Source organism: Ahaetulla prasina, chromosome 2, assembly GCF_028640845.1.
Source record: "Ahaetulla prasina isolate Xishuangbanna chromosome 2, ASM2864084v1, whole genome shotgun sequence".
NCBI classification, from domain to species: domain Eukaryota; kingdom Metazoa; phylum Chordata; class Lepidosauria; order Squamata; family Colubridae; genus Ahaetulla; species Ahaetulla prasina.
This window is the reverse complement of record NC_080540.1, coordinates 101,996,195-102,140,373: the sequence shown is the minus strand read 5'-3', so window position 1 is coordinate 102,140,373 and position 144,179 is coordinate 101,996,195. Positions and strand designations below refer to the sequence as shown.

Sequence of the window (144,179 nt, the reverse complement as noted above, 5' to 3'; positions counted from 1 at the left end):
GATCCATAACTGCCTGAACTGACTGCAACTATTATTTTTCCAGATTTTATGCCTTTATGATTTTCTCTTTATTTCCTAAAGTTGATCTGTTGGATAAAGGGAGTTCTCTGTTTTTCCTTTCCCTCAACCAATTAAGGTGCGCCTGTATACTTTTGTGCTTCATCTTTCTCTTTTAGAAGCCAGCAAAAGCAACCAGAGAGGCCCCCTTCCTGATGGAGACATCAGACAGACCAGAGGTCGGCAACCTTAAACACTCAAAGAACCATTTGGACCCATTTCCCAAAGAAAAGAAAATACCGGGAGCCACAAAACCCTTCCCGTGCCTGACTATTTCCTGAGCGGCCACAAAACTAGCATATGTAGTTGAATTAAACGTTTTGTTTTTTTCTGAAACTTTTCTTTTCTTGGATTATCCATGATTGGCCTACCGGGAATCAAAAAGCTCAGTAAATCATGTGCCATCAGGTGTCACACATTGGCGGTTGTGACACATATTTTGAGCACCAGGGAGCCTCAGCAGAGGGGTGAAAGAGCCACATGCAGCTCCAGATCCACAGGTTGCTGACCCCTGAGCCAGACAAAGCTGCCAGTCACATCAGCTGGTCCCAGAGCTCTCAGACCAGATTGCAAACACCTTCCCCCCCAATATTTTAGTATGGGAATAAGAGAGTAGACTTTCCCTGTCTGAGATGAAATTAGCCTGTGATATTGATGAGGTAACGCCTGATGGTTCAACTTTCCATCGAAGGACTTAAATTCAGCACATCAGGTCAGCACTTAAAAATCTCAAAATCCAAACTGGTTATGGCAGATAACCAGGAAGAAAGCAAAGAAGTAAAGTGACAGTGACACAGGTAGTCCTTGATTTATAATCATTGGTCATCGCTCAAAGTTACAACAGCACTGAAAAAACTAACTTAGAGGATTGTTCTTCATACTTAAAACCATTGCAGCATCTCCATGGTCACATGATCAGTGTACAGGCGCTTGGCAACTGGCATGTATTTATTCACCCTTCAACATTTTACATGCTTGTTACTGAAATAGGAATTCTACGTGTCTTTGACAGACAAAAAGTTTAAATATTTCAGCTTGCACTTAAATACTAACTCTCAAGTTATACAAAATTATGTAATTTTATGCTGTCCTAAGGATCCTGTGCTATGTAAACTGGAAATGTCTACTTGTAAGTCAATCACTAATAAATGTTGTTGCAATTCCAACTTGGTTTTGTCAGAGTGTCACAAATACTGGTTTGGGACAATATATGATAGGTAACATATAAACACTTCTATTGGGGCAAGTAACAGTGATCTAAGAATGGCAAACTCTGAAATTCAGAGACATATACTGGTCTTGAGTATTAGATAAAAAGTTATTTTTCTGTCTTTTTATTGGGATATTTTCAGAGATTTCAGAGAAATAAGGAGTAAAAGAATGATTCATATTGTTTATTCTTCTGTTTTTCACTACAGTAGTGCCATACTTTCATGGAGGATGGATTTTGAATCATAGGGAAGGGTTGTTGAGTTATTAAGTTGTGTTTCACTCTTTGCAACCCTTGGACTATAGCGCACCAGGCCCACCTGTCCTCCACTGTCTCCCAGAGTTGGCCCAAATTCATGTTCATTGCGTTGATGACACTATCTAACCATCTCATCCTCTGCCATCCCCTTCCCCTTTTGCCTTCAATCTTTTCCAACATCCCGGTCTTTTCCAATGAATCCTCTCTTCCCATTTGGTGACCAAAGTATTTGAGTATCTATCATTCCAAAGAACAGTCTGGGTTGATTTCCTTAGGGAGGAGGTATAGAAACTCTATGAAACATTTCAAAATGTTATTCATTGCCTAATTTTAGTAATTCCTTTAAAATATTTTTTAAAAAAGTTTGAGAAAACTTATGGAGCAGAAATGAAAACTTTCCTTTTAGCATCTAGGGCTAGAGAGTCCCCTAATAATCAGGAGTGAGACAATTGCCGAGCAAGACCTTTTCATAGAGGCAGGAATAGGATGCATCATTGCTTTTGTGGCTTTGATGTGATTGTCTAAGGGAATTAAACTCATGGGGCTGCTGGCCATATATATCATGTGCTGGCCATTATCACCCCTGGTTTAGCAAAGGGGGGAAAAGTCATAATATGTTACATGATGACAATGTGATGGCACAATTTTGACACCCCTGGTCTAAGTATACTAAATTTTGTCTGTGTGAACTCAGTATCCATATCTGTATATTTCCTGCTTAAGGTCTTTTCAAAAACTTTTGAGAAGATCAGGAACCATTGCTGGCTTTACCCAACTAGGTTTGAGAGATTGTATGAAGTTTGTTCAGTGTGGCTTGTTTATAATTCTGACTAACTTCCAGTCCACTTGGGCAGAAAACACATTAACTTGAGATTCTCGTGACTTTAAACCTTGGGGATAAAACTCTGTCTCAATGGGATGTATGTTCTGTCCCAGCAAGTTCTGCTTAGTGATTTTACTTTTTAGATTTTTATGCTACTTTTTTCAATGTACAACACAAAGTGCAAACATACCAATGATCCTTTTTCTTTCTATTTTCTCAAAAGAACCCTATGAGTTGAGTTAGAGAGAAAGAGGGAGGGAGGGAGGGAAGGAAGGAGAGAGAGAGAGAGAGAGAGAGGGAGAGAGAGAGGGAGAGAGAGCGAAAGCAAGAGTGAGAGCCAAAATCACCCAGACAGTTTTCATGGCTAACATAGGACCATCTACTGGTTTGTAGGCCAACACTTTAACCACAACACCAAACTGGTTCTCACTTCTGAAATTTTCCATGGGGACCCACAGCAGAAGCAACAGCAGCCATGAAGGATGGCTCTCTATGATTGAGGAAAGTAACAGACCCACAATTGAGGGAGGAGATTGGTACCAGAACTGCAAGTTCTTGTAGGTCTACTCTAACTTCTAGACAATTTTTATCCAGTGCTTTATTTTACGCAAGTGACAGGTCTTTGTTGGAAGCTTCCTCTTTAGAAGAGCACAGGAAGTTGTGGAAAAATGGGACATTTCATTTGATAGGAAAATGTCATAGTATGTTCTCAGAAGTTCTCATTTATAATAGGTTCAAGTATTTTTAGTTGAGTCTTGGTCCTCAAAATATTAAGCAAATCCAGTTTTCCCTTACTGTCACTTTAGATGTTTTCAACTCTCATTCCTTTCCATTATTATTGGAAGAGGGATTTACTTCCTATAATTCCTGCTCTAGAAAGCAATTATATCACTTCCCCAAACCAGATGTTGTAGCTATTCTAAATCAGTGTGTTCAAGCAACACACTGAGCCCCATAAAGTAGTCAGCCACATCTGTGCAATCCCAGCTTTATTGTTTATGAATCAGTGTGTCCTGACAAACACCCCATTAAGTTTTTCTCCACTGCTGAGTTAAAGTGCACTCCACCCATCTTTGAACTGGCATAAAACTGTGTTGGCATGAAATCCCTATCTGGCCCCTTTTGCATATGTTTTGAGTCACTGCTGAAAGATGAGTGTGCTACTTTTACTAGCAACGTTGTTTTTCTCCTCTGATTTCGTTACTTCCTCTTGACACCGCCAGCAGGGAAAGCATCCGCCAATTAGGACACTGCAGCAGGAAGAAGAAGAAAATCTGACTTTAAACTCTGCCTGCGTTTTTCTGAGCTGATCTATCTTCTCATCTTCTCATTTAACCACCTCTCCGCATTAAATTAAAAGAAAAGGAAAAAGGCATATATGGAAAGGCACCAAGACAAAATTAGATGTGGAGTTGCATTTGCAAGATTTTCTGAACCACAAATTAGTCAATGCATTTTAACCTAATGCTTTGGGTTAATCTAGTTTTATAGTCTATAAGAACTATAAGACTAAATTATGTCAATATATAGAAATATAGAAAGAAAGAAATATAGAAAGAAAGAGGGCTTCAGGATATCCCTGGTTAAGAGTATCAATTTTTCTATGTATTTTTCAGTCAGTCTCGATTTTGGCAATGACATGGACAAATCCATGAAATTTTCCTGAAAACAATTTTAGAAGTAGTCTACCACTGCTCTCTTCTTCCTAGAGCTGAGAGAGTGACTGGCCCAATTTCTCCCAGCTGGCTTCCATGCCTAAGGCAGGATTGGAATTCAAAGTCTTCCAGTTTGCAACTTGGTACCTTTAACCACTACACCAAAGTGAGCCTCCAAATCAATGGTAGGTTGCTACCGGATTGTCCCGGATCAGGTGAACTGGTAGCGGCGGCGATAGGAGGCTCTGCCTACCCACCCGGACACTTCTGCGCATGTGCAGAAGCGTCGAGTATGCGCGCATCCACAAGCGAACTGGTAGCGATGGGTTTTGAAACCCGCCCCTGCTCCAAATATATCATATGAACATAATCATGACCAACTAAAGGACTAAGAAAAGGAGCCAGGTGATCATACAGTCTTCCCATGCTAAATTTTCCAGCTATAGGATGGTATAATAATGAAGAGAACTTTCAGTGGGAAAAATGAATAGGGATGAACAGATCCAGGGAGGTTTTTGGAAAGCTTGGTATTAAAAAAAAAGCCTTCTAAATTGATTTGGGTGCCACCCCAGCATTTTCTTTTAATCCAGGGACCAAAGGAAAAGGCCAAGGGCCAGAGAGAAGTCTGCTGTGACCAACTATTGCTTTATTCCTTTCTTTGCCCTAAGAGAGCAAAAGAGTTTCTTCCCCTTTAAATCTGCTGGCAGAAGGGGAAGGCAGCCAAGGGGAAGGGAGCAGAGGACTTGATGGTAAAAATTTCTGCTTTCTTTGCCATCACCTCCTATCCCATCAAGCCCAAGAACTGGTCAGGTGGAACATGAACTTGGCTTTAAAAGGCAAAAGGCGGAGAGACAATCTCTCATTGGGGGGAACTGGTGTGTTACTGCATTGCTCCATGCCTTGATTTATGATAAAAAATTTAAAAGAAATCATCTATATTTCAGAGGGCCTAAATAGCTGCATGAAAGTTTTATCTAAAGTGGCACAGTATTTACAGGCAACCTCATCACACCAGAGGTAATTAATAGATGGATAAATTTCAGTTCTAGTTCTCATTTGCTTTCTTCCTTTGGAAAAAAAAAAGTATATTGTTTAGAAATAAATAAATAAAATTGCATGCCAAGAACCTTGTGTGGTCATTTTTCATGTTCAGCATGCCACTCTTAACCAATGAAACAAAGACTTAACCTTCAGAGTTTTGGACATATGAACTCACTTGTTATAGTGCTAAAGGTGATGGGCTGCCACTGGGAAACTACAGGCCTGATCTATTTTCTGCCACCAAGGTAATTTTGAGCTCATCACTCTTTCTCAGCCTAACATAGTTACCTCACAGGGCTATTGTGGCAGGGGGAAAGAGGAGTGTGTGTGGGGGGGAAGAGACACTAATGTACAGCACCCTGAACTCCTGTATAAAAGGTGAGCTATAACTCTAACAAACAAATCACCCCTTTACAAATTATGTTGGGATTAAGGTAAAAAAGAAGTTTCTTTTGAGGGAACGTCAAAGCAAGGCATGGTTTTAAGAACACAGTCCAGCAACACTAGCAGCCATTACAATAGCCAATTGGAATGTTTCTCCTGTCAGACATTTTCCAACAGTAAAATGTAGCCATATGTTTTTCCCCCCTCCCTCTCTTTTGGCTTAACAGTTAACAGTTGAGCAGTCTTTCATTATACATGTAAAATATTAATGTATCTGAACCTGTCTCTTTTGTCTACACCTTATAAGCAGGGGACTTCAAAGTATAAACAGGAACAAGTTAGGCGCTCAGATGTTTTGCCACCAAGAAATTATATTTACCTGAATAAAGGGGACACTGCAACAGATTTGAGAGATCATTCCCTTTCCATAAATTAATAGCTATTTCAGAGATGGTGGGAAGAAGAGGAGGAAACACTACATTAATGAGACTGCAGTGATGGCTTGTTTGTTATGAACATAATAGACTTAAAAGGTGCTTTGATTGCCTATTTGGGATGCTTTTATTCTCTAGCTCAATTCACATTCAGAGAGAAAAATTGGTGGTATGTAATGGAAGGTTACCCTTATCATTATAATAATGTTTGTAATGGGATCCAAGGTTTTCACAAGGTTTTAGGGTAGATGGATGGATGATCTGAAATAAAACAATCTTTCCAGAAGCCTGATAAAGCTTCTGATTTATCAATAGTTTATTGATAATAGGTTATCAATATCATCCTTACCTGATTGATAACTAATTTGTGTTTCTTATTAAATACCCACCGATTCTCCAACCAAACAATACTGTTGCAGAAACATTAATACTGTTGATATTTTATACAAGTTTGTTCTGTACTGACATTCTTCTAATTTTGTGAAGTAATTCAAGTATTGTTTGGAATTGAGTGGCCTAAAAATTTAATTAATTAATTGAATGACTGAAAAAATAAATGTTTTTGTTTCACTTTCAAATATCTATAATCAATCGTTAGAACCTGGGACTGTAAAAAAAAAAAGGATTGTAATGCAATATAATGGTGTGATTTTATAATAGTTTAGTCTATGTGCATATGTTGTTAATGCCATGTTACTTTTAACATTGCCTTATACACTGTAAGCCGCCCTGAGTCTTCGGAGAAGGGCGGGGTATAAATGTAAACAAAAAAAAAAAAACATGAATTCCAAAATATGGAGTAAGAATCAGAATATATGTATTTGTGTATGCATGAGAGAGATAGAGAGCGAGAATGTATACTGAGAAATGTCTGTCTCAAACAGGAAAACTTCTGAATTAGGGATGTTTTCTACTTCTCTAGAAGCCCAGCTTCAATAGCATTTAGCCGTGATGGTGAACCTATGGCATGTGTTCCAGAAGTGGCACGCAGCGCCCCCTCTGATGGCACACAAGCCGTCGCCCCAGTTCAGCTCCTCTGTGCATGTATGCAGGCCTCCTGCCAGCCAGCTGGTCTTCGAGTCTCTGCTGCGCATGCACAGGGGATGGGGCGCATGTTGGGGGACCATATGAGGATACACGGGGAGGGGGTGCGTGTTGGGGGCCATGTGTGCACGCATTGCATTTGGCGGTTTGGGCGCATGTGCTTTGGGCACTCAGTCCAGAAAAGGTTAGCCATCAATGTCATATAGAAAGGTGATAAGATATAACTGTTTTGAATATAGTTGGGTTTCATATCTGTATTGACAAAGACTCCATTAACAAAATCAGTATTTTTATGGTCAACATTTCTGAAATAGAACAAGTTATAAACGTGGCTAAATATTGTCTTCTCTCTAGACACAATAATTCATTGGCAATTCCATATGTCAGTATAACTGTTCCTTTCTCAATGTAAAAACGCAACTTTTTATTTTAAAAAATCTTACTTTTTAAGTAAGTTACGTAAGTTAAGTAAGTTACTTTTCCTATTTCAGTTGCCCCATGTTGCTGCATTTGCCTGTTTTGGAAATATTTGCAAACTAGTAGCACTGAATAAAGCAATCCACTAATAGTATCCAAATTCTATCTTTCTCTTAGTGTATGAATCTGAACACTGACAGTAGCATCCTATCCAATCAGAAGAATTTAATTATGTAGCTGACTTAAATATTTCATACCATTGCAGGTGAATTCCTTCCTTCCTTCCTTCCTTCCTTCCTTCCTTCCTTCCTCCCTCCCTCCCTCCCTCCCTTCCTCCCTCCGTCCCTCCCATGAAATGAAACAGTACTATATGTTTACCATTAATTTTGGGTAAATATATTGCCTTGTAAAGTTAAATCCTGTTTTTGTTTGCACAAATGTGATTCTTATAGACACTCCTAAAAACGTGAATAGATTTTGGACTGTAGTCTAAACACAAGTTTCTCTTGAAATTAAAGCATATCAAAGTCATGACAACATGTCTTTTACCTTTGATTTGAAAAGCAGATTTTCCTGATATTAAAAAATGGAGAGAAACTGTTCAAGAGATGACATTGATATTCCATTGTACTATCTGTTTGAGGAAATGTCTAACGTTACCCACACTGTCAATTATTCATCAGCTAAATAGCCAAGCATCAATTACCTGGCTTGATTCTCTTATTCATTAAGGAAATTGAACAGCTTAATTTAACAAAGCAAAAGGAAAGTTGCTAAGTTACAGGGACTACCTGGCTGAACTCCCTGCATGTCATGAAACTTCCTAGTCTGGTTGAGAGAAAGAGATGTATGGAAAACATCCGCATCTGAGTTCTGGGAACATTTACAACAATCTACAGTCAGCTAATACCGCTTATCATCCAACTGGAGTACTCTTCTTGGGACAATGGGCAGGAAAAATCAGGAAAAAGAATGCAATTATTCGATATACTGAACCATTGTTTAGAACATAAAAGTGATGCCAAATAATGGATATCCATGAATTATATAACACCTTTCCAGGTGCTTTTTCAAACCCACCTTCATCTGATTTAGCAGATGGTCTATAAATGAAATTGTGCAATAGTGTAGTTAGACACTCAATGGCCAAAGTGACTCTTCTTAAATACCAATTTGGGAGAATCAAGAAGATTTCCCAGAAAGCTGTAGTATCTTCATAATTGCTTAATTCTGTGTATGAATAGTTAATCAGACTTGGAATGATTAAAGTCTTACTTCTGATGCTATAGTTAATTCTGACCAAATGCCATATTCAAATGTATATGCGATGGGATATTAGTACTTGTGTGTAACATCATGATACAAATACAAAAAGTGAGCAGAATTTGTGTTGCAATGACACAAAGGGTGTTTCAGTATTAGCCCTTCTTTACAGTCAGGCTGATATCCATGTAAAATGTTTAGTCTATTTTTACTGAGTAGTAATCTGTTTGGGTTTCCCTCAGTATTTTATACTCAAGTCCTTATCAAACCCAGCCAGTGTAGCCAATAGTTAGGGATAATGCAAAGAAATAGTGCAGCAACTTCTGGAAATCCATCAAGTGCCCACTTTCTAATATTTATAATATAAAGCATATGGCTTTCATAAGCCATTTTTATACTTTCCTAGTACATTGTATATAAGCCATAATTTTGATAAAAAATATTCCAACTGTATAATTATAATGAATAACATCATAGTAAATGAATACATGGATATGAGTTATTTGTTGTTCTATTTGTTCCAAACATCATCAGTTACCTAAACAGTATAAGTATACATTAAATGCAATGTAATAAAGCTCTTTTTGAAGAGAAGTATTGAGGAGAAACCATTGTGTCCTAGAATCAGTTACTATATGTAGTTTCCTTGGCAACTCCATGGAAATGGATTGACATTGGGGGTTTTTCGGGATAATTTTTCTACTTCTCAGTTTTATTAATAACCTTGGGATTTCCTGGTGGTCTTCTATCTAAAAACTAATCAGGTTTTATTCGGTTAGCTTTAAAGATCAGCCACAGTTAGTTAGATACTGCTAAATGCTATGGCATTATTAACGACCTGCTAATTTTCATTTTATCAGTCAAACCAATTGTATATGTCTAAAGTCTTTACTTGGAGATACAAAAGTATTTAATCTCAGTCCTCTATTTAGTAGCAATTTGATTAGTAAAAATTCTACTTATAAACTAATAATTGCTTTTCTTCTTAATAACAACAGCAATAGCACTTAGACTTATTTATAACTTCATAGTGCTTTTCAGTCCCCTCTAAGCGGTTTACAGAGTCAGCATATTGCCCCCAACAATCTGGATCCTCATTTTTCTGATCTTGGAAGGATGGAAGCCTGAGTCGTCCTTGAACCAGTCAGGATTGAACTGGAAGTGAGCAGAGTTATCCTGCAATACTGCATTCTAACCACTGTGCCACCAGGGCTCTTAAACCTTCAAGTGGATCACTGAGAATATGTGGATCAGTAGTGGGTTCCACTTCGCTACCTCTTTGGAACTGTGAGCGTGCATGCTTGCTTCACTCGTGCACAGCACTTTTGCGCATGCGTAGAGTGTCTGTGATGACATCTGGGCGGGTGGGTGGAGCCTTCCGCTCCCACCACTATTGGTTCGCCCGAACTGGGGCAAACCGGTAAAAACCCACCACTGATGTGGATACTGTTTTATATAGTTCTGTAACTGGCAATCACTAGGTTTATCAACAGAGTAACACTACATTAATTACAAATGTTTGTTCTTATTCTTGTTAGGGACAAACGATGACACTCTCTTCTAGTTTTCCGATTGGGATGCCCTGAGTCTTTTATGCCAGTACAAAGCACTGCTATTCATATAATAAGATCAGTCAGGAGTTAATTAAAATCCATGAATTGAGGGTGGCCACATTTTGTAAAAAAATAAATAAAATTAACCACTATTTATCTATACATTGAATTATTATTTTAGTAGCCTTTCAGGTTTTCGCTTTTCAGGCAAATTCAAAAATCCAAAAGGGGGATAGGAATAAAAGGCCTTCCAGATATCACCATATTCCAGTTTTCCTTGATAACAACACCAAGGAAGGGATCTTACTGTTGCAATGTGATGGCAAAACAGAACACAAGCAGGGAGACAGAAAATCCCTCTTTTTCTGCTTCAATTCAGAGCTAGGAAAGTGTGCTAAGATTTAGTGAGGCTTATCGTGCTTACAGTATTTTAGTTCAACAACAACAACAGAACAAACAATCCTACTGAAAGTCTTAGGCTGAAAATCTTAGGCCTGATTTCTCTTGGGGGGGAAAAAGCCAGTGGGACATCGCCATAAAAATTCCTTCATATATTTTTATTTTTTTAAAAAATTGTAATTTGTACAAAATAACCATATTCCCCCCCTCTCTCTCCCTCCCTCCCACCTCTCTTTAACCTCCCACCTTTCTCCCCCTCCCTTTGTGGGATAATTGACTTTTTACATATGTAGTCAGATTTCTACTCAGTACTCAGCATCAAGGGTTAGCTACTAGCTAGTGGACAGTGGAAATGGGATATAAAGAATTTATGAAATACCTACATAATAAACACATTTTAATTATACATTGCATATCACCATGTGCATGAAAGTTTTATAAACTTTCCACAAAGCAACATTTATTATAAGGTAAAGGTAAAGGCTTTACAATGTATTTTGCAATGTATGGCTATGAAGGTTGGACCATAAGAAAGGCTGAGTGCCAAAGAATTGAGGCCTTTGAACTCTGGTGCTGGAGAAGACTCCTGCGCGTCCCTTGGACTGCAAGGCGATCAAACAAGTCAGTTTTAGAGGAGATTAACCCTGACTGCTCTTTAGAAGGCCAGATCCTGAAGATGAAACTCAAATACTTTGGCCACCTAATGAGAAAGAAGGATTCACTGGAGAAGTGATGCTGGGAAAGATTGAGTAATGCTGGGAAAGATTGAGGGCAAAAGAAGAAGGGGACGACAGAGAACGAGGTGGCTGGATGGAGTCACTGAAGCAGTAGCCATGAGTTTAAATGGACTCCAGAAGATGGTAGAGGACAGGAAGGCCTGGAGGAATGTTGTCCATGGGGTCGCGATGGGTCGGGCACAACTTCGCAACTAACAACAACAAAGGTAAAGGTTCCCCTCGCACATACGTGCTAGTCATTTCCGACTCTAGCGGGCGGTGCTCATCTCCGTTTCAAAGCCGAAGAGCCAGCGCTGTCCGAAGACGTCTCCATGGTCATGTGGCCGGCATGACTGAACACCAAAGGCGCACGGAATGCTGTTACCTTCCCACCAAAGGTAGTCCCTATTTTTTCTACTTGCATTTTTAGGTGCTTTCGAAACTGCTAGGTTGGCAGAAGCTGGGACAAGTAACGGGAGCTCACCCCGTTACACGGCAGCACTAGGGATTCGAACCACCGAGCTGCCGACCTTTCGATCGACTAGCTCAACGTCCTAGCCCCTGAGCCACTGCGCCCTCGGAACATTTATTATAACTATTGATAAATACAATGTCATTTGATCATATAAATTTTACATGAAAACTTACCTTCTTTTTAAGACTTTAAAGATTTATAGGTTTTATTGAATGAAGAGCTAATTTAGATAAAACTGAAAGAGAAAAAACTGTAAGAAGTAGAACATCTCTTGTCAACAATAGCACCTAGTGGAAGAATGAATAGACACACAAAATCAGCTCTGTATTGGTAGCTGTGTATTTAAACCGGCAAATTGAACACAGCGCGCTTTAGCCTCAGCAGCTGGCAGTCTATGGCTGACATTCAGAAGCTACAACTTTCTCCAGAATGATTTTAGATTTCTTACACTAGCCTAGATCCATTCTCGAGAAAGTCAGTAGAAAATCATTTTGTTATAATAGCCAAGAAAACATCATGTTTAGGTGGTAACCAAGAATGATACCTGGCCTTGTGCATCTTTAATGCACATTGGTGTCCTCTGTTTTGGTGATGGGAAAATGTCTACCATAGACAAGGAAGATCATGGGATGTCTGATTACTTTGAGAATTTCATAGTTGTATCAGCAGCGAATGTAACCAATAATACATAGCAGATTTTTTGTTTTGTTTTATCGTATCTCTCCTAGATGTGGTCCTTGCCAGGGCTGTTTAGCCTTAAGCGGCTTGTCTCTTGTACATGACATGAGCACAGTACCTGCCTGTGACTTATTAAATCAGCTGAATCAATTTCCAAAGTGTCGTAGTGGAGTAGAAGCAACCTATCACAACAGCAGCTGCCGCAGGAGGCTTCTGGAAAAATAACATGATTGCTTTTATGTGTGGCAGAAGCCTTCACTTAAGCTCTCATGCAATCTGAAGCACCTCCTCCAAGTCAAATCTGAACTATTGCAACATTACTTTATCCTTTTCTTGTTCTTTCCATCTATTCCATTTTATCTGACTCCTTTGTCTTTTACACCCTTTCTACCTTATTTTCAAGCTGCCTTCCTTATAAAAAGTGGCCAATAAAAGCCTTTAATTGTATTCTGACAGAGTAAGAAAACATTTTCTCATCAAGTGTGGTAGATTTAATGTTGTGAGGAAATTCAATTTTTCAACAGAGTGTTGAATGCTCAAGTTGTGGTCAAGTGATTATGAGATGCCATATTTCTATTCACAACAATGCAGTTAGGCTTGAGGCAAAAATGGCAATCCTTTACATTTATAAAAGCTAACAAGCTGGCAGCTTAATTTTACCTTAAAATTAATCCTGGCCAGGTGAGAGGATCATCCTCCATAAGATAAAAGTATCATCTCAAAGCACCCGAGCGCAGGACAAGAAGCAATGGGTGGAAACTAATCAAGGAGAAAAGAAACTTAGAATTAAGGAGATATTTCCTGACAGAACAATTAATCAGTGGAACAACTTGCCTCCAGAAGTTGTAAATGCTCCAGCACTGGAAGTTTTTAAGATGTTGGATAACCATTTGTCTGAAATGGTATAGGGTTTCCTGCCTAAGCAGGGGGTTGGACTAGAAGACTTCCAAGGTCCCTTCCAACTCTGTTATTCTATTCTATCCTACACAAAGCAAGTAACTGGGAGCTCAGAATGAACAGGTAAAGGTTGTTTTTTTTTGCTCTCCAACAACTGACACCTGTGTAGTTGCTTTATTTTGTCTCATAGTGTGTTTGACTTGTAATCAAGAGCAAGACAAAAAGCAAACTCTGAATTATTTTGAGCTAATTATTTTGAGCTGGAAAACTTGGTAAGTATTCCCAAAATCACATATATGAATAGAATGGATTGTTGCTACTGTTATACTAAAGGCAGAAAGCTGTATCTTGTATGACAGTTTGTTGTGCTTCATAATATAGAACTGATAGAATCGTTTCAAAGGCTCTTTTAATGTAGATGCTCCAGTGAGAATATAATGGACAATATTAGGAACATTGTTCTTCCAACAATGTTTTTCAAATACTATTCTTTTTTAAAGAATAGTATTTTAAAAAATTATTGAAAGATTATATGCTCCTCAGTGACAGCAACTTTTTTTCTTTTCACTGATCCAACTCTGATATTCTTCAGAACCAGAGTCAGGTGATTTGTAGGATTTCATTTCTCAACTTTGAAACAGCTTGCAGAAAAGGCTAAAAATTATGCCAACATATTTTTTTTTGGAAGCAGTCAATATTCAGGAAAGGCAGATATTTTAAATGCAGCCTATGGAAGCAGAAGATTAAAGTTTGTGCTCTCAGCTTTCTGTTGCACTATGTACCGACACTATTAACTAGGAAGTCTTCAATTTTACATTATTTAGTTAAGAAAGTGATTCCCCTAGATCGGGGGTATCAAGCTTGATTTCATTGAGGGCCGCATCAGGGTTGTGTCTGACCTCTCAGGGGGGCCTGAGTGGGCATGGCCAGGGTGGGTGTGGCCAGCTCAACAACACTCATGTCAGAGGCGCCAGTGATGGCCTGAGTATTCTGCCAGCGAAAGACGGTTCCCAAGCTCCATATTCAGCTGCGACAGCCTCCTGCAACCCTCTGTCAGCGAAAACAGAGTTCAGGAGAGCTGCACAAGCCCACCTGAGCTCCTTTTCACTAGCAGAGGCACTGCAGGCCAATCCTTTGCTGTTTCCAGGGTGGCTCCATAGGCCAGAACTAAGCACCCCATGGGCCGGATCCGGCCCCCCCAGGCCTTGAATTTGATACTCTGCCCTAGATCTTGTTCCTATAAAAGTAATATTTTGTACAAGAAATAAGCTATAAAAACAATTGTTTGAATATTCATATAAAGAACACTATAAGCATTGTTTTAGTAACATTTCTATTAAAGGCCATTGGGAAGTCTTGCAGAAGAAGCAAAGGGAGATTGCAGCCGTAATGAACCAAGTAAGCAAGGATTTTAAAAATGTTTAAATTTCAAAGCACAAGTGCAAGGGTGCTCGCGTACAAAGAAAATAACAGAAAGCCCTCTATCTTTATTTTAAAAAAAAGTTTTTCGTGCCCTCCAGAGAATGCCTTAATTCCTCCTCTCTTTTGACCCACCCAACTTCCTTGGTTGCTCACTCTGAGCAATTCATCTCCAATGTTCAGGCATCAGGTATCAGCTACATTCACTTGACACTGAAGAGAATCTTTCCTCACTAGGGTGGTTTGATGTTACTTAGTGTTGTGTGATAGAACCTTGTGAGTTTCTCCTAATTGTCCTGGCTGCCTTGGCTGGCCAGGAAAAGTTATTGCCTTCACTTGTGAGGGAGACAGAGGGAATTCTTTGAGTCCGCCAAGTTTCCAACTGCTTGTCATTAAGCAGACCGGTCCGATTCCAGAGAAGATCTGTTTTTCATACATGTTCTGTCTTTGGGCTTGATTGTTTTGCATTGGGTCTTTCAACCTGATATGGACCTGGGATTCTGGCACATCCAGCAATTTACATTTATTTTCTAGGAAGGAATCTTTCAAAAGGAACTTAATCCACAACTAAATAGACTGAGCTGGTATCTGGTTTCCTTCCAAGAGAATGTCATGCAAGATGTTTGAAAAAACTGCATACAAAATCAGTAGACTTCAGATATTTAATTTTTAAATTAATTTAAATTAATTATTTAAAATTACTTTAATGATTAATTTTTAAATTAATTTAAAATTATCTCTGCTAAAGTTTCACAAAAAACAAATTAACAATTGTGTTTGTTTGCAAATCTAAATAGCACAAAAAATATCCATCCATCCATCCATCCACCACCCACCCAACCACCCATCCATGGATTTTCCATACAACCTGGTCTATGTTATTCATATAGACCAGGTTAATATATCTTCTTTTTAATGTATTAATGTATAATATTTAGTTTATTCACAGAGTTAAAATAAAAACACTTAAATATTATTTTTTTAAAAAAGGACAAAAGATGAAAAAATACAACAACAAGACAAATACAACGAACAGGAAAAAAAAGTCTTTAAAAGTCTTTTAAAAAAGACTAACTCATATACTCTACACCAGTGGTTCTCAACTTTTTCTTCACCCACTTTAAATACCTTTCGCGGTCACAAACCAAGACTTAATTTAAGATTTAAATCATAACATTTTTTCAAACCTTCGTGGACCCCCTGTGATGACATCCATGGACCAGAGGTTGAGAACCACCATCCTAGATCATCCCTAGTTGAATGTTGATTAATATCATATAATACAACAATGTTAGTTTCCCACCCCTTGCAAAATAGGTCAAAAGAATTTTAAACTACTAAACTACTAAATCTGTTTACAAAAGGTTACCGTCATCTACATACTATATTAATAACAGAATAGCTAACAATAGAAAAACAATAATAAAATTATTATATAAAAGAATTGAAGTAATAAAAATTATTAATGATAATAAAAGAAAAACAAGATTGAAATTCCAAAACCCCTCTGTTAACGAACTGTTATTGCAATCAACTCATAGAAAATTTACCATGGCTTCAGTCCCAAATCATCCCCCGAATTAAGCCTAACTGGTTCCGGATCAAATATCCATATTTGTTTTTTAATGCCATCTCTTATAAATTGCTGACTGATTAAATACATACAATAAGTCCAATCTCCAAAGTCAATCGATCTTCCCAAAAAAGACCAGATGAGATTACTCCCTAATTAACTGTAATACGTCCATTCCCCGCACTCCTTCAAACTCCTTAAAAAAAGACCCATTTACTACTTATCCACCCAGAGAGTTCTCTGCTATTACATAAAAGTGCAGGCTGGAAATTTAGAAAGGTATATAAAGCTGATTCTGTTATTTCTGAATCTGGTCAATTTACTTCTGGAAAGACACACACTCATCCCTTTCCTGGGTGGTGACATTTTCATTGGGTAGCACCACTAACTATTAGGAGAAATAGTTAAAAAATAATTTTTAGTGACTGCAGAACTGGAGCAATTCTTCTACAATAAGTGCAGTCTTTCCTAGCCTAGTACCCCTCAGACAATCCTTACTTTGAAGTAATTTTCTTCCTGAATGGCTACATGGTTTTAATACAATTTTAAAAAATTAGAAGAATTAGTGCCAATTTAAAATTGGTTTTATTTAGATACCTATCTGTTTGCAGATTTAAGTAGACACCAGTCTTGTTGCAGATTTCTCTAATGTTGGCTTTATTAAATTAGTATAGGCACTCTCTTACCATGTTTTGGCAACCAATATTTGGCAGTGATGAACTCATGTAGAATGAGTGAAACTCAATTCAATTATAGGCGGTGACCAGACAGATTTGGCGGGTGAGATCAAATGTGTCATCAGTTTGGAGTCATTACATTCCCATAGGAATTCCACTGACTCTTACTTAGCACCAATTTGCCTTGACTGTTAGTAGATCAGAATCTTTTGTATAGCATGAAATAAACTCATAGCACTTCGGGACTCTACCCCAGCTCTCGGTTTCTTACGCTTGATATCAATATGGTTTTCAGCAACAATTTCTGTTGATTAGGATCACATAAGCTCATATAAGAATCCCACTTTGGCAGAGAATCTAGTAGACCACAATAACCCCTTATTAATTACTATGCAATTAAACCCACAAATACCTAATGTCCTTTCTATGTGACCTATAAATAACACCTCTACATAGGCAGAGCTGCCCAAGGTGTCATGAACAGAAGGCTCAAAAGAAGATAAAATGCAAGGGCATTACTGAAGCAGTTGTCTACTGATACTGAGAGTATGGAAATGGTCCTGTGTTATGCATGCTGTGTCAAAGCAGTCCAGCTCAATCTGCTAGATCAGCCTTTTCTATCCATTCAGTAATGCTACAACCGCACAAATTGAAATCCACAATAGCTTCAATAAATACAACACGTTTTCATTTTCCAGTATGGTTAAAAGAAAAGAATGGCTGAAGAAATAATTTAAACAAGTATAGGCAACCTAAAAAAAAAAAGAAGAAAAAAAAATGAAAGATCATCATAATCTGCGTGGTGGCTGGAAAAGCACATTAAAGTTTATATTGGAAATAAAATAAAACTGCCAAAATATTATGAAAAGTAACACATTTCATGAGTGAGCATTGCTAGGGTCAGAACAGATATTGCTTTTAAATATGTTTATCTGCAGATTAACATAAAAACCATTCTGTCTGGCTTCCAATAAAAGGGATTTGCTTTGCGTTCCCCCTTCCTCTCAGGGGACTGGAGTTCAGATTCCACTTGCAGATGAAGATGGATGAAGTTAAGCCTGACAGACAGAGATGAAGTGGCCTGCTAGAAGTAACTCTCTGGCATGCAGAGGCATAGCTCTTCAGTGGGTTTTCTAACTGTTCAACAATACCATGAAATCCATCCTGTGATTCCCTTTCAGTGTAAACAGCACCATGTGAAATGGAGAAAGGCGGGTAATAGTAAGTTGAAAAATAAGTAATACTCAAAAGAATTAAAGGAATTAGATAGGGAAAGGAAACTTTATAAATCGAGTTTGGCAACCTAGTGAGAACAATTAACAATTAATCTAGTGAGGACAGTTAGAAGTTCAGAAGTTGTGGATGCTTCATCCCTGGAGGTTTTTAAGAAGAGATTGGACAGCCCCTTGTCTGAAACGGTATAGGGCAGGCAGGGGTGTCAAACTGGCAGCCTGCAGGCCGGATACATCACACACAGGCCACGCCCATCCCAGCTCCGCGAAGGGGAAAAATGTCACGAAACATCACATGATGGCAACATGACCGGATAGCTCAGGCTGGTACAGCCTGTTATTAAGAACACAAAGCCTGCAATTACTGCAGGTTCAAGCCTGGCCCAAGGTTGACTCAGCCTTCCATCCTTTATAAGGTAGGTAAAATGAGGACCCAGATTGTTGGGGGGGCAATAAGTTGACTTTGTAAAAATATACAAAATAGAATGAGACTATTGCCTTATACACTGTAAGCCGCCCTGAGTCTTCGGAGAAGGGCGGGGTATAAATGTAAACAAAAAAAAAATATGACGCGGTGAGTTTGACACCCGTGGTGTGGGGTCTCCTGCTTGAGCAGGGGAAGTGGACTAGAAGACCTCCAAGGTACCTTCCAACTCTATTTTGTATATTTCGTTTACATTAACTCCATTCACTGTTGCTGTCTCCCTTTCTGTTTATTTTTGTAAATTTTGCTTCTGTCACTTGCATAGTTCTTAATACATTGTCTTTGATCTGCAATTTTCCAAGCTCTTTTTTTATCATCTCATCAACTATATCCATCCACAGATTTCCCAGTTTTCCCTTTCCTTACAATACCATCACTCATCCTCCATATACGTCTTTGTAATTTAAGACATATTCACTCCATAGGACCAAACCATTTTTTTTTTCATAATGGTCACTTACTTTGGTATTCAATTCACATTCTTACTCATTCATTTCTTACCTCATCTCTTCTTCTTTTACAATACATATTTTTAAGTATCCAATTCCTACTGTGTTCTTTTCCTATTTCTCCTGATATACTTAGGTCCCCCTCCTATAAGCAAAGTGGGCAAAAGCATATTTTTAATATATTATCCCCATTGTTTCTTTTGACCAACTTTCATTCCTTAGAACAAATCACAAGAGGTCTTATCTTTCTGTTAGAATTTTTATGTCTAAACATTTTCCCCTCAATTTCCACTGAGGTGCGTACATTCACCTACCTGCTCTTGGTTTTTTGTGATTTATGTACAGTGCATCATAAATACTCAATTTTCCCTGCCAAACATAATTAACATCATCTTTGATACATCAGTTTTCAGATCCATACTTATCATATAATTTACCTAAAATTCACTGCAATTCATTTGAATTCTCAGCAACAATGTGCCATGATCTTCATATAAAACTACACACACATTCCCTTCATAAACATCCATAATCACAAACATTTAATGTATATATACTTATCTATAAATACGTTAAAGATCAAGGAGATCATTCTTGTTTTGCTCCCTACTCAGTGTTGAACCATTTACTAAGAATCCCATTTATTCTCCTGCATGCTTGGTTTTCCATTATATCCAGTTTTTACATTGGGCAGTCAACTTTCAACTGCTTCCTTGTGGAAAACGTTTCATAATTCAGTTCTATTTACTATATTGTACACTTTCTCTAAATCAACAAATTGACAATAAAGGTTAGGTCCAGTAGTGGGTTTCAATTTTGGACGCTACCGATTTGCTCATAGGCGCGCGAGGCTTCTACGCATGCGCAGAAGCTTCGCATGTGCAGAGACGTCCGGGCGGGTGGGCAGAACCTCCTGCTGCCGCTGCTACCAGTTCAACCAATTCGGGGCAAACTGGTAGCAACCCACCACTGGTTAGGTGGCACAAATATTATATATATTTTTTATTTAAGGTTACATGAATAGACTCTTCTAAGACTGAAACTATTTTCCCCCTCCTCTCCTTTTACTTTATAAAAAACTAGGAAGGATCCATATGTTTCCTATGCCTTTCCCCATTTTGTGGGCTGGGGACATCTTTTACATGCTGGCTGTCCAACATGTAGTTCTACCTCCTGTCCCCACAAAACCCTTCCCTCATACTACCAGTATTACAATTTTTTAAAAAAACTTTTATTCATTTCTCAGCCACCTGCAAAAATCTGAGCTTTGCACTCCCTAGCATGAAACCACATAACACTCCCCAAATTTTGCTCACTGTTGTCTCTTATAACCTTTCATTCAGAATTCCAGAAGGAAAACTAAGCAAACTAATTTCCCAGTTCTTTATGCATTCATTCTTGTTACCTTCTTTATGTAATAAGGCAACAGTACTAGCATACTTCCAACTGTCAGGCCAAAATATTGCCCTCAGCTAGCCATTCTGCAAGCAAACCTGATCCATATTTTAACATTTGCCTAAGTATATACAGTTGCAGCCTCAACATTTTTAACATTCTCGCAGTATTTGTGGCGTTGAGCATTTCCTGACATTAATATAACATTCATTTTCATGCTACTCTTCAACATGTCAATATTATTCTGATAAAAAATTCTGCAGTCCTCCTTCCAGGCTTTCCTCACTGAGTTTTATCCCCATTCATTTAATCACTTTTTATTTTTATTTTTTTATTCCTTTTACTTTGTTAGCTTAGCCATCTTCACCTACTTCCCAGGCTATTTTTCAGTTTCCACCAATCTCTTTGCAGTTCCTCTTTTAAAAAAATCTTAGCTAGACTGCATTGCATAATATCTCTTTTTCATCCTTATTTTTGTTGCAGTAATCCTCTTCTATGCCTTTTTCCTCATTTAATCATTCTCTCAAGCATTCTGTGAGACCTTTTTTTTTCATTCTTTCCAAGCAGTGTCCACATTCTCTTTCCCTAAGTCCACTTTTCATTCATTCTGTTAGGAGATGTTTTATTTGTCTCTATCTCACTTTCTCATCTGGGACTTACGCTTTCTGCTCCAGTTCTGTTTTCATTCCTGTTTCCTTCTCATCTTTCCATTTCTTCTATGTCTATTTTTCCCAAGCTCTACTCTTAACACTAGCCAAAAATGGTCTGCTCCATATTCAGAACCGCCTAACCCAGGAGTGTCCAAACTTGGCCCCTTGAAGAGTGGTGGACTTCAGCTCCCAGAATTCCCCAGCCAGCATTAGCTATAAATATGAGCAAGTTGCTGGCTGGGGAATTCTGGGAGTTGAAGTCCATCAGTCTTCAAGGGACCAAGTTTGGAAATCCTTGGCCTAACCCTTTTGTAGATTTTTACCAGTTATTTCAGACTTCTATCATAAACCATCAAAGCAATCAATAATGTCTTTATTTATATTCATTCCTTTGCATTTATATTTAAACAGTGGTATTTTGGTACTCAACTGCTTTGAACTCATCAAATTTGGTACTCAATGCATTTTGACATGCAAATTTTGTCCCAGTATTCATCATTTGCTTGGTACTCAACACAGAAGTTAGAACTTGTCAGTGTAGGCTGCCTTGCGACTCTCTACATTATTCCTTATGAAAAAAATTGTTTGGTATTCATCATTTTTGGTACTCATAGCACCTCCGGGAACCAATTAATGTTGAGTACTGACATACCACTGTATTTCATTCCTTTGTACTGTTGGAAGACACATCCATCTGGGTTCAATTCCAGGTGGGGATAAAGACACTGGAAACATGGAGACTGCTTGGAAAGATGGTTTAATGGTGGTCAGGTTCACATGGCTTGAGTTCCTGAACAGAAAATGGGGCGAGGTGCTGTGCGCGTCCTGGCTTTATGCTCTCTCTAAGCTTTGAACTTCCCGGGCACAGGAAGAGTGTCCTGATTGGTTGTCAGACTCCCAGGGGGGGGGGTCTTAGCTAGCCTTGCTGGCTGATGTAATCTTCCCAGGTGTCATGTGGTGAGTTTCTGTTGCTAGATGGGTCCTATTGGATTACAGATGATGGCCCATTGACAAAGATGGGGGGAATGAGTGAGCTTGGCTGAGGCCTTAATGGCCCATTGACAAAGGTGAGGAAGGGAGGCAGGAAGCTGCAGGGAGCTGCTTTGTCCTTAAAACATGCTTCTCAGTTTTTCATCCAGGGAAATATATTCTGCCTTTTTTAATGTTTTCTAAAATATTTCATTCTTCTAGGAGGGGGTGGATGCTAACTTCCTACAGTACAAATAGACTTCTTACATCACCTTTTTTGAAACAGATCATATTATAAACAAATACATACCCATTCTTTTCATGTGTTACAACAAACTTTCCCCAAATCACATTCATTCAAAATATTATACATTTTCCCCTCCAAATTTCTCTCTCATGTTCCATTTTCACCATTCTCTGGATCATAACTCTGCAACTATTACCACTTATAAATTCTTGCTTTCAAACCCACCTGCAACAACCTATAGGACATTAATTACTTCTTGACATAAATTTTAGCCTACGGCCATAATAAAACCTTCATTTTCTTGAATATATCCCATTCACTTTTATTCAGATCTCCTACAGTCCTGTTTGCTGTTGTTAATTGAATCCCATGGTCATTTGGTGAGGCAACTTTCTTCTGGCTCCCCATAACTAAAGTCAATGGGGAAGCCTGCAGGAGTTTGCATATTCCAGGCTAGCAGGCAGGTAAGTGACTGCTGCCAGATGGGGGAATGAGTGAAGGAGATTCTCTGTAGTGTAAGGACATTAAAATGTCTATAAAAGAAAATAACTAATTCATGTGACTGATGACGTGAGGTCTGGGTTTCATAATAGGCAAGCAAAAATTTATTAAGAATGGAGAACAATTTATCTGAGCATGTGGATTAAAAACCAATACATTCTACACAAATCACATATGCTATTGGAGGGCTTTATTCTTTTTCAAATATCACATTGAAAGTGAAAGTTCCCTCCCCACCATGCTCAACTGATTTTAATATCAGAATCAAAGAAGCGAAAAGGACTTTTGGCACATTGACTGCTCCCTTTGGTATAGAATGGAGAATTGTGCCCTCCCCAGGAGAAACCTGGTAATTGCAAAGAAGCTAAGCTGAAGCAGATTCATTATAATTTTTTTTCTATTGAGAAGCAAAGGAATGTACATATAATACTGGTAGAGTATTAGAGGCCACCAAAAGGATCATGGTTAATATTTTGGCAACTTAATCTTCGCAAAGAAGATTAAGATCAATAAAACAAAAATAAAGATTATTACTAATTTTACATGGTGAGCCTTTAAGCGGTGAAAAAGGAGTGGTTTAGCACAAGCAAGCTCAGTTGCAATGACAAGGGGATGTGTCCTTTTTCCTAAACTTTTCTCCATTCTTGATCAGTTGAAAGGCTACATTTACTGGAAGAGACATTGCTGAAGCCTGCTCCTCTCTGGTTCAGTGTCTGCTCACTTTGACCTTTGTGTATCAGATTATCTCCAGTGTTGTTGCTGCTTCCTTAACAGAAGCCAGGTCAAATAATAGATGGGTCATGTTGCACTGGCCTGAAGCTGAGGGATATGTTCACTTTTTCTCCACAGAGAAGAAGAAAAGACTCTGGTTTTCCTCCTGTCTCCCAGGATACTGTATTTTAAAATTTTTATTTATTTTATTTATTTATTTTGTCACAACAATATACATAAGCATCACACAAAATGATTATATAGTATATAAACATATATATGAGGAAATATGCTTTGAAAATAAAAGTGAAACTCCTCAACATCTAAATCTGTCTTCCACTTCAGGAGGTCAGGTGCTAAAATTGCCCAAAGAGCATAACCCACACATCTTAAAGTTGCTGAGGTTGAGAAACACTGATTAAATGATTGTCAGGGAGCCATTTTGTTGCCTCTGGCTAATCAGTGACCAATATCCCCCTCTCCTCTGAAGGATTCTCAGCAGCTATTACAAACCAAGTTCTGCTGGATACCAAAGGCAGAAAATTTAACTGCTATTTCTTGTTCCTCCAAAGTAATCATAAACGAGCTATTTCTTGTCACTTTCTAGGACTCAAAGTCATCTGCTTTGGTTCACTTCATGGCAGAATCCTACATATAAGATTCAAGAAGCAATTGTTACCTGGAATTTTAGGCTTTATTACCATTTTAATAAAAGTAACATTAGCAATTTAGCATGGCATCCATGTTTCCTTTTGAAGTTTAGAAAACCATGTTTTTCATTTAGTCAAAACAATTTCCATTGACGTAGAAGAATAGGCCTATTCAGAAATTAACAGGAGGGCTGTATTCCAAAGCCTGTGAATGTTGCCGAGGAAAGGAGGAGATACAACATAAATTAAGGATGTTTTTTTCTCACATCTAATCCAACGTATTTTATTATTTGATTCATTGTTTTCTGATCCATCACATATATTGCATGTATCATTGGTTTCTGTATCCTATACAAACTTGACCCCACCTTAATAAAATGTTGTTGTTTTTTGCTTTGTCTGAAATACTTTGTCAGGGTGTGTGCATGAAAAACCCATTTTGCAGAAGTATACAGTATTTCTTAAATTTAGGGACTGGGTTCTTTCCTGCTCTATACTACTTGGGTGCCTGAATTTTTTTTTTTTTTATTATTAAAATAGTTTTACAACAATTAAATTTTTTCCCCCTCCCCCCCTCCCTCCTAAACCCCCCTCCCCCCCCCGGACTTCCCGGAGCAAACACAAGGTATAGTTCCTTAAACAAAACAGTCATACATTAAATTTTTAAAATCTAACACAATTATAATCTTTCTCTCTCACATAACCTGACTTCTTCCATTAAAATCAAAAATAACATCCTTCATTCAAAAGCAATCCGAAATTTCTTAATCTGATATCTATTTTGAATATAATCAATCCAGTTCTTCCATTCATTTAAATATTTTTCTTGAGTACTATCTTTCAAGAAGGCTGAGATTTTAGCCATCTCAGCCAAATTGGAAACTTTCAATATCCATTCTTCTATTGTGGGTAATTCTTTTTTCTTCCAATATTGTCCAATCAACAGTCGTGCTGCTGTTATTAAGTTCAAAATCAACTTAGTCTCAATCACTGTACAGTCCGTTGTTATTCCCAAAAGGAAAAATTGCGGTAGGAACTTTATCTTCTTCTTCAGAACATTCTGCATAATCCACCAGATTCTTATCCAGAAAGACTTAATTTTCTTACAAGTCCACCATACATGAAAATATGTAGCATCATCACAATTACATCTCCAACATTTCGCTTGCATATCTGGATACATACATGATAATTTCTTAGGATCTAAATGCCATCTATAAAACATCTTATAAAAATTTTCCTTTAAATTCTGCGCTTGAGTAAATTTAACATTTCTAACCCAAATTTTCTCCCATGTGTCCAACATTATTGGTTCCTGAATATTCTGTGCCCATTTTATCATACAATCCTTTAATAAATCTCTTTCAGAGTCTATTTCTATCAAAACATTATACAATCTCTTTATATGCCCCTGGGTTTGATTTCTAATTTGTTTAACCAAATTTTCTTCATTTTGAATGATACCAATTTTCTGATCTTCTTTCCATCTAGCCTTTAACTGTCCATATTGAAACCAAGTATAATTCCTCCCTTCTTCTTTTAATGTATCCAAAGATTTTAGTTGTTAATTTCCTCTCATTGTATAAAAGATCTTTATAAGTAATCATTTCTTGTTCCTGTTCTATATTTATATTCTCTACTGCGTGCCTAGGACATGCCCATATAGGAATTTTGTAATTTAACTTATAATAATATTTTTTCCAGACACGCAGAAGAGAAATTCTCAACACATGATTCTTAAAAGCTTTATCTACTTTCTTATCATACAATAAATATGCATGCCAACCATATAATAAATCATAACCTTCTATATTCAAAATCCTTTCCTCCGTCAAATTAAACCAATCACTTAATACCGAAAGAACAACTGCTTCATAATACAATTTTAAATTAGGCATTTTAATCCTCCTCTTTCCGTGTATCTTGCATTATTTTCATTTTGACTCTCGCTTTTTCCTTCCCATATAAATTTATTAATTCCAATCTCCCATTCATCCAAATTTTTATCTTTCTTAATTATTGGTATCATCTGAAACAAGAACAAGAATTTAGGCAAAACATTCATTTTATAGCTGCTATTCTCCTAACAAAGATAATTGTAATTTTTCCAAGTATTCATTTCCTTCTGAATTTTTTCCATAACACATCATAATTATTCTTATACAATTTCCATTTGATGAAGTAAGAAAGACTCCTAAATATTTAACCTTTTTTACAATTTCAAATCCTGTTATTTCCTCTAGTTTTTCTTTCTGGTTCTTAATCATATTTTTGGTTAACACTTTTGTTTTATTTTGATTCACTTTAAACCCTGAGACCCTTCCATATTGATTAATTACTTCCAACAAATATACACTGAATTTATAGGCTGAGTCAACATAACAACCAAATCATCTGCAAATGCTCTGACTTTATATTCATATCTTCTAATTCTAATACCCTCTATCTCCCTTAACTCTCTTATCTTATCCAATAAAGGTTCCAAAGATAAAATAAACAATAAAGGTGATAAAGGACACCCTGCCTTGTTCCTTTCGCAATTTTAAAACTATCTGTCAAACTACCATTAATTATTATCTGAGCTGTTTGCTCTCCATAAATTGCCCTAAGTATTCGTATAAAACCATTTCCAAATTGCATTTTGTCTGTTAATTTAAATAAAATTCCCAATGCAAACGATCAAAAGCTTTCTCTGCATCCAAGAATATAAACGCTGCGGAATCTGATTTTTCTTTTCCAAGTATTCCAATATATTCACTATCTGCCTAACGTTATTCCTCATTTGTCTCCCTTTTATAAAACCAGACTGGTCAGTGTGGATCCTTTGTTGTACAATTTCCATTAACCTATTTGCCATTATTTTTGCAAAATCTTATAATCATTATTCAAGAGTGAAATTGGTCTATAATTCCCAGGCTTAGTACAATCCTGATCCTCTTTTGGTATCAATGAAATAAAAGTAGTCCTCCATGATGGTGGTACTCCTCCTCCCTCAATATCTGATTGAATAACTCCATAAGTGGACCAACTATCTCATCCTGTAACTTTTATAATATATTGCTGTAAGTCCATCTGTGCCCGGGATTTCCTATTTTTAATTGCTTTATTACCCAAATAATTTCCTCAGAAGTTATAGGCCGATTCAACTCTTCCCTTTGTTCATTAGTTAAACCTTTAACCTTATATTCTTTCAAATATTTATCAATATCCATATTCAATATTGTATCTCTGGCATATAAATTTGTATAATATTCCAAGAAAGCTTTTTTAATTTTATCCTGTTGAAATCGCACTTTACCCTTGTATTCAATTCCTTCAATAGTACGTGCTTTCTGTCTTTTCCTTAACATATAAGCCAACCACCTCCCTGATTTATTGGCATTACAAAAAGTATTATGTTTAGCATATTGTATATTGGTTGCCACCTGATCTGCCATTAACATATTAAATTGACTCTGTAATATCTTTATCGCCTCAGTAGTTTTTAAATCATGTGGATTATATACCAATAATTGTTGTTTCCTCTGAATTTCCTCTTCTAAATCCCTACGCTGTTTTTGTAGTTTTCTCCTCTGTCTACTATTAATATATATCAAGTTTCCTCTCATAAAGGCCTTGCTCGCGTCCCACACCATTTCTATCAAGTTCCTTTCCCAAATTATAATCAAAAAATTCTTTCATTTGTTTTTTACATTGATTTACATTATCCTCATATCTAAACAAATTTTCATTTATTCTCCATGATCTTCTTCCACCTTCATATTGCAACTCCATCCATACCGGACTATGATCAGTTAAACACCTTGGAAATATCTTTGTTTTCCTAACCCTAGAAAGCAAGTCATTGGTAATTAATATAAAATCAATACGTGAAAAAGATTGATGCCTATCCGAAAAATAAGTATAATCTCTATCATCAAAATTCTGCCTTCTCCATATATCTTTCAACTCAAAATCTTCCATCAAATCAAAAAGATTTAGGCAATTTTGCATGCATAGGAATTTTCTTAGAAAGAGTTCTTTTATCTTTTCTAATGTCCATTACACCATTCCAATCCCTAATATAATAAATGTTTTATAGTCCCAAAAGTCAATTTTTCATGTAACAATTTATAAAATTTTTCTTGTTGTTGATTAGGTGCATATATGCCAATCACAAGTGTCTTTTCCTTCTAAAATCAATTCAATAGCAATATATCTTCCTTGAATGTCCGTTTCAATTAATTTACTTGATATATTTTTCTTCAAATATATAACTATACCATTTTTCTTATTCGAGCAGAAGAAACAAAATGTTTACCTAATTTGAATTAATCAAATATTTCTGATCTGATAATTTTATATGTGTCTCTTGCAAACATATCACATCATTTTTAAATTGTTTCAAATAATGGAATATTTTTCTTCTTTTCTGTGCTGAATTTAAACCATTAACATTCCATGTCAAAATTTATTTGCCATCTCTGGCCTCTTGAAGCTTCTGAGCAATTAGCTGAAGACCTCACTCTTCGGCTTGGCTCCTCCCACAGCTTCAGTAGTAGAATCCGTTCTTGTCTTTGAAGTCGTTCCTCCATCTCCTTACGCCTAATAGCTCCCTTGTCACTCTTTGTTCCTGAGATTGTTCTTGAGGACTGATATCACAGGTGCAGTTTCAGCTTCCCACTCTGTTTCTCTTGAAGACTTTTATCCACTGTTTCTACATCCACTTTCAATACATTAAAAGAAAATCTTTGCTTTCAATTCAGTATCAATTCGATATCTCCTGCCTTGAAAAATACTGTTAAACCAATTGGAACCTCCCATCTATATTGAATCTGATGCTTCTTAAGCTCTTGTGTAAAAACCTAAAATCCTTCTATCCTTTAACATTTTAGCAGGGATCTCTTTCAAAACCAACACCTCCTGTTCTGCTATTTGCAATTTCTTTTGGTATGTAGCTTGCAAAATCTGATTTCTTATTGTAGAAGTTAAAAAATAAATTACAATATCTCTTGGGAGCTTTTTCTGCCTCGCTACCCAAGAATTAACCCTGTATGCCTTATCAATTTGAAAATCAACTTCTCGAGGGTCCATGCCTAACATTTCAGCTACGGCTTCTGATATAACTTTTTTTAGGTCTTCTTCCTTCGGTCTTGAAGACCCTAATTCTCAAACCCTTCTCCAACGCTCTATATTGCAATACCACCACATGATCCTCATTTTTATCCACTTTATTTTGAAGCTCTCCAACTTTATTATCCAAATACTGATTTGCTTGACTAATTACTTCCACTTTATCCTCCATTACTTCCAAATTTTTTGCCAAACCTTGAAAACCATCAATAAATCTTCTCTAATTTTTTTATTAGTCTCTTTAATTTCTTCCCTAAGTTGATCCTTCACACCATGAATATTATTCATAATTTCTTTAAATCGCTCTTCAGAAACTCTGTTCTGTTCCTTTAATATATCTTCTAAATTAGTTTCAGACCCCTTCTCGTCATGGGAGCTTTTGGTGGCTTAGAAGCCATTTTAATTTAAGTAAAGTCTCTAATTAAAATTAGTAAATCTCAAAGTCTCAAAAAGTCTCCAATTAAAGTTGTAAAATAAAAACTTTCACCTTGCCTCCTCTGGAAAGCTTCTATTCAGCTAAAATCCACAAAGACGAACTTCGCTTTCTCTCACAAGCAGCCTCCAATCCACTTCCTTTCAGACGCCATTTCTTCCTTCACTAAGTTCAAGTGAGAAAAAGTTTTCCCCTTTTAAAAAGGAGTAGAAGTCAGCTCTCTTCTTGCTTCCCCAGTAATCGATCACTTGTATTTGCCCCGTCTGCTTGAAGTTATTCAAAACGGAATCAATTGAGCAGAGGTGGGCGTTTTCCTCTTGTCCTGCTTAATTAACAGGATCGAGCCGAGTCTGGAGTGGGGCTGGGTTATGCAGGCAGCCCTCCGAGACTCTGCATAAGAAAGCAGAGCCCCTGGGGCAATCTTCCGCTCTCCAGCCGCTCTGGCTAATCTCTTTCACCCAGAGAAAAGCTTTGAAGCTGGCTAACAGCCGTTCTCCCGCTGTTTCACCAGCTTTTACAGAATCTCAGTTCGGGACGCCATTCCAGGCGTCCTTCTCGGGGAAAACGAAACCACCGGAAGTCCGGTGCCTGAATTTTAAAGGCAACAGCATTACTTTTCCTAGTGCGTTCACTAACACCATTGCGGAATTGATTTTGTATCCCAATTATTAAAAATGGCCCTTGTAATTGAAAATGCCAAATACACAGGCAGTCCTCAACTTACGACCACAATTTGTATTGGTAAGTGACAGTTAAGTGGGTTTTGCCCCATTTTATGGCCTTTCTTGCCATAGTTGTTAAGTGAATCTCTGCAGTTATTAAATTAGTAACATGATTATTAAGTGAATCTGGCTATCCTCATTGACTTTGCTTGTCAGATGGTCGCAAAAGGTGATCACATGACCCTGGGACACTGCAGCTGTCATAAATATGAATCAATTGCCAAGAGTCTGAATTCTGATAATGTGACCATAGGGATGCTACAATAGTCTGTGTTGAGTGTAGGTAGAGGACCAAATATCTAATCGCACCTTTGTTGAAAACTGGAAGTCTCTTATTTTCAAAGTGCAGGTGAAAATTCCTGAGAATAAGAGAATTCTGGAGCTCCGATTGTGTCATGATTGACACAATTGGCCACTGTAACAGTGTACAAAAACAGTGGCTTTTAGTTAAAGCAGATAAATACATCTTTCCCTCTGCCTGACCTTCCCAGAAAAGATTGGTATGCAACTTATTGCTATGTTGTCTAATTTCCCTACCATTTCAAGTTCAGCTCTCAGCCTGCTACACTACAGCTTCTGTACATTATGAAATGTAGCCAGATGTGCAATTAAGTTCCCATTACAGTTAATCAAGGGCTTCCAATAAAACTCAACTGGCATCCATTTCTTATTCTTTTACTTCTCCTCTGCTCCAGATTTGCACCTCTATAACTGTCTGGTTCGGTTCTGCAACCCAAAAAAAAGGGCCGTGGTAGCTCAGGCTGTAAAGAAGCCTGTTATTAGAACACAGCAGCCTGCAATTACTGCATGTTCAAGCCCAGCCCAAAGTTGACTCAGCCTTCCATCCTTTATAAGGTAGGTAAAATGAGGACCCAGATTGTTGGGGGGGCAATAAGTTGACTTTGTAAATATACAAATAGAACGAGACTATTGCCTTATACACTGTAAGCCGCCCTGAGTCTTCGGAGAAGGGCGGGATATAAATGTAAAAAAAAAACAAAAAAAAAAAACAAAAAAACACAGACTTCAGAGGATAATTAGAACTGCAGAAAAAATAATTGCTACAAACCTGCCTTCCATTGAGGACCTGTATACCGCATGAATCAAGAAGAGGGCCATGAAAATATTTACAGATCCCTCACATCCAGGACATAAAACTGTTTCAACTCCTACCCTCAAAACGACGCTATAGAGCATTGCACACCAGAACAACTAGACACAAGAAGTTTTTCCCCCGAAGGCCATCACTCTGCTAAACAAATAATTCCCTCAACACTGTCAAACTATTTACTAAATCTGCACTACTATTAATCTTCTCATCGTTCCTATCACCAATCTCTTTCCACTTATGACTGTATGACTGTAACTTTGTTGCTGGCAATCCTTATGATTTATATTGATATATTGACCATCATTTGTGTTGTAAATGTTGTACCTTGATGAAGGTATCTTTTCTTTTATGTACACTGAGAGCATATGCACCAAGACAAATTCCTTGTGTGTCCAATAACACTTGGCCAATAAAAAAATCTATTCTATTCTATATGATTCCCCATCATATCATTTCCTCCGTGTAGTGGCCAACTAGAAACATCTACAAGAAAATAACTAAGCTCAGAGAGCATCAAAGACCCATGTCATCCCTGAGCTACAAATATTCTCCTTTATTGAGCCATTTTTATCGGTGGATCACTATTCTGGATAGCTTTTGTTCAGACTTCAATCATGTGGGCAAGAGACATTAATGAAGACCACATTTTCAATTCTTTCTATGGACTGACATAACCATACAAAGCCTGTGTGAGAAATTCATTTTTCAAAGAATGTATTATCTTGTTTGGTTTAGCATTGATTCAGTGGAGTAACAGATTCTCATCATGGAATTTCTTCACTTCCTAGTTGACAATTACACATTACAGGGCAGGTAAGATTTACCTGAGTGATAAATGCTTCTTTTATATGATAAAGAATAATGAACGTCAGATAAAACCCATTTGGGGCAGTCGGTCAGATCTGTTTTTGTAAGTGGATAACTCCACTTCTTTACATGTAAATTCGGGATTTACAGAAGATTTTAAAGTATCTCAATCTACAATCATATCTCAAGGAACTCCAACATGCCAAATTCATAATTTAGGAACTTCTAAAGAGATTCAGCCCCTTTCCTAATTCTAAACTAAAAATGCAGTCTCAGCTTTTCCCTGCTATATTGTTTTAAGGTTTATGCATTCTTCAGCTGGTCGCTATTGTTAATATCCAACATTTTGAATCATTATATACCGGTAGCTTATTTAAGAAGATGATACCATCAGTTATTTTTCAATACATTAAATTCAATAAATCTAATTTAGGATGAAAAATGCAATATTGATTTTGGCCATGGTCATGAAACTATTTTGTCTCTTGGATGGATCTTGGATTGTTTTATTATGAGTTACTCCAAGCTTTGGAGCAGCAAAATATATGCGTTTTAAGGTTGGTAATGATAAACCTTATAAACACATATTCATATACATATACACACACCATATGCGCGCATTCACAGATGTACACATCTTTAAAGAAAGCAAGCAATACAGCTCTTTTCTGAGTATATTTTTTTCTCTGGAATGGTTACTTTTCCAAATTTCAATTCAAACTTTTTTTTAAAATTTTAAACCATTCCATGTTATTTCTTTATTGCAAAAAGTCAACATGCATCTTAGAAATTCAAAGTGTAATCAATAAAACAAACATTACATGTATGAATTTAAATGTATAAACAGTTAGAAATCCAACAATATCTCCTAATATACTATTACACAAGTTCACAATCTTGTAAAAACTATAATACAAGTTAATGTACATTGAGAGGAATTTAATATTCCTTTTCACATGATTTCATTAAAAATGTTGAAGCATCTCCACCGTATGTGGGCAATTATGGTTTGTTTTTTTGAAAAGTCTCAGATGCTGTGCATTTTTATATGTAAAGATTAAAAAATACACCACAGTTAAACCAACAGTTTATATAGTAGTAGCATTAATATTTGTAAAGCTTTAAGGGGATGATTCACTGAGCATTTACATTATGACATTCTTTTTAATGCCAATAGAGTGATACATTGCTAAGTGGTTAGAAAGGGATATTTTATATATATATATAGTAAAGTTTTATTAGAATACCTAGCTTTCAAGGTACTTTGCAGGTGTATTTATACTATGCTTTTTATTATGGCTTATGACTATGAAAAGGACAATTTCACAGCAGGTGGTACCAGAAGTTAGCCAGTAACACAAGTTTTTTTTAACCAAGTTCTAATACACAACACAGGGAGTTTCATAGCTACATCAAAATGAAGGTCACTTTGAACTAGTTTCCTATTTTCTTTTTAAGTGAGTTACCACTACGCTGCCCATTACTTACATTCCCAGTAACACAATAGGATGCTTTCAATACATAAATTTAGGGGCACAACTCAGTTTTGTGCTTCTAGGCTGAGAAATTACATTTAAGTTGTCACCAAAGGATTTATGCGTGTCAACTTATACTGAAAAACACAGGAAAGAAAGCAAAGATGGGAAAAAGTTTAATAAATCTCTCTGTTGGCCCCTATCTCTTCTCCATGAAAAAAGCTAACACTTTTTGAGTAAAGATATTCATTCTCTCCTGAACAGCATGCTAACAAAAGTTATCTAAAACCATATGAAAAGGAATCCCATCCAGTCTAACTGTTCCAAAAGCTAAGGAAATTTCTCTTACAGCTTCGTTCAGTCAACTGTAATCTTCCAAATACAAAAATACAAGAATTCTTATGGAAATCTAGATGCTGGTAGTTTTTAGTACACAAAAAAAGCAAAAATATTTACAAAATTATACAGTTCTAAGAAAAAACCCTGTACAATATATATATATATATGTGTGTGTGTATATATATATATTTCTCTTTCTATATATATATATATATGTTTGTATCTCTATATATGTATACATAAACCCTTTGTTCCCTCTATTATTAACTAACTGTCCAGATTCAAGCGTTTTTCTTGCTGGGTCAATATATGTGATGGCCACATACTGAGCCATAAGCATTCTAAAGATATCACAGGCAACGGGAGAAAAGCAAGGCTTTGCCTGTTAAAGAGTGTGCAATATTCGTGCTTTACTGTCATAACTTAATTCGCTGAGATTCAACATTAGTAGGAATGTAGCAATAATCTAGAACACAAAGGCCTTTACATAAACAGCAAATAAGAGCTGGTAGCATATACTCTTATTCACTTATTGATGAAATTCAAATGGGATGTGCTTTTATAAGAATGTACATAGTTCCCAAAATGTGAGGAAGAAAAAAAAAAAATTCTGGTAGCAAGACCTGAACCCTAACTTAGGTGTTTGGACACTTAGATTCAATTAAGTACCACTCTGCTAATCTGAATGTAAGAAACCTGAAGATATTATTACGTTTTTGAATTAATAAATGCAAAGGTGCCATGGGAATTGATACAGTAATGTTTGCCTTGCATCATCAATCTTAACTTAAATGCAGTGACATCATATGCTCCTTGTATAACCTGCTGCTCTTATCTATGGCTAGGATGGGGATAACAATGGCCCTTCAAATGTTTCTAACTACCGTCCTTAAAGTCACAGTCAGCATTCCTATAGTAGGCTATCTGGAGAGCTTTATCAGACAGCTACACTTCCTCACCACTGACTATGAGAAATAGTATATAAAAGCACTAAGAGATGACCCACAAGGACATATTTAGACTTAATAGCAGCAAGAAACATGGGATAAAGATCTATTGCCCTTGCAGTAAAAAAAAAAAAGTAACATAAACTCTACCAAATCTACACCATGAACTACCGGTATTTGGTGTTTTTTTTAAAAAGGGGGAAGACTAGACACATTTTTATCAGCATGCGGATAAAAAAATGCTTAAATCAGTGTTTTACTTTTTTCCTCAACTCAACATTAATTTTTAATGTGTTATAACTTGAACCCACAGTATTATTCTAAGTGCTGGCTTAGTATCTATCATTTTAAAACAAGATTGTTTTTGATTTGCAATTCTGTGGGTTGCAGGAAATACATTACTTGGAACAGTGTGCATTGGCTTTTCCTTAAAAAATAAAATCCAGCCATTAATTATCCTGACACGAGTTCTAGAGATAGGGCATTTTCAAAACAAGTAATTTCACATTATCAATACTGTTAAAAAATATTCCTGCTGTTGTCATTTTTAATAGTTTTTTAAGGCTGAACTAAAATGTGAAATCACAGCAGAAGTGATTGGTCAGTTGCATTCCTAATGGCAATTAAAAGAATGTGTAAAGATGGGAAAGAAACAAAAGAAAAGGAATCCCTATCACCAATGCTGGCAAGAACTGCTATCGTTCTGATAACCATATTTCGGATAGTCAAATATATGAAAAACAGCTCGTTCATAAACATATGTGCAATTCCTGATTGCTTTTCAGTCAAGGTTTACTTAAGCTGCCTGCCACCCAATGAAAGGAATTCTAGATTAACAAATTCTAGACAATGTTGATGAATTTGACTTATTGTTCTCATCTCAGATTCCACATTGCTAACAAAAACTATGAAGCTATTGATATTTAATAAAACAAATCGTTACTTTGAAATCAGAATGAACAAAAGTTGGGCTTGAAAGACTTAATATATTTCTCTTTTATAAGATCACAACCATTTTTACAGCTTTGTAGAAGCTCTGGGCCTTTGGCTGATCATAGCTACTTACTTGCTAAGTTTACATATCAAACACATTTGTTATCTTAATGTATATATTTATAAAAAACAAAAAACAAAAACAGATTTTTGGCTCATGGATTTCCTTTAAATATTTTTTAAAAATTTGAGTTCGAACAATTGTAAAATTATATGCTTCCTCTTGAAGTTTCATCTTCTCCAAGAACGGGATTCATCTTCATCTTCATCTTCATCGTCGTCGTCTTCAGGTAGAAATAAATCTGATGTTTCTGTCTCCTAAAGAAAGATAAAATTTATTGTGGTTATAAAATTATAGTGATTTTAAAGTCCTTCAAAAGATGACATTTTCTGTTGGGATGATCTCCAAAGAAATGTAGCCACTTTGGAATCAACCATGCAAAGAAATACTAACAAAAATTCTAGCGGTGAAATGGCATCAATACTGAATACTATGAAATCAATTAATTATACTTATTTATCAAATTTAGAGATTGCCATCCCATTCTGGAAAGAGTACAAGTAAAAATATTTTTAGAATGAATACTTGTCTAATGCTTGATCCATCCTGTAATGGCCTGTGAGAATAATCTTGGCAGAAAGGACAAAGGAGGAAGACCTGCAGCCTAGAGAATGGCCAGACAGGAGATATCTTTTTTTTAAATTTGAATTTATATCCCGCCCTTCTCCAAAGACTCAGGGCGGCTCAGACGACAAAAGGAATGCAGCATGTCAGAAGGGACTCTCCCTAATCTCTGAAAAGGAGAGGCAAGGGAGGGGAGAAGTGCTTTCAGACTTGCAAGATTCTGCTACAGACCTTACAAATATAGGTAGTGTTTATATTCATGGTTTTGGATTCCTCTTTAGACTATCTCAAAGGACTGACACATCATTTCAAGTAGCTTTACTTATAATATTAGCAAAATATAGATCAGAAATATTTCATAATAAAACACAATCTGCTAATTTTTAAAAAACATATTTAAACATAGATGGCTTTCAAAATATGCAAAAGTTATTGTTAGTACATGTATATATCACATTGTGTTAGTTTAAAATTCAGCACAATTTACAACAGAATAATGAAAATGTAGAAACATAAATAAATTAAAACCATAAAATAGCATTCATTACAAAGGTTGATGGCAGAAAGAGAATAAAAGTAAAAGAGAACTATGCAAGCAATATTTGTAGAGGGAAGTCGTGATGAAGAAACAATCTTCAACAGGAGGCTAAAATACGTAGAAGTACTGAATGGTGCCTCATGAATGTATCTACTGATTTGCTTTATATTTTGCTTTTTGTTCAGGGTGATATACATAATATTCCTCCTGATTTTACCCACAGGCACCACCACAAAGAAGTCCCAAAAGTGCTTTTTCAAGAGGCAATTGGACTTTCTTGTTTTTCTTTGAAGACATTTCGTTTCCCATGCAAGAAGCTTCTTCAGCTATGAAGAAACTGAAGAACCTTCTTGAATGAGAAGCAAAACATCTTTAAAGAAAAACAAGAAAGTCTAGCTGCCTCTTGAAAAAGGACTTTTAGTACAACCATGATCTGGATGACTGAGAATCTCCATAAAAAAGGCCTAACTGTCATAAACCACAAAATGGCATTCAATCTCCCAAGGATTTTTGAACTATCTGCAATGGTAATGGTCTGTCAGATACCCACTTAAGGTGTTCTAGCTCAATAGCCAATTCAAGGCAGTTATGTCAATAAGGTTCTAACACATGCACAGTCTTTGCTCAGTAACCTTGCTGCTAGAAATTCCTGATGATCATTCCAGCAGTTTCATATTGATGTTAAATCCCATGGATTTAACAATGGGATTAAAACAATGGCTTGTGGCTAGACTAGTGTATGCTAATTAACCCTAGTATTCTCCTTTTTCATGTCAAAGAAACCACAGAAGTTCAAGCAGGATCAATAGAGCTGTATTCCCTTTGTCATGTTATAGAACAATGAAAATATTGCTTATTCTGTATTTTCAAACCAGGCCTGAACTCAGATGGAAAAAACACAGTAATAATTAATAATGTTGACAAGACTTTCTGACTCCATGGAGATGACTACAGGAATAAGTTTGCTTTCTTAAGGCTGGCAGTATCATTCCAACATGGAAGAATCTATGACAATATCCATGATTTTCTCTATCAACTCTTTTCAGTTAACCTATATAAGCAAAGGAAACTAAAAATCCATAATATGTGGAAAACCCAACAGTTAGAGCCAACTAGTCCATAAACCTTAGACTATTCTAAAAAGTTCTGCTATATGGACATTTGAGAATGTAACAAAAACCACAAAGCAGATATGATTATATGCCTTAATTCATGGTTAATTGCCCCCATAGCAAATTTACACTATTTGCATTCTTGCCACCTTCCAGTCTAATTCATTGAGACGTCCCCAGAAATCCGAGAAGCTCAGATTCCACAATATTGGAGAAACACTGTACGAATGACACACTGTTATTTCCCATTCCTAATGTCAATAAGGTCTTGAAAGAAATACTGGATTTGTTTTCTGAAAATTTTCTCAAATTTTTATAAACCCATCAAATTCCCTAGGTCTCCATGGGAGACAACCTTAAGTGATCAATAGATGATAGAAAAGCAATGGTGAACTTTATCAGACATTGGCCATGAGCATTGTAATTTCCCTTCCAAAGTAACACTTTCATGACATGAGGCAAAACAAAATCAAAGGTATGCACCTCTCTATTACTGAGTCTGATGACAACTCAAATATGACAACTGTCATATTTCCCTGAGTTCTTATCAGGATGAATGCTGAAGTCTACCAGGATCATTGTTCTGGGATCAACAGCACACCTGGAAAAAAAATCAACAAGTTTGGCGAGAGAAATAGTTGGGCAGCAGAATAAGCCCACTGACTTGTTGTTCCAGCATCAAGTAAAGTCTTCATAGCGTGATAATTCAGAGTTTTCTGATGAGCAAAATGGAATTCCTATTGACCAGAGCAGTTGGACCATCAGTTCATATTGCTGCTGTAAAAATTTGTAAAGGAGAAGCTATTCAAATATTATTCTAATACCTCTTCCTTGGGCTCTTCCTCCTCAGTTTCTGTAGACACAGAGGGTAACTTAGGTTTATGCCATGATATCTGAAGTCGTCGGTCTTTAAACTTTAAACCCTGATTGGCAGCCTAAAGTGGAATATTTAAGTAAGAAAAAAATGTGCGTTACATTCTAGGATAAATCAATGGCTATAGCATGTCAGAAAGATCTCCATTAACTCTACAGTGATTGATCAGAACTCTTTGCATTGCATAATCATCACTTTCCAGATCAGCGAATCTAAATTCTTTTCTCATATTTTAAGTTAAATATTAGTAACTGGATGAATTATAATCTATTATCAGTTTAAACACAGCAATAGGATTTAAACGTTTAATGCCTCAAAATAGTTGATTTGAAACCAGTATATATTTGCTGGTACTTTCAGTTATGGAATATGTTTGCCTTAAAAAACTGGATATAGAGAGCAGAACATTCTTTAAACATTTAAACCATGTTACATACGTTTTCAGCTTCAGAGCGGGATTTAAATGTCAAAACAACACTTAAAGGAGATTCCTCCTCTTGAAGGCCTTCAATGTCTCCAAATTGCTGAAAACACAAAAGATTGAGATTTACTTTCTTTCACTGCTAAAAAAAACTTGATGACCAATGTATTATTAATGATTAAAGTATACATAGGCAATCTGGTGCCTTTCAAATGTTTGGGCCTTAATTTCTAATCCTTGGTTCAACTCAACAGGGTCAATGGGAGATGTTGACCAAGACATTTAGACAACACTTGACTTTGCTACAAGAATTCTAGAAAGGTCTTTGATCTTTCTCAATAAAATTCATGTTCTTGGACAACAATCTTTTTTCTTAGTATTTTAGGAACCATATTAGTCCCCAAATATATAGGAATATATAGGAAAAGTATACATAATTGCTCATAAACTAATTCCAGGTGAAAGCATGAGAAATCTGGGCTTTTCAAAAACATCATAATTTTGGTTGCAAATCTGATCCTATGTGTATCTTATTTTAAAAGAATTTCTGTGGTGTTTAATGGAGCACATTCTTCATCAGGCACACATAAGGTTATAGCCAGAGTTTCTAAATTGTAGTATCTTTGAAACTCAAATTAACAAATCAATATTTATTTATATAATTGACATGATACTTATTTTACATTTAGAAATGCTTTTCAACTATATTCTTGCTTTTGATAAATTTTAAGTATATTAACAGTGAAAGAGAAAGTAATGGTCCAGACAGACAGAAAACTGTTTATCCAATCGCTATTTGTTTGTAGCTCCTAAAAATCACTTAATAATCTGTAAAGAAAGGATCAAATAGATGACAATTAGTTAGTATTAACCTCCAGCATGAAAGCAAATTGGTATTGATTGTTAGGCACATTCACTGGAGTGTAAAGGTAGTGAAAGTTAGATTAATTCAATAACTAACAAACTTTGACAAGATTGTCCAGTTACAGTTCCACCAAAGGATATTAAAAAATATACTGGACAATATGTGGTCAAATGAGTAAGTACAGATTAAGTACTAAAACAATTACTGCAGCTGTAAAAATGAAATTAGTTCACTTTTAGGACACTCTTGTCTTTATATTATTCTAGAACACTGCATAGAAATCGAAGTATATTTGGCTTTAGTTACAAATTGCTAACTTACTGAAAAATGTTGCAGCACTTCATCTTTCTCTTCTTCCACAAAGCCTCCAATTGTCAGTGCTTTGGGGCGGTGGTCCACTACCATGTGATTCACAATACCCCTTCCTCTCCCTCCACGACCTCTTCCTCTTCCTCTAGTTTGAGCGGACATCGCTTTTCCCCGACCAACAGGTAAGATTCCTAAACGAGCCGCCTGGGCGAAAGGAATATACGTCAATTGTTTGTGGATACTGTTATACCTAACACCAGAATCAAGATGGCACTCTACTCCATGGGTCCTCAAACTATGGCCCGCGGGCTGCATGTGGGCCACCGAAGCCATTAATCTGGCCCGTGTAGGACCACGAGGTTGCCCCGCCAACCCTTCAGCAGAGCGCAGGACTTGCCTTCGGGAGCCCTGCGGGCTGGAACTGAAAGGAAAGCCCAACAAATTTGGCCTGCAGAATGCTTCTAGAGCTGGGGGGTGGGGTGGGGTGACAGGAGGCCAAAAAACAAGCTGATTTTGCCTGGTTTTGGCCTGCAAGAATGCTTCTGGAGTTGGGGGTGGTGGTTAAAAATTGGGCGCAAAGATTTCCCCAGGAGGCCAAAAAATGGGCAAAAACAGCCTGTTTTTCACCTCCCCCACTTCCAGAAGATAGATAGAGACAGAGGGATAGAGAGAGAGAGAGAGAAGGAAAGAGAGAGAGACAGAAAGAGGGAGGGAGGGAGGGAGGGAGAGAGATATTTCTCAAGCTCCTTGGGGCTGAGAAGAATTGCTGCAAAACTGAGTTTCCTGAAGTGGACCACTAGACTCCTAAACAACTGAAAAAACAATCCAGTAAAAAGAAGTCAACGAAAACAGCAACCTGCAAACAAAAGCAAATAAAACACCCCCAGGAGCAAAACAAATTAAAGTTTAATTTGTGTGCATTGTTCAATGGACTGTTAAATTGGCCACGCCAACCTAGTCACATGCCCACCCAGCCGGTCCGGCCCCTCAACTGTCTAAGGGACTGTGAATTGGCCCCCTATTTAAAAAGTTTGAGGACCCCTGCTCTACTCTACGAACTTACCTCCACCTGTAATTGGCTAAGTTTTTTTCTCAGTTCAGTTGTATCTTCTCCAGAAGACAATCTTTTATGTAAGTCCAATTCTGCATCTAAGAGTTCTTTTTGTGCCTTTGAAAAGAGAGAAGTCACAGCATTCTTTTATTTTCTTCTCAAATTTTATACATTATCACCTAGGTTTCAATTTCCCAATATTCTAGGGAAAACATGCTGATAAGTTGTATCTTGCGAGTTTTTTTTTTTTTGGGGGGGGGGAGGAGGAATTCAAAATGTGGAATAGCAAAAACTAAATAAATAATTTTATGTTAAGAGATATAACCAAAAGAATGGATATAATACTAATACAGTGCTGATTCAGACCACATAAAACGTCTTTGGTAATCGGTGGTGTTAGATAAAAATCTAAAGATTTCAGCTTTGACTGAACAATGAAAAGAAATATGAAAGATGCATAACAAAATTAAAATATTGAAAGAAGTAGCTAACTTTTATAAATGCCTAAATTTATGTAATAGTTTGTAAGCAAAGGCTATTTCTTAGCCACAGGCATTGAATCAACTGCAGATTTTAAAATAGAAATATGTTAAAACAACTGTATAACTTACTTCAGTTTTAGACTTTAGCTTTGATGTTGTAGAAACAACAGAAGAAGTTTTAAATTCATCTTTCAACTGAGAAATTTTTCCTGTTAGCTCTTTCAGAGTCTTCATAATCTCTGCTCTTTCCTCTGGTTTCATGGTTTTATTCTTTTCCAATTTTGATATTAGCATCTATGAAAGTCAAAATAAAAATACCATGCTATTCTGAAAAGATTTTACACACACTCCATTAAATATGCGTACAAGTTATATACAAAATTAAAACTTGGAAGTTAATGTTAAACAATTCAGTCATACCTTTTGACATTCTATTTGTTTCTCCAACATTTCCTGCTGTTTCTTTCTCATGTCTTGTTGTAATTTCATTGCCTCCTACCAAGAAAACAAACAAACATTGTAGTAAAAATGGCTGACCTTACTATATACAATAAAGAAATGTAAACCCTATCTTTAAATAATCCAAAACATTGTCATTTGCATTATGCTATTTTCTTCTGCAGCATTATAATTCCCTGGAAAACAGTAATTATTTTTCACCACTGATAGAGTCTGTGGGTTTGGTTTCAGATAATTCAAATCCAGATTGGGATTCATGTCTTGTGGAAAGTTGCTACTACTGACCTTCATACATGTCAACAAAGAATATCTATAGCTAGCTTTGGGTTTATATTCAAATTACCCTGTAATAAGCTCAATATGGCAAACAGTGCTCTAGTTGTAGTATTTTTTTGACTGACTGAGTTTGAAAGCCAAGCTTCTTCTTTCTTTTAAGAAGATGATCCTTCTGTGTACTTCAAATGCCAAGGAACAGTGGCAGACTTTACAGTGTTTGAATAAGACTATAAAACCAGCGATTATATTTAGTCATAATTCTCCCAACCAAAGAGTAAACATGAAAGGACTCTGAAGTTTTCAAGAATTAATTCTTCATGTGGTTGATGCAAATCCTATTCCATTCAAAGGTTACAGCTATTAAATACACTGCAGTGATATATGTTTACCTGTTTCTTTTTAAGAACTTCTTGGACATCATGAGATTTATTTCCTGTACCAGACTTATTTCCTGTCTTCATACTGGAAGAGCTGTAAACCATCTTTGTATGTGTTGTTGAAGAAGGAAACAACTGAAAGCAGCAATTATGACAACACATTAATAGTGCCATTAAACTTTGTGCAACTATTTATGGTAATTATTTTAAAAAGATCAAATCAAACATTCTCAGATGGTATTTTGCCGATTATGCAAGGGTAAAATTTAGATTGTCTATTGGTGCTATTACAATACCAGAGCTGACAATTGCAACTTACATTGCATATCCAAATTTGACCAAAAGTAATATTTTTTTAAAAAAAAAGTTAAAGTCACTATATTAAGAAACAGAAGATAAATTGGTGGCTATAGTAAAATTATTTATTCTAATTTAGGTAAACTATCCCTCCATTTAGAGATGATAGGAATTACCAGAACACCCTAAAATTTAATAATTGTGAACAAATATACTGTACAAATCTTTTTTAAACCTAGCGTTTTCCTGCAGGTGCAGAGTCCATTTATCAGATTAATCAATGCCATTTCATGTGATCAAATCCAGCAAGTGGTTCAAGTGGATGACTTTCATATCTGCATTGTATTCTGCCAATTTTACTTTGGTTTTCTACGCAGACATTTGCCATCAATGTTAAAGTTGTGAACAGTGCAGGTGACAATATGGGTGTTACTTGTAGTAGGTGGCACAAACACTGCAAGCTGTTTTCCCACATTTTCTATTATTGGTGCAATGTCCATCTGCTGCCCGATTTCTTGTTGCTGATATGGTCAAAAAGGGAAATGCTGAATGACCAACTGAGTATGCACATCTCCATGGCATGTAAGGGGCATTCAATCCTATACAGCGTTACTGGCGGACCATCAATTTATATTATTTCAGTTTTAGGTGAATTGGCCTATGCCTATTGCAGAGCACTGCAGTGATCTTCCTTCTCCACAGCCATGTTGCATTCACCTTCACACACACACTACCTCATTAATGCCACCATCACTTTGCAAATAAGATCCTAAGTAACTTAAGGAGTTTGTCTTAGTAGATCTTTGCTGCCGACCTGAATAGCGGAGGTGCTTTGGTTGGTCTCTAAATATTTGGTCATCCTCATATTGAGATGCAAACCTAATTGGTTAAGATGATCATTCCATATCTAGATACAGTGCTGCAGTTCTTCCCTGGTGGTAGATATGAGCAGGATATTGTTGATATATAGTAAGGCCCAGGGCCACTATGCTGTAGATTTTGCATGAATATCCCAAAGGTGCTTTTTCAAGAGGCAACTGGACTTTCTGGTTTTTCTTTGAAGACATTTTGTTTTTCATCCAGGAAGCTTCTTCAGAAGCTTCTAGAGCTGAAGAAGCTTCTTGGATGAGAAGTGAAACATCATCAAAGAAAAACCAGAAAGTCCAGTTGCCTCTTGAAAAAGCACCTATGGGACAACCATGACCTGGATGATTGAGAATCTCCATAGATGTCAAAAGCTTTTTTAGTTAAAAAAAAAAAGCTACTTTCTTCTTTTCTCCATGCTGAAGAATGCAAGCTGTAAAAAATAGCCTTGGTGGTATTCAAACCTTTGATAAAACTACTGGTTGATATTGATTTCATGGAGGGGCTGGTTGAGGATTTGCTCAAAAATTTTCATTGTAAGCAACAGAAAGTGGATTGGTGGTTGGTTGGAGCAGTCTGCTAGCTAATCTTTGTTCTTGAAGAGGGTAACTACGTGGCTCAGTCACCAGGCATACAGCCAACATGGCACTGAAGAGATCTGTCAGTCAGTCACTGTGCTCCAAAGTTCTAAATTCCAGATGTCTGATGATGACAGATTGACTGGGCCAGGGGCTTTCAAATTCTTCATGTGGCTGATAGCTTTGGCAACCTCTTAAGATGGCTAGCATTAAACGAGCCATCAGAAATTGGTGTGTATGGAAATTCGACACTAGAGATTTCATCAAAGTACTGCTGCCAGTGTTCCCAGATTTTGAGTTCATCTTAATGTCACCTAATTTTGTCTTCAAACTACAGGTAGAGCTCAGTGTTCATATTGCATGTCCTGGCATGCATTTTTGCTAGTTGATGGGGTTTTTTTTGCTTTCCTTTGTGTCCAACTGTTCATATTAGTCCCAAAAGGGATTGGCTATGACTTCTATGAGTTTTCTTTGCTGTTCTTCTTGCAGTGACAGACTTTTACCAGTTTTCATTGGCCTTCTGCACATACCAGTTCTGTAAGCCACCTTCTTTTCCACACTTTCTGCTGCATCTGCTTGTTGATTCAATGGCAACTTAATTTCATAGTGCCAAGGGGTATTCTTGCAAAAATGGTAATGGGCTTGAAGAGAGCAGTCCATGTGGCATCAGTTCACCATGTGGTGATTGGACGAAATGTGATGTGATTAATAATGACCACCTTGTAGTCTTGTAGTTTTTACCACTTGATTTTCTCTGGACTTGTCCTACTGCTGTCACGCTTTGAATGCTTGCTGATCTTCTTATTGGCAATAAGCATCTTATGTTGTGGGGTGAGGTAATCTGATAAAATATTTTTTATGTCCATGATATTGCGGAAGCCATATTGTTACACAAGGACAAAATCTGGAGCATTATTATTGCATTGTATGATTATGCAATTATACATTGTACGTATGTATTTATTATTACAAAGCTTACATGCATTGTAAGTAATTATAGATGTTAACATGTCAATTCTTTTAGTACAAGTATCCTCTAAATGGAAAAATGCTTTGTTTTTAACTTGGAGAAAAAGCAGTCCAATGGAACACATTCAAAAAATGCTCTGAGTATTCTGTTTCAGCAAATTAAGAATTAAAAAAAATCAAATATTTCAATTATAGAGAACAAAAGGAATTTGAAACAAGTTCATGTTCTCTATTTGTGTCTGAGATTAACAAAACTAGGAAGAAGGATCATCCATCATCCTTTTTTTCAGTACAACCACCACATTGCTTAGGAGGAATCAACAACCAATTGTATTTACTTCACCAGAGCTCAGTGATGACATCAAATAATTAAAAAAAAACCTATCTTAGACACTCTCTTTTATTACAAGTTTTAGAGAAGCTTCTTCCTCTAGCCAATTACTCTCAAAAAACCACCTAAGCACAACATGGCAATGTACTATATTTTGCAAACCACCTCCAAAAGAAAGTTTTAATATCCTTTCCTATTAGTCAATGTTTAAACTGCCAAAGCTCAATATACAATATCAATATACAAGTCAATTTTAACTAAAAACAAACCAGTAAACAAAAAAAATATGAAATCCTAGGATTTAGCACATTTGGAAATAGGATTTCTAGAGGATAGGATTTCTATAGGAAATCCTATCCTATAGAAACAATACTGTTCAAAACAGTGCTGTGTTTCAAGCTTGGAACAAAACTCTTGAAACCAAGACTCAACATATAGTAATCAAAAACCTCTGGAAACAGAAAATGTGATAACCAACACAACACAGAAACTATGGAAAAGCAAATAAAGCAATAAAAAAACCTTTCACATAAGTTTGGAAAATATATAAATATATTCATTATTTTAAAAGCACAAAATCTTAAAACATCTATATTTTATTTTCCATTAAAATTGTACAGGTAGAAGCAATATATTAGGAAATAAACATTAAAAATAAAAATAAAATCTTCATTTAAAAGACTTCTTAAATCTCTTTTCATTATGTCAGTTTTTCAACCAATATAATTACTCAGTCTTTTTAAAAATATCATTGCTTGTAATTAATATATTGCATGATTACGTTTGTAGTATTTTGTCCTGGGATCAGAATGTCTTCCATATCCACTTCTCTTACCTGAACATCCTCTGCAGTAGCATTGGACTGGTTAAGTAATGCATGTTGAGAATCTGGTTGATTTCCACTGGTTGTTCCAAGTCGATGTTTAACTGGAACCTTGTTAAAGACATAGGCACCTGGAGTTAACGGTTTAGCCACCTGCATGAATGCACATTAAACAGAAAAATGTTAGTATGCATTCATCTTTTTGAACCATCACCATAGATCCCAAAGATCAGAATTTGAGAAGGTCAAAGAACTAAAGTTACAGTAGAACACTACACCTTTGGCATACTGCTGTGTACTGTTACAGATGGAGGCTGTGCCAAAACCTGTGGCTGCACATGCAGTTGATGAAGAGATGGTATTGGCAGCAGCTGCTGTTGTTGCTGCAGCTGTGGTGGCTGCGGCTGTGACGGTTGCTGCTGTTGCAAGGGCTGCTGCTCATTGCTTTCCCGATGCCACAATACTCTTATAAACCGATTGTTCAACACTGCCTCTGTGCTAGAAATAGCTTTTCTGGCTTCATCGTTCATTAAATACTGAATTAGAGCAGCTTCAGGATCATTCTTAAAGGCAACCTAAGGAACACAAATCCAACATTTTTATCTGCAAAGTCTAATCGCATAGCAACAAAATGTCTAAGCCATAATTACTAGTTGTTAATTTATTTCGGAGCTATCATTTCTGGTAAGATACTTTTACGAAATTCTTTCCAATAGTATTTAAGCATTTGCTGCCCGCATTTTCATCAACACTGAAGTATAGGAATTCTAAATGGATGCCATTTGCATATAATGCCGTAAGAATGTGCTAAAAACAAGCACTCAAGCAATCTTGAGCGAAGAACTGGCAGTTTTTACAACAAAACACCATGTTGGCAGTTATGATAATAAAGCATCACTGCTTTAGTGTTTTTTCCCCTAAACATTGAAGAAGTCGTTTTTCATATCTAACTTGGAAATAAATTTAATTGTGCCAACATCGAACATGTTATAGAAAAAATGTACTTAACATAAGATTGCCCATTTCACTATATAAAAAAGAATGAGAAGTATAACTGGAGGGTAACTGATCAAAGTCTGTCCCCTGCTGTGAGAAATGGATGAATATCATTTCCTAAGGCACCTTGTTTCCTTAGCCAATAGCTTGCACTGCTGCAAAATTTCTCCAAATACTTTCCCCAGACGAATGTCCATGCAATTTTAAACCCATCAACTCTTTGTTTTATACAAATGTGTTTAATTTTACCTGAATGTTGACAATTGTTCCAAATTTGCTGAAATGTTCATTCAACTGAGTAATATTGTTCAGTTCTGGTGGTATTTTACGAACTTCCAATTTAGTATTTGTATACTGGCTCTTCTTCAGGAACCCTGGTTTATTTTGGTTATTAGTTTGTCTGAAGAAAAAGAAAGAAATTAAGGCTTCACATGTTCTTTTAAAAAAATAATTTATGCAAAACAGCAATCTTTTATTTTTAAAGCCTTTTAATATAAGAATTAAAATAATGCCAAGAGTATTCATGGAACAATTCTATGATAAAACTGCAGGCAGAGGATTTGCCATTTTCAGAGTTTACATTTAGCAGAATATGGCTGAACTACCCACAGGCTTTCCACCTCTACTTGGCACTCTTACTGAAAAACCGCATTATTTTAATTTTATTTATTTATTTAAATGATTTATAGAGCTGCCCATCACACAGCAGTTTGTTATGCTATGTTTAAAACTTAAAATAAGAGTTAGTGTAGTGTAATAGTGAAAGTGCTGGTTTGGAAACCAAGAGACTGAATTCTAGTCCTGCCTTAGACATGAAAGCTGATTGGCTGCCCCCAAGAGCCCTCACAAGGTGGTGGTGGTGGTGATTGTTATGAGGAAAACAGAAGAAAAAAGGAATATTACACATTTAACTACCTTTTGTTATTCATAAAGACAATAATAAGTGGGATAAAAATGAAATAGACAGCAATATATAACCCAATATACAACTGTCCCAAAGGTGCTTTTTCAGGAGACAACTGGGCTTTCTTGTTTTTTCTTTTCAAGACGTTTCACTTCTTATCCAAGAAACTTAAGCTCTGAATGGATGGTGGGGAATGGTGGGGATTGGTGGAGTATGGGACTATGACTGATTTCCAGAAAAATTGCAGACTACAGGAACCATTTTCACTTGTCCTCAATAGCCTGTCCCTGTCTTTACAGGGTAGAAAACATCCTGCAGCCAAGAAGGCTCCACACCCATTCTCACTTCTCAGGTGACCCTGAAGACACAGACAAACCTCCAAGTGGGCTCACCAACTCTCTAAAAGAATGCAAATGACCAGCTGTCTGCAAGGAATATAAATCCTTCCATTCCCCACCATCCAGTTAGAGCTGAAGAAGCTTCTTGGATGAGAAGTGAAACGTCTTCAAAGAAAAACCAGAAAGTCCAGTTACCTCCTAAAAAGGCACCTTTGGGACAACCATGACCTGGATAATAATAATAATAATAATAATAATAATAATAATAATAATAATAATAATAATAATAATAATAATAATAATAATAATAATAATAATAATAATAATAATAATATTTTAATTTGTATACACCTTCTCCCGATGACTGAGAATAGAACCAATATACGCTGGTTTAAACATTAATTTAATTTAATTAAGCTAAAATGTTCATAACAATTCCTGATTTTCAGGTCCCAGAGTTTTTTCATGTAATATTTCTGATTTTGATTCAATGATGTAATTAATTAGCAACACGTGTCCTTACTTTCCAATCCACGGTTTCTTTGGAGATGGTCCTTCTATAGTATTCAAAATTCTCTTCCTATTGTCTGGCTCAAGCACCACTCTGGATACATTACTGCTGTTACTTGCAATTCCAATTGGAGGTTCAGTCTGTATGATAATATTAGCAGCTAGAAGAAAAGATCAGTATACTTGAAGCACATCATTGCTACCATACATTTCTCTTGTAGGAATAACACAAATAATGCTAATATAGTATCAAAACTTTTATATTGTTCAGATCCTCCACAACAGAAAATAAAACAATGGGCAAAACTGGAAATCTTTTTGCTGGAGACACCATTCTCCCTTTCTGGAATATAATTTAAGTGAAAAGTCAACAAAAGAAAATAGTTCACAATTCCAATTATAAGAGACACTGTATATAAGTAGCAATAGTAAAATTTGCACAGAATGCCTCTGAAAATAAATATTGCTTGTTCATTTAATTACTAAAACGAAGTTTGACAAATTGATCAATTTCTTTTTGTCTTTTTGAATTTATTTTACTGATCTTACCAGCAATCTGTTTCCTGATCAGCTTATGCATTTGGCAAAGTCTACATAAACATTTATGGCCAAAAGAGATGTAGCTTGTATGTCTTTTTCTATGACATGTTGTTTTTCTTTCATTTTATTATTTTCTACTTTTAGAGATGTGAGCTGCTCAGTCTGGGAATCAGGTGGCCTCTAAATATCAGTTAGTCAGTCCCTATTCTTCCTTCATTTGTCTTTGGGTGCTTTTCAATAATTTATTTCACATCCTTGTTTTTTGTTGGAATTACTCCACCAATTTTTAGAGAGCCAAGAAGTGCATTCTAGTTTATATGTTTAGGAGCTACAAATTGAATATATCCATATAAATATAGGAATTGAAAATATATATGTGATATTCTTGTAGAATGCACAAGCAGCATTAAAGACAAGTTTAAAGAGAAAAATCATTGTACTGCATACCACTTATTCATTCCATTCCTTGGTACCAAATTATTTCTGAAATAACTACAAGTTTATGTTTTCTTACAGAGAATTTTTGGCATAATGCAGGAAACAAGAACCACAAATTTCAATAAAATGTTTCAGTGCAAGAATTAGGGATAAAATAAAAAAAAAACACTTGGGAACTGATAGGAACCTCTAGTCCTCATTTATTTAGTTCTTTTACACAGACTGAATATTTTAATTCCTCCTTCCTAGACATTTCAGAGTCTGGATTGAGCTACCATTTATAAGCTGAATTACTAATGAAATCTCCCATGTATTAGTTGTTTGTGAGTAATTCTCCTCCTGTTACTTTCTCAGCCTCTCTACAATCTGTCACAATATTCCAAACTCTCAATGTTTTCATATAAGAGATCACACCTCTTGGATTTGTGTCCATTTCACCAGATGTTAGGCCAATAAGATTTGGACGCTGCATTGGAATCCTTGAAAAGAACTGTCGATACTGAGATCTACCAGTACTAGTAATACTAGGAGCTTCTGGATTATAGCCATCTGGTTCATATGTATCTATTGATAGAGAGAGAGAAAGAGAGAGAGAGGGAGGGAGATGGAGAGAGGGGGAGGGAGGGAGAGAGAGGGAGGGGGGAGAGAGAGGAAATTTTCTTAATTAAAAACAAAGAATTTTAATTGATAAAATTATATCCCGCCTTCCATATAATATCATTCTCAGATCAATTAATAATCAATTATAAGATGACACTTTTTTTTCTATTAAAACATGAAAGCACATCAATAAAAACAAACCCATTCATCAGTTAAAAACCACTTCAGCAAAATGTTTAAAGCTCAAAAGCCTGGCAAGATATGTTTTGAATTGTAATGCAACTTATTCTCTTAATTTTTTTGCATCAACATTACAGATTGAGAACTCTATAAAATGCCTACAGGAGAGCATTCATTTAGAACGGGGTCCCCAACCCCATCTGTGGGATGCAGCAGCACACGAAACCATGCCCTCTCTGGTCCACAGAATAAAAAACCTCTCTCCCTGGAACCGGTCGCTGGTGGGGGGCCACTGATCTAGAATAGATGGAAATGGGTTTTCCTGACATTGCTATAAAACATGGAGATGATTCAAGCACACAAGACATGAAAAAGTTGCTTCCCCCACTCCTTTCCTGCACCCTCCAATTTTTCTTGCTTCCAGGGTCTTAAGACATGACATGCTTTGAGCAAAGGAACTGGGATGGATCAACCTTGCAGGACTGAATCAATTAGGCAGATGAAGAGACAGGCAGTCCTTCAAGTAACCTATGCCTTGTTAAGGATTACAATTCATTTAAACAGATATAAACTATATTTTGTCATGCAAAACATGACCCTCATTAGAGAAATGGGAGACAATCATTTCCCATTTGCAGCTAATAAACATGGATATATCCTGTGAGATGCAGAAAATATTTGCTTACGTTCTGATACTGAATACAGTAGGCTTTGGGGTAGTGGAGGAGGTAGCCTTGCCCCCAATGGTGCAAGGCTGGGCACTGTAGTTGTTCCTGGTGGGTCACGGCTATTAATTAAACTGGATTGAGATGAAGGAGGTCCTGGAATAAAACAGAAATGGTAGTCAGGCCACTTAAACCATTTTTATACATTATGTCCCTTCATGAATATATTTAGGCATTTGTAGTAGTATAGGAATTAACTCATTTTCTCCGTAAAATGAATCAAATGTTGGACCAAACTAGCCACCTAACACAACTCAAAGAAAATCAGTACAGGGAGTCCTCGATTTACAACAGTTCATTTAGTGAGCGTTCAAAGTTACAACAGCACTGAAAAAAGTGACTTATGACCATTTTTCACACTTATGACTGTGGCAGCATCCCCATGGTCATGTGACCAAAAGTCAGATGTTTGGCAAATGGTTTGTATTAAGACAGTTGGAGTGTCCTGAGGTTAAGTGATCAGTTTTTGCGACCTTCTGACAAGCAAAGCCAATGGGGAATCCAGATTCATTTAACAATCGTATTACTAACTTAACAAATGCAATGATTGACTTAACAACAGTCGCAAGAAAAGTCATAAAATGGGGGAAACCACTTAACAAAAGTTTTGCTTAGGAACATAAATTTTGGGCTCAACTGTGGTCGTAAGTCGAAGACGACCTGGAGACACGTGCTCCTTGTGAGTAGCCAAAGAATATGAACATGAATACACACACACACACACACACACACACACACACACACACGGGAGGGAAAGAGGGAGAGAGAGAGGGAGAGAGTCAGTCAGTCAGTCTGTCTTTTGAGGATTTTAATGCACAGGTAGTCTTCAATTTACAATAATTTGTGACCATTTGAAGTCACAAGGGCAGTGAAAAGTTTTTTTACAACCAGTAATCATAACAATTGCAGCATTGTCATATTCACATGATCAACATTCAGGTGCTTGGTAATTGACATATTGACAACAAGGGTTGCAGCATCCCATGCTCACGTTGATTGTCATTTGCAACCTTCCCACCCAGCTTCCGACAAGAAAGACAACTGGGGAAGCTGGATTTGTTTTAACAACCATGTGATTCACTTTTTATTTAAAACAATTTTTTTTAATTGATAATACAATTAACTGCATGACTCACTTTACAACTGTGGCAAAAAATGGTTATAAAATTGGCCACGACTCACTTAAAACCCGCTTTGCCTAACCATGGAATTCTTCCCATTCTGTATTGTTACTATAACAAATAATCAACTATTTTACAACAACAACAACAACAAAAAAATAATCTTACTTGGTATGGGGATTCTAACGAGTGGTGGCGGTCGAGGATGTAAATGTGGGCCTGGCATTCTCATGTTGTGGGTTGGACCTTGGGTTGGGGGCATTAGCATTCCAGGTGGAGGAAGTCCCGGAGGCGGAGGTGGGAAAGGAATCATGCTTGGCAGAGATACTTCATCTACAACTAGTGGGTCATTTCCATGATCGAACTGACAAAGATCACCAAGTACGCAAAATCCTCGTTCTATTAAGAAAAGGGGGAGAAAAGCCACATAAGAGTCATTATCTGTTATACTGATAACTAATGCTTACGTTCTTTTTCATTTTACTGTGTATTTACTTCCCATGCATTATACAAAAAAATTGAGGTTTTGTTAAAGTCTTTTTATACTAATGAAAGCATTTGTTTTGTACTGCAATGGGCAATGACATTGCATGGTCCATTTCACATGAAAATAATCACCTGCCTAAAATGGCAATCTTTTTGAATATTTTTCTCTATAAAGGAACCATTCTTCTAGAATAAATAAAGAAGGGAGACAACATCAAGCGATAATCGTTTGATTATCAATAATCGTCAAGTATTGATTATTTGATGTGAATATCAAAATATAGAGCATATTTATAGGTGCAGACTGGAAGTACTGTGCAGAGAGAATTGGCAATATGGGCCCTTTTTATTTCTCCCTATTTGTATTCTCCAAGTCAATCTCAGAAAATGACAAACGGGAGACACTATCTCATCTTATACTCTTCTTTTGAGTGGCTGTCTAGTTTAGACCCACAGAGAGACACGTGGCAGCAAATAGGAAAAAAAAACAGTAGGATGGATTTAGACTCGTTGAGGGCGAGTCTACGATTCTCAAACTTAGAATAGACATTTCTTACTCAATTAAGTATAAAAGCTATCACCGAAGTAGAATGAAATTAATCATAGAGATGTACATGTGATCTATATCAGTGGTTCCTAACCTTTGTCGCTTAGGGCGGGGGTGAGGAGATGAACCAGGCCATGTGAGCGGCGGACCAGTAGATATGTGCATGCGTGCACAATTCAACTTGCACAAGTTGAGCTGTGCATGTGCACCGGCCTGCTGCTTGCACAAATCGAGCTGCACGCATGCACACGCACACTGGCTCACCGCTCATGGAGCCTGGTTCCGAATTGGCCATGGCCTGGAGTTTGAGGACCCCTGATGTATATGATGCTAGTTTCATTTATATCATGTTTTGAAAATGCCATAAAAAACTGAAAGTAGAACAAGCAGAAGCCTCAGTTACCATCATAATCTCGACACCGCCTTTTTGGTGGAACATTCCTGCCAAATGAATTAGGTGCGGAATGATTGCCATAGTAATTTGACCAGCTTTCTGTTGTGTTTTCAGGATGGTGAGCTGGTGCAATCACAGTGACAGCAGTAGGAATACACTGGGCTCCGGTGGAATACTGTTCAGCTGAGTTTATGGAAGACAAAGACACAGGATTGTATGAACTGTCCATGTCACTTCTTTCGCACTTGAATTTGGCTCGGTCCCTGTGATCTGCTTGAAAATTTGAAATAAATTTAGGTAAATTTACACTGTCTTCCACAGTCTTTTGAGACATCATGACTCTGCATAAAAATTAACATTACAGTATAATAATTTATTATTGTTCAAGTAAAATCTTCAAATACTGCTAAAACCAAATTTTTGACAGTAGGAAAAGTATATAGTTAGGTTCACCGCATAGAGTTCAGTGACATTTCTTTCAGAAAACTGTGACCTTACAAAAATGATTTCAATTATTAGATTTTCCCCCCTAAAATATTATTTTATCATATAACATACATGCAATTTATAGGAGTAGGGATTATTTAGAAATTAGTAACATGCATCCACTTCTTTCAGCAAAGGCGTAATTCAGAACAGTAACATCTAGCAGTAGGCAAAGAATAATAGAAGGCACCGATTTATTAGAATATACCTTAGAACAAATTTAATAATTCCTTGCATTAAGGCACTCTACAGAGTAGTATATAGTCTGCTGTTGGAAAATGCCCAGCCAGCAGGGCGGAGAACTCAAGCTGGGATTAGCCTTGAATCATTGCACAGTTGCAAGGGGTGAAATGCAAAATTTGTTACTACCAGTTCTATGGGCGTAGCTTGGTGGGGGGGTAATATAACTGGGTGGGCGTGGCAATTTTGTTTTACTTTTAAAAGCATTTTATCTACAACCTCTTCTGATGAAGAAGTTGTAAAAAAATGCTTTTAAAAGCCTCTGGTGATCAGGCAACTCAGCTGGGATCGCCAGAGGAGCCTTTTAAAAGCATTTTTTTTTACAGCCTCTTCGGCTGAAGAAGTTGCAAAAAAAATGCTTTGAAAGGGTTCTGACGATCCCAGCTGAGTTGCCTGATCGCAAGAACCCTTTAAAACAGGGATCTCCAACCTTGGCAACTTTAAGACTTGTGGACTTCAACTCCCAGAGCAAAGCTGGCTGAGGAACTCTGGGAGTTGAAGTCCACAAGTCTTAAAGTTGCCAAGATTGGAGACCCCTGCTTTAAAAGCTTTTTTTTTAACAGCCTCTTTGGCCAAAGAACTTGTAGAAAAATGCTTTGAAAGGGTTCTGACAATCCCAGCTGAGCCGCGAGATCATCAGAGGCTTTTTTTTTAACTTTTAAAAGTATTTTTTCAGCTGAAGAAAAAATGCTTTTAAAAGTAAAAAGAAAAGCCTCTGATGATTGCGCGGCTCAGCTGGGCATGGGGGGGGGGAAGGGGGGAGCAGGGATTTTTGCTACCGGTTCTCCAAACCACCTGCCGCCATCACTACCAGATTGGGCGATCCGGTCCAAACCAGGAGCATTTCACCCCTGGACTGACCTCTCCACAGGCTCCATGGAACCTTATCTGTTCCCAAGGGAAGGAAAGCAGTCTGGTGAGATTCCTGTAGTATAAATAGAATTGCAATGAAGTAGTCACACCTTGAACTCTTACTGTGTTGATCAATTGTCTGGGCCTGACACCAGCTATTTTTTAAATCAATTCTAATTATTTATCAGAATTAGGTGAGATACAACACACACACACACACATATTCATTAAAAGCATGTTTTTAAATCTGTTTTCACATGATGTCTTACTTGGATGTAATAGCAACTCACCAATATTTCTGCCAGGATCCCTGTCTTTGTTTGCATCTTGGTCTTTGCTTTTGCCTCTACTGCGGCTCCGACTTCGGCTTAACCCTCTGCTTTTACTACGACTCTTACTTCTTCCCCTTCGCCAGTCATATTTGTCTCTGTATAAGTCATTCCTATCGTAGTATCTATCGTAGTCTCTCCATTTGCCATCATCTCTTTTTCTTTCTCTGGTTCTATTTAAAATTCAAAAGCAAAAAAATGAAGAGGATTTTCAAACAACCTAAAATGTTCATAGCATTAAAACGTAATAAGATATAGCAATAAGCTTTCTTTCTTCCTTTTTTTTTTACACAAAAAATAATATGTGGAATTCTTAAGCTTCGAGAAAAATCGTGAATAAAATATAGATAGCAAATGCTATCAATTTTCACTACTAGTTAAAATGGCTAGAGGTTCAGTACACCTGGTAGATGTACTGTTCTAAACAAAAATGCTCTCTGAAAGTTTCTTGTGCTGGTAAAGATTGTAATACTCAATTAGCACAGATGAAAAAATATTCTTGCTACACAACCATTTGAATCAGAGCAGATCAAATACAGCTAATGAATCATATTTACCTTAATCAGAGTGTACAGCAAAACCATCTGAGCATAAAGAAGATGATATATACTTTCAATTATAATAATAATTTAACAAAGTTGGAAGGGACCTTGGAGGTCTTCTAGTCCAATCCGCTGCTTAGGCAGGAAACCCTACACTACTTATGAATAAGGACAAACCTTTGCTCGTTAGAATCTGAACGATTTTTCTGTGGGCTAGTGTATTTCTTCTTTTTGTTCTCTCGGTCTTCTTCAAAAGATTCCTGAAATGTCTAACAACAAATATGAAAATTATTATTAAATAAAACCCAATGATATGGGAGACACAAAGCAATGATAATAATGCAGACTGACAAAACACAACAGATGCTAGCATTAAAAAAAAGCGATCTATATAGATTTCATTCATTGAAATCATTGTAATCATATATAAATGTATAGCACTTTTTTGGCAGTATTCTTTTTATTAAATCAGAATGAGTTACTAGAGGATATATAAAATATTCTCTGTGTGAACCATTCTGTGCATAAAACAGCTTGTGGTCTGTTTAGACCCAAATCTGGAAGATGTATGTTTAGTGTGGGTACAGACAAAAAACACCCCACATTCTGCACACAAAGTTTGTGAGATAGGAGACAATAGTAAAAATCAAACCAGTGGCATGGAGCAGCAAAGTAGGGGAGAAAAAGAAGATGGGGTTGGATGGGTAGGAATAGGTATCCCAGTATATCTGAAGTCCAGGTGTGATGACAGAAGCAGCAAAGAGAAGGAGTATGCTAGGATACTTGGGAAAGGGATGGGAATGGGTACTTTTTGTTCAATGCTGCTGTGGTTGAATTCAGGTAAGGTGGCAACAGAAATGAAAGAAAGCTTCAGGACAGGACTGGGGCTGGAATTACTAGAATGAGCAAGCAAGCACAGAGGAAGAGAAATGTGCCCCATCCTTGCCTTATTCATCCTGCAAATGTCTGGAATTTGTCTTGCCTGAAATATGGAATAAGCAAGGCTGCAACTACCTGGAACAGGTCCAATGAAATCCTGACTCACAATGCTTTCCCGGCACAAAAAAGCCATTTTTTTCTTTCTTTCTTGGGTTACTGCTTCCAGTTTGAAAACTACAAGGGCAAAGAGTGGGAACTAAGGATTTATGACACTAGAGTTCTCTATGAAAATAATGGCACACCCTAATTTGCTGAATTTTTGATCAGGAATTTCAAAAAATGTTACATTATACCTATTGTTTTTAATGGGAATAAGCTGCTGCTAGCTTATGGAACAAGTGCATTAGCCTTGAAAATCTTGAAATATATATTTACAAATCAAATAGATGGACATTTTAAAATTTATATTTTCATTTTTTACTAATTCTGAATCTGGCCCTTAAGACAATAGTACTGTATTCTGATAAACAGATCAGATACACTTAATAGCATTAAACAAAGAATCTACGGTAGCCTGGTTAACAAATATATTGACCCTTCTAGCCTTTTGGGCTGTGATAGTTTCTTGTCTACTTTCAATAACTATGGCTTCTTCCAAGCAAATTAAAATGAACACAGTTCACCCTTATGAAGTAAAAGAGCCGTCAATTTTAATACAGGTAGTCCTCGATTTATGAGTACAATTGAGCCTCAAATTTTGATTGTTAAGTGAGTTTTGCCCCATTTTATGATCTTTCTTGCCACAGACATTCAGTGAATTACTGCAGTTGGTAAGTCAGTAACACAGTTGTTATGCGAGTCTGGCTTCCCCACTGATTTTGCTTGTCAAAAAGTGATCACATGACCGTGGGACACAGCAAGAGTCATAAGTATGAACCATTTGCCAAGCATCTGAATTTTGATCACATGATCACGGGGATGCTACAAAGGTCGTAAGCGTGAAAAATAGCCATAAGTGCTGTTGTAACTTTGAACGATCACTAAATGAACTGATATAAGTCAAGGACTACCTGTAATGGGACTTTGTTAAAAAATGAAAGTTACGTGGGACCTGGAAGCTCAAGAAAAATCTCTCCTGGACCTGCTATCAAATTGGTCCAATCTGAAAATCAGAACCCCAAAATACTGCAAACTGCTTGTTGAAATAAAAACTGAACAGTTGGTAATCTACTATTGGGATGGGGGTTGGAAGAATGAAGCATTTGAAGAAAATTTAAAAATAAGTAATGTAGAAATGCAAAATGTCTATGGAAATTTTCAGTCATCCAGGTCATGGTTGTCCCAAAGGTGCTCTTTCAAGAGGCAACTGGACAAAAAAGTCCAGTTGCCTTTTGAAAAACACTTTTGTGACAGAAATGCAAAAGAAAAAGAATAGTAGTGGCTCAAGGCATTGGATTAGGTACCAGGAAACAGTGAATCCTAGTTTTACCTTGGGCACCTAGCCACTTTTTTCAATCAATGGCAGAAGACAATAGCAAATCATATTTGAAAAATGTTGCCAAAATCCAGCATGGGCTTGTCTCTGCATACTCAAAACTGACTCAAATGTATAAAATAATAAATAAAAAAAAACACCTTGCCAACTATTAAGCACAATGGTGGATCTATTACACTTTCAGCTTGTGTGGCAGTCAGTGGCATAGGAAATATTGCACAAATGGAAGGAGGAAGAGATTCAACAAATATCGATGTATCACAGAATATCCCACAGTCAATGAAAAAATGTAGCTGAAACAAAGGCTGGAGATCATCTGCCTAAAAAAAAAATTGGAAGCACATTCTTTACAATTCTTTATTTTCTTGCACCTTTGTTTTTGCTCTTTTCTTTTATTTTTCCTCTTTTTTTATTCTAAGAATTAAGTTCTTGTTAGTTTTTTTATTTTGTATTAAAATTTATAATGAAATTTATAAAAATTAAATAAAAACAATGATCTGAAATAAACTTCCAAATCAGTCTGAAATATTTACAGGAAAGAAAAAAGATTTTAGAAAGTCTTGCCCAGACTTTAAAAAGTGAAATCTGTGCAGAGTTCTCAAAGACGCTGTCCATGCTAGGAGACCTAATAGTATTTCTAAGCTAGAAGAACTCTGTAAAGAGTAGCAGGAAGCCAGAATGGGAAAAAACAACAACTTCTAGCTGGCTAAAGGAAGTGTTGCAAAATATTGATTAAAAGGATTTTGAAACCTTTGTACCCTATCGCATTCATTATTTTCTTATTTTGAACCTTAAAATTTGTAAGCAGATAGTAAGGAGAAATTTCCTGACAGAACAATTAATCAGTGGCACAACTTGCCTTCAGAAGTTGTAGGTGCTCCAACACTGGAAGTTTTTAAGAAGAGATTGGACAACAATTTGTCTGAAATAAGGTTTCCTGCCTGAGCAGTGGGGGTTGGACTAAAAGGCCTCCAAGGTCCCTTCCAACTCTGTAGTTATGGTTATTAAGTATGTACTGAAATTTGCAGAATAATGTCATGTTTAACTTTGCATTATGTAGACACTGAATCAAGACTGGTTCATTTAGGGATTTATTAAGGCATGCCATTTGACTAAACTTTTGCATGCATCTTTCCACTTTATTTTTGAACTAAAAGACAAGCTTAGAGCTATGTAAAACACCCTTTCAAATGCTTTTCATTACTTTGTCATTGTGTTCATTTAGGTAATGTCGTTCATTTAGGTAATGTCGATATCCAAAGTGACAACTTCAACAAATACTTGTATTTCATTCAGTCTTTCACTACTGTCTTCCTTTCAAATGTTTTTGGCACAAGCCAAAGTATGGTGAAGTAAGAAAATACCATAAGATAGCTCCATATGCTTTTGTACCACTGCTTCTGTTCATAGTGTAGTGAACTTTAGAAAATTTCAACCCCTACACTAGAGTTTTTAAATTAGCAATTACTCACTGTGAAAACAGGTACCAGTAATTTATTTAAGATCCCTTCTAAGACACTGTCATAAATAGTGTGCTTCAGATTTTCAATGGAAATTGATTTTGGAGTGTAAATCTTCATAAACAGAACTGTACTTTCTGAGATGGTCTGCACAAAATATGTAGCAGACAAGATTTTAGCTACTGTATAATATTTTCTAAATATTTTTGTGAAAAAAAGTAAGCAAAACATTTGATCATGTGCCATCAAATTGGTGAACTTTTAGCAACTACATAGATATTCTCCATGACAATTTGTTTCTAAATTATCCCCAGGAGATCAGAATTTTTCTTAAATTCAAGTAAAGTTGTCCTGATGAATAATTTGATAGCGAAGAGCAGAATTTAGGAGGAGACAGAAAAATCACTGTATGTATATGAGGAGGACTATGTGATACAAAGATATCATCTCTCACTTGACCTTATCTAAATATAGCAGAGATTTCAAATGTAATACAGTCTGAGTTAATAAAACATTAATCTTAACACAACACATGTTATTTTCCCAATTACATATACTCCTAAGTAAAATATCCATTGTGTTATGAAAGTATAATATTTAAAATGGCAGCTCTGACCTTGTAATTAAATAATTAAATAAACAAAATACAAGCTATGAAGCAATTCAAGCAGGACAAGAATAAATTTTTGCATTATTCCATACGAACCTCTGAAATGGGAATAACCTTCTTTAACACAGTATTTAGCATCTATAATAAAATATGAAATACTGTATGAAAAATACAAATATAAAAGTACATTTAATGCAGCACTGAAAACTACTTGATATCACATTAGGTTTTGTCCTTATGAATGAGTGCATTTTCCCCAAAGATCTAATTATCTTTTAGCTACACTTCTTGATTGGAATCATCCAGATTTTATCTTTGATTTTAGACAATGTAGGGGACTGCATGAACTGCAAAATCTGCTATATTTGTTGCATGAAAAAAAAGCACACAGTGGCTCAGAGGTTGAGTAGATTGTCCTAGATAGGGTCTTGATTCAGTCAAATCATTGCCATGGTCTAGGTTTTATCCAAGAAAAATCTAAAGATGTGAGAAGGTGGGTGGTATCCCATGCTTCACTTCCCTTCTCTACGCTGTGTGCCAGCCTGCCTGCTTTACATTCCCTATCGTCAAATTTAACTTCAAGCATGGCATACCTAACTGGTCTACACAGTCACAACGTTTCTTTGACTTTCGTAGCTTCTCCCTTCATCATAGCTGTTCTCTTATTCAACTGGACCGCGGCTCTCAAATGGTTTTCCTTGACTAGTCAATGCCTTCCCCATCTTTCTATCCCGTTTTTCCTAGTGCTGGAAGCATCAGTACTACTGGTTTTATTTTTGTTGTTGTTTTCACATTGGAACATACGTATTTAAGCGCCATCCATGCTCAGATGAAGCACACATGTTTTGATCCATTATGAACCAGCCAATATGGACCAGTCTGTTTCATGCATAGGACAGTCCTTACAAGAAACCTTTTATGCATCCCTGATAAATATCCGAACTGAAAGAGCCAAATTAAAATGAAAGCAAATGGTGGAATATCTTCAGAGAACAGAAACATTCCATTATAAATAAGATATTAAGTGCCTCAAAACATCATCACAGTGCTTCCTTATAGAATTCCTCAAATGTGGACATTCCATTTTACTACTGAGACTTCCTGAATTTTCCCCGAAAAGAATTAAAAAAAGTTCAGCAAAAAAATAACATCATGGCCACAAACTTTCTTAGGAGTTCAATCCTGACCGGTTGACTTAGCCTATGAAGTGGTATATAAATCTAAGTGCTACTGCTATTCGGAAATATAGTACATATAGTACTTAGCCTAGCTAAGTATAGAATAAGTATCACAATTCTAGCATCCCATATTATAAAAAAAACAAGTCTTTCCAATTCAGATTGGTGTTCCATAAGTTCTTATTGTCTGTCTCCCTTACATAATTTGTGCAGAAGGCTACCTATCCATGTTCTAACATCAGAAAGGGCAATATAGTGCGGAGTACAATTAGGCAGCTTCCAACAGAAATTTCTGAAACTTGTTTCACGTGCATTTCTTTTCAGCATTATAATAAGTTTCATTCACCTAGAATTATGTTTATAAGTAGTAATAATAGCATTAAAAGTAACAAAATCCCTGTATATTGTAAATTATGTAACTTAAAACTTGGTATATATGAATAGAAGCATAGGTCTTCCAATTATAGTGTAACATTCTTACAATTAAGCCATAGGCAAGGGGTAGCATACTAGGGATTATGCATCCATGCCCACCACTTCCATAGCCTGGTTCCCAACGGTTCAAGGCCTGAAGGTGGGTCGTGGCCCAGGGTTTGGGACCCCTGATGTATAGTAAATCAGGTTTCCTTCAAAAATAAAGGGAAAACTATGTGCTGTGTTTCTCCGAAAATAAGACTGGGTCTTATATTAATTTTTGTTCCAAAAGACTTATCTTCCGGTTAGGTCTTGTTTTTGGGAAAATAGGGTATCAAGTAAAACTAGAATAAGGCAATACTATTATATTTACTTACCTGGGATTGAATCCCATTACATTTCACTAGGTCTTCTTTCTCGGTGATGTGCTTTGGCTTATGCACAACCACCTTACTGTATGTTCAATGAACATTATTGGGGTTAATTCTGAATGGATTTGTGCAGGATTCCTCTAAGTATCAAGGAAATTATACTGAAAAACTTACCATTGCCTCCTCTTTGATTTCTTCTTTTCCTTGATTAGTCTTCAGATCTGGTTTAACTGGTTCATTAGGAACTAGGTAATCCTTAGTATATAAGCTTTCAAATAATTTGTCAACAAAACCCGATGTTTCTGTGGGAGACAAGCAAGAAAATTAATCACGTTTCTAATGAACCTAACTTTCTAGTTTTGCATTAAAGTTGCTTTTTTTTTATTACTCCAGATCAATTCAACCCCAATAAATGAAAGAGCCTTAAACTTGGTTTTCCAGTAAGCATCACTACTGTACCACAGTGTTTCAAACATAAATTGTGATGCAATTGAGACCTGACATTTGAATTTGAAACATTAAATACTGCATGCTTGCCCTGCCCTTGATTATGCCTAAAATAGTTGTTCAGATTTCAGGGTCATATTCTTAAAACTATATTAAGAATCCACTGGGAGATCATTCTGTCTGCTGAAAATGATGGTATCAATTTCATTTTAAAACCAGTATAATTTCTTCAAGGTACTAAATTTATAGCCTATTGAGTAAAAAAATCATGGCTGCCATAGTAAAATTTTAGGGTTTTTCCCCATTGACTCGAGCTGTGGCATTTAGGATGCTGAAAAATATTTGCCTGCATCAAATGCCACCAATTTTACTTTAAGTAAAAGCATATGTAATATCATATTGTTTCATTATAAATTCCCAAATTATGCTGGATGATTACCTTTTCTGGAGGAAATAACAAGTGTTAACAATCATACTGGCCTTCCTGTATAGGTAGGTATAGGTAAGGTAGGTTGTTTTCAGTTTGGACCAAAGTTGTGAAGTGGAGATGCAGTGGCTTGCTTCTTTCTACCTTGCTCATCCATGTTAGAGCTGCAGATAGGAAGTAGATGCACACTGACATATTATGTCCTGGTAGGTTCTCCAAACTTAGACAACTAGGCCTACTGCATGCTGGAGTAAGATGGGCCTTGGCCTGATGAGGAAATTTTCTTATAAGAACCAAAAGGATTGCTGCATCTGAACATAGCCAATATTTTGTGAGTGAAATTACAGCACTCTTGTTTAATGTTTTAAAATGCCAAAATGACATTTAAATGTTTTTGCCATTGCCATCTTTTGAGTTATTTTTTAATTTTTTTGGCCTTGGGTTCCTGGTAGTCTCCATTCTAAGTAATAACAACTCTGATTAGCCTTTTAAGACTAGCAAAGCCTGAGTACACGTTACCACTCAGCTGGGGCAAATTTCCCTATGTTTAGCACCAACATTTTGTGGTGAATCAGAGATGTATATTATCTGTCATTAGGTGGTGTTGACTGTTAGCAATCACATAGATTTTCTCCATGATCTGTGTTTAATTTTGTCCTTCAGGTCTTCCAACCAAAGGCCCATCGCACTGTGACTGAATCCATCCATCTTGCTGTTGGTTGTCCTCTTCTTCTCTTACCTTTCATCTTTCTCAGATTTAGAACTTCTCTAGAGAGCTACGTTTTGCCTAATGCATCCCCAAATAGGATCATTTGTTATTGGTCATTTCTGCCTTGAATGAGAACTCTTGTGTTAATTTGTTCGATGTTCCATTTGTTTGTTTTCCAAAAACAAAGTTTGAAAGTGTTAATATGACACTTTCATTTACTTGCTTCTTTACATATGATGGTTGATTCTAAAAAACAGAATATATCTACTACCTTGATATCACCATTATCAATTCTAAGGCTGGTTGTTGTGTCTGTTGTCATTAATTTGGTCTTTATAATTAATTTTAGTCCCATTTTTCACTGTACTCCTTAACTTTTATTACTAGAGCTTGCAGATCCTTTGCATTTTTAGATATCAGAGTAGCATCATCAGCACAGCGCAGGTTACTGATGTTTTTTCCTCCAATTTCAAAGCACAGTAATCTTCCAATCCTACTCCCTTAAGTATATCCATTATTTATCTGAATAAATAAGGAGAGAATATACAGCTCTGTCTTACTCATAGAACCAGTCTGTAGCTTCCTGATCTGTAAATAGGTTTCCCATGAGGATGGGATGTTCTGGGGCAGGAATTTATATATTTGCCCTTAGTATGTTTTAATCTGCCCAATAAATGAAGGTCTTTGAGTAAATTATATGCTTTAAAATAATATTTTTAAAAGTAAAGCAACAATGTAGTAGTAAACAATATTTCTATGTATATTCATAATACATTATTAATAAATATACATAACTGTACCTTTTTGCAGAAATACATCTAGCTGATCAGCACAGAAAGCTTTTAGTTCTTTTTCTGGCTTGTCTTTTTTGACCAGTGCAACAACATAGTTAGCCAAGGCTGATGGATCAGCATCACATCTGAGGAAAAATACTTTTATTAGCATATAACATTTAGTGTCAGAAGTCTAACACAAGAAGATACGTTGTAATAAACTTCTCTGAAGATGCAGTATCTTATTCACACCGAGAAGTCTGGTACAACTTCTACATGGGTGAGTGGTATACAAATAGAAAATGTAATGTACAAACTTAGAAGAGGTAAGCAAAACATTTCACATAAGAAGCAATGCTCCCCAAACTAATGATAAATTCAATGTGATAAAGAATAAAATATTAATATAAAGTAAACTAGCATTTAATTCAGACTAGAATGTAGATTCAGCTTATTTACCACACTTCTTTATACTATAGAATTTTATAGTGATACCAGATCGCAGCAAAAGCCACAACATGGTGACTGAAGGTTTATGTCCATAAAAATGCCTTTAAAAATGTTAAATTTTTAAAAATGTTAAATGAACAAGTCTCTACCTTTTTCCATATTATAGACTCCATATGAAGTTTCCTCCATTACTACAGCTTTTGCAGTTTTATGTGTATCATTTTACAGTTATTTCCTCATGGTTCCCATTTTAATAGACACTATTTTGCTGGGAGGGAAATGCTTTTACTTTTTTGCCTGCCTGATCCTTCGTTAGCCTTCTTAGTTTTCTCTCAGATATTCTCTACCTTTTTTTCAGAGGTACATTTTCTTCTTTCCTCAAGTTTTTGTTCAGTTTCTTTTCCTGTTTCAGCTCCTCCCCCACATCAGTCAGTCATCTGGGGACTTCCTGTCATTTTCTTTCCTCTCCCTTACATAGTTTTTTTGCTTGTCATGTCAGATTGTTCTGTGGAAAGTTGTCAACCCATCCAAACTAATAGCTTCCCTTCCTGAGTGCAGTACGACAAGTTGGTTTCAAGAGTAATTTGGCATTAACTGAACTATTAAGGTGTTGAAGCCATGCACCACCATTAACTTTCAATATTATTATAGATATTATGTCCAGGACTCAGGAGGAAACAGATACAAACTGTCTATGAACAATAAAAGGACCTGAATCATTTGCCCAGATTGAGTATCTCTCTTAGTTTCCATCAGGCAAGTGAAAGTATTTCATGTCCTGAAATTCTTTTAAAGTAAACCATAAACACAACTTTATTAATATAGAAATCTTATAATAAAAATATGCTCCCAAGAATAACCTATTTTGGGAATATATTTTTATTATAACCCAAATATAGGTTGGGAGTATATCCAACAATCCAGTGATGTTTAAGTTACTAAATGATTTGATTTTTAAAATATTAACATATAAGTTATAATCGACACTGAAAGTGTTAATCATGTATTAGTTACAACAGTGTTATAAATTATAGAGGGAAAAACTAAAGAAAGTGGTAAGGAGAAAAAGACAAGATTTGCAGACAAATACACATAGAATAAAATATTTAACATAAAAGCCCTATTTTGCATATTTGGCTGCAAAAGAATGCTGAATACCACTCCAATGGCATGTGAAGCAAGTTAGTTATAGGTAAAGTATCAGAAGCAAATGTAGTCATAGGTAGAGTTGCATGCAAAAGATCTTAGGGTCAGCTCTAGGTATCTGCAAGTTTTCTGGAAGTAAGAGTCACTGCAGATTTGAAAATCCCAAAGTACAGTAATATTTTGGCTTAAAACGATTGTAAATTTACAAGATACGAAAATCTTTATACAATCTTTATACAAAGATTTTTGGTATATTTATGTATGCCTTTTGTTTTGAAATGAAGATTTAAAATATGTACGTTGTGTGTTGATAGACCTGTAAACACAATGATAAATTTTTTGTTTATGCTCTTTGTGATGCTAAAACTAATGAATGAAATAATGTAAACTCAATTCTTCTCAACATTAACTTAATAGTACATCATCAAGTTGATTATCAAAAATGGCTTGTCTTGAAAGTAATGCACATATTGCATTATATATTGGTCATATTTACACATTGTACTAAGCTGCGATAGGGTTAGTTTATGGTTCACATATGAACTCAGATATTGTGGATCATAAACTATTTTTGTTTTTTGCATGAGGGAATGAAGCAAGACAGTGAAGAACCACTATGTTTTGCCAAGATTTTTCAAGATGTATATCTCTTTGTAGATTTTCTCCTTGGTATATGTTGTTATGGCTCTAGAATTCTTTGGATATGTTACATGAACTCAACCAACTGGGATCTATTTAATCTATGTAATTTACAAGATTAATGTAGCCATGTTAAAGAAGAAACTTTTGTAGTGACAACTAAGCAAATAAAACCAATTGATCCATAAATCTGAGTGCGAAAATCTTCATCTAGATGTTTATTGTTGAAAAATAAAACATAGGACAGATTTCAGTTGCTTGGTAATGTATATTAAGTGCACAATTGAAGATAAATTTTTAGGCAATCTTAACTAAAGTGCATCTTTTAATGAATTCCTAAATATAAAATATATATGACAGATGAGAAGTTTGAACACCCTTTTGTTTAGTATTCTGTAAATACTTAGACAGAAATAGCAACTTCCAAATATTTCTTATAGTCAGCTAAGGTATTCTTGCTTTTAAATATTTTTTTCACCAATTCTTCTCTACTGAACTCTTATAGGCAATTTGCTTAGGGTTCCTTGCATGTTTGAGATCTCCCCAGATTTTTAATAGGTAAGTCTGTGGACTGTTCAGGCTATTCTACAGCATTATTTTTTGTATGTTCCAGATCATTGTCTTGTTGAAATAGCCAACCCGTTTTGGCTTCAATTTCTTCACTGACTGTGGGACATCAGCTTCTATGATATTTTGATATTAAGTTGATTTCATTCCTTTTACTTGTATAAGTATTTTCTTTGCCACTGACTGCCACATAATCCCAAAACATAATAGAGCCATCTTGTGTCAATGGCAGCTAAGGTATTCTTTTCTTCAAACGCTTTACTCTTTTTCTCCAAATGTATGCTGTGTATAAGGTTGTGACCAAGTTGTTAATTTTTATTTCATCAGTCCAAACCCCTTTGTTCCAAAATGTTTTAGACCTGTTCAAGTTTTTTTTTTTTTGCGTACCTTAGATGATGACTTTTGTGATGAGGTTGGAGAAAAAGTTTCTATTTGGTAACTATCCCTTGCAGTACATTCTTGTATAATGAATGTTGTACTGTGGACAGCTTCTCCAGTGTTAGCTAAACTTTTCAGCAGGTAGTTTGCAGCAATCTGTGAATTGTGTTTTGTAGATATATCCAGTTCCAGGCAGTTTTGGCAGAGATTTGTCTTGATCTTCATGCTAATGTCCCACAGCCAGTGAAGAAAATGAAGCTGAAAAGAAGTTGGATAGTTCAGCAGGACAACAATCTGAAAGATACTTCCAAATCAATCATGAAACTCTTACAGGAGAGAGAAATAAAGGATTTGAAATAGTCTGTACAGTTCCCAGAGTTGAAAATTACCAAAAACCTGTGGAGAAAAAGCTTCAGCATGCCATTCATGCTAACAGTCCCAAGGATTTCTAACCTAGATCTCTGCAATGAATAGTCAGGAAAAAAAGTCCAAAAGCAGCAACAGAAAAACTTCTGGGTGGTCAGAGGAAATATTTATTTGGAAGCTGATATTTCTGCTGAAATAAATATTACAAAATATTGACTAAAAGAGTGTCCAGACTTTTCTACTTTCCACATAATTTTTTAAATCCATAAATAACTGCTTACAAATAGCAAATATGCCCTGAGATTTACAGCATGGTGCTGTGCTTAACTGTTAACTATATGCAGGTTGTATTCTCTTCACTTAAGGATTCACTGAAATGTAAACATAGCTATGGGTAATCAAACTTTTGCATTCAGCTGTAAAAAAACAATACTATTATTACGAACGCTAAAATAGCCTTTTAAATTGCTTAGAGATTTGGACACACATTCATAATCCTACAGTTTTATATGGTATAAAAATTCGAACGGAGATTCCACAGGTTAGTTAGAAATGCCAACTGCTTACGCAACAGAATAATTCAATGTTATTCTACCTCATTTTATTTTTATTTTAGAACCAAATCAGCATTCCAGTTTAAGAACTTAATTCACCAGATATGAAAACTACTTAAAATAGGCTGTAAAGTTTGAGATAACATAGTTAAGTATTCAAGACCCAAGGTAAAATTTAATAATAACAAAAAATTAGGAATTGAGATAATTTAAGTATATCCTCTGGAACTTCTACTCATCATTTAAAATGAGATGCAGCATAGTACTCTTTAATGTAACATGTATACTTCAATTTTTTAAGTGTCAGTTTGAAAAAACTAAGTGGTTTGTAGTATAAGCAACAATTTGTACTTATAAATATATATGCAATTATAGTATAACATCGCTATTCAATAAAATATTTCCCTCTGTCAAAACAACTGACACAGTAAACCGAAGATACAAAGTTGTATTCCAAAAACTTCTCATGAATGTCCTGAAAGATATAATAACTACCATAAGGTAGAAATTTTGTTTTGGTCAACCATTGGACGAAGTAAAACAAAATGTTTCAGGTTTCAAAACTTAAATGGGTCAGAATCTCTCAAAGTTATAGACAAGGTGCTTGCATAAAAAAAATTTCAGAAAACCTCTTGGTATTATGTTAGTTTACCAATACCATCGAACGCCCCCCCCCCCCAAAAAGCATTATCCTAAGCCAGTTGCTCTTTCTTCTAAAAGTTTTTTTCCCTTCTCTTTTTTAAAGTACTCAACTCAAACCCAAATTTAGAGAACGGGTCAGAGCGAAGGATGGGCAATGGCTTCATTTCTTCTCCGAGTTGCTATAGGATATGATCCACTACCCTAAATAAACGTTGTTTGTTTGTTTTTTACTTCCACGCAGTGCCTCTGAACAGGAGCCTCCCTCTGTCAAACCTTCATTCTCCGCAATACTCTCAAACCACGATCGGGACGTTTTGGGAACCAAGTAGGCGAGCAAAAATCCCGCTTTTCGTCCCGGTGGAAACTCGGGCGCTTCATCAACCCCCCCCCCCAACCCTCCACTTCATCCTCACGTGTCTCTCCCCCAACCTCCTGATTCCCAGCTTATTCCGTAGCTGTTACTACAATGCCTTGCTCGGAATCTAGGCGGAGGGACCCTCCACGCCACCGGCAGGACCCCGCGCCCTCTGCTCCCTCCTTGGGGTCCTTCGGGCTTCTATTAGCCCCAGCTCCACGCATCCCTTGCGGGCCCCTTCCCAAGCCAGCCAGCCCACCCTTCTTCCCCTGGTCAAGCCCAATAATGTCCGCCTTAAGGTCCCAAAGGTCCCCTCACCCTGCGCTGCCCTTCCCCCACCCCCCACGCCCGCCCGCCCCCTGGCGCCTCTCCCGCACCAGCCCGCACTCACATCGGCTCCAATAACTTGGCCAGCCAGGACTTGAGCGCGTCCACGTTCTCTATGATCATGGCGAGGAGGGTCGCGGCGGCAGTGCTGCAGTTACACTTCGGGCAACATCCCTCCTCCCTCTTCTTTCCCTCCCCTCCCGCGTTGACTCCGGTTCCTTCTTCCCTCTCCCGCCAAGTCGTCACTCGCCAGCAGGAACAGCAGCAGCAGCAGCACTCTAACTCTCGCCCCTCCCCCGTTTCGCCGAGCCTGGGCCTAAGTCAGACCAGGAACTAGCTAAACCGAGAGGGCGCAACGCAACCTGCTGGGTATCCGGAGAAGGGGCGGGCACCCGGTTTCGCAGCGGAGCCAATCGGACGACGGAGCCTCGAGGAAAGCCAGCCAATGGTGCGACAGCGCCCACGACCGAAGGAACCAATGCGAAAGCTGCAGGGAGTACAGTAGCAAGGAAGGTGTGGGGCGGGGAGGGACGGGGCAGGACACCGGTGGGAGGCCTCAGCAGGTTAGGTCGAGCCAACACGCATTGAAATCTTTGTAAAGAGAGGTCCTAATTCAGGAGAGCGGCTGCCGGAGCGCAGGTGGTTGGAATACGTGAAACCACGCAGCGTAAAAAGTGTGTTTCTGAGCCTTTGCCGAATATATTCCTACAGTACAACGCACGTTAATCGGGCATAGATCGAGTCGGAAATGAACCGCGTTCTGTTGCGCGACGTCGCGTTAATTCACCAAAGGGTGAATTTTTTCGCGCTATTTTCAGCAAATGCGTGGTGATGGACATTCGCATTAGGGAAGAATTTGTATTGAGTTCGCGAACGATTCTCTTTATGTGTAGGTGTATACGGATAAGAGCCACGCTAAATAGCACATGGCTACAATCTCGCCTCCCAACAGTTCTCATACTTGCTAGCATAGGATATAACTTCAGGCATCTGATAAGGTTAAAAACTAAGATAAAAGCTGATATGCCATAAATTTAGATCGTCTAAATCCCCCAAGAAACAACATGTACTATGTGAGGAAAGCAATATATTAATAATCAGTCAGTACATTTGGTAAAAGTGTATTTTTCCAAAATACCAAAAACATGTATTTACCAAAATACATATGGTTTTTACCTCATCATGTACAGTATTTACCTACACATGCACAGAAAAGCCATAGTGGTATAATGGTTTAAACTTTTGGAACAGGATGGGGGAAACAACTTTAAACCCTCTTTCAGCCATGGATACCCAATGAATTAGGCCAGTCACTCTTAGCCCAATCTACTTTATTGTGTTCTAAGAGATAAAATTAAGAGAAATACAATATCTAAATACTTTGAATTCCTGACTATAATGAAGTTAACATCAGCAACTGGAAATTGTATACAAAGACATGGATTTCACCCTTCCCATTTATGCTATTCCTAATATTTATTGATAAAAGTTTAAATAAGCCAAATGTAGCCAAAGAATGTAATTACAGTAAACAGTAAACTAAAGAAAGATCTATCGCAGACCTAAAGTACCTTTGGAAGTACTTTTTCACTGAAGGGATTTTCAGTGCTGATACTTGCTAATACAGTGCTAAGACAAATGAATCTGAACTATCTAAGTTACCCAAATGTCTATCAATGAGAAGTGGTTTGGGTTTAGAAACTAAAAAGGCACTTCCTGTCATATTTTGAATGCTATTGCTGCATCATTATTTGTACCCTATGACTATCATTAAGTGTTGTACCTTACAATTCTTGACGAATGTATCTTCTTTTTATGTACACTAAGATATGCACCAGACAGATTCCTTATGTGTCCAATCACACTTGGCCAATAAAGAATTCTATCTATTCTTCATAAGTCTAATTTTGTTGGTGCTTTGATTCCCTGTGCATATTGTTATATATGTGCAGTGTAGTATAGCAAAAGTAATATTGCTTATGTAGTAATATTGATTTCAGTGGGATTTATTTCCTAATAATTTTGAATTTTTAACTGCATATAAGTATAAATACAAAAGGCCATCTTCTATTTCTTTAGTGTGTGTGCACGGTTTATAAGAAAATTATTTTAAATAAAAACTGTGAAGAAATATCACAGTTGTATAACACTCCATTTTTCTAGAAATACCTATTTTTATCCTCATGTTAATTTTTTCTCATCAATACTGTATGATTTTTTTCATATGAACAAGGATATGTTACTTAGTAAAAAAATGCTGTGCCTCACAGACAATTTTGAAAACTTGAATATACTTTTAACAAGAAGAGATGTTTAATAAAATCATTTATCTCTTGGAATGCTCTTTCACTTTGAGAAACATTGCAATATGATGACATCAAATTGAACTTCAAGTGGCACCGAAAAGCTTCTTGGATGTATCACAACTTTTGCATACTTAGCAAACTTTCAGAAACAAATATAGAATAATTTTGTCAATGAGCCTCACATAAGGACTACAGTGCATGCAACTTGTTTTTTCTCCTGCAAAATGCATTCCTTTGGCATGCATTTTAGAATCAAGTCCTAAATGATAGTGCTCATATAATCCAACCAACGTGATATAACTAATTATAATTAGTTATATTTACTTTCCTATACGGCTGGAAGACTGTTTTTTTCAGTAGGAAGAAAAGAATTTAAAAACAATTAAAAGAATGCAAACAGAATCAACACTGATTACATATGCAATTTTGCAACAGCTTCTGAAAAGGTATACAAGTTATTTCACCTCCCGCTTCGCTTATCACATCAAATACACAATAAACAATATCAGAAAGGCTGAAATTTAAGGTTTGGATACACCTATTGGTGAGCATCGATAGGTTTCATCCTCTCGGTGCATTATGGGAAACGTATTCAATTCCAAGGCCTCGCGGTTTCTGAAAAAAAAAAATCCCACGCGACAGGCACTGTAAAGTAAGGCTTGGTTTGTAGCGAATTGTAGTTCAACTGGCGGGTGCCGTGCACTGTTAGCTCTGCGCAAACTCAACTTCCCAAAGGTCTTTGCGAAGGAACCGGATCCATCTTTATCTTAAATGCATTGTGGGAGAACCGGCGGCGTGGAGCTGGAGGTGTAAACTGGCAGGTGGAAGTCTTTCAGACTCTCGAGGAGCGATGACGGTGAATATCGGGTGACAGCGTTTGCCTGGATTGATTTTAGGGGGCTAGCTAGCAATTGGGCCATGAGTATGGATAGGAGCATGATCTGTCAACGGAAAAAGCAGAAAAGGGACGAATGGGTCTCCCCCCCGCTTCTTATGCTGTCATTTATCGAGAAAGGGACTTAGAAAGAGACTGGTTGGAATATTCCGGGTTAAATTCCACGTGGTTTATAAATTAATACTAAATAAGCAAAGTTGCAGGGCTATTTACACGGGTAGCATAAAATGGTTCTTCCTGAGAATTGTCCGAAATCAACGCAATCTTTGCAAGACATCTGGTTGGGGAAGGTTGACCTAATGGAGCATTCTCGTTCCCTCCCTTGTATTTCAGCTCCCCTATTCCTCAGCGAACATGCTGACTGGGGATTAAGGGAATTGAATGCCTTTATGAGGTCTAGGTTATCCTGTGCTGGAGGCATCTTGAAAACAAGGATAAAAGAATACGTGGAAGTTTCGTTTCAAATATTTCCTGTTGCTTGTTGTACGATATCAAATGATTTGGGTATCGTTGTACCATACCAGATGATACCAGATATTATTATTTTGCTTGGGTTTGTTTGGATTAACTGGATGACTTTCTGGTTAATATCTCATTTGCAGATTTTAACAAAAGAAAGGTCTTTTGCCCAAGTCTCTAAGGAACCTTGCCCAATTTGCAATGGTACAGTCAAAGTGACGACAAGAGTTCAATTTTTTTGAGATCTGTTTTCTGTGAAAATATTGCAGATATTAGATTTCTGTTTTTAAAAAGAAAAATTCTGGTGACTCTTAAGAGTATGGATTATGCTGTTAGTACAAACTAATAAAATATGTTGGTTTTACATATAATAAAAGTATTATAGTAAATTTCACCCAGATTTCAGAGTGAGACATTGATCACTTTATCCTAAGTGTGATTACCTGATTAATGAAAATAATAGTTTTTGAGAGCTGTTTTGATCGTTTTTGCTGCTGCTTGAGTTCATTTTGTTTACCTGCTATGTGGGTTGGTTAGCTGTTTTTCTTTTGATTGTAAGCTGCTGTTTAACCAAAAAGGAGACGTAAATATGATTTGATAGGTTCACAATGCATTTTAGGTGTCATTGGAGTTGTCACGTAAATTTCAACTGATGTGCTGATTGTAAACGTAATGCTTTTTTGACTTTGCCTTTTGGTTCAATACATAGCAATATGATAAGGTGGAACTTGGGGCTTTTCTGCTTCATTAATTAAGAACAACAGCCAGATTTATATTCAGCTTGCATAACGTCCCAGGCTGTTATTTATATTTATTAACGGTAGTTGCACATCTCCAATTGTCATACAGAAGGGTACAGGGTATCAAATAAAATCAAGCAATTTGTCTCAAATTGTGAAGCACAATTTCCATTTTTAAAAGGACTTTCCTTTTAGGCTAATACAAGTTGTCCGCACTTAGTGAGCAACCATTCAAAGTTACCAAAGGTGTTGGTCCTCAATGTTGTGGCCATTACAGCATCCCTGCAGTCATGTGATTACAATTTGGGTACTTGGCAACTAGTGCACGTTTATGACATTTGCAGCATCCTGCTGTCATTTGATCACTGTTTGCAACCTTCACAGCTAATTTCCAACAAGCAGAGTCAATGGGAAAGCTGGCAGGAAGTCTCAAGTCACAATTATATGGCATTGTGTTTAATGGTCTTGGGTGATTCACTTAATGACTGCAGCATTACCATAAATTGCATCATAATTGTCACATGCTGTTTAACTTTTATGTCTGTATCGCTTAACAAGAGTTGCCATTTCCAATTGTGGTTGGTAAGTGAGGACTCTTTAACACTGTAAATGCTGTCAAACGTCTACCAAATAGAAAAATAGTAGCACAACTTACAATTAAATGTGAAAATATGATCAGTTTTCATATTTTCACTTCTTTAGATAATTGGGACTTTTATTATCCAATCAATGTGAAAGTATAAATCCCCAACTAATATATAGTAGATTATTTTTAAAATGTGACAAGAACTAAAATGAATTACTGAACTGGCAAAACTTGATTGGAGAGCTTTTTACCAGGTTCGCCTGGTGCGCCAGTTGCGCCCCTTTCTAGACCGGGATGCCCTATGCACAGTCACTCACGCCCTCGTGACGTCTCGCCTAGACTACTGCAATGCTCTCTACATGGGGCTCCCCTTGAAGGGCATCCGGAGACTGCAGTTAGTCCAGAATGCGGCTGCGCGGGTGATAGAAGGAGCCCCTCGTGGCTCCCGGGTGACACCTATCCTGCGCAGACTGCACTGGCTACCTGTGGCCTTCCGGGTGCGCTTCAAGGTGTTGGTGATCACCTTTAAAGCGCTCCATGGCATAGGGCCGGGCTATTTACGGGACCGCCTTCTGCTACCGAATACCTCTCACCGACCCGCGCCTCACAGAGAGGGACTCCTCAGGGTGCCGTCAGCTAGGCAGTGTCGTCTGGCGACACCCAGGAAGGGCCTTCTCTGCGGGGCTCCCGCCCTCTGGAACGAGCTCCCCCCAGGACTTCGCCAACTCTCGGACCTTAGAACCTTCCGTCGTGAACTTAAAACACACTTATTCAGGTGCGCAGGACTGGATTAGATTTTTTAGTTTTTTTAAAATTTTAAATTTTAAATTTTGTACTGATTTTAATTGGTTTTGTTATTTTTAGTTAAATTGGCCGGTTAAATATTTCATTTTAAAATTATTTTAAATTTATTGTCTATCTATGTATTTTAATAAGGCTGTACACCGCCCTGAGTCCTTCGGGAGAAGGGCGGTCTAGAAATAAATAAAAATTAATAAATTTGCAGGCTTAAATTTCTTAACAAAATAAGTACTATCTGAATTCAAATGAAAAGGAGGGCAGTGATTTTTTAATTTTATTGATAATATTTGTAAGTTCATAATATTTTTGAAACTTTTATAAGAGATAATACCTGGATGATATTGTAGAGTTAATATTTAGGATATAATGTTTGTGTGCAAATTCAAAGTTCTTGCACAATAACGATACAACATTATACTATTTATACTAACTTAAATTGTATTATTTAAGCTAATCACACTAATTAGAGATTATTTGTTCTTTTAAGGAACGGAAAGGGACAGCTAAAGTCGACTTCTTGAAAAAAATAGAAGAGGAAATCCAACAGAAATGGCACAATGAAAGAGCATTTGAAGTTAATGCAGAAGATGCGGCAAGTCTCAAAAGGTGAGAATACTCATTTCACATGTGGCTGAGAATTTCAGTATTTGAGTGTGTAAATTTTAATGGGATTTTTTATGTATTAACTTTAATAGTAGAAAATTAGTATTAAAAATATTTAAATGTAATTTTTTGAGTAGTAGCAAGCTTATAGATAGTATAATGAATCACACAGAAACTGTCTCTAATAAGATGTTTTTCAGGTACAATATAGGGACTACTATAGAAAGAGTGAAGCTGAAGTCCATGTGAGATGTAAACCCAGATTAGGAGCTAGGAAATCTGAAAATGACATTTCATATACAACTAAAATATATGTATCATTGGAAACATCAAATTCAGAGTTGGTTAGTTTCTGTCATTTTGCTTTAATGAAAACTGAAATACAGGTAATCCTGAAATTAGAACCATTTGTTTAGTGACTGTTTGAGGTTCCTGTTGTGGTCTGTCAGCAGCCTATGGAGCTGGCAACGGAATCAGACAGCGATGAGGCTGAGGTGAGGCCAGGGCCATCAGGAAGTGAGGTGCAGATTCCAGAGCCTCCAGAGACTGATAGTAGTGAGGCAGAGGAACAGGAGGAGCCTGTTCCTAATGCACGCATGAGAAGAGCTGCCAGAAGGCAAGAGCAGCTCAAGCAGAGAGAACAACTCGGGAGTAGGGCCAAGAGATGATTGGTCCCTCCCATAAGGCTTAAAACAGACCAGCACTGGCATTTGAGCTTTGCCGGAAAACAACGTTGTAGCTGCATCTTCTGCTTCATCTTCTGCTTCATCTATGTCTTGTTTTTGTGGGTTCTGGACATTTGCCAGGAAGGGCCTTTGGCAGTTTGCCTAATTGAACTAAGGTTTGTGAGATAACTAATTTGTGTTGGGAGGCATTTGTTTTACTTTGAGTTGAACGATGCTGGGAATGAAGTAATTCCCAGCTGTTCAAATAAAGTTTGTTTTTCCATGGACTAAGTTTATTACTACCTACTTGGGCCTGGGTCACAACAGTTCCAAAGGCATTGAAAAAAGTGATTTATAACCATTTTTTACATTTACTACATTGTCCCATGTCCCGCCTGGTTATGTATCAAAATTTGGATGCCTGAAAATTAGATCATACTTATGTCTCCTGGGATCATGTGATCATTTTTTGTGACTTTCTGACAAGCAAAGTCAATGGGCAAGCCAGATTCACTTTATAACCCTGTTTACAGTGATTCACTTAACAACTATAGCAAGAAAAATCATAAAATGGGGCAAAACTCACTTAACTGTCTTGCTTAGGAACAGAAATTTTGGGCACAATTGTGGTCGTAAGTTGAGAACTAAGAATTGATATTCTGGCGTATAGGTTTCAAATGTGCATCTACATTTCTGAAATCTCCAACTTGATTTATTATTCCTGACCTCTTTTCCTTAAGAAGAAGAATTTAAAAAAATAGATAACAAATACATAACAACTTGCTAGAATGATAGTAAGGTTGGTAAATCAACAGAAATATACTTCTGTAGATTTTTTTTCTGAGCGTCTGAATCAGAAATATACATACACAAGTGTATACTATGACAGTATACACTTTATTTTAATTCTATTTTAATCTTTCTTTTCATTATGCTGCCCATAAAAAGTTAAAAGCAGTGACACCTAAGAGACTTCTTGTGAATCAGGTCCAAATGTAGCTGACAACATGGCTATATCCCTGTAGTTTTCTTGATAATGGAAATGGTTTGCTACTGCTGCCTCCTCAATTAATTTCTGGTTTGACCTACTGTTCTGGGATTTCTAGTAAGTTTCAATCCATAGGAACAAGGCTAGGTAAGTGCTGCCATCTAGCTGAGTGCATTTAAAAGGACTTGGATTGAGAAATTCTGAGTGAAAAATAAAATTAAGCATGACATTCTGCTACATAGTTTTATAATTTGTTTGTGGGTACCATTTAATTATTAGTTTGTTTGTATTTGGTTGTAGCAAAAATGAACCAGGGGAAAAATGAGTTTATATCTGATCGGAATGTTCTTCTAGCAAAATGAAGTTCCTTTTGCATGCAACTACATGTGTCTCAAATTTGAAGAGTTGTGGGATACATACATACATACATACATACATACATACAAACAAACAGTACATACATGTATGTATATATATATATGTGTGTGTATATATATATATGTATATATGTATATATGTATGTACATACTGTATATATATAAATACGTATATACACACATGCATATATAGTAAAGGTAAAATCCAGTTATGTCTGACTATAGAGGGCAATGCTTATCTCCATTTCTTAAACAAGGGAGCCATAGTTGTTGGAAGATGCTTCTGTGGCCAGCATGACTATATGCTGAGGTATAACACTATTGCCTTCCTGCTGAGGTGGTACCTATTTATCTACTGTTATTTGCAAGCTTTTGAACTGCTGGGTGAGCAGGAGTTGGGGCAAATAATGAAAAACTTAGGTTACTTATGCAGAATTTTCTTTTTCAATTATTTCTCCTTCATTCAGATCAAAATTCTCAGTAGTCTCCTAACTTTTTGTGAGGTTTTTCAGAGGTATGTGTAATTATGAGTAAGGAAATATTCTATTGTGTGAATTTGTCTGTTGTTCAGACAGTATGGAATATCTTCTACTGTATTTAATGATATACAAACTTAATCAGTTAAAACCCAGGTTTAGTAGTTTATGCTTTTTTAAAATTGGGTATCATTCAATTAATATTTCTATAACATCTTAATTTTTCTACAAGGTCACTTCATTTCTTTCAAATGTGGCACTCAAAGTTCCTGTTATTGAATATTATATTGCATACTATATTGCAGTGACAAGTCATGAAATATTTATAGGACCATAACCTTAGCTATGCTTAAACTGAATTTCTGAAAATTAATTGATCTTTTAAAATTATGTTTTAAATCTTCATTCAGCAATGGGAAATATTTTGCTACTTTTCCTTATCCATACATGAATGGCCGGCTTCACCTAGGACACACATTTTCTTTATCGAAATGTGAGGTAAGAATTTTTATTAGTGCTTTTGTGAAAACCTTCCAAAGAAAATAGAAATAGAAAATTGAAATTTATAAAATCTGTTGTTTTTCTAATGACACATTTAATATTTATTTGTGTAGTGATATAGGTAACTCTGAGTGGCTCATCACAGGTAATATCAAAGAGAAATAGGTTAAATGAAAAATTCAGACATAAAAATAACTAAATGGTGTTGAAATAATAGATCTTATTCTCTTAGTTTTAATACAGAAAGTTTTCATTTAGAGCAGGGGTTCCCAAACTCTTCAGCTCATTGACCATGGAATTTCATATTGCCGAAGCATTTATTATATGTAATATTATCTTTTTTATATTAATAAATACTACTTTAATAGTTCTACAACCCTAACAATAACTTTCGTACTGGCTTGAAGAATATATTGTTCCATGTCTACAACCTCTGAGGAGAACAGAAATTATAATCTTAGAACCACATATAGGTTTACCTAAAGCTGTCCCATTGAATGTAGTGAAAATTATGTTGATTTGGCTATTGTACCATAAATAGCCATGGGATTTCAACTGCTTCTAATTTGAAAGAAAGAAAGCCATTTATTTCAATGTCTTTTAAAGATAGAAAAGACATTGAAATAAATGGCTTTCTTTCTTTCAAATTCTGTATCTTGCTTGAATTTTTCCTAAGGGAAATAAATTGCTGAGGCATTTTAATAAATAATTTCTAGTTTAACCATTTGTGTTTTATCCTCCCCTCTTCTTCCTATTCTCAGACATTAATGCTTGCTCTCGTTTTCATGTGTCTTACAGTTTGCAGTTGGATACCAGAAACTGAAAGGAAAGAAATGCCTGTTTCCTTTTGGACTTCATTGTACTGGCATGCCCATTAAGGTAAAATCATTTTATTTTATGGACAAAAATGTGTTCCATTTCTGAATGGAAAAAAACCCCAGCACATTATTTTTAAACTATTTTACTTAAAATAGTAGCAGATATGTCATGTACACATTTGTTAGTATATTAGAATTGCCCATCTTAGGATTCTGGGGCATTGTAATATATTTGATTCAATTCACAAAAGGTGATATGGAGCAAACACTTCTGTTTCCAGGATCACACAACTACAGTCAAAACTGCCATGCCCTTTTTAGGATTAAATCTAAAGTTTTTTATAGTCCTAATAATCCTTGATCATGTGGCTGATCTCAAAGTTGCTCACCTCTATGGTAAAATTTGCTGTCTTTGGTATTAAAAGTTATATGCTTAAAATGACCAGCCTGGATTCGAATAATTACACTTAAGTGTGGAGTCCTTGGTGTTCTCTAAGTTTGTACGTTTTTTTGCAGACATTTTATTACCCAACTAAATAATGTCATCTGTTGTAGAAGAGACTGGGGTTGTTCTGGCATTGATGATGCCAGATACATAGTTAGGTAATGAAAAATCCAGGTTCAGAGAGCATCAAGGACTCCATAGTTCACCGTTCTCCTTTATTGATACTTTTAAGTATATTCAGTGGGTTTAGTACATTCAGTGCAACTATGGGAACAACCTGTTTCTAAGATTGCATTTTGCTTTTGAAAGGCTTCTCAGTTATAAAAACTTGGTAAAACACGGGTAGCAATGAACAAGCTTCCAGAAAGTTGCCGGAGTTACAGTCCAAGAAAAAAGATAGGATTAAAGAAAATACCTCTTCTTCCCAGAGAAGAATCCACTTGATTTTTCAAAACAGCTTTTCTGTTTGCACAGGTGGAGTGGAAGCATCCATTTACTCTCTTTGGAAAAGTAATGCATAACATTTTAAAGAATTTGCCAGGGTCAGAGAACTAATCAATCATTCTTTGCATGGACCAGAGTAAAAGATGTACAGCGTTATCAATTTTAGCTGTTGCCACAGGGGAGCAATAACAAGCTAGTTTTAGAAATAATAGTAACCAGTCGAAACACCTAGCTGATTATGTGACCAACCATAAGAATATATTAATGTATATGTCACCCATCCAGATCTTACATGCACATGCCCTAACAGTTTATAGATCTCTGGTGCATTTTTTCTTAGGCATGTGCTGATAAGCTGAAACGAGAAATGGAGCTGTATAGTTATCCACCAGAATTTCCAGATGAAGAAGAGGAGGAGGAGGAAGAGGAGTCAAAGCAAGAAGTGGTCATTAAAGCTAAAGCTAAAGGCAAAAAGGTATTCAAAAGCAAGTAGTTCTCCCTCCTTCCTTTATACTCGGGGGCTGTATCTAACTGGGCATACCACCACTTATCGTTTTGTTTTTTGCTATGTCTTCTTCTTTCTCTCCCTTTTCTCTATTCCTGCCATCCAATTCTACATCACTCACTCTCCATCCCTCCCTCCCTTCCCAGCGATAAAAGCCTGAGCTGCTTGCAGGAAGCTTTTGAAATTATTCATAAAGCTACTGGTAACCATCTTTGATTTGCAGTATAAATAATTTATGGTTCCTTTAGAAGATTATTTACATCTTGCAATACAACTGTAAATTTGTAGGAATTCTCATCTAATGTGAAATATTTAATGAACTTTTCTGTCCTTCTATAACTTTAATGATTTTTTTTGATGCACATAATGAAAATATTGCACTTAACTATGAGGTATATAAATTTTCCCCTGTTGTTTAAAGAGTAAAGCTGCTGCTAAGACTGGCTCTTCAAAATACCAGTGGGGCATCATGAAATCTTTAGGCCTCTCTGATGAAGAAATAATAAAATTTTCAGAGGCTGAACATTGGCTTGGTTACTTCCCACCTCTGGCTCTTCAAGATTTAAAACGCATGGGACTAAAGGTATTACATATTTCTTATGTGGTTGATCAAAAGTATTTCATTTTTTTATGCTTTTCTAACTTTCTATTGACATGTAGGCCTTGGGTTCCACACAGGCTATGAGAAGTATCTATTAGAAAACTGTCCAAAAGCATTCACATTTCTTTTTTAAATGTTAGGCTTGAGATTTGATATTCTTATTGACGACAAACAATCTGAAGAACTGAAATAGTATCTAAAGATTGCTTTTGCTAAGGATAGATAACCACACCATATTACATTCTGATTTCAATATTTAGAAATTTTAAAAGCAGTTGGACATGGGAATAGTGATTGCTGTTTGTGAAATTCAAAACAAAATTTCTCCTTTCTCCATGGCGTTAATGTCTTTGGATTTCACCCTATGAATGACCTTTATTTCATGACTTTCCAGGTAGATTGGAGACGTTCCTTTATTACCACCGATGTCAACCCCTATTATGATGCTTTTGTACGGTGGCAATATCTAACTCTCAGAGAAAGAAAGAAAATCAAATTTGGAAAACGGTAAGAATGCTTTCTTGATGTGGCCATTTATAAAACATTAAACACAGATTCTTGTTGCTTAGTTGCCTGAACTAGGTCAAAAATACAGTACTGAAGATGATTTGCTTATGGGTTCTGTGAACCATCCACCCCATATTTATGATTTTGTTTGGTGAGAGATATTTGGTATATTGCAGAACATTAACACCTGATATTCCCTAAATTTTAATTCAATCGAAGGGAAAAAAACAAGCACAGTGTTCAAAATAATACAATTAAATTGAAAATACTTACGTCTCTCTTGGTAAATAAGTACATAGTTGTATAACAGCAGTTATTGGTTGGTGAAAATGAAATCGATGGGAAGGGGAGAATGTGTTATTGAAAGATCCTTTCTGCATTGTTTTTATTATTTTGATATTCCCTTTTTATCTTTATTGTTTGATTTCTTTATCTTTTATGTACACTGAGAGCATATGCACCAAGACAAATTCCTTGTGTGTCCAATCACACTTGGCCAATAAAAAATTCAATTCAATTCAATTCTATTCTATTCTATTCTATTCTATTCTATTCTATTCTATTCTATTCTATTCTATTCTATTCTATTCTATTTTGTTAAACTTATGTAATTTTTTAAAAAGAATACATAAAGGTAAAACCTTTTTTATATAAATATCAGCTTTCTATATTAATATAATTGAATATAGTCCTCCTAAATGATGGACAGAATGTAGCTTAAATGATTTATTGCAAATGTCTAAGATTATACTTGCCAGTAAATATTCTGTGGTTGTGTACCATTCAGATGGAATTCTACCAGGTCCGCAGTTTTTCCTAATTTCATGGCTTAAGTTATCCTTGGAATTTCTTGTAAATGATATCATTGGTTATGGCAGCTTTTTAAAATCTCCCACTTCAATATTTCTATCCAATTAATGATTTGTGGTTGAGTCACAGCTAGCTTCAATGGACACAGGAGTGCGGTAGATCAATATATTTTGTTTCCCTATATAAATAATTGTAGTTAGCCTAAACTCCAGGTATAAAATGTTTTTTTTCCCCTTTCATTCAGTGAGCAAATAACTTTCCAACTTTCTTTCCTGGTTTTTTATAGTTCTGATTAACACATTTCAAAGAATATTAAAATTGTTCTGAATGTAGCAGTTCCATTTTATGTATGGCTGCTAAAGATACTTGGTATAAGTGCCCAATTCAGTACAGCACTATTACTTATATTGGCTCCCCTTATGGCTTGTTTGGGGAAAGTGAAATGAAAAGCAAAGAATGATGCTCCTGCACCATTTTTCCTTGGAATTAGTCTGAGACTATCTGGCATGGGTGTTCAATTGCACTAATCAAATGCAAAATACCTCCTGTTCAATATCTAGTGTGTACCCACATTTTAACAATGACTTAATTTGCCTTCTAGGTATACTATTTATTCACCAAAAGATGGTCAACCCTGCATGGATCATGACAGACAAACAGGGGAGGTAATGAAGGAGTTTAAAAAAATAGGACTAAGTTTTAATGAGTTGAGACTTTGGAGATTAAAGCCAGAGAGCAGGAGGGAAGAGGAGGATCAGGAAAAATGGCCACCCTGCCCTCTTCCACTATTGTTTCCTGATTCTTTCTGGGAAGCCTTTTCTTTCTTAAAGGGTTAAGTTTGGATCCAATTTTATACAGGAATTTTAATCAGTCATCTAATTGACTGAAACACCTAAATCTAAAGGAAATTAGACAGAATTTAGAAATCATTATCAACACTACTACTAGTAGTAGACTACCCAATCTTAGTATCTAAAAAAAAAAAGCCAAGATGTGTCCAACTTGGTTAAGTACTTCCTAGAATCTCAAGTACCAGGAGTCCCAAATTGAAAAAAGTACTCCAGATGAAACCAATGGCAGCTTCTTGTCAAGAAGATGATGTATAACTGTAAGGAGAGTTGAGCTTGATTCAATAATACTATACTTTTTATTGTATTGGGATGCAAATAGCAGAATTAGGAAAGATAATTTTAAAAGTTGTTTGTAAATTGGAACTGCAAGTCAACTTTCAGAGAGAATAAAAATGGAAAGTCACCTAGGCACTCAAGCTTCTGGAAAAGCTGCTTGGATGCTAGCCTCCGGTTTTGTGTCACCAGCAGCTTGTTTATACTAGATTTCCATAGAATCACCAATTTCTTGCATTATTTTCTAGGTGGGAGAGTGCGACATAAGTCGTTCCTTGTTATTGATACCAGGATTATATAATGCTTCACGTTAAAAAAAAATAAGATGCTTTGAAATGTATATAGCATTTGTCTGCAACTGTTTAAACTGGTCATGTGATTCTGGGAAAAGATGCAGAGTTGCCAACAGATATTACCTGAGTTATTTCCTCTTCCAGCTCCCACCCCGATTCTGAAACACACTTTTCTCTTCCAGTCCAAAGTAATGTATTTATTTATTTACAGATGTTATAAGGCCACCTATATCATATAATGATCCTAGCCAGCTCACAATAGTCAATAAAAAGCAAGGATCTGATTAATACACAAATCACTCTAGTTCAGGGGTGTCAAGCCCACGTCCGCCCATGCCTGGTTTACTGAAGAAGAAAAAAGTCGCGATACGTCACGTGACGAGTCCCTGATGACGCGAGTTTGACACCCCTGCTCTAGGGACTTTGTTTTAGTCTAATGCAGGGGTGTCAAACTCACATCGTCATAGCGGCGTCACATGACATATCGGGACTTTTTCCCCCTTCGCTAAACCGGGCGTGGGTGTGGCCAACACGTGACACATCCAGCTCGTGGGCTGGGAGTTTGGCGGCCCTGGTCTAATGTATAAAGACTGGTTTGACTGAGTAGTTCTAAGAGATTACAAATGAAAGTGACACAATTGTTTACCGGTATCTATTGTCTCTTAGGGTGTGGGACCTCAAGAATACACACTAATCAAAATGAAGGTGATAGAGCCTTATCCTCTGAAATTAAGGTAGGCCTTGGCATAATTACTGATACTGATGTTAGTGGAAAAAAAGAAGAAAGCTAAAAGTTTATTGGAAATACATATTAAAGGTTTTTAAAGTGTGTTCAGATATGTGTGGCTTTTTGGTTGTTGATGAAGTAAATTAAGATTAGACTAATTTATGTCATGTAGCTTGATCAGTTAAGTAGAAATTTTCACATAGAGGACAGGATACCATTGGATATCAGTTACTGAGAGAGGAATAGGTTTTGCCTTCCTGAGTCTAATTTGTGGCATTCAACATTGGAAAAGTTGAAAAGATCTATTGATCTGCAATTAAAAGCATTTGGAAATTAGTTCCACTGAACTGAATAGCCTTAAGAAATGCATCAGTTTGTATTGACAATATGGAGTTAGATCAAGATAAATGCTTGGTTATTCTTGGATCTGTGCATGTGGCTTCCTTTAGAGAAGATGGTAATTTAGGTTATATGGAAAAATGCACCAGATGGATTTGGAAGAACATTTTTATCACTTTTTTTCTTTGGATTTTGAATTTGTTGATATATGACTTCCCTATGTTTATTGCTCTACAAAATGAACACAATAAACGGTCATTTTTATAAGTCAAAGATGTGCTGTCTTTTTAAAAAAAATGTCCTTGTGCAAAGATTGGAAAAAGAAGAAGGGACTCCCCATAGTGAATAGGCTTCATTGTCAACTTAGAAGGGACAGCTTACTGATATGTCCCAAAGATGCTGTTTCATGAGGCAACTGTACTTTCTAGTTTTTCTTTGAAGATGTTTCTTTTCTCATCCAAGAAGCTTCTTTAGAGAAGTGAAGGTGAGAAGCGAAATGTCTTCAAAGAAAAACCAGAAAGTCCAATTGCCTCTTGAAAAAGCACCTTTGGGACAACCCTGACCTGGATGAATGAAAATCTCTATAGGCATTTAGCAATGCGCTTTGGGATGAACACCCTAAGAAAATGTTGCCATAGATTGTAGAAAATACTATTTAGCTATTTGTTTTTATCTTTTAAATGTACTTTTGTTTAAATATATTTTTCTAAACTGCCCTTTCTTTCTTTTACAGTGGCCTTAGAGGAAAGAATATCTTCTTGGTAGCTGCTACTCTGAGACCAGAAACCATGTTTGGGCAGACTAATTGTTGGGTTCGGCCTGATATGAAGTACATTGGGTTTGAGACTCTGAATGGGGATATTTTTATATGCACCCAGAGGGCAGCCAGGAATATGTCCTACCAAGGCTTCACAAAAACCAATGGGGTGGTACCTGTTGTGAAAGAGTTGATGGGAGAAGTGAGTATCTTGTGAACGTTACTTCTAATAAGGATCTTCTAACGAAAAATGAAGCAGATTCTGAGGACTTTAGAATTGCTTTAATATATACAATACAGGTAGTCCTTGACTTATGGCCACAATTGAGCCCAAAACTTTGGTTCACTGAGCAGTTGTTAAGTGAATCACAACAGTTGTTAAGTTAGTAACACTGTTGTTAAGAGAATCTGGCTTCCCCATTGACTTTGCTAGTCAGAAGGTCGAAAAAGGTGATCACATGACCCCAGAAAACTGCAGCCGTCGTACATATCAAGTCAGTTGCCAAGTGTCCGAACTTTGATCACATGACCATGGGGATGCTGCAATGGTCGTAAGTGTGAAAAACAGTCCTAAGTCATGTTTTTCAGTGTTGTCATAATGGCCACTAAAGAAATGATCATAAGTCAAGGACTACCTGCATAGATTCTAATGTCTATGGAGATTCTCAAACATCCAGTTCACGGTTGTCCCAAAGATGCTTTTCCAAAAGGCAACTGAACTTTCTTGTTTTTTTTTCCTTGAAAATGTTTGTTTTTCATCCAAAAAACTGCTTCAGTTCTAATTCTATGCCTTTCAACTATAGTGCGTCTAAAGTTATTCCAGAACTCTGAGCTTGAAATGAGCTCAAGTGATCAGAACAAGTTGAACGTTCCCTTGCAAAAAAAAGTTCAGTCTAACCTCCTCTCCTCAAAATGGACTCCGTCAGGTCAGCTTCAGGGTTGACAGGTGCCCCTCCCCTTAATTGAAAAAGACTTGCTGTAAAGAAAAGAAATCGCAAGCAGTTTACTTAAGGTTCAGTCTAACCATCTCTTCCTCCTCCTGAGGTTCCATTAGGTTTCTGGGAGTACTTATCATGAAACTGTTTGACCAACCCATCTGCCTTCACCCACTTCAGATAGTGGGTGCCCCTTCCATTGCACTAGGTAGTGCAACCAGTTCCTATGCAATTTAGAATCCAGGATCTACCGGCCTGATCTGGGAGCCTACCACCGGCGTTAACAAGTTGCTGTGAAAGACCGGATGCACTTTCCCTAACAAGCGGGGGAGTTTTAAGTTGTACTGTATCAGGGTTGATTACTTTCACTATAGGAAAAGGCCCTATGAACTTTGGTCCTAGTTTTTTTGCAAGGGAGTTTGAACACAGAACCCCGATTTCAAATTTAAAGTAGCATTCCCAATTTTGAAAGTTCTTCAGTTGTGAAATATTTTGCATATGTCAAACGGAGACACATGCTTCCCTTACTTTTAACATAATTCTCTTTCTCTAGGAGATTCTTGGTGCTGCGCTTTCTGCTCCTCTGACATCCTATAAAGTCATCTATGCTCTTCCAATGTTGACTATTAAGGAAGATAAAGGTAAAAGCTATGGCATTTTAGCACTCTTTTTTTTTTTACAGGAGAAAGGTTTTTATCTTTCTATTGATTCTATTGACCCAGAAACCAATACCTGCACAAAGTAAACTTTTCTGCAGTGTCTTTGTTTCTGCTCTTTCAAGCAGAATAATCTTTTGTATGGATTCCATAAGAGGAATAGTAGCTCTTATCTATATTCATCAAAACAAGAAGATAAAATAAACTACTGTGTTTTGTCTCCTTTAAAATCTTGGGATTCTTTACAAATGTATGAAGGTACTGTATCAAAGTGACCCCTATTTTCTTGTCCTTTTACTTTGATTTAAGCTTATCCACATGTTCTCTTTTACAATACGATCTTTCTTGTGCTAGTAATGAAGAATTAGTCCTTCATCTATAACCCGGTGCTTATAATTGGTAGTAACTACATTTGATTCATTATTTGAGCATGTATTTTGGTTACTGCTAAAATATATACTGTAGCTATTTTATATAGCTATTACTTATGGGAAAAATGTGCATAAAGGGGTCTATAGGATTCCACATACAGTCCTGTGGATATTCTTGATTGCTGTAATGAGGGATAAAACATACACTGGGGAGTCCGTATAATTTCAAACCATCATTTTTTTCAAGGCTCTAAATTTATGGATAAAAATGTTCCTTTACATTGTCAGATTTATCCTCACTATGAGGATTAAGGAGAATCTGCATAACCACAAGGCAAAGCTAAAATGTACAATTCCACCAAATGTACATTAAATGTACATTTAATGCAAATTCTGTCCTAACAATGTGTTGATCTGTGCTTCTTGACGGTTCCTTGTAAGGTACCGGAGTGGTTACAAGTGTACCATCTGATGCTCCAGATGACATCACAGCCCTGAAAGACTTAAAGAAGAAACCGGTAAGAATCTTAAAAATCATGCTGGCTTTATTTATCTTTTTAATAATGCATTTTTAATAGTTATATGTGGATCTACATAAAATTCTTTGTGCTGAGCAGACAAAACTATGTATTAAGAGCCGTGATGGCGCAGTGGTTAGAATGCAGTATTGCAGGCAAATTCTGTCCACAGTCTGATGGGGCTCAAAGCTGACACAGCCTTTCATCCTTCCGAGGTCAATAAAACAACCCAGGTTGTTGAGGGCAACATGCTGATATTTGTAAAGAAATTAGAATTGACCACAATATGTAAAAAGGTGGAATAAAGATCTATTAATAATATTAAAAATAATTGGAAGTTTCTTCATTCTTGTTTAGAAAAAGTTGTTTGTAGAAGAGCTGGGAAGTCCCCATTTAATATGGTTCTCGCCCTTTGTACAAGTGCTTGGTTTAAAGATATGTTTCCCAATTGATCTGAGCATTTTATAAATTGGTAAAAGGTTTTTTGTACAGGTGGCTGGTGTTAACCAGTCAGCTTGTGCAGAAGGAACAAACATCTCTTCCGTTTAGGTTTTGCGGATCTGATCTGTGGCCTTTTGTTTCTGATTTTCTTCATAGGCTTTTCGAGGGAAGTACGGCATTAAAGATGAAATGGTCCTGCCTTTTGAACCTGTAAGTGCAGAAGGAAATGATAGCTATAGGTGTTTTTGCTAAATGCTTCTAATTATTTCAGTCAGATTTATAAATCTGCTAGGTATTGGTGAAACAATGCAGACAGTATCTTCCAATTAATGTAATAGACTGATGTGACATCTATTTGCTCTTTTCTTAACACATTTCAGCTGCTAAAACTTGCATTAAGTTGGCATTTTTGGAGGGGCTCATTATCAAAACATAAGAAAGATTTTTATATCTAGAAGAGATGGGACAAAATGCCATTTATCCCCCAGCTTGTATTCAGTTAAATCAGGGTTGACAAATAGCACTTGCTTTTGTACACTCTTGAAAACAATTCCAGAGGTCTGAGAAACAAGATTCCTGAGAAACTGATTGGCTTGAATTTAGCCCTGATGCTTTTATTTATTTTGGAAATGCTTCTTGTTAACTTGGCATGTACTTTACTTAATGCACCAGATTATTGTAAGCATTGAGCAGGCTGATTATTGAGTGGAAAGTTCCCATGAGTATAGCTTTGTAGTGGCACAAGAAAAACTGCAAGGAGCTTAGCAGTTCATGAGGGCTTTTGCCCTATTGAAATGCTGGGCTGCTTTTCCAATTAAATGAGCAAAAGCAAAAGAGATTTGAGAATTGTTGTAGATCCTGACAGCCTGATCTTGCCCAAAGGCAAAGGAGTAAGACAGCCCCATTCATTATTTTAAAGATAAATGTTCCATTACACATCATCTTAGGAACCCTCTCTTTGCTTTCATTCAGTTTTGAGGCTGGGTTTGCACAATTATCCCAGATACTTTAGTCAGATTGTAGTTTAATCGGTGTTGTGAGTAGAGGAAATTGAGCTAATTTAAAAATCTGTACTTCCCCATCATTCGCTTAACTATAGTTAGCTCCCTCTGGGAACCCAGTTTTGTAGGCACAAGCCGAATGGTATATGTTCAGTGCAAGATAGAAAATGGAAAGAAATGAAAATAAATTCATTTGCTAATTAAATATGCACCTTTCTCTCTCTTTTTGGTTGCCAAAAAGCTCAGGATAACTAGGAATAAAAATGCAGCTGAAATTATAAGTAATATATCAGTTAAGAACATAGCTAAGGAGGTAATCAGGCACACATTGAAATATCAGTAAAAGTAAAGTAACAGTAGCTACTCAGTTAACATTTAATTCGGCAGGCAAACCAACTCAATGGTCAAATGTCTGCTCCAATAAAAATATCTTTGTTTGATGGCAGACTGACAACAGATAGGACCCTAGGCTCTTCTCACCCTTGCAACGAAACTCTTCATATCCTCAAGTTGTGCAAATTGAAACTATCCATTAGAAGGGGACAGGCAGAAGCTGCTGTTGCCGTCATTGCCTTGGATCCATTATAGCATGCAAGTTAGTAGAGCATGAGATATTTAAGCTACCAAGCGCTGTGTAAAGTGGTCACAAAATACTATTTTTGAAACTGGGTTAATGGCTGGTACATAGAATATTGATAACACTGGTAAGTTCTGTTAATATTTTGATCTTGTTTCAGAAACAACCAAAACAATCGTATTTGGTGGAACAACTATCCACAGACTATAAGTTAAAGTTTCTTACACATGAGTACAATTAACAGGATAGGCTTCATCCCTTTTCCTTTACGTTTTCTGCTTCTAGCCTACTAGACTGAAAACAAGATTTGTTTAGTTGATCAACTATAAAATGCAGTTCCGTTTTTGAAGGCTGAAGGAATCAGGCTTGAATTTCCTATAAGATTCTTGATTGCTTGCATGATTGAAAACTACTGTTTCGCAGAGCTGTCATTATATTCCCAGATACCTATCATTGAGATCCCTGGGTACGGTCACCTTTCTGCTCCACTGGTCTGTGATGAGCTGAAGATCCAGAGTCAGAATGACAGAGAGAAACTTGCAGAAGCCAAAGAGAGAGTATACCTGAAAGGATTTTATGAAGGAGTAAGTTAAACTGAACTGGAAAAATACTTTCCTTTCTGCTTGCCTGCCTTACATATCTCCCTTTCACAAATTAGAGCTTCCCCCCTCCGCCCCTTGGGAGATGTGGAGTTTTTTGAAGAACGTGAAATCTGTCCAAAGTCCCTATTATCTCTGAGCACACATTTCAGCAGTTATGCACTAGCAGAAGAGGGGGATGCAGCTCCAAATATGAGAAGCTGTTTCTGCTGTTGGCCTGTACTTATCTACTTGTTTGTCTGTAGACAAAATCTAGCCCGGATGCTTGCCTGTAGCCCGTGCACCATCCATATATGCCTCTGTCTGGTTTGCAAGAAGCAAAAATGGGCTTTCCCCCGCTTTTGCTCCGCTTTGCTCAGGTGAATAGCTGCCTCAGCTCACTCCTTCTCATTCAGTTTTAACTTGCCGTTCCCAGTAGGATATCTCTTAGTACGAAGTGGGTGAGAGACCACTTTAGCTTATCCACATTCTAAATGAGCCAGTGCTGATTCTAATCTCTGCAACGGCTATTCTTTTCAGGTAATGCTTGTGGATGAATTCAAAGGCCAGAGAGTTCAGGATGTCAAGAAGCTTATTCAGAAGAAGATGGTAGACAACGTACGTAACAGTTTGTGTGTGCATATATTGATTGCTTTAGCAGATAGCAGCACCTGGCCAATCTTCTCTGGGTTTACCAGCCAAGCAGGTTTGATCTGATTTGTACGTAAACGTCAAGGAAATCTCAGGGGTGGAGGCTAAAGTATTCCAGAAAGAGGCAGTGGCCTATGATTTTCAAGTTGTTGCCATGAAAGCTGCGCCAACATGTCTGCGTGGTTAGCAGGAATCAAGCTCTACTTGAGGTGTTTTTTTATTATTTTGGGTTTGGTTTTTTTTACACATAATCCATTTGATATATTCTGAGGTTTTAAAACAGTTTTGCTGATTTGTTTTTACAAAACAATGCTGGATTTATTGGAATAGAATTGCATGAGAAACAGCCGGGGGGGGGGGGCGGGGAGGGGAGAGGTTTGCCAAAAAGCATTTTCTAGCATTGAAGATGTTACCTAGATCAGCCGTCCCCAACCTTTCTGGCTCTGTGGACCAGCAGTGGGGGTGGAGAGGATGGTTTTGCGTTCACAACTTAATCCTGCACATGTGCAAATGGAGCTTCACATGCTCGCCTGTCACTTGAGTGGCCCCGTTCCCAACAGGCTATGTACCGGTACTGGTCTGCGGCCCAGGGGATTGGGGATCCTGACCTAGATGGACAGTGAAATGACTGCAAGAAAACTACCAAGTTCAGAGAACTCTACCAATAGCCTGAAATCAAACGTATTTCTTTTAATGGAAAAATAAATGACATTTAGCCTATTCGATCAAACAGAAATAATTGAGTTTTTAAAAATATTTTTATACAGCAGAGTTTGCTGTTTTGTTTTCTGCATACAAATCTTTTCTCTGCTTGCTTAAAGCAGCTTTTCGATTTGAAAAATATTTTAACATGCACCAGAGAAGGAGAAACAAGTTGCATCTCTGAAATGGCCAGGATTGATAAACGCTCAGACTTTTAAGAAAGACTCTTCTCTTAAAAACTGCTTCCCACTGCTATTTCTTTAAAAACTTGTGCAGCTGAGGTATTTATTATATTGGGAGAGTTTTCTTTTGCACAAAAGTGTATTTTCACATTTCAGTCACAAGAGGACAGTGCAGTAGAGATTTGTAACTCCCATATGTGGTATGTTCATCCATTCTCAACGAAATATAGGGCAGAGTATGCCTCTTTGCCTGCATATGGGGAGAACTGAATTAAAGCATACAAGTAGTCTGTTCCCATAACACTTTCTGTGGTTTAAGATTTTGCAATTTAGGCATTAGAGAAGCTTCCATTGGGCAACCTTTGCAGCTATGGGGAAGAGGCATCGTGAGAAATCAGATCTATCATTTAAGGACAGATTTTTCCCCCACTACCTTGGACAGGAAAATCTTTTGTGATTGTCTTGTGCTCTCCTAGGTGCAGTAAGATGCACAGTCTTAAGAGAACTGATACCAAAATAGAATTCAAGAAGAACTTGCATGGCTGACGTTTTACATAGGGAAATTAAACACAAGTCACAATGCCTTTTGTAATATCTGTTGTCCATAGAATAGATACTGAATTCCATGAAAGGATTATCGCTCAGTCTTGCAGTCCCTTCTTAGAGATTAGAATCATATTCCTCCCCAATCCAAATTGCTGATCTTTAATGCATAAATAATCATAATCTGATTTCATATTTTCCACTTTGTCGCCTCAGTATTATAACCCCCATTTCCTCCCTGTTTCCTTATTTCAGGGTGAAGCAATGATTTATATGGAACCCGAGAAACAAGTTATATCTAGATCTGCAGATGAGTGTGTGGTGGCTCTCTGTGACCAGTGGTAAGTTGAAAATAAAGTCAAAGTCACAGTTGAATTGATTGCCATCTTTCTGCTTTTTGCAACTCTTTCAAGTTCCTTCTGCTTGTTTTGGACTTAAAGCCATGCTTTTCCAGTCATTGCTTTAGTAAAGCATCCAACATATCTCTGTCAAGATCATCTTTCTTACTCTCTACGATATCTGGCTCTTTTTTCCCAAGGTACTTGGACTATGGTGAAAAAACCTGGAAGCAGCAGACCCATGAATGTCTGAAAAACCTTGAGACGTAGGTGTGGGGATTGTATCAGGGAGGAGGGTTAACATACAGGTAGGATATGACACATAGGTAATTAATGCTTTGGTTTTTCCAGATTTTGTGATGAGACCAGAAAAAATTTTGAAGCCACCCTGAATTGGCTCCAGGAGCATGCCTGCTCAAGGACTTATGGTCTAGGTAGGAAAGCTGCTCTGTCAATCAGCCAGTAACAGTGTTTTATTTTTTTATTTTATTTTATTTTATTTTGTCACAACAGTATATACAATCATCAACATAAACAATAATTCATCATGAGAGAAAAAGTATATATAAGTAAAAGTATAAGTAAAAGTATGCATTAAATATTATAATGAAGAGAACAATAGGACAGGAACGATAGGCACTTTTGTGCTCTTATGCACGCCCCTTATAATCCTTTTAGGAATGGGGTGAGGTCAATAGTAGACAGTTTTTGGTTGAAGTTTTTGGGATTTTGAGAAGAGACCACAGAGTCAGGTAGTGTGTTCCAAGCGTTAACAACTCTGTTACAAAAGTCATATTTTCTGCAATCAAGTTTGAAACGGTTGACATTAAGTTTAAATCTATTGTTTGCTCTTGTTGCGATTGAAGCTGAAATAGTATTTAAATATTTAAAATAAAAAGGATTTTACAGGAAGGATATTACAATATTAATCGCCACTTTTATTATTTTGTTTTATTCATTTTCCATATATGACCGACCGATTGTTATATAACTGGAAAACCTATGAAAAGTCTCATGGTGTATGAGCAGCTCAATTTTCAATACAGAATACTCTTCATGGAAATCTGTCTTCTACAGTATATTGATTTAGAATTGAGTTTGATCATCAATACAAATTCCTGTAGTGCCTAAACATTTTTAAGTCAGATTTCTCCTGAAAGCAGTATGTTTGCCTTTGCATTAATATAATGCAAAGTGTCATATGGTAAGAGAGTGACTAAGTATAGCTTTGACAATTCCCTTTCCTTCATCTCTTCCATAAATGCAAGCGGGTAGAATATTAATTGTTAGTGATTAACGATTAACACAATATTTTGTCATCTTCCAGGAACTCGTATGCCTTGGGATGAGCAGTGGCTAATAGAATCTCTCTCTGATTCTACTATCTACATGGCCTACTATACGGTTGCTCATTTCCTACAGCCTGATAATTTGAGTGGACAAGGAGAATCTCCACTGGGCATTAGGTGAGAAGGGAGGGGTGATAAGGTGTGGTAAGTGCTGTCTCTTGCAAATGTTGCCTTGTCTTGTAAGAAATAAAAAGTAAATACACTGTAAGTCATGTTGCATTCAACAGTGAAATTTGGGTTTTGGGGTTATTTTCCCAGAAATAGGAAGCAAAATATATATATATACTAAATTTCTGAGATCGTTTTACTTAATTTCACCCTACAGAACTCAAAAAAAGCAAAAGGATATCTCTCTCCTGTGTCTTTGAGTGTATCTCTGTCATGGCCCACGGATTTATAGTAACATAAAGATGTGGATTCCATTCTCCAGTCACAAATGCTGTTCTAAATGGCTATTTTGTTTGATTATCTGCCATAAATATTAGAACTGATGATCCTGACTATTTATGTAATATCTTCAAATTACTGTTTGCGTTAATAGTCACCCAACTTTGAACCTTCAATAGAATTATTGTCCTTCGTACAAACAAACTTGGCTTATCTCAAAAAATCTAAGTAGGGTAGAATTTGCTTAGTATTTGGAGAGGAGACTATCAATAAGCCAAGGACTGTAGATTAGCCTGAAAGCTTGAAAAAACATCCCAGAATTGGAGAGACTTTATCTTTTCTTTAGTTAAAACAGGTAATCTGTAATTGAGAAGTAAAGGGTGATATTCTGTATTCAGCCTGTCTAAACAGATGCCTTCAAATTCTCATCATCTCAACCATCAGTGCCAGGATCACCAAGGTGGGCTAAATTGATAGATCTGCCTCTTCGTGATATGTTACCTTGAAGTTTAGTATTGAAATAAATGAAACCAGAGAGGATCTTCAAAAATGGGATATTTAATAATGTCCCAAAATCTCCTTAGCTTTATAAAACTGTAAGAAAATTAACTTCAAGTGTCAGGTTAGAATTAAATTACCTGTCATGTCTTCTGAGCTCTTGGTAGAGTTGGTTAATCTCATTCATGTTTAAAGTGTAGACTGAAATTCTACAGAGAAATTAGCATGATAGGAATAGTGTTCTGTACTGTCTAGAGTCATGACTTTTTAAAAACTACCAACCAGGTCATTATGGGAACTGTTTGTTGCATTTGATGTCTTAATTCAAATGTATTGATTGCATTTCCAAAGGAAAATAAAAAAATACAGAGTAGGTTTTTTTGAGCCACACATGTGGTTAATGCACAAGAGAAATCTATTAAGTGTGACCTTAACTCTGATGGTAGATTCTAACTTTAGGACTAGTGGAATAACACACTAGTTTCAGATCAGGATTTTCAGGGATGAATGGGCTAATTTACGAATAGATTGTTGTCAAACATTAACAATTTCATTAACAGTGAAAATTAGTACTGTTTTCATCGGCTATATCTAATTTTGATATATTGAAGAAAAATCTAAGAATTACAGTTCTGGTAATGTCTAATCTTGGGTAACACTTAGGTTTGTTTTGATACTTTAAAAATGCTAATAAATCAATAAAACAACATTTGATTCATTGGGAGTATTTAGTAAGATACCAACTGATTTTTTTTCTTGTTTAAAACATTTGAACTCTTTTTCAGATCTTAAAATTAGGTCATTTTTTAAAAATTAAAAGCAGCTGAGTTTAAATAATGAAACCATATTTAGTGATGGTGTATGTAGTAATCATACCAAATAGGTGCTTAGTTAGCAGAGAAACCTGCAGCCTTTCTTTCTTTTTATAACTTTTGCAGAGCAAGCCAAATGACAGAGGAGGTATGGGACTACATCTTCTTTAAGACGGCTCCATTCCCTGCAACAAAAATCCCTAAGGAGGCTTTGGATAAACTGAAGCAAGAGTTTGAGTACTGGTATCCAGTGGATTTACGTGCTTCTGGCAAGGATCTTGTTCCAAATCACTTGTCTTACTACCTTTACAACCATGTAGCCATGTGGCCAGATCAGAGGTTAGTCTGCGAAAAGGTGCATCTCCAGCTATATTAATTCAAGTAATCACAATCTGTGCAAACTTTGAAAAGGAAAAGAAGTCCGAGCAGGCAAAACTATATTAAAATGAATTGCTCTTTTAGTAAGACTTGAGGATGGAATTAAAGTATGGAACCAGTTTGTTACGTGTGTAATGGATAAATTGCTGAATCACTTCTTGTTGACTGTCTAGTCTCCCAATGTGAATTAACTGACCTTAGAGGTAGGCTCTGGAAGCTCATGTCTTTTACTGCTTGCCCTTGAATTTGTAGAGGTGCAATGTCCAAGAATAGTACCTTGTACTTTATTGAACTTTAAAAATACATTGGAAAGTTCCTATCATAGTTTTTGGCTCAAGTACGAGTAAATCTTGCAGATTCACTGAGATTGTCCCAGTCTCCATAAGGAATTCCTTGGCTGATGTGCGACCCACTCATGTGCGACCCAGCTAATGAGCTTTGAAAGACTGTTTATCTTATGATGCCTAGAATGCTTGTTAGTTACCTTTTTTTCCTTCTCCGTCAAGCAACATTATTTTTGCAGATGACAGTGCTACAATACCAGTAGGTGGGAAAAGGACTCCCGCAAGGATAATCATTAGTTCTTCTCTGTCTGAAGGACATCTGGCTTACTTTGAACTACTGAAGCAAATGGGGTGAAATCAGGATCCCATGCTTGCTGCACATTGCATTGGAAGGGATGGAAAGTTTTTTTTTTACTATAGGTATTTTTCTTCCCTGTTGTCTCTGCCAGTTATGTAATAATTCCATGCATTCCTCTGAGTCATATTTTATTGCTTCAACTTGTTAGAGGCTAATTTGCTCCAGGCTCTGAATAACTATTCTGGCAATTAAGGGAGTGAAAGAATCTTTGGGAGCTATTAGAACTATCTATAATTCTTCAGTGCTGTGACCTACAAGGTGATTTAAGATTCATGAAAGTCATATTAGTTGATAAAGAGATTCTGGTTAAAACAAGCACCATTTCAAACAGGATACTTACTGTGTTATATTTTTATTGAACTTACAGAGCCAGTGTTCACTATTTCCACTGGAAAAGTATGTGAAGCCCAGCAATCTTAAGTGACTTAAGTCTTAAATGATGAATTGTATTGATACAGCCAGGGGCCCTCTCCCTTTAAAAATGTGCACATTGGTTGCTAGCATTAGTTTCCTTTTCACAACACAAGTTTGATCCAGGAGGCTGTTGGAACAATGTTCTGTGGATAAATAATGAAAGTGGGATTTTTGAGGCTTGATGAAAAAAGCTCTGTTTGAAGAAAATATAAGACTATTTCGACAAAAGGAACCTTATTCCAGTATAATGCATTTTGGTGGGAGTATCATGATTTTTGGCTGCTATGCATCCTTAGGGGCTGGATGGCTCTAAATTAATTCTATTGGAGAATTCTAGATAGTCATTTGTAAAGTTTAAATAAGTTTGGGTCATGTAGCCTGGCAACGATCTTAATTGTACAACTAAATCTTTGAAGCAAAAAAATGGGTTGAAGTAATTCTGTTACCATTGTACAGAAGCTGCCCCCAAGTTGCTACATCTAATGCTTCACATACTTTTTGAACATGCGGTAGTGAACTTTGATTTTAGATAAAGACTTGATGCACTTGATGTTTTATGTACTTAATCAGAATTTCCTAATACATTTATATTAAGCTCAGATCATATTGTAGGTCATAGTACGGCAGAATTATAGCTAATTCTAAATAGTTCACAAACTCACTGACCAGAAAAATTGTTAAGATTATTTGGAGCCTGGAGTAAATTTGCCTCCATCTACAAGTAGTTCTCAACTTACAGCAATTCATTTAGTCATTATCAAAGTTACAATGACACTGAAAAAAGTGACTTATGACCAATTTTCACCCTTATGATCATTGTAGCATCCCCATGGTCATGTGATAAAAAAAATCAGACACTTGGCAACTGACTCATGAGAGTTGCAGTATCCCGATGTGCTGCTCCTTTGTGACCTTCTGACAACCAAAGTCAATGGGGAAGCCAGATTCATTTAACAACCATATTACTAACTTAACAACTACAGTGATTCATTGAACAACTATGGAAGAAAGGTTGTAAAATGGGGCAAAACTCCCTTAACAACTTTCTTGCTTAGCAACAGAAATGTTGGGCTCAGTTGGGGTCTTAAATCAACCCGTAGACAACAAATTCCTCTACATTATTCCTTTAGTGAAGTATTTTGGTGTCTCTGTTTCAAGGTAAGTCATAAATTGAGGATTACCTGTATTTCATGGAAAACAATACAAGAGGAATACAAAGAATTATTACATTATTGGCATAGCCAATGAGGAAAAAACAATCTTAAAATAAAGAATAGTCACAGTCAGGAGTGTACTCTTATCTAAAAATTAGAAGATTGTTTTGAATATGACAAATCATGTGGAAAAATGGAACTCTTGTCTTCCAATGCAGAGAAAAATGGCCTGTATCTGTCAGAGCAAATGGGCATCTTCTCCTTAATTCAGAGAAGGTATGATGTCTTTTTGAATCTATACTGAACATTTCTGATTACTATGGCTATGAATTAAATCGTTTCTCAATTTAAGGAGCAGCAAGTAATATATTAATTTGTGATATTGCTCAGAAAAGCTGAACTTACATGACTTAAAGTTCTTTTTCCAAATATGGAAACACAAGCAGAAAGTTTATGGAACATTTAATAGTTAGTCTTCCTGTCCACATTGTTTTTCTAGCATATAAACAGTAGATGCACATTTGCTTTTTTATTAATCCAAACAGACATTTTGTAATCCGTGTCAAATATATATTTGTGACCCTTTTCTGTTCTTGAAGCTTATTGAAACCTTGGTTTCTCTAACTATGCTCTTAAAAGAGAATAACTTTTGACAAATATAATTTCATAAGAAAGTTGTTTTCAGAATCTTGCACAAAGAAGATTGAGGTTTCTATTGACAGTATTGAATTTGAACTGTAGAATTGATGTTAATACACATAGTACAAACAGCTGGGATGGAGAAAACTTTCTAATGTTGAGTTTGACTCCTAGTGACTACATGGACACACCCATGTTTGTTTGTAGACATCACAGCCAAAATAGATTGTCATTGTCGTCTACAATGTTTTGGTGTCTTTTTCACAATTTAGTCTACAGCCTTCTTGATTTGATTTATAGCATAGATTTCCGGATAGTTTCCCTCACCCAAGTATCAGTCAGGGTTTTTCAAGATTTGTTGAGGGCAGCTATGTGATACTTGCAAGTTTGTCTATATGTATTTTGTCTGGGTTGATAGCAGATTTAGCGGTGCTCTTTTTAATAGCTAACAGATAAAAATATACTTCTCTTTTTTTGCCCCCATTAGATTTAAGTTTGGGGTCTGATTTTCATAGACAGACCATCTTTTAAATATGATTATTTATATCTATCTCTCCTTCTGATTTTGTTAACAGATGTCTAAATCTACAGGCAATTTTCTTACTTTGAGTCAAGCTATAGATAAATTTTCAGCTGATGGTAAGAAGACACATTGTATTATGTTTGAATTTTGAAAACTGCTTGGCTGAATAATATATCAATAATGTAATGTCTATCTTATAATAGAGTTTATATTACCCATTTTATAGCAGTTTATCTAATCAAACAGCCTTCCCTGTTTTTTAAAGAGAAAATCTTTTTGATCAGCATATGAAAAACCTAAATGCATAAACTATTGGAATTTAACAAATCAAAAACCACATTTAAATACAAATAAATAAACACAAATAAAACATTTATTGCTTTTAATTTCGGGTGTCCCTTCCCTATGAAAATACTTACACTGCAGTGACAGAGCCACATCCTCTAGAATAGGGGTGTCAAACTCAACGTCGTCATGCCGTTGTTGTCATGTATCAGGACTTTTCCCCCCTTTGCTAAACTGGGCATGGCCAGCGCGTGACGCATCTGGCCTGTAGGCCGGGAGTTTGACAGCCTTGCTCTAGAAGATCTGAGGTGGCTACTTTTCCCAGTTGTCCATGTGTGTGCTTTAGGATGTACAAGCCAGTTTGTTTCATTGGTAATCCTAAGGAAATGATTGCTTGCATGTTCATGCAAACCCAGAGAAAGCCAGGGAACGGCACTAAAGTTTCCCTGAATGAAGCCATTTTGGTGGCGTTAAGTAGGGATGCTTTACTTATATAACTTGATTTGAAAAAAAAAATGCCATTTTTGAATGCTTTGCACAACTTTCTTTCACAGCAAGAGTGGTGTCTCCCAGCTGTTGGAATAGAATAGAATAGAATAGAATAGAATTTTATTGGCCAAGTGTGATTGGACACACAAGGAATTTGTCTTGGTGCATATGCTCTCAGTGTACATAAAAGAAAAGATACGTTCATCAAGGTACAACATTTACAACACAATTGATGATCAATATATCAATATAAATCATAAGGATTGCCAGCAACAAGTTATAGTCATACAGTCATAAGTGGAAAGAGATTGGTGATGGGAACTATGAAACGATTAATAGTAGTGCAGATTCAGTAAATAGTCTGACAGTGTTGAGGGAATTATTTGTTTAGCAGAGTGATGGCCTTCGGGAAAAAACTGTTCTTGTGTCTAGTTGTTCTGGTGTGCAGTGCTCTATAGCGTCGTTTTGAGGGTAGGAGTTGAAACAGTTTATGTCCAGGATGCGAGGGATCTGCAAATATTTTCACGGCCTCTTCTTGATTCGTGCAGTATACAGGTCCTCAATGGAAGGCAAGTTGATAGCAATTATTTTTCTGCAGTTCTAATTATCCTCTGAAGTCTGTTTTTTCTTGTTGGGTTGCAGAACCGAACCAGACAGTTATAGAGGTGCAAATGACAGACTCAATAATTCCTCTGTAGAATTGGATCAGCAGCTCCTTGGGAAGTTTGAGCTTACTGAGTTGGCGCAGAAAGAACATTCTTTGTTGTCCTTTTTAATGATGTTTTTGATGTTAGCTATCCATTTGAGATCTTGCGATATGATAGAACCCAGAAATTTGAAGGTTTCTACTGTTGATACTGTGTTGTCAAGTATTGTGAGAGGTGGAAGTATGGAAGGGTTTTTCCTAAAGTCTACCACCATTTCTACGGTTTTGAGTGTGTTCAGTTCCAGATTGTTTTGGTTGCACCACAAGGCTAGTCGTTCGACCTCTCGTCTATATGCGGATTCGTCATTGTCTCGAATGAGACCAATCACTGTTGTGTCATCTGCGAACTTCAGTAACTTAACAAATGGATCATTGGAGATGCAGTCATTGGTATACAGAGAGAAGAGAAGTGGGGAGAGCACACAGCCTTGGGGGGCCCCTGTGCTAATTGTACAGGTATTTGATGTGATCTTGCTTAGCTTCACCTGCTGCTTCCTGTTTGTTAGGAAGCTTGTGATCCACTTACAAGTCTATAAGTCTTACAAGACTGCATGTCTTTTGCTGCTGCTTTAGAAAGTGAAACCTCTTTCCCTTTCAGGTATGCGGCTGGCGCTGGCTGATGCAGGTGATACTGTTGAAGATGCAAACTTTGTGGAATCCATGGCAGATGCTGGCATTCTCCGCCTCTATACATGGGTGGAGTGGGTGAAAGAAATGCTTGCTAACTGGGACAGTTTAAGAAGTGGGCCTGCCAGAACCTTCAATGACAGAGTCTTTGCCAGGTATCCTTAAGGAAGGGTCAACTTGTTGGCTTAAGGGAAACTACATTTTCTTTTTTTAAAAAATTAATGTTTTATGGCAATCTTGCATGATCCTGTGGTAGTATTGCATGATCTGACTTCATTTATGGGAGTCTTACAGGATTCTGTCACGAAACCTTGGGTTTAATTCCAATTTTATTCTAACTCTAGCTTTCTTCTCCCATAGTGAAATGAATGCAGGCATAATAAAGACAGAACAAAACTGTGAGAAGATGATGTTTAAGGAAGCCCTTAAAACTGGATTCTTTGAATTTCAGGTAGGGGTACCTGTTCTTCAGAATATAGATTATTAAACATTCGATTCCGTTTTCTAGCACAAATGTGGTCAAAGTAAATGGCAACAAATGTAAACCATGTATTACTAGTATGCTAAAATAAACGAGTATAAAATAACATATAAAAGAAAGAATACCTCCAATAACAATGTTTATGCATTTGAATTTTTTTCCTTTGATTACTAAAAGCCACAAATGACAGACCTTACAGATTTTCACATTCTGTCTTTTCTTTAAAAAAAATTTTTTTTTAATGTTTTAAAATATTGTGTGATGATTGATCTCACAAAAGCTGGGGGGAAGAAAGTTGCCTCAGTGTACTACAGGGCCAGGAGGTGGTGCTATAGAACAGGGGTCTCCAACCTTGGCAACTTTAAGCCTGGGGGACTTCAACTCCCAGAATGCCCCAGCCAGCTTTGCTGGCTGGGGCATTCTGGGAGTTGAAGTCCCCCAGGCTTAAAGTTGCCAAAGTTGGAGACCCCTGCTATAGAATACTTTTCATCTGCTCTCTGCTTTCAGTTGGCCAGAAAAGCAACACAGGTTGTGGGGCCTCTGTTTCTTTGGTATGGTAAATTAGAGGATGGATGCCAGGTGAGGTGACCCCTAAAAGATAAATGTGGGCAGCGAGAGCTATCTAGACACTACTATATGGAGTGGGAGGTAGAGGCAGAGTGAAGAACCAGAGGACTTGTTTTATCAGTAACTAACATGAAATATTATGTTGGAAAGCTCATCTTTATCACCTTGACTTTATTGTGTAGACTGAAATCTGAAAAGAAAAAAAAAGGCCAATCAACAGCTAACCAGACTGTTTCTTCCTATATGGCCGGATTGCAGTCTGTTACCATGTTTCTTCCTGTCAGTTGTTACATTGGTATTTATTCTAAGGCCATATTCCTTCTCCCTCTCTCCTACAATGCTCTTCTATAATATTGTCACAATTAATAAAAGTAGAAGACTGCAGCAGCAATGCCTTCCCTATTTCTCTATACTTGCATGTGAAGACCACAGCTGCGATATAAGGATATCTGCAAGAGGGACCTAAAGGCCCTGAGAATGGATATTAACAAATGGGCAACCTTGACCTTCGATTGTTCAGCTTGGAGGATAAATTGGATTGAATTGGCCTTCTCCAATTCAAAGAGACCTTTGTTCGGCAGGCTGAGGCAAAGAGGCAGTCCTGGAACCAGCGAAATCTGGGGGCTGGGCAGGGGACAGAATGTATCTGCCTTCAGTGTGGAAGGGATTGCCACTCTCGAATTGGCCTTTTTAGCCACACTAGATGCTGTTTCCAGATACCATAGTCTTTTGAGACTGAAGGATGCCAATAGAATATGTGACATTAAAACAGTTGGTCATCCCAAAGAAGGATCCCTTTTTGGAATCAACCTGCCAACAGCTACCCTGGGACAGTATTCCCTTTGTATCCAGCAATCAAATAATGGAATATATGACCAGCTTCAGCTTAGCAGAATTTAAGTGTGCCACATCCTACAAAGAGGTCTAGCAGGGCAATCTTTACCGTCCCAGTTTCTCTCCCATGTTATTCTCCATGGGCTTTGTATAGCCGTCTGAACTCATTTTCATGTTCTGATAGCATCCCAAAGCACTTTAAAATAAAAGTGTATGTATTTTAGAAGATTACTAAACTCATTATCTGAAAAGGACTGCAGAACCCTGACTGGATGAGAAATGCAAAGATTGACTTTGGACTTTAAACATAACTGACTGCTGAATTTATAGCCTTTTTGAGAATGATCTATCCTCTATGTTAAGGAGCAGAGATTTAGCACTGCGCTAAATGGGACAGTATAAATAAATTAGATTTAATTAAATCTAAATAAATTAGAATTGCTGCACTTGATGATTTGGGCTATTTCCTCAGGAGTTAATTATCAGATTGGCAATTAGAATTGAAAGAGGAAAAAAAAAATAGAGGCCAAATAATTAAAGAAAATGATTATTTATAAAAAATATCAAAAGACAAATGGATAAAAAAACTGTATTCTGCTTTCAATTGCTCATAAGGAGAATGTTTTTCATAATTGTCCATGAGGTGTCAGCAGTTCCCCAATATATACACATAGTTGGTAATAATGTGCCCTGACTCCTTTGCACAACCACATTCCAAGGATATGGTTCAGCTCTCTGAACTCTCCAAGCATAATAATAGATCATATTTATTGCTTCTGTTTTCCACACTTCTTTATAGTAGTTTCTGATATTGGGTGATTCAAAATGACAGTACATAGTATACCACTGCAGTTATCCTTGACTTTTATGTTTATGCCTATGCACTTCTCTTTCAAAAACCTTCATAATATAAAGCTATGTAATATCCAACTTGGCAGGGGTTTTTTTTGGTTCTAATTCCAGCTAGTGCTTAGGCCTACAAAATTAAATCAGTCCCTTTTAATAATCTATTTTGGGCGTATAAGTGGTTTACAAGCAAGGAAATGGTCTTTTATGCCATGTTTTTCCATCACAGTTGGAATAGTTTAACAGTGCTTTTGCTGGCTCTCCTTCAGGCAGCGAAAGACAAGTACCGGGAACTTGCTGTAGAAGGAATGCACCGAGAATTGGTGTTCCAGTTTATTGAATCACAGACTCTCCTGCTAGCTCCAATCTGCCCTCATGTGTGTGAATATATTTGGAGCTTGTTGGGCAAGGTACTGCTTTTCATTCACTGGCAAACGAGGGAGGGATTGTATGTTGCAGAATGATGGGAATATTGCATCAGACTCTTCACCCCCAATCCATGTGTGTTAACTATAAAGGCTGAATCCATCATGAAGGCTTCCTGGCTTGTGCCTGGGATAGTAGATGAAGTCCTGGTCCAGTCTTCCCAGTATCTGACAGAAGTAGCCCATGATCTCCGTCTACGTCTAAAAAACTACATGGCACCAGGAAAAGGAAAAGTAAGCATCCATGTCCTTTTTTCCTGCAGTTAGTGTTTGAAAGTTTCACGCATTTTGCTAAGCACGACTTCCCATGCTGTTTTCTAGAAGGGCAACAAAGAAGTACCACAGAAGCCATCCCACTGTACAATTTATGTGGCCAAGAACTACCCTCCATGGCAGCACATCACACTGTCGATTCTACGAAAACATTATCAGGTGATCATCCTGCCTAAATTTCTCTCGTGGCTTCAAATATTTCTAACCTCCTGTTTATGTAAATGGGGACCATAAATAAAACATGGGTTAAAAACCTGCATGATAATACACATCCAGAATCAGTCTAAATAAATCTTTAGGAAAATAGAAAAAAAACACCATTTCTTATTTGCCAGGCTTTTAACTTTTAATTGATTTTAGGGGTATGAATTGAATCTTTCATTACATTGCTTGTCCCGTCATGCTTTGTGTTTTGCTTTATTGCAAGCCTTCTTGGGTGTTTACATAAACTGAAAGAAATGAATAATTAAAGTAACAATTAATAGTTATTAATTATTAAATGATAATTAAGAACTGAAAGTTATTTGAATGTAGAGGGAAAGAAATGCAATACATAGATACCTGCAGAAAAAGAGCAAGACCATTAACTATCCTTATGCCCCATTTTATTAACTTATTAGCCACATTTTTTATTTTTGCCACAAGACTAAATGGAACAAAGGAGAGGCCACTAGCTAGATGGTAGGAGTGCTTTTGCATTTCTGCCTAAATTGGTTAAAGATCATGTGGGTTGCCTTAACCCTAGAGTTTCTAGGTTACTGCAGTGAGGACAGTTGCAAACCGTTGCAGGAACAACATTTAGGATTTGTGAAGTGACAATATAATAGAAGTATCCTTAGGCTAGTGAAGGTACACTATACTTGGCTTTAGAGGGGGGGAAAAAAGAAGGAAATTTGCTTCTGTCCCCCCACATTTTGGCAGCACAGTCTTGGAGAATTCATAGGGGCTGAATAGGATTGGATCTTTCCAGACAGCTTGCTTTGTTAGCTTGAAATAACCTATTTTTTTTTTGCTGCATCTCTATCTGGCAGAGAAAAGTGAGTTATAGATGTAGTATTCAAAAGTGATGCCTGGAACAGAAATTTCTGTCTTTCGCAGCTTAAGATCCTGCAAGCCCAATTCAAGCCCAACACTGCATCGTAGCCTATCATATCTTTTGACAGCCAATTGTTTCCCTTTCCTTTGTTTTTGTAGTTCAGGTAGCCAGCAAGAATCAGGAGGCCTCTTGATATCTTTGTGGACAGCTCAGCAGGCTGGGTGTGATTACTCAGCTGTGTTCTGCTCGGTAGACCACAAATTGTGACAGCCCGAGGGAATAGCTGTCCTAAATGATTTTGAGCAAGGTGTGATATTTAGAGCATGGCCACATATAGAAACACGGCTTAGCAGGATGGAGGGGTTCCCAGTGGTCTTCTGAACTCATTAAAGAATAACTTTTAAACAGCAGCATTTAAAATTGGGGTGAAGCAGTTCTTCAGGGTGCAAAAAAGGGATCTACAATGATGTTTAAGCAAATAGATATGTTAGCAGATAATTGTAGAAACAAATTAGTTCATCATTTTGACTTTTCTCCCAATCTTCTTTTTTGGGGGAAGATTATGGAGAAGATAGCTGGGTGATAGCTTCAGAAAGTCCTGGAGGAAGTAGATCAGGGGTGGCAAACTGTTAGCCTGTGGGCCAGATGCATCATGCGCAGGCCACGCCCACCCCAGCTCTGCAAAGGGGGAAAATGTTGTGATACCTCACGTGACGGCAATGTGACAATGCGAGTTTGACACCTGTGAAGTAGATTATCTCCACCATTTCACTGAGCTTCAGAACTGGGTACAGTACTAAGACTAGTGAAGGTCAAAAAAATAAATAGATCCAATTGAGGGGTATGTGTGTTTTCTTTTCCTATAGAACTGTCAACAGGAGAATAATTGGATCTTGTATGTTTTTCGTTGTAGACCAATGGAGGACAACTTCCAGACAACAAAATAATTGCCAGTGAATTCAGCTCCTTGCCGGAACTGAAAAAATACATGAAAAGGGTTATGCCTTTTGTAGCAATGATTAAGGTCAGCCTTTTGCTATTTATCGCTACAGTTCTGCTTACAGGCTTGCTTCTTGCGTTTTATCAGACTCCTGGAAATTATGCAGAGATGCGGGAGAAAATGTAAGTATGACGCAGAATAGAATAGTGATGTGGAAACACAAATTTTTTTGGGGGGAAAATTCAGAGAGAGAAAAAATGAGCAGGATCATACAAGTTGTGTCCCATCAGAACAGAAAATTTCTGTTTCAGATTACTATGTGTTTTGTATGAGATGCCCTGATATAAATAGTCAGTCTATCTATCTATCTATCTATCTATCTATCTATCTATCTATCTATCTATCTATCTATCTATCTATCTATCTATCTATCTATCTATCTATCTATCTATCTATCTATCTATCCATCCATCCACCCACCCACCCACCCATCCATCCATCATCTCCCATTTCAATCCTAACTAGAGAAATATTACCTGGCTATTGGTTATGCTTTAGTTACATCGAGGTTAGACTGTAATATATTTTATATACGCTTGCCTTTTAAGTCAAACTTCCTTCAGAAGTTATGAAGGTATTATTGAAGTTTATTGCTAAACATGTATTGTACTTTGAAATGGCATTTTATTTAAGTTAATTTTATTGAACATTGCTTATATGTAATAAGGACACACTAGTATGTGTTGTGGAATACAACTTTTGGAGGTATAGCAACCATGTAAAGGGTGAGCAGGTTGATGATTTAAAGTGGACAGGGCTGAATTTTTCCACGGGGTTACCTGATAGGACTTTGCATGTGAAATTGCCTACTGCTGCAATTTTCAGCTGATAGTTTGCTTAAATGATGAAGGACCGCTTGCTGAATTTTGACGCATGTTTCAGGGGTGGGGTAGAAGAAAAGGTCCAGGGATGTAAGTGATAGTACAGGTGACTCTCCCGATAAATATCTTGCTCTGATAGATTCATTGAGAAGATTGTGTTTTGAAACATTACAGATAGATCTCAATCAATCAATTAAACATTTGAGAACATAAAACCTTGTTTGTGGCAATAACGCCTTCTCCCTCTTTACATAATCATGATTAGCTAAATGTTTAATTTCCTTCCAACTGGGAATGTACTTGACTTCAAATAAGAATTCAGCCCAAGTAGGAAAAGCAATATCATTTCAGCAAGCTTTAAAAATTTGAACTAAAATACGAAATTATATTAGTGGTTGCATTTTACTTAGTGTGTTTCTTGGATTGGAAAAGCCACTGTGTTGTTATTGGAAAATGCCTCCTTCTGTCTAAGGCTGCAGCAAGGATTTCCATTCTATTCTGCAGCTTCTGGTTGCAACATTGCATAGTAGTCTGTCTTCTCAAAGAGAAAGATCGCTGTGATGTTTTAATAATGGGGGGAAAACAATAAAAATGTTTTATTTAGGCCACATTTACATTTTCTTCCTTCAGTATGAACTACCTGAAGTACGTTAGAAATCTTAATAGATTTTTAGTGCATATGTTGAAAATATTCTGCAATAAAGTTGTGTGTCACCTGATGATGAACACCGGGAGTAAAGTAAGGCTATGACAATATATTTCACAGTAGATATTAATTTTAATGAGCATTATGTGCTGCACACTTCAAAAAAAAAAAAGGATAGGTTTTTATTTTGGGGGGGAATGTAAGAAGGAACATTTCCCCTATTTGTGTAGAGGTTGGTTTGTTTCTCTTGGGGGAGCATGTAAATCCCATCAGAGCACATAAATACTAGACATCCAGTCTTTGTTTTTCCTCAGTTCAGCACTAATTCAATTCCCGATGAAACACAAAGCTTTCAGAATAGGATAAGGATAAAATGTGATTCTCCCCCCCCACTACACGCACGCACACACGCACGCACACACACACACATACAGTATTAGTTATTTTGGATTAGGAATCTGAATTGCTGTTGCTTTACCACCATAACTATCTGCTTTCCCCTTGCCAAACTTCTTGATAGTAGCCATACTGCACCATTGATTATGCAGTATTCAGCTTCATTATTTTCTAACCTGTGTCTTTAGGTTATACCTCTAAAGGAGGTATGAAGAACACTTGGATGAATTTGGGTATGGCCAGTCTAGAGAAAAGGAGGACTAGGGGTGACATAGCAGTATTCAAGTATTTGAGGGGCTGCCACAAAGAAGAGGGAGTCAACCTATTTTCCAAAGCCTCAGCAGGCAGGACAAGAAGCAATGGATGGAAACTAATCAAGGACAGAAGCAAACTGGAATTAAGGAGAAACTTCCTAACACTGAGGACAGTTAGCCAGTGCAACAGCTTGCCTTCAGAAGTTGTAGGTGCTTCATCACTGGAGGTTTTTAAGAAAAGACTGGAGAGCCTCCTATTTGAAATGATATAGGACAGGGCTGTCAAACTCCTGACTTGTGGGCTGGATGCGTCACACACTGGCCACACACTGGCCGATTTAGCAAAGGGGAAAAAAGTCCCGATACATCACGTGATGCCGATATGACGACGTGAGTTTGATACTCCTGGTATAGGGTTTCCTGCTTGAGCAGGGGGTTGGACTAGAAGACCTCCAAGGTCCCTTCCAGTTGTATTTTGATTGATTGATTGGTATTAATTTTAGTCTGAATTGAGTAGGTATATATACTCATACCTCATTTACCTTGGAATTTCGTATTGCTTGCCAATTCTCTTGCAGACACCAAAAGGCTTATTAGATAGTTACTGCATGTGCATTATGAGTTGGCAAAAAAAAATATACATTATTTTTTTTTTGCAAAGCAGTCCCTAACAATTAAAATTCAGCAAGATGTTGGAGGGAAGCAAAGGATCTCCTAGTAAAGTATACAAATCTCTTCATACGACTTCTAATCTGCATGTTCTATTTACTTTCAAAATCTGCCCCTCAGAGATGTCTCGTTTTATGTGCTTGCCAGAGTTGCTGGGAGTCAGGTGGCATATACATTTAGTTAATTAAAGAATAACAGTGATTATAGGGAATAGTTTTCTGTTTTAAAACATTTTTCTAAATGTGCTTCTTTAAATATTAAAAAGTAGATTTGAGACAAAAACAAGTCACTTTTAAGAGCTTTCCAAATCGTGGCTGGAATTGGCAGTCTTCTGTAAACTGCAATGGCTCTGTTGGGACTCATAGACCAGCTGGGAAACCTACTAGAAAAGTTCCATCAAGGGCTTGCTCAGCATTGATCCACTTTAAAACTTGTGCTTTTTACTGTTGGTAGGAAAATTTGGAGAAGAAGGGATCCCACGTGCTTGATTTGGAGCTGGAGTTCGATGAACAGGCTGTCCTGCGGGAGAATATAGTCTATTTGACAAATTCCTTAGAGGTGAGCATTTGCTATGAAGCCTTAATGATATTCAGATCTTGGTAACATTCAGTGTTGCTGGAAAATTTCTATTTCACTATCTTTCAATTTTCGTAACTAAGATGTGTGGACAACTCCCAGGATTCCCCAACCAGCATCCAGGGCTGCGCGCAGAAGCTTCCTGATGACGTCCGGGTCAGTGGGTGGAGCCTCCCGCCAGTTTTACTACTGGTTCTTGCGAACCGGTCCGAACCGGGGGAAACCCACCACTGCTTCAATCCCTAGCTAGTGATACAAAGTTTATCTACAAGGTGTATATGTGTATGTGTGTGTTTGTATACTGTACACATGGGTCTGTAAAAGAAAACTGTATATTTTTCATTTTGAGTCACAACCACAATCCAGCTGTGGGGATATGCAACTATTCAGCATGGAAGTGAAAAATAGGCTTCAAGCAGGTGGCCACCCTTGAATCTATGGGTGCCTCTTTAAAGAAGCCGCATCTTTTCCCAGACTTGTACAGTAGCTACCCATCCCAGGAAAAATACACCTTTGAATTAAGGTGGAACAGCAGTTGCAATCATCTTCTTGTATCCTGCCAATGACTGCTTAAGGCAAAGATATGTTTTTGCATAGCAACCTGAGATCAAACTCGGGAAAAGATGTGGCTTCTTTAAAAAGCCATCTGTATGTTCGCCATGTGTGCTGCTGTCTCCACTAAAGCACCTTTTCAGTTCTGATCTGAATAGCTGCCTAATCCAATCAAATCCTAAATAATGCTGGCAAGTGAGAAATATTTAATGGAAGAATTCATCTAGAATTAGAACTCTGAAGTCAATATTAATGATCTTCTGTAAGTGAAACCAGAGTATAACAGTAACATGTTCTTTTCCTATTTATCACCTGAACAGATGTATGTTTTACCTTATTGAGATTGCTGTATTCCCCCAAGTTGAGAAAATTATTGGAAATTCTCGGCCTTTTTTGGGCAGTGTTTATTCCTTCTCTAAATTGAATGATTCTTACTATAAATAGGAATTGCTGCTTCTAACTGATTTAATTGGGGATTTATTTATTTGAATTTTTTAGCTGGCCAATTTTGAATTTAGAAAAATCCCGATGCAAATAACTATGATTACAGTTAGTATATTTATCTCAATAACTAAAGTCTATTGGCTATATTATTTGTTGTGAGAAAAAAAACACCCTAGCCTTTTTAATGAGATTTGAACAGTTACTTTGAAGAAAGTAAAGGCTTTGATGTGTGGGAAAAATAATGGAATGCTGGAATCTGTCATGTGCAAAAGTCACTAAAGCAATAAAACATCCTATAAATTTGAAACTGCCAAACTTGCCTAAAGTGGAACATTTCCTGGCTCAGACCTCTGGACTTGAGAGACATTTATATCCATAGAGAAAAATAATCAAAGCTGTGGAATTTTTAAAAATAAGAACTCATTAGTTAATCACAAAAATAATTTTATTTAACAGTGAAACTATTTGATAGAATTGAACTTTCTTATTAATCTATTTGAACTAATTTTTAAAAAGGATTTTCCCTGTTTTCTTCTGAAGCTGGAACATATAGAATTAAAATTTGCCTCTGAAGGAGATGAGAAAATTAAAGAAGACTGCTGCCCTGGAAAGCCGTTCTGCATATTCAGAGTAGAAGTATGTTTGGTTTTTTTGGTTTCTTCTTTTGTCCCTGTAGGAATGTTAACCACAATGGTTTGTTGTTTTCTGAACAAATCAATGAGAGCTTTTCACTTACATTAGTCTTCCAACAAACCTTCTTCCATCATTCCTATATGTACCCAGCTAAACCCTGGCAAGCCTGAGTGGCTTTTGGGTTTAGGGTCTTCTGTATCTGGGAATTCATCATCTTTGCTGCTGGGTGGGGTTGCATTGACAGACTCAGTGCACATTCTGTGGGGTCTTCTGGATTCATGGTTCCTGTTCAAAGATCATATGGCATTTGTGGCCAGGAATGCTTTTTGCACAGCTTTGGGCTCTGCTCCAGTTGTAGCCATTCTTGGATTGGGAGGCTCTATTGTCAGATACTCATGTCCTAGTCACCTCCTGAATGAACTATTGTAATGGTGTCTATATGGGGTTGCTCTTGAAGAGTATCTGGATGCTACAGCTAGTGCTGAATGCAGTGGCATGGGCAGTTATGTGCACTCCAAAAACTGCAGGCGTTACACCTCTGTTGCGTAAGCTGCACTGTTTGCCAATTTGCTTACAATTCAAGATCCAGAAGCATGTTGTGGGTCCTGTCAGCTACGGAGTTTCATCAGGTGGCACCTAGGAGTAAAGCCTTTTCTGCTATGTCCCCCACTCTGTGGAATATCATTCCTCTTGAGGTGAAGCTGGCCTCAAACCTAATTGGTCTTCCAGGAAGCTCTTAAAAATAGTTTTTAAGAGCTTCCTGTCAACTAGTTTGGGAATCCTATGATAGAGTACAGCCTGCTAGCCTGCATTCTTTCTAAGTGTTGCAGCTATTCTGTTTTTAATTTTTTTTATCTCTTTTATGTAAATTGATTGTCTTTAAATGTTTTTTTAAAAAAATATATATTTTGATTCTGTGACTCTTTTATACCTTTTTATCTCCCATGACTCTAAAGGGTATAGAAATGTGATAAATAATAATAAAATAAAATAAAATCCTAATGGGCATTGTAGGATCACAATCCGGAAGTCATCAGTTGAACTTACAGAACCGAACATGTTTAGGAACATGATGGTAGTAACTCTAAGGCTGCTCCTAAGGTTTACTTAAGTATCTGGTTTTGGTTATTATAGAAAGTTGCTGCTTCCTACTTACACACATAGAATTTACTAGAAGTCTCTGAGAACTGAGCCTCCCTTGAACTAAATGTTTCTCTTCTCCAAGCTACAATTGTGTAATTATCTACTGAGATTGCTTTGTGTAGGGCTTGACAAATGATGTGCGAAGTGACTACGGAGAACACCTCTATAGCGTACAAAGACTGGAAGATGAGACAGCTTATTTGTGTATTCTTCTTGCTCAATTATTAATGGTAATAGTGCATTGGGGCTTTTTCCTCTCTTGCTATAATATTATTACTTTAATTAATGTTTAATTTTAATTGTGAATGTTGTCTGGATAATAACATTCCCAGAATAAAAAAAATGCAAGTGACAACTCTAAGCATAATGAGGAGTTTCAGATGCTTTCTGTGTTTATATATAGTATATCACAGAAGTGAGTACATCCCCTCACATTTTGTAAATATTTAAGTATATCTTTTCATGTGACAACACTGAAGAAATGGATATTATCATTTAGGGGTGTACTCACTTTTGTTGCCAGCAGTTTAGACATTAATGGCTGTGTGTTGCCTTATTTTGAGGGGACAGTATATTTACACTGTTATACAAGCTGTATACTCACTGCTTTACATTGTAGCCAAGTGTCATTTCTTCAGTGTTGTCACATGAAAAGATATACTTAAATATTTACAAAATGTGAGCGAGTGTACTCACTTCTGTGACATACTGTATTATATCCCTGCCCAACAGTAACTGGTTGCACATCCAGTTCTATCACAATATTTAGTTTTGCTCTGTTCCGGGATATGGAATTACTGGCTAGGTTTTAGATCAATTAGCATATATAATTAAATATTTGACCTCCTAATTTGGAAAGTATATTGAATGAAAATGCTGGAATATTACTGAACAGTACAAACTCTAGCTCCTATTTCAGGACACGGTGTATTACTTATTGTGCGGGTAGAATGGCTGTATTAATTATCTTTTTGTGACAGCTTTGGTCAAGGTTGCTGAATTTCTTACATGTGCCTTATTTTTGAATTGGATTCGGTGGCAGTTTCTCTTAATAAGAAGACTCTGTGCTTCAATCAAATGGGCAAATTGAACTGTTGAGTAGAGAGCAGTTTAGGAACCCGGAATTGCAATCTGATGTATGTCAAAAGCTTGGGAATGATAGAAGCCCTGGCAGGAAATTTGACAGCTCTCTTTGAAAAAAAATGATGTCGAATCAGTTTGCAGTATAGGAAATAAAATCTTGTTAGAGAAATGAATGGTGAAGCTTTTTATTTACTGCACAAGTTATGTTTATGTACTATTATATACAATAACTTATTCATTGTGTCTCCTACAGCATATTTCTGCATCATCGGTGTATTGTTTTCACATTCTTGTGATTTTCCTATTGTGTTTTCATTCTGCTCTATTATTATAACTTTGAGTTCTCTCTCTGATATTGGTTTCCTTCTTTGCCCAAATGCCCTAGTTGACTCCAACTGGTTCCCAACAAGTCTTAATCACCGCAGTTTTCTCTTTCTTTTGTTTTTTATTTTTATAGTTGATTTTAGATTCTTTTTCTCTCTTCTTGTTTGGCAGCAACTTAATTCAGTGGTTGATAATCTTTTTTACCAGCTTTAACCTACTTCCTTTGCCTACCAATTCATTCTGTTATCTGTATTCTATTTTTCTCTGTTAGTATTACTTATTTTTTTTATCCATCTATCTGTTATATTATTCCTATTAAGATCCCCTCCATCACTCTCCCTTGATTTGACTATCCTTTTGCTCTTCTCTTCTCATAATTTATCACAGCTGTGTGTCTTGTCATGGACATGACTCACTGATTCTGGTGTTAGCATCCACATTAGGGTGCCTCCCCCCTTTGTCCCTTATCTGGTGCTGCTCTTTGCTGCTTTGGTTTCTGGTATGAAGGTCATATGCTGAAGGAGGGGACGGGCAATTACCCTTCTTTTCTTCTACCCAAGTCTTGCCTCTCTAAAAGTCTTCCCGCTTAGGACTCAGCCCATCACTTTTAACTATCCTGTTCCTCTGGGTTACCTGTCAAGTGTCTTCCTTTGCACTATTCACACATTTCATTGTCTTTTTAGGTATAATTTTATTAAAAATTCTAATTTCAATTAAAACTAAAGCAAAAATTAATAAAAACTAAAATAGAGTAAGAAGGAAAACAGAACAATGTTTTGAATAAAGGAAAAAGCTAAAGTACAAAAAGTAAAAAAATGGCAGAAGAAACATAGAAAAAAAAGAAAAAAGATATAAAGAAGTGTCTTTGCTTTTCTTTACAGCAATTATACATACAATTGTAAATTTATCTCTTTCTCTAAAGCATGGGCGTCCAACACTTTGGCTCGCCTGGGCCACATTGAGTGAAGAGGAATTGTTTTCAGCCGCATACAAAATACATAATATGGTTTTATAATGTAAAATGACATAATAACATTAAAAGTTTATGATCTTGTGGGGCTGCGTTACTAGCTGTGGGCCGCGGGTTAGACACACCTATTCTATATTATGACTCTCTCCTTTCTATAATATATCTAATTGTCAAAACCATATATCATAAGTTTATTTTCCCCTGTTTTAAGCAAGAAGTCCATAACGGGTTTTCAGTCAAAAGTTAAATGTAGATACTGGCTTTTCTCTAATCAAACAGGTCATTTTGGCCAGCAAATTGTATCACCTTTACCAATCATTTCTCTGTTTTAGATATTGCCAGTTATTTCCATCTTTGTCCGTACAATATTCTTGTTTCCTTATCAAAACTTCCATGACTTCTTTCCAACTGTTTATCTATCAGTTCTGTAAGAATATCACCACCACAATAGCATATCTGAGTATAATGCAGAATATGGAAAATCTGAAAACTGTGTCAGAAATGAATGCCGATAATTTACAACAACATAGAAGAAATTATTCTTCTTGTGTGGTAATGTATGTGTAGCACAATTGGAAACCAGCCATATTGATAAGATGAGATGCTAGGTATAAGCCTGTGTAGTCTGTGTCCCCAGTTGACTTGGAAAAATCCATGCAAAATAGAGATTTTTTAAAAAAATTTCTTTACAGCCTGGTGTGTCTATCTGTCTAATAAACCCTCAACCAGCAAATGGACACTTTTCTACAAAGATTGAGGTCAGGCAAGGAGATGGCCGAGATGCAATAATAAGACGGTTAATGAAGATGAACAGAGGAATCAAAGGTAAGATGTGGACTCAGGTTCAAGTTTTTATTTCAGACAGATTTTAGAATTTTTTAGAAGAAATAGAATACTACTGGTCTCTACAAGCCTACAGCACTGTATCTAGTTCTCTTGTCTAAGACTAGAACTGAAGCTCAATCCATTATGATCTGGACTTGAAGGGGTTTGTGTTGAAGTTCTGAAACTTGGAGGATCTGGTTTCAAAACTCCAGATGTGCAATTGCTACTACCGGTGATAATTACTGGCTTTCCCCAGATTTATAATTTCAGTGTGAGTGATGCATTAATTTAGTTGTATGTGTCTTGAGTCACCCATTCCTGCTCATTTCATACTTTTGTAATGAATGAACCTTTGAGTCTTACCTTTCTGGAGGTATAATGCTAGAGGTGGCAAGTATTCTCTCTATCTCAAAGCAGTAGCAGCTCTATCCATAATGTCTTGCAATGTTAAGGAACTGAAGCAAATGGATTTTCTTACTCAATAGCCAGAAATGATACTCAGTGCTGTGGTGAAAAAGTTTCTCTTTCTAGCTTGCCAAGAGGAAATTAAGTTAGTAGAAGCCAAATATGTTAAATTTAATATATTTTTATTAGTGAAGATGAAATCACATTTTAATTTTAGATTACACTCAAACAACGTTGTATTTTTCAAATAGAAAATGCTTCCAAATTAGTGTTGTAACAAGAATTTTTCTTGAACTTCTGAATATAGAGATTGCTTCTTTACCATTACATTATTTTCCTTATTCTACAACTTACATTTGGATACTTGTGTCTAAATATAGACTAAAACTAAAATGCATGTTAACATCAGCATGCTTATCAAATGCTGCTAATCCTAGTAAAATGATTAAGAAGGCTTTTTATAAAGATGCTTTGGTTTAGGAAACCTCTGTGGCAAAGGGGTGTAGTGGCAAATGGATGGTTCTGACTGACAGTGAATTTATGTGGTGAATGGTGAGGCAATGTAGCGTAGTGGTTTTGATGCCAGCCTAGCATGCAGAAATCCGGGTTCTATTCCACCTTAGCTACAGAAGCTCAGAGAGTGATTTGGGGCGAGTCAATCAGCTCATCCTACCTCACAGCCTTATTGTTTTGGGGAAAGATAGGGGAGGGAGAGAGAAGTGTTTTCTTGGACAGCTGAACAAAAATAGAAATCCAGCAAATAAACAATCAGATAAATGTTTGTGGGGAGCATAATCATGATTTGCTGAAGCTGATAGCTATATGATAGCTATGATCTATCATAGATCGATATATGATCGATCATATCATATCATAGATCAGCTATATGATTGATGTTAATCATTGAGGGATTAATGCTTCCTCTTCCCAAATTTCTAGTCCCAGGAGAGGAAAAGGAAAGTTCATAACACTGTTTATGTATCCCTTCTTCTCTTTTACGCTCTTCTCCTGTAAAGATTCTTTTCTAAGAACACAGATTGTTAAAGTTTATGTTTTTAAGTTAATTCCACACTCCCCTTCATAAATTCAATATTTGAATTCTTACTATTAATCAGTAAAGGCCTTTCTTCGTAAGAATTGTAATCTTTTAGTTAAATGCACCAAGACTTTGAGCCCGAACCCCAGTTGCTGTGCCAAAGGGAGTTGACAGAGCTCCATTTAACACGGAGATATTGTCCTGTTTGCTCTGTGTCATTGTTGATCCCAGCAGTTATATCCAAATAGGAAATTATATCTAGGCCCAAACTTTCCATATCAGAAAGATAATTTATTTTCACATCAGTTCAGCTGCTTGCGTGTTTTGATCTTAGGGAAAGGGACAATTTTCATATTTCGATGTGAATCTATTTTTTTTGAAAAACAGTTGAGAGGGGGGAAAAATACATAAGTTGTCTTGCCAGACGAAAACAGCACAACACATCTCAAACTTGGGCAGGCAATTATGAGAGATCCTCAACCAGACTGTTTTGAAATGAATGAAAAGCCATTGAGACTAAATCAGTAATTCTTCCGAATGGTTGTTTCAGAGGATGTCACGGTTAGGCAGGCACTTAAAAAGATTGTCAGATGAAAGGGAGCTGTGAACTTAGAAAGAGTAAAATAGCTGGCTCATTAGGAAAGTTCTGTTTAGCAATTCTGTGAAAAGTGGCTTGTAGCTTTTGAAAAGGTTTCTTTCTTCAAAAAGAAAAGAAGGCTATTGTACCTCATGACAAAACAGATAACTTAGCTGCTTTTATTGGAATACTTTCTAGTTTTATGGAAAGAATAGTATCAAGCAGCCTATAATTGCTCCTCCCTTTCCCCTTCATAATAGCATATAAAATGATATGGCTAGTAAAACCATTACTTGATTTTCGTCTCAGCTTCCCCTCTGTAACATATTTACTAGAAATGAAGAAATGAAATACTAAAAAAGGGGGAGGGAAGAGCCTTAGATATGACAGGGAGAGACTTTTGCAAATGAGTGTCTTAGCTTCCAGAAAAGTAACTCCTTACGTTTTGTGATAGTTGCTGTTAGATTTTCCTAAAACAGTCTGAAGTTCTTTGCCTCTAGCACATTACTATTTTTAAATGGGATAATTTTAAGGTGACATCTTGCTACTTTTTTCACAAGAAAAAAATTATTGGACTATTTGGCAGTATTTCACCAAAATAGATGCTTGCCATTAAGAATCCCTTAAATTGAAGCCATTTGGGATGGATTATGATCTAAAATTATAACAATGAAGAGAAGGGGAGGTGTTTGGTGGAGGGATTTGCTTATTTGTTGTTGTTGTCAACCCTGCACATTCAGTGCAGCTTCAAGTATATGCATATAGATTTTTTCCTGGTTGTAATATATCAGAAAAAAGAATATTATACAAGGTGGCTTTTAAAGTCAGTTGCTGTAACAGGATTTGGACGTGTTTCACATGGGTTTTTTTTGGAGGAACTTAATTAACATCACAATGTTGAAAAGAGACATTTAAGCCAATACTCAGTTCACAACTCTTTATCTAATGGAGATAAAGATTTATCTAATTTAACTGATTAATAAAATATGAACAACTACTACTAATAAATTGTCTAATTAGTTAATTATCTAATTAATTAGATTTATCTAACGTTCAGCCTCTGCATGAAAATATCGTGTGAAATGTATATGCTGAAATAGAAAATTAGCCTGATGAGACTCAGTATAGGCATTGCTGGGAGGAAATAGATATGTGACCATCTAGAACAAGAGACAGATTCAAATGGGACAAAGACTAAGGAGTAGAGAGGGAATGTGTAGTTCTTTAGATTCGATTTTCCCGGCGTGTAGATTAGAGGTGCTTATGTACAATTTTCAACTTCTTTCACACTAGGAGGTAAGTGATTCTATTGAGAATCATAAAATTAAAAGGGGTTATTCAGGCCTTTGAATCCAATCTCCTATGTAGGTCAGGAATTTAAATAAATGCATCCTCTGTGTTTGTCTACATTCTACTTGTATATATCCAGTGAAGGGCAATTCATCACCTATCTGAGTAATTGCTTCCATTATCAAACTGCATTTATTGTTAGGAAGTTTTTTGCAAACAATATAGAACAAGTCCCAACTTTCTTTTGTCAGGACTTTTTGAAAGCTTTTTGAAAACCGCTATCATCTCTCTCTACACCCAAGGTTAAATATTCTAAACTCCTTCAATCTCTCTTCATGGGACTTGGTCCTTTGATCATCCTCATTGCTTTTCTCTGAATCTATTCCAATTACTCGGAATCCTTTTTAATGTGTGGTGCCCAGAACTTAAATACAGTACTATGATTGAATCAGACCCATGTAAAAGAAGTGGAACTATTTCCCCTATAATTTGGAAACTACACTGATTTAGCCTAATATTGATTTTTTTTTGGTCCCAGCAACATCATATTGCCGAGCTAATGTGTATTTGATTTTTAAGTGAAGAACCTTGCATTTCATTCTGTAATTTTCAGTCAATTCCTCTAATCTTTAAAGTGCGTTTTGAAATCTATTTTTGTCTTTTAGAAATTCCATCCAATTTAGCGTTACCTGGAACTATATTAAGTGATCCCTCTATTTTTTCATCTAAGTCATGAATAAAAACAGACAAAGGTATTATAAGAATGACTTGGCAATGATCTGGAGGTGACACTTCTCAAGGGCTTGTCTTTTATCAGCAACCTGAGTGAGCCGATGAGATTTCTTTGTGAAGAGCCCATTTAAAATAACAGCTGATAAACAAGGAGCACAATTTAAGAAAGTGGTTCATATTTCTAATACATTGCATAAAGAATAGCAATAAAGAAAACTTTGCTTTGTAAATCCAACTCCCAATCAGCTGCTCGTGCTAAATCAGGCTGTGCTGAAGCTGACCAGGTTGTTTGCTGTTTGCTGCAAGGAGGTAAATTAATGGGAGGCAGAGGCAGATTTTTTTTCTTGTCTCCCCCCCAGACTTTTATTTAGTCTGAAAAATAAGGTAAACATCTTTTGGAAATTCCCCAAATCCCTCATGGAGTCAGTGCTATTTAATATTTGCTCCTGGAAGTTTAGCTTGACAGAGCTGCAATGTATCTTAAGAGGGGTGGAATTGTGGATAAAACTCTGCCTCCTTATGTAAACATGATTTGCAAGTCTAATAGAACATAGAATAGAACATTCAGGGAACTCAAAGCCTTCATACATCTCTCTCTGGATGGGAAAATGGGGATACTTCTCTCGGTGATTCTGCTCAATGAGTCACATCTTTAATCAAATGTCATGTGTACTCCAGTCCTTCCTTGTCTTTTAATTAAGCCTTAGTTCTGAAGTGTTTTCCCATCCTTTAAAGCAATGGGCCCGAAGAGCAAAATGTAAAGCCTCTTATCAAGGCATCTTTCCGGAAGCTGGGTAGGCAATAACAGCACCTTAGAGTGTGAAAGTCTTCCATTTTTGTTATGTCTTTTGCATCAGCCTTCTTGTAATTTGTATACTAACGTTACCTCTCTTTACATAATTATGTCTTTAAATTCTTTTTCAGATCTTTCCAAAGTAAAATTAATGCGATTTGATGATCCTCTCCGGGGACCACGACGTGTTCCTGTGCTTGGAAAGGAAGATGCTGAGAAGTCTCCTATTTTAGATCAAGCTGTCTTTCATATAGACCTAGCTCAAAAGCAGATCCGACTCACCGAGAATGGACAGACAACCGATATTGGAGATACATTGGTCTATTTAGTTAATTAGATTTTGCAAGTGTTGGGTTAATCAGTGTTGAATCTTTAATCAACACGGATGCTTTTCAGACTCTTGCTAAATTCAGGCAAACTTAACTTCAAGGCGGGGAAAAAATGTACATTTGCATGGAGATCAATCTCCTGCAATTTTTAAAACGTGGATACAATAAATCTATTTTCCTTGCCTGAGGCTTTTCTTGAGAATGTCCTTCTTATTTCAAGCCAAGGTGCAGAGTTTTTTAAAAAAATAATATTTATGTAATTTGACACGCATGTGCAATATTGGCACTTACAATAGCTATATTGGACTATTTATATATAGTAAAAATATTGATATGTCAGATGTGAAGTCATGCCGGTCTTTATTTATGATTATGAGAGAAGGCGATCCCAGCAATTTGTTGTGGGACACCCTTGAGAGCAGAAAAAGCAACAGGATTCTATTTAAAAATTTCCCCGGAGCTTTGCTTCCATTTGATTTTTCTATTTTGATAGTGCATGGATCAAGTGTTTCATGCAGTCAGCATACTGTGAGGGAAAGGAAGAAAATTGGAGCTCTATAGAATCAGACTTTGCTTTAAATGAAGTAGGCCCTTTGTTTCCCTTTATACCAGCCTTCTCCAGTTTGTCGATCTCTTTTATGTTTTATAGCACTAGCACTTAGGTTTATATATCGCTTAATAGTGTTTTACAGCCCTCTGTAAGTGGTTTACAGAGTCAGCATATTGCCCCCAACGATCTGGGTCCTCATTTTACCAACCTCAGAAGGATGTAAAGATGAGTCAACCTTGAGCTCCATCCATCAGGATTGAACTCCTGGCAGTGAGCTGAATTAGCCTGCAATACTACATTCCAATCACTATGCCATCATGGCACAGGATGATGAAATGGCCAGGGATATCTGGAGAAAATACTGGTGTTTGTCTTAGAAGTCTTCAGAATCATGAAATCCTGTGCCAGTCAAGTGATGTATTTCATCTAGTTCTCTTGTTGTTGATTGCCTTCAGTCTGAGTTACTGCTGTCAGAATCCTACATTTAGCCAGTTGTAGGCTTTAGAAAGAAGAAAGTTTTCATGCTGAAGAGAAATGATAAGACAATGAACGTGTGTCCCTGCCCTATTACATGAGCATATTACAAGAAACGTTTAAAATTTGACTTAAGCCTGGAGGGCGCTAGGAAAGGCACATTTACAAGTTGAAAAATAAAGGGATGCTTATTATTATTATTTACTTTATTCATTAAACATGAAACTTGATCAACTATATAAATTTGAAAAATAAATAAATAAATAAATAAATAAACTGAACATTCAAAAATGCATCACAAATACCATTGATTGTGCTAATGGTTGATACGGGTTGCTGCCAGCATCCTAGGTATCAACCAAGTACTTTCTTAAGATGTACAATGTTCCAAGTAGCGCAGTTTTTTTGCAGTTCTGCTGGTGTTATTGCAAGAAGCTGCAATTTGTTGATGTATCTTATAAAATTCTTGGACATGGTACCAAGTGCCCTGAAGACAATGGGTATCACTGTTACATGTTTCATCCACTGTGTAGTTTCGATGGCCAGGTCGCGATATTTCATGATTTTTTCCAGTTCTTTTTCTTCGACTGGTATCTCCTGGTACCACGATGTCAATAAATTGTATGTTTCGGTTTTCGAAAACTGTGATATCTGGTGTGTTGTGTTCCAAGTGATGATCCGTCTATATTCGAAAGTCCCACAAGATCTTCACCTTCTCATTTTCTATAACTTTTTTCCCCACTTTATGTTCCCATATTGTTGTTTTTTTGTTGTTATTATTATTATTTAGTTTATATCCTTCCTTTCTACCTGCGGGGTACTTAAAATGAGTGAAAATAATGGACTGATCTACAATAAAATATAAATAAGTTAAACAAAATCAATTACGTTATGAGTCTAACTCAAAAGGCCAAGTGAAAAGAATGTTCTTGACTGTTATCCTGAAAACAGAATGAGCAAGGGCTATAAAACTCTTGGGACTGTATTCTGTAGCTTAGGAGTGATTCAGAAAATATCTTTCTCTAATGGATCTAACAAGCATTTGTAAACATGGCCTCAAAGAGGATTTTGTGACCTTTAATGTCTGGGTAGTTTCATACAAAAACAATCTTTCAAATACTCATTACAGTATTAATGAGGTAAGGTCTAAACCTGTCCTTGGTGTCTCATTAAAAGTATCATTTTGCCCTACTCTCAATAATTCTAAGTGCATTGGCTATGTATCATTCTAGTATGAAGGCTGATCTTTGGAATGTGCAGTGTATTAGAAGATAAGCAGTTTATTCTTTAAAAACATTTGGCTGAGGGTCACCTGGACCTAATGACTTAATTTGCTTTCAGTTAAGCTTCATTGTTCCCCTCTTGTCGTCATTATTTGCTTCAGTGCCAAACATAGTTTGAATACTATTTTCCCTGTAGGTTTTACACCATGGATAAACTGAGTTTCTCATCCTGCTCTAATAATAATTTAAAGTCATGGAACAACAGAAGAGAATATTTGTAGCTCAAGGTTGAACTTGACCTCTTGAGCTCAACCAAGCTCAGAGAACACCAAGGACCTCACAGTCATTAAATAGTCCAGTGTGTTTAGTTGGTTTTCTATTTCTGATGTATTTAAAGATTTTTAAAAGCCACTGCAAAATTGAGTGAATGACTGCAAGTCATACATAAACTTGAGAAAGTGAATGAATGTGTAAATCTTGATAGAATTTTTATTAAAGATGGCTTAGATGGCTAAGTTGTATAAATTTGTAACGAAGATTCATGGTAGGTTATTACAAATTAATACTGAAAGAAGCAAAAAATTGGATGATGAGAACCTGAAAAAAAAGGGGAGGAATTTAAAGAAGAAAAGTCAAAGTATGAAACAGTTTGTGGACATGATGTGAGCAAGATAGTTTGCAAGGATAGAAGTATATAGAGGTATAGCAAATTGTATTGGACTTCTTTTTTCTTACCTGCTCTAACCTCTTTTGTTTACTGCTATTTATGCTTTTTCTGTAAAATTGTTGACAAGGAATAGCATTATGAGTTGGTCTGTCATCTTAAGTCGAATTAACTGTAAGTTGAAGTTTACTTCAAAATAGAAAATGCACAACAGTGGAAAGATTTGACATCCACAATGACAGAGCGAATGGTGAATGGAATGGAATGGAATGGAATGGAATAGAATAGAATAGAATAGAATAGAATTTTTTATTCGTCAAGTGTGATTGGACACACAAGGAATTTGTCTTGGTGCATATGCTCTCAGCATACATAGAAGAAAAGATATGTTCATCAAGAATCATAAGGTACAACACTTAATGATAGTCATAGGGTACAAATAAGCAATCAGGAAACAATATCAATATAAATTGTAAGGATACAAGCAACAAAGTTACAGTCATACAGTCATAAGTGGAAGGAGATGGGTGGTGGGAACGATGAGAAGATTAATAGTAGTGCAGACTTAGTAAATAGTTTGACAGTGTTGAGGGAATTATTTGTTTAGCAGAGTAATGGCATTCGAGGAAAAAAAACTGTCCTTGTGTCTAGTTGTTCTGGTGTGCAGTGCTCTATAGCATTGTTTTGAGGGTAGGCGTTGAAACAGTTTATGTCCAGGATGTGAAGGGTCTGTAAATATTTTCAAAGCCCTCTTTTTGACTCGTGCAGTATACAGGTCCTCAATGGAAGGCAGGTTGGTAGCAATTGTTTTTTCTGCAGTTCTAATTATCCTCTGAAGTCTGTGTCTGTCATGTTGGGTTGCAAAACCAAACCAGATGGTTATAGAGGTGCAGATGACAGACGCAATAATTCCTTTGTAGAACTGTATCAGCAGCTCCTTGGGCAGTTTGAGCTTTCTGAGTTGGCACAGAAAGAACATTCTTTGTTGTGCTTTTTTGATGACGTTTTTGAAGTTAGTTGTCCATTTTAGATCTTTCTATATGGTAGAACCTAGAAATTTGAAGGTCTCTATTGTTGATACTATGTTGTCTAGTATTGTGAGAGGTAGAAGTATGGAAGGGTTTCTCCTAAAGTCTACCACTATTTCTATGGTTTTGAGTGTGTTCAGTTCCAGATTGTACCGGTCGCACCATGAAGATGAGTTGCAGAGTTGGCTACTGACAGCTTTCATTAGAGAAAAGACAATGCCAATTTAAAAGTTCAATGCCAATTGGAAAATCCATTTAGACTTTTTGTGAGAAACAACAACAACAAAAAAATTAAATTAGGATATATAGGTTTGATGTCCATAAAAAAAGAGTAGATGATAGAAAGAAAAATAGACCATAAAGTAAGAGTTTAATTTAAATTTATACCTATAATTTGTAAAAGCAAATTGTATTGGGGTGTTTTTCTTCTGTCTTTTTTTATATTTATTCTTTCCTCCCTGAATTCCTTCCTTCCTCCCTCCCTCCCTCCTTCCTTCCTTCCTTCCTTCCTTCCTCTTTTTAAATGAAAGGGGACAAAAGTAGAAAATGTTACCGATGAGCTTCCAGAAATGGCAGACTTAAGACAGTCCAAAAAGCAAGTAGAACAACTTTTTGATAACCTCTCTCCAAATAATAAGACTTGAGCTTGCCCACAAATGCTCCAGACAGGTGTTCCTCATGAGGAGATTGCAAGATAGCGATCTAGGGTGGTTCTGGGAGATGAGGGAAAAATCATCTTGCTCAAACCACAGTTGGCAGCTTTAAAAAGACTGTTCAGATACTTCCTTTTATAATCACTTTCAGAAATTGTTAGTGAAAATACTTTTAACTAATTTAAGAACTAAAAAAAATATTTTTGAAATAAACAGCAAAGGGGTGTTTAAAACATTGTTTTTAGAAAGCAACATTAGGACTAAGGATTTAGATAAATTTGAAACAAGACCTTGGAATTAATTATAAAGAATTCTTCCCATGGGAAAAGGCTTTTATTTTGAAAAAAAAAAAGATTAAAAAAATTGGATAGGACTGAACTAGAGAGAAAAAGATGTTACACTGGAAATATAAAAGTAACTGGCAGATGCCTTAATAATTAAAAGAGACATGCAAACAACAAACCAAGTCAGAAACCTAGATAATTTTCCTATCCTGGATTTACAATAGAGGCTTGTTAAAGCACTGAAAAATTTAATGAGAAGGGACAAAAAAAATGACACCATGTTCAAGAACATTATTTGGAGGGACAAAAAATTAAAACATGTATCTATGTTCTTATGTCTGATAACAATAGACTTGCTGACTTCAGGACTGAAAGCTTTATGGATTTGTTTGTAGACAATAGGATATGGGAAGAAGAGATCATTTTTTGTATTTTAAGAGAAAGTGGTAAGTTACTGGAATAGTTGGGGGCAGGAAATCACACTTTTCTTTCTATTTTCTGCACCTTCTCTGTTTCCCCCCCAGTTTATATTCATTTGTGTTATTGTAATTATAATCTTTAATAAAATTACTATTAGAAGAAGAAAGTATTTCCCATAAAAAAGTAAAGGACAGAACAAAACATACTAAGTGTTAAGTACTTCGAATTTGAGAACAGATTTTGCCAGTCAAGAAATGAGAGGTCGTTGTTTATAAGGTCATAGTTGCCTTTTTTGAAATTGTAATTTGGAATACTGTTATTATGACGATTTATGTAAGGGTGTATATTGAGAGAAAAGTCTATCATGCAGTGGTCGCTGTTGGAAAAGGGTTCTTTTATTTGTAGTCCATAAATTGAGTTTGTGTTATTGCAGAAGATGAGGTCAAGGCAGTTGTTGAGTCTTGTGTTGTTAGTTACTAGCTGTTCAAGACCTAGGTTTGTAACAGCGTTGTATATTGTAGTATGGATTGATTCAGTTGTACATTCATTTGTTAACCAGTTAATGGACAGTAGATTTAGGTCACCCAGGAAGATGAGAGGATATGGGCAAGAGGTAGCCCATGTTAGCAGTGTAGTTAACATGTTTGCATGAGCGATGTCGTAGTCAGGGGCTCTGTAGCATAGTAAGAATCGAAGTGTATCCTAAAATGTAGGTAGGTGGCATCTTTGAACCTGAAAGACGAGAGTAGATGGGCATTTTCTGCTTTGCTTTTTTCCCTGCTTCTCTGCCCTTCAACCAGCCTTTGTGGGCAGGCAAGCAGCTGCCTAGGATCTCCCTTACTAATCATGTGCCAATAAGGAAATGAACTGTTCTAGCTTTGCAATTGCATTGTCTCTTGCCTTGTTTTTCTACAGAAGACCTAAAGTTTGCATGGAGGGCAAAGGACAAATTTGTTGAGAGCCACCCAGAGTTTTACTCTAGGATGGGTAGTCATACAGACTTTTTAAAAAGATAAATAAAATATTAAGCAGCTAGGACTGAGGAGTAACTATATCTTGTGGCTTGTGAGATGGCAGAAATGAGAGAGTCTTAGCTTGGGTTCTTCCTGTTGGTCCACAAGTCACAGAGTGCAAATGTGAAAACTAACCAACAGAATGGCAGTAAAAACTGCTGTATATCCTCTTCTCCCTGAGAAGAAACTACTTGGCTGTGTGTACTACCAAGTGTCCCCTTATTATCTGTGTACAGTGCCTAATGTTACTGTGCTAAGTTGAGAGTTTCTTCTCCAGCTGTCCCCATCGCTCTTCTAGATTTAAGAATTAGATTTAATTCTTATTGTACACATAAAGACCTACACTCCCAATTTTCTGTCACTTTTTCTATAGCCCTTCGAAATGAAAGCTGAAATAAAATAAGGCTTCACTACTTTTTAGAATAAAGCCATGCTATTCTATCCCTTTCTCTCTCTCTCTCTCTCTCTTTTTTTTCAGTCTCGCTTCTGTAGAGCCTTGCAGTCTGGGGCCGATGAGCAAGCAATGCCGTCTGTGGGTTAGTTTGAGTTGTTCACCATTGGATGGTGTTTTGTTTCTACCTTTGGATTTCCTGAAACCTGCTGGATTGCTCTGTTGGCTTCATAGACTCCAACTGTGAGAGGAAGAACATAGGATGGGCAACTTGGACCCCATTCCTGTTAATAGCAAAAAAAATTGATTGGTTTGGTGGGCTGGCTCCAGTTGTCCAATTGCCGTGTTCCTTCTTCTCATGGCGTTGGGGAAGCAAGTTTGCTTAGGAATCTCTAGGAAAAGGAAGCGATCCCTCCTGCTTTCTCCTTTCTCTGAGGGTCTGGAAGAACAAGATGATGTTGCTGCTGCTGTTCAAGCTCTTCCTGCAACCATTGGAGGTGCAGGAAGAGCTTTCCCTCTGAAATAATTTATGAGCATATGCACCAAGACAAATTCCTTGTGTGTCCAATCACACTTGGCTAATAAAACTTCCTTCCTCTTCCTCTTCCTCTTCCTCTTCCTCTTCCTCTTCCTCTCCTCTCCTTCCTTCCTTCCTTCCTTCCTTCCTTCCTTCCTTCCTTCCCTTCCCTTCCATTCCATTCCATTCCATTCCATGCTTTGCTGCCAGTATTCACACTTTTCCAACCAGGCCCCAAATCCAGCAGACTCTAAAAGGAACTCCATAAAATATGGCCTGTAACATCTCAGTTCTAATGCCATTGCTAATTAGAAAGTGTCCAGCTGTCTCGCTGTTCCTGCTTCCATCTACTTTTTATTCTTTGAGGTTTGGCTTAGTGAAAAACGTGTCACTCTCTTTCCACTGGCATTAGTGTTCCTTGTCAACGTGTATTACTAGTGATACTCTTGCTTCCAGCTCCTTAGGGCCAGATCATGTCAAGAGCTGCCATGTAGCGATTAAAAGGTCATAAATTAGAACAACCCACATTTCAGTCTCTCAGGCACTGTGCTTGGTTGCTGGTGGGAATGGTCAACACATACTTTATTTATCATGGACACTACCCCTATGGTGCCTCTAGAACAACACCAACGGCTGCCTCTCACTGGGTCTGAATTATTCATACGCCCATGTGTGCTTAACCTCTTTTTGACTCTTCAGTGGGTCAACTAACACAGCTAAAGAATTTTTTTCTTTATTTTTTTTTTTAAAAAAGTGATAAAAAATAGAGGGAAAAAAATAGCACCACATTAGCACTGAAACATAGCAAGCTGAACTAGTGAGGTAAAATAACTCAGCATGCAAAATTGCCTGAATAAGATAGCAGAATTCATACACTATCGACAGAGATACAGATGAGGCCCTGAAGGCTGTTGCAAAGAAAGTCCTGTGTTCATGTCTTATCGAGTGCACTTCAGATGGTAGTTCAATATGCAACAGGGCCTTCCCTGGAGACAGAAGGTGTGAAGACAGATTGGTGCATCGAGTCATTTAAGAATCAAGGTCCCAAGATCTTTAAGGCAGCTTTGCCAACTGATCGTGTCCAAGTATTTGAATTTCAGTTCCCATAATTTTTAACAATGATTCTGCTGATTGTGGTTATTTCAGAACCTGAAGTCAACGTTGGTATCTTTTTGTTTTTAAAAAATGAAACCAGTGTTTGGTTTAAGCATATCATGAGCCAGCCTATTAGGACGAAAAACAGATGTGATGTGATTAGAGAAATGAAGTCCTTCTGCAAATGGTTTATCTGACCACCTTCTGGGAAGAGACTTTTGTAGCACCTAACCAGCTCTCTGGAAGGCATCAGGTTGGGCAAGGTTGGTGTAGAGCATCATTTATTTATTTATTTATTAACATGAAATAACTATATAATACATAAGGATATATATGAGCATAAGTATGTAATAAACTATATTAATTGGATATAATGAAGAGGAACAATAGGACAGGGAACGGTAGGCGCAGTTTTTGGTTAAAGATTTTGGGATTTTGAGAAGAGACCACAGAGTCAGGTAGTGTGTTCCAAGCATTAACAACTCTGTTACAGAAGTCATATTTTCTGCAATCAAGATTGAAGCGGTTAACATTAAGTTTAAATCTATTGTTTGCTCTTGTATTGTTGTGATTGAAGCTAAAGAAGTTTTCAACAGGAAGAACATTGCAATAGATGATTCTATGAGTTAAACACAGGTCCTGTCGGAGGCGGCGGAGTTCTAAATGTTCTAAACCCAGGATTTCAAGTCTGGTGGCATAAGGTATTTTGTTGTATTCGGAGGAGTGGAGAATTCTTCTTGTAAAATATTTCTGGACACGTTCAATTGTGTTGATATTAGAAATGTAGTATGGGTTCCATTTCCTGATGGGCATTTCTATAACAAGCACAGTGTTATTTGCACTGATTCTAGTTCATGCTGTGAACGTAATCTAAATTCAGCATGTACAGATAGAGGCAGATGGAAAACTTTTTAAGGAGCGCTGTCTTTTGTTTAGCATCAAATTTTGCTTGCCATTAAAAAAAAAAGGTTAAAAAAAATCTTAAGGCAGCAAAGTTGACAGGGCAAACAGGATTTTATCCAGCAGCTGATGTAGTTATCTTGTCTTGGTCATTTAACAGTTTGGGATTTATATTAACACCCAGAAATAAAAGGAAGATTTTATATTGATGTTAGAGCAGCAAATAATATTAATAGCTTTTCTAGATAGTTCCAAGGACTGTTTTTCTTCTGCTTTCCAATATAAAACAAAACACTTGCTTTGCGTTCTGTGGGCAATTCAGCTAGTGTGTGTGTGTGTGTGTGTGTGAGTGAGTGAGAGGAAGGGAAGGAGGAACGTTGCTTTTAAGTACTTAGGAAATAGGGCATGTTCTACAACATCTATTATTTATTTCCAGGAGGTGGCACTATTATGCAGCCTCTTAGTTGTTGAAACTGATACAGTCTACAGATAAGAAATAGATTGATCAGGGATATAAAACCTCCCTTTTGTCATCATTAAAGTGCATTAGTGGAGGGTTATTAGGATTGTATTAGTTACTTCCACACTTTGTATCCCTGGCATTCCAGCTTTGTCCTCAGCCTTTCTAGGCCAAATGGGAAAGTCTAAAGGGGAGTGTGTTCCCCATGAGCTTTTGTCACTGGGAAATACGTCTCTGACAAAGCAGCATTAACAGACACAAGGCGAAAAAACTCCATCAATAAACATTGAAAAGCAACCCCAAAGAAAGGTGCAGACAACTTTAAGCACATCCTTTCTTATGCCTATTTGAATAGAATAGAATAACAGAGTTGGAAGGGACCTTGGAGGTCTTCTAGTCCAACCCCCTGCTTAGGCAGGAAACCCTACACCACTTGAGACAAATGTTTATCCAACATCTTAAAAACTTTCAGTGTTGAAGCATTCACAACTTCTGGAGGCAAGTTGTTCCACTGATTAATTGTTCTAACTGTCAGGAAATTTCTCCTTAGTTCTAAGTTGTTTCTCTCCTTGATTAGTTTCCACCCACTGCTTCTTGTTCTACCCTCAGGTGCTTGGGACTCCCTCTTCTTTGTGGCAGCCCCTGAGACATTGGAACACTGCTCTAATGTCTCCCCTAGTCCTTCTTGACATTAAACTAGACATACCCAGTTCCTGCAACCGTTTTTCATATGTTTTAGCCTCCAGTCCCCTAATCATCTTTGTTGCTTTTCTCTGCACTCTTTCTAGAGTCTCAACATCTCTTTTACATCGTGGCGACCAAAACTGGATGCAATATTCCAAGTGTGGCCTTACTAAGGCATTATAAAGTGGTATTAGTCAACACCCATAAAAGTCTCTTTCCTGCATTAGGCATGAAAGCTAGCTTTGGGCCATTCACTCTCTCTCAGCTCAACCCACCTCACAGGGTTGTTGTTGTGGGGAAATAGGAGGACAGAGAATTCAGTATGTGCACTGCCTTGAGTTACTTATAAAATAATAAAGGAGAGATTAAAAAAATGGAATACCAAGAATTTGGCAGTGGGAGAAAACCATCTCACCTGCAGATCTTGTTCACAATGGGAAAGACAGTCCCTCAAATAATCAGGCTCTGACCCTTTAAGACTTTAGAGTTAAAACAAAAATAGAACTTGCCCCCAAGTCAACTCTATTGGCATGGACAAATATCTACACCTTTTTTTTTTAGCATGATATAGTAGAGGAGCCATCACCATTTTGGGAATGTTTTCTTGACTTAACTTTCTAGATAGTTCCCCTGCCAGCTAATAACTAGGCTAAGTTTTTTGTTTGTTTGTTTGTTTGTTTGTTTGTTTCTTGCTTGCTTGCTTGCTTGCTTGCTTATTTATTTATTTATTTATTTATTTATTTATTTATTTATTTATTTATTTATTTATTTATTTATTTATTGTCAGTGGAAGCCAGCTACCAACCCTTTAAACTGTGTCCTGTAAGCAGCTGACGGAAGAGTGCAAACCTGTCAATAGAGAGATCATTGTACTTTGCACCAGTGAAAAGCCGAGCTGCAGGGTTTTGCAACTTCTGATGTTTTTCAGTACTTCTATGTAGTCCCACTGTAATACTGAAAAGAGGATATAGGATAACCAAGACATTGATTACCATCCCAAATTTCACTCTCCCAGGAAGAATCACAAACGGCATGATAGACAGAGCTGTCATATGTAATTCCAGCGAAAACTGAGGATCAAGGAACATGTCCAGTTCATGAATCTGCTGCTTCAGGGGAGAGCCTGAATGTACACCAACTAAGAGGAACCATTTACTTGAGTTGAGTTTCCTGTTTTCAGATAGCACCTCCATGTTGTGTGGAATTAATTTTAATTTGTTCTTCCTCATTCAGGCACTGTTTAAGGGTACCAATTACTCCCTTCAAGTATTTATTCCTAAAAATATAGTTTACCCACTTCATAAGTTTCTGATCAGCTTCCTTAAATTTAATGCAATAGAGCTACCGTGCCTAAACGTTCACTGAGACAGTGCAGACTGAAATGTAGACATGTCCAATCCACATCCTCATGAGGGAGATGCTTTATGTCCCTCATAAAGGGACATAAAGCATAAAGGGACATAAAGGGACATAAAGCAATATTATATGTTTATATACGCAAAAGGTTCTTCCTTTTTCTGGAAGAACAAAAAGAATTGGTCCTTTTAAAAACAAAAGTAGAAATGGCTGGAGAGAACCCCTAAGCATAATTTTTGAAAAAGCTTTCACAATCAGTTCCCTTCCCAAACTTTGGTCACTTGCCATGGTCATCCCTATCTTCAAAAAAGGAGATCACAGCTTAATTGAAAATTACAGACCAATCTCTCTATGCTGTGTCACCTGCAAAGTAATGGAATCAATCATCAACCAATCCATTACCCTCCACCTAGAAACAAACAACCTACTCTCTAATAAACAATTTGGTTTGAGAAGAAAATTATCATGTAATTTACAACTTCTTCACTGCAAAAACATATGGACTACAAATCTTGATCAGGGCAAAGCAATAGATGCAATCTACATAGACTTCTGTAAAGCTTTTGACTCAGTAGTACATGATAAACTTCTCCTAAAACTAAAATCCTACACAATTGGATAACAGCTTTTCTATCAAACAGACAACAAGTGGTCAAAATTGGCAATGCTCTACCAAATCCTGTTTCTGTTAAAAGTGGCGTTCCCCAAGGAAGCATTCTTGGACCAACACGTTTCATATTATACATTAATGATCTCTGTGACCATATTACAAGTAATTGTGTTCTCTTTGCTGATGATGTCAAACTATTTAACACCACCAACAATACAGCTATCCTCCAGAAAGACCTTGATTTTTTATCTGAATGGTCTAAAACGGACCACCCCAACGAAGCAGTCGAAGTGCTGTCCCGGTGCCTGGAAGCTGTATGGGTTTGGATGGGGAGAAACAGACTCAAGCTCAATCCTTCCAAGACGGAGTGGCTGTGGATGCCGGCATCTCGGTACAGTCAGCTGCATCCACAGCTGACTGTTGGGGGCAAGTTAGTGGCCCCAAAGGAGGTGGTTCGCAACTTGGGCGTCCTCCTGGATGGACGGCTGTCCTTTGATGAACATCTGACGGCCGTCTCCAGGAGGGCCTTTTACCAAGTTCGCTTGGTCCTCCAGTTGCGTCCCTTCCTTGACCGGGATGCCTTATGCACGGTCACTCACGCTCTGGTTACGTCTAGGTTGGATTATTGTAATGCTCTCTACATGGGGCTGCCCTTGAGGTGCACCCGGAGGCTACAGTTAGTCCAGAATGCGGCTGCGCGAGTAGTAACGGGAGCCGCTCGTAGCTCCCATGTGACACCACTGCTCCGTAGTCTGCACTGGCTTCCTGTGGTTTTTCGGGTGCGCTTCAAGATTTTGGTTACCATCTTTAAAGCGCTCCATGGCTTAGGACCTGGGTACTTACGAGACCGCCTGCTGTTACCCTTTGCCTCCCACCGACCCGTACGCTCTCACAGAGAGGGTCTCCTCAGGGTGCCGTCTGCCAAACAGTGTCGGCTGGCAGCCCCCAGGAGTAGGGCCTTCTCTGTGGGGGCAGTGACGCTCTGGAACGAACTTCCCCCTGGCCTGCGTCAAGTGCCTGATCTTCGGACCTTCCGTCGTGAGCTTAAAACATATTTATTCATTCAAGCGGGACTGGCATAATAGCGTTGAATTTTAATTGGGTTTCTTAACATTTCTTAATATTTTAAAATTTAAAATTTAAATTTTTAATTATCAGCCTTTATAATTTGTTTTGTTTTAAATGTTGTTTTAATTGTATATATTCTGTTTTATTTTGGCTGTACACCGCCTTGAGTCCTTCGGGAGAAGGGCGGTATAAAAATTTAATAAAATAAATAAATAAATAAATAAAACTTGGCAACTCCAAATCTCAACCAGAAAATGCTCAGTCTTACATATTGGAAAAAAGAACCTAAACACTAAGTACAAACTTGATGGACATTACCTTACTGATGACCCCCACCCTGTTAAAGATCTTGGAGTTTTCATATAAATGATCTAAGTACCAAAGCCCACTGTAACTACATCGCAAAAAAGGCCTTAAGAGTTGTAAACCTAATCTTGCGTAGCTTCTTCTCCAAAAACACGATGTCGTGTCCCACTCCTCTGCTGACGGCCAGGTCAGGGAAATCCGAATCAGGCGTGCCTCTGCAGCTCTGCCAAAGTCCCAGCAAAGTTCTCAAGGCAGGCAGGAGACCAGAAAGTGATTTCAGCAAGATAAGGTAGACTTTGCCTGACTCAGAGAATGCCAGAAAGCAGATCCTTTATATAGGCCATGGGGTGTGGCTCCATGACTCAGCACTTATCCCGGCCTGCCCCTCCCTTCTGTTGATGCCGCTTATCAATTCTCCTGAAGCGAGGATCACTCCAGTCTGCAGCTGTTGGTAATTGACCTTCCTCAGGCTCACATGCTGTGGGGGAGGGGGAGGGGTCTAGTTGCTCCGTTTGCCTGGGCATGGAGCCAGGGCTGGGGTCGGGAGGCATGCTAGGACATTCCTCAGCGTTCGGAAGCAGATAAGAAGGCCCCGGCTGCGAGGAAAGCGGACGAGGCACAACACACTACACTACTAACCAGAGCATATAAAACATTTGCTAGACCAATTCTTGAATACAGCTCGACTGTTTGGAACCCTCACCACATCTCTGACATCAATATAATTGAACGTGTCCAGAAATATTTTACAAGAAGAGTTCTCCACTCCTCCGAATACAACAAAATACCTTATGCCACCAGACTTGAAATCCTGGGTTTAGAAAATTTAGAACTATGCCGCCTTCGACATGACCTGAGTTTAACTCATAGAATCATCTATTACAATGTCCTTCCTGTCGAAGACTACTTCACCTTCAATTGCAACAATACACGAGCACACAATGGATTTAAGCTTAATGTTAACTGCTCCAATCTTGATTGCAGAAAATATGACTTCAGTAACAGAGTTGTTAATGCATGGAATACACTACCTGACTCTGTGGTCTCTCCCCAAAGCTTCAACCAAAAACTGTCTACCATTGACCTCACCCCATTTCTAAGAGGTCTTTAAGGGGCATGTATATGAGCACAAACGTGCCTACCGTTCCTGTCCTATTGTTTCCTTTCGTTATATCCAATTAATATAGTTATTACATACTCATACTCATATATATGCTTATATATATATTTATTTATTTTGTCACACAGTATATATAAGCATAAGCATGAAACAATTATACAATATATGCTTATATATTGTATAATTATTTCATGCTTATGCTTATATATACTGTGTGACAAAATAAATAAATAAATAAATAAAAAAAATAAATAAATAGCTCCCCTAAGTAGTCTCAGATAAATGGTTGGAATCTCAAGAAATCTGAGGAGAAATCTAGGTGATCTGAAGCAGATATAAGTTTCTGTTTCAAAAATTGCTGCTCCTGTAAGAATAGGAACAGTCTAATCTGGCAACTGATTTAGGTTTAATTTCTCTTTTGTTGTATTTGTGCATGTGTTTTAAAATTTCTTGTTCCTTTTTAAAAAAAAATTCTCCATTTCCTATAGCAGTGTTGGTGAACCTTTTCAGCACCGAGTGCTAAAATGGGACCACGCGCATATGCGTGCAGGAAACTGGAAAAGCAGCTGCCTGGTGTGCATGTGTGCGCCAAGTGGCTGTTCTTCCGGTTTCCAGCATGCACATGCGCACCCGCACTGGCCAACTGGTCTTCACGCGCATATGCATGCCAGAAACTGGAAGACCAGCTGGCCGGTGCAAATGCGTGTGCCAGAAACCAGAAGAGCAGCCTCCTGGCACATGCATGTGCACTGGATGGCTACCTTCCTTGATCGGGATGCCTTATGCACAGTCACTCATGCGCTCGTTACCTCTCGCTTGGATTACTGTAATGCTCTCTACATGGGGCTCCCCTTGAAGTGCACTCGGAGGCTTCAGTTAGTCCAGAATGCAGCTGCGCGGGTGATAGAGGGAGCTACGCGTAGCTCCCATGTAACACCGCTCCTGCGCAGACTGCACTGGCTGCCTGTGGCCTTCCGAGTGCACTTTAAGGTGTTGGTTATGACCTTTAAAGCGCTCCATGGCTTAGGACCTGGGTACTTACGGGACCGCCTGCTGTTACCACACGCCTCCCACCGACCCGTACGCTCCCATAGAGAGGGACTTCTCAGGGTGCCGTCCGCCAAACAATGCCAGCTGGCGGCCCCCAGGGGAAGGGCCTTCTCTGTGGGGGCTCCCACACTCTGGAACGAGCTTCCCCCGGGTTTACGTCAAATACCTGACCTTCGGACATTTCGTCGCGAACTGAAGACACATCTCTTTATCCACGCGGGGCTGGCTTAAATTGGATTTTTTAATGTGAAATTTTATTAATTTTTAAACGGGGTTTTTAGTTTACGGCAAATTTTAATTTCAGGCTAATTTAAATAAGTTTTTTAAATGGTATTTTAACCTGTATATTGTATTGTTGGTTTTATCTTGCCTGTACACCGCCCTGAATCCTTCGGGAGAAGGGCGGTATAAAAATCAAATAAATAATAATAATAAAAAATAATACTCTTCCGGTTTCCGGCACTTGCATGCATGAAGACTAGCTGGCCAGCGTGCCAGAACTGGGAAGAGCAATGGGCTACGGCTCACGTGCCCAGAGAGATGGCTCTGCGTGCCACTTCCTGCACACGTGCCATAGGTTCGCCATCATGGTCCTATTGAAATCTGTGCATGTCTTTGGCTTTTCCAGGCTGATCATGAAGATATTAATATTTATGTAGAATCTATTTTGATCTATAACAATAATTTTGAAAGCTTCTCAGGATTCTTTGTATAGATTCTGGTAGACTGATATTTCATAGCAAAATGGAAACATCTTGTGGGTCTTTCACATTATTTTTGGTAAATGCTATTCTTTAAAAATCAAAGTATTGTTTTCCTGTAATGGGAACATAAAATCCTAAACTATTCCTGGCTGAATAATCTCGGTGAATATTGAAATCTCCCAGAAGAGGAAGCACAAGGTAAACAATATCGGCTGCAAAAGATTATCAATATGGTCTTTACAGAGTCCATACAACAAATCCTGTTGAAATGAATAGGGCATCTTTTAGTGAAGGCTTAGTTCTATTTTGTTGCTTTGCTTTTCGTCAGAAACTGCAACTAATATCTTTAAGGGATCGCATGTTTTATGTTTCCTGTCTCTCTGTATGTCTACATAGAAAAAAAATATCCAAAGCTTATCCAACTTTGCCACCAGATAATAAATGTTTGAGCAATGGTAGGTAACTTATAGTGATTGGAACAAAATACAACTGTATACTGCTTTTTAAATATTATTACTAATTTGTCTTTAAAAGAATATATCTGTGAAGTATTATATTATTTCATTATCATTTGATTTTTTTCAAAAACTATCTCTTAGATTCAATGAACAATATCTTTACAACAACATTTTAAAATATTTGGATATAGTAAGTTAACACAGAAACAAGGACTTACATTAATAGGTAAGGCAACTTAATTAAAAAAAATACAGCAAATAAAAAGAACATTAAAACACTGGCAGGAAATGAAACATTCCTAAGAGGTCTGTAAGGGGCATGCATAAGAGCACCAGCGTGCCTACCATCCCTGTCCGAATGTTCCCTTTAATTGTATTCATTTTACATATTCAATTCATGCTTATACTTATATATATTATCTAATATGTACTCAACAAATAAATAAATAAATAAAAGTCCCACCCTGCATACCTATTTACATACCCTGGAAGCTAGCCCAGAGAAAATCACAGCAGAGTAAATAAATATATCCTATGGTATTACTCCCTTAGAAAGATCTTCAAACTTTTGGTTTATTTCAGACATTTATCCTTTCAAGCCTGGTTAACATTTGGATGGGAGACCACCAGGACGTCCCACAAGAGTCCAGGAAAGAAAGCAACAGCAATCCCCTTTAAGCAAATGATCTGGATGTTTCCATCAAGTTATCACGAGTTATCAAACTTCACTTGAGGGAATCACTGATTACTTTATGAAAGGTACATACATAGAAGAGAATTCCCATCGTGACATACCGTATTTCCATCAGGTTTTAGCATTCAGTGTCCCTTCCCTGTTGTGAAACGTTTAAATTCAGCTGGATCCTCCATTCATCTGAAACGTTTATTTATATGAAGATCAAGAATGTTCAAGAATCAAGAAAGAACAAGAATGTTCTTTCTGCGCCAACTCAGAAAGCTCAAACTGGCCAAGGAGCTGCTGATCCAGTTCTACAGAGGAATTATTGAGTCTGTCATCTGCACTTCTATAACTGTCCGGTTTGGTTCTGCAACAAGACAGACACAGATTTCAGAGGATAAAACTGCAGAAAAAACAATTGCTACCAACCTGCCTTCCATTGAGGACCTGTATACTGCATGAATCAAAAAGAGGGCTGTGAAAATATTTACAGACCCCTTGCATCCTGGACATAAACTGTTTCAACTCCTACCCTCAAACCGATGCTATAGAGCACTGCACACCAGAACAACTAGACACAAGAACAGTTTTTTCCTGAATGCCGTCACTCTGTTAAACAAATAATTCCCTCATCACTGTCAAACTTTTTACTAAATCTGCACTACTATTAAACATCTCATTGTTCCCATCACCTATCTCCTTCCTCTTATGACTGTAACTTTGTTGCTTGTATCCATACGATTTATACTGACATTGTTTCCTGATTGCTTATTTGTAGCCTATGACTATCATTAAGTTTTGTATCATTAAGTCTTAAATTTGTACCCTATGACTATCATTAAGTGTTGTAAGTGTTGTACCTTGATGAAGGTATCTTTTCTTTTATGTACAGTGAGAGCATATGCACCAAGACAAATTCCTTGTCACAATCACACTTGGCCAATTAAAAAAATCTATTCTATTCTATTCTATTCTATTCTATTCTATTCTATTCTATTCTATTCTATTCTATCCTCCATTCATCTGAAATGTTTATTTATATGAAGATCCCCCAAAATTCACCCAGATATGTCATACAGATGTTGAAGTGAGAGCAAAATCTGTGGTATATAAAATGTTGAGGGTTCCTCCTCTTCCTTTTAAGAACAGAGAAAAATGAAGCAGAGTAAGTGAGAAGACATTCAAGACTGGAATTCACTGTGCATTTGTAGATGTAATTACATCACAGCAACTCACTTTCTACAATCAATTATTTTGAAAGCTATCAAACATTATTTTGAATACATTAAATTCTTGCATTTCTCACTAGAGAAGCAAGAGCTTTATGAGGTTTGATCTGATCTTGCATTAAGAAAACCTCCAGATCAAATTCAAAGTTGAATAATGATCTTTAAGGTTATTCCTAAAGGCATCTGTGGAGAGGGCAGATGCCATTTCTGCTTAACACACATTGTTAATTTCTTTGCTTTCCAGATTTTTTTTC

At 36.9% G+C, this 144,179-nt stretch overlaps 2 protein-coding genes across 7 annotated transcripts; one reads left to right on the top strand and one right to left on the bottom strand.

Annotated features, from left to right (window-relative positions):
• Positions 1 to 33,057: 33,057 nt before the first annotated feature.
• On the bottom strand, positions 33,058 to 72,235 carry RBM27 (RNA binding motif protein 27). 6 transcript variants are annotated; one of them, XM_058165961.1, is made up of 24 exons: positions 71,931 to 72,232; positions 69,632 to 69,880; positions 66,470 to 66,588; positions 64,973 to 65,124; positions 64,261 to 64,388; positions 62,220 to 62,261; positions 57,857 to 57,948; positions 57,099 to 57,310; positions 55,240 to 55,503; positions 53,972 to 54,202; positions 52,644 to 52,778; positions 51,592 to 51,741; positions 50,213 to 50,360; positions 48,697 to 48,847; positions 47,730 to 48,026; positions 47,464 to 47,604; positions 43,602 to 43,724; positions 42,898 to 42,972; positions 42,607 to 42,771; positions 42,008 to 42,112; positions 40,957 to 41,148; positions 39,787 to 39,873; positions 39,300 to 39,410; positions 33,059 to 36,518 (listed from the first exon to the last, which is right to left on the bottom strand). In XM_058165961.1, exons 5-24 carry the CDS (start codon positions 64,261 to 64,263, stop codon positions 36,432 to 36,434), a joined length of 2,811 nt encoding a protein of 936 aa, XP_058021944.1. In that variant the 5' UTR covers positions 64,264 to 64,388; positions 64,973 to 65,124; positions 66,470 to 66,588; positions 69,632 to 69,880; positions 71,931 to 72,232; the 3' UTR covers positions 33,059 to 36,431. The 6 variants fall into 6 exon arrangements, with proteins under 6 accessions (XP_058021943.1, XP_058021940.1, XP_058021946.1 ...); XM_058165960.1 differs by lacking the exons at positions 64,973 to 65,124; positions 69,632 to 69,880 and having other exon boundaries at positions 33,058 to 36,518; positions 55,240 to 55,413; positions 71,931 to 72,235; XM_058165957.1 differs by lacking the exons at positions 64,973 to 65,124; positions 69,632 to 69,880 and having other exon boundaries at positions 33,058 to 36,518; positions 71,931 to 72,234.
• A 2,629-nt stretch (positions 72,236 to 74,864) lies between these two features.
• LARS1 (leucyl-tRNA synthetase 1) lies at positions 74,865 to 125,177 on the top strand. Its single transcript, XM_058165956.1, has 32 exons — positions 74,865 to 75,028; positions 78,141 to 78,259; positions 81,173 to 81,260; positions 82,062 to 82,142; positions 83,311 to 83,445; positions 83,897 to 84,058; positions 84,471 to 84,583; positions 85,995 to 86,058; positions 87,477 to 87,544; positions 88,610 to 88,835; positions 90,122 to 90,209; positions 91,037 to 91,113; positions 91,711 to 91,764; positions 93,576 to 93,716; positions 94,251 to 94,328; positions 96,044 to 96,129; positions 96,327 to 96,392; positions 96,478 to 96,560; positions 97,454 to 97,592; positions 99,299 to 99,511; positions 101,979 to 102,036; positions 102,975 to 103,038; positions 105,001 to 105,184; positions 105,390 to 105,480; positions 108,027 to 108,167; positions 108,276 to 108,416; positions 108,504 to 108,614; positions 110,405 to 110,515; positions 113,731 to 113,835; positions 115,390 to 115,485; positions 119,695 to 119,827; positions 124,792 to 125,177. The coding sequence occupies exons 1-32, from the start codon at positions 75,023 to 75,025 to the stop codon at positions 124,995 to 124,997; spliced, it is 3,528 nt and encodes a 1,175-aa protein (XP_058021939.1). The 5' UTR covers positions 74,865 to 75,022; the 3' UTR covers positions 124,998 to 125,177.
• The last annotated feature ends 19,002 nt before the right edge of the window (positions 125,178 to 144,179 follow it).

What these genes read in the sequence shown, in the direction of transcription:
- LARS1 (XM_058165956.1), top strand. An exon ending in GATGCGGCAAGTCTCAAAAG is followed by an intron (nt 78,260 to 81,172) that starts GTGAGAATACTC and finishes ATCTTCATTCAG; the next exon opens with CAATGGGAAATATTTTGCTA. An exon ending in TGTCTGAAAAACCTTGAGAC is followed by an intron (nt 96,393 to 96,477) that starts GTAGGTGTGGGG and finishes TGGTTTTTCCAG; the next exon opens with ATTTTGTGATGAGACCAGAA.
- RBM27 (XM_058165957.1), bottom strand. Translation starts at nt 71,989, where the DNA reads ATGATCATAGAGAACGTGGACGCGCTCAAGTCCTGGCTGGCCAAGTTA. An exon ending in AACAAATAGAATGTCAAAAG is followed by an intron (nt 42,772 to 42,897) that starts GTATGACTGAAT and finishes TGACTTTCATAG; the next exon opens with ATGCTAATATCAAAATTGGA. An exon ending in CCCGCTCTGAAGCTGAAAAC is followed by an intron (nt 39,411 to 39,786) that starts GTATGTAACATG and finishes ATTCCACTTTAG; the next exon opens with GCTGCCAATCAGGGTTTAAA.